Here is a 140,560-nt window from a genome sequence, read left to right as displayed (position 1 = left end):
GCTGTATTACAGGGAGGACTGGCATCAAGCTGCTTTTTCTGAAGGATGAAAAATTAAACCGTCAACTCCGCCGACCGAGTGCCGAAACCAGCAGGAAGGACAGAAAACGTGTTGGTGCTCAGACGATGGATGTGAACAGTTTTTCCCTTTGACTCTGCCTGCTGTGTTCTGACACATTTTACAATAAGCTTTCTCATATGGGTCCACAAACATATGCAAAAGGTACCCTTTTGGTACCTTACACCATAAACCAGAGCTGGGACCAAGTCAATGGCAATGCAAAAGACAACTGTTTGCATTCAAGTCCCGAGTTAAGTCCCACGTCTAAACTTTTTGAGTTTGATTTTTTTGATTTTATCAAATTGAGCCTAAAGTCAGCAAATATATGACAAAGCCTCTACACACCTCTGCCATGAACTAGTCCTACAGCAACGTGCCAACATCCACCACCAGGCCTACAGCAGCCTACAGCAGCCTACAGCAAACAGACGCTGCCTTCTGTTAGTGTGAAGATCGCGGAGCAAAGTATCGCACCAATGATTCCTCCAAACAAAGTTATATCATAATACACACAATAAAAATAAACTCAGAGCAATAAAATTATTAGATATAATTGAAATATATTATGAGGGTCGGGGACAGAAGAGAGAAAGCTCACATTTTCATGTTGTAGCTTCCTTCATGAGGGCCTTCCAATAATTCAAACCTTCAAATCGTCTTCACTAAAATGGAAAATAGATTTCTGTGCTGAAAATGTTCTTTAAAATAATTAATTCCTCTTTTTCCTTTTTAGTGAAGTTTGCCGCCAGCTGCTGCCCTCTTGCTGCTCCTTCGTTCTATTCTTCTTCTTGCTTTCACTGCGGCGAGAGAAAAACAACACGAGTGGGTTGTTGTTAAAGAATAGCACAATTATTCCCTAAGAACAAAGAGGAAACAGGTGGATATTCATGCAGAATGAGCTCACCGTCGGTACATTGCACCTGTGGCTCCTCCCACCGCCCGTCTGCCTTACAGCGAACCACTGGAGGGTGGCGCTGTGCGAACCCTGGGTTGCACTGATACCGGATGATGGAGTTGACAGGGTACTCCTCCCTCCTGTTGCCAAACATGTGGGCGTTCTCCACCTCTGGCGGGGCGCCGCAGGACACTGAGGACAGAACCAGAAAAACTCTGTAACTCACACCAAAACAACCCAACAGCAGCGAGGAGGAGAAATATGTAGCTTTGATTATGGGGTGAACTGTCCCTTTGAATGAACAGCTGACACTGTACCAAGTGAACGTGTATACTGACAAAACAGCTGGGCAGCCCAGCAGAAAAAAATCTTCACTCAATCAATCATTAATGTTTAAATGAAAATCAATGTTTTCCTCATAGTGCTGTTGAATCGTGTAACCCTGCAGTTTTATGGAGCGTTTTGGCCTCTTTTACCTCTTTTCATACGTCCCACCTCAGTCATGTTTCCAGCCTGCAAGCTTTGTTAAAGCTGTTGTACCACGAGCAGATGCACACATTAGTCCTGCAAGCACACACCTGGGCCTTTCTTGCAGGTAAACGGCAGGTGGTAGTTGCAGGGCACGTCGTTCCACTGGCCGTTCTCGTGCCAGATCATCACCACACAGTCCTCTCCGGTGTTGAAGTAGTTATCTGGCTGGTTCGGCCTCCAGTTCAGGTATTGCTAAGGAAGAGGAGGAACAAGAAACATAATTAACTGCATGGTAAAGAGCTCGACGCAAACAAGAGGGAACTTTTCCTTCAAATTTCTTTAACTATCCATCACTCTGCAGTTCAAGTGAGCAGGATTCAAACTTTTCCCGCTTCTTTTCCCTTTAAGGAGAGTCTGAAAGCTGAACTACTGTGAAGCCTCACCCCTCTCCATAACGGCAGGATTTTTGAGCCAACGTTTAGAACAAGTTTAAACTCCTTTGCCTTTAGTTGTGGTTGTGGACAGCACTTAGTTTGTTTCAGCAAAGCTCCGTCCTTAAGGCAGACATTAGAACTGCATGAAGAGAAGCAGCCTCATGGCTCGTTTCCTTCACAGCAGGGGTCGTGCTAAAAACTAGAGGTCTTTCAACAGTAACATTAAACTTGACTCAAGTTTTACATAACTCTCCAGAGTTGTTAAATCCAGCCTTACAGAACCATGAACTGCTGTGCAGGATTTTGGCTTCTGATGAGCCTTCGGACTCACCGGTTTGTTAATATCACCTCACCTGAAGCAGCCAGCTCCCACCAGCACAGTCACGTTTTCAAACACAATCCTGTTTTTCCACCCGAACACCACAGGAAGTCAAGGAGGTAATGAAGTCAATTTTATTTTGTGCTTGCACCTGTTTTTGCCTTTGAATACACCCACTTGTGATGCGGCAGGTGGAGTGGTGCAGCTGAGGTGGTGTTCAGGCAGATGGGATGGTGCAGTGCTATTTCAGAGCTTGTTTTGGCGTGACATTGCATTATCGTTTCACCTGCTCAGACAGCCTCTTATCTCAAGTGTAAACAGCAATTTCCCTTGCTTTGGCTGGCACAGGAACGTTTATTGAACAGATGTTGTTAATCGAGGATGAAGTTTTAACTGTTAAAGCGATTAAAGCAGAGTCTAGCTGAGTGGGTTAAATGAATGGGGCTAAGAAGGAGCCACAACAACAGACAGATTGCATCCTCTTTCACGGTCTGATTTGTGTTTGGTTCACTGTAATGCAGATTACACGTTCTGGCTGTCATACCTGTCAGGATAAGCAGCAGACGTCCCTGGACTCTGTTAAAAATCACGCAAATCGACTTAATTTTTACAGTAACAAACCAAACTGGTTGGTAACCACTGGGCGCCTCCATGCTGATGATGCTATACTCTTCCCATGAGAGGCGGAACACACCAGTATGGCGTCCTCACTCACCAGCGGCGTCCCATCTGTCCAGCGGAAGTCGTTCTCTACTGTCTTGTCATTCAGGCCGATCCACTGGTAGTCTTGTGCGTTTGCTGTGGGAGGAAATCAAAGTGTTGAGGCTTTAATTGTCATTCCCTCTCCGACTCAAACGCAGCACATCATGCACTCACCGTTGACAAAGTGCTGCTCCTCGGGGGTGATTATGCTGACCAGGTGGGCGTTCAGGTCCCGGCAGCGCTGCTCTGCGTCCAGCCACGTCTCTCTATCAGAGAAGTGCAGGTAGCAGTTCCCCTGAAACTTAGTCCAACCGTCTTCACACTGCTGCTCATCTGCAGCCGCAACACCAAAGAGTCAACATTCATTCTGAATGCACTTTCACCTGAATATGCCTAATTATTTCCAATGTTTAGGGCTCTGAGACTCATATAAGACTCATATATTAAATGTCTGTCCTCATCCACAGCTACAAGTGGGTTGGAAAACTAAAGCACAGCATCCGATGATGAGAAGCCGTTCTGTATTTTTATCATTCTTTTTGCTATCTGTCTGATAAAGTGCTTTATATTGTTCACAACCCATGTGCTGCAGTGCTTCTCTTGAGTCAGGAGCAAATATTTCTTGTGTGATGCCCTCAGTCAGCCTGACATCTGACAGTGTGCAGTGTTTCCACCCTGACGTACAAAACACACAGTGGAAAATCATATACGCTTCACTTCAGCTGCGAGCGTCCTGCTGAACAGTAATGTAATTGTGAATATCATGTTTTTTCTTATACTGTAACATTCAAGGCTTTCATTCATTCTCTTGCTCCTCCTTGATGACTTTATTTAAAGGGCCAGTCCACCCATATAACACAAAAACATATTTTTAGACTTTCCCATGTGCCTCCAGTAGTATTCATTCACGCAGATAGTTTGGCTGACATTTCTGTCATGCCTTTCACAGCATGTCCTTCCAGGGATGATGTTCCTGTTACTCAGGATGATCCACAGACAGGAGCATAGACCTTGGGATGAGTGACACAATCTTGACTCAAAGCCTTTTCAGCTCTTTTAACTGAATCTCCCGCACAACTTCTTTAAGGAATATAACGTTGGCGAAACAGCAGCAGAAGACTGAACGAAACAGACGACATGAGCTGTCTGTGACCAGCTGATCAAACTGGTCTGACCATCAGCTGGGGACGTGTCCCCAACCAGGAGTCAGAGACGTCCATAGAAAGGTTAAGGAGGCCGCTGACATCTGAGACTATCCTTAGACAAACATAAAGCGTTACAGCCCTCAGGTCACTTCATCAGTTCCATTCGCCAATGAAGGTCGTGAGACGTGGTTGAAAGCCCTGAGCTGCTTATGCATTTGAACTTTGAGTTAAGATGATTTTGTCTTTTCTTCTCTGTGTTCAGACAAAACTGTTTTTTTTCTGTGCACATAAAGTTAATGGGAAAACCGCAGTTAGATGCAAAGTTGAAGCAAAACTGAGAAATGTGTGTAAGCGGCAAGTTCACTCACAAAAATACACAACCATTCAAAGGTGGTCTTACTGAAACCCCACACACACCACGTGGGTCAGCTTTCAAAGACTCCAGACTGGCTACGAATGGATCGTTGTTTGAGAAAGGATTTTAACCGTTCAGTGTTTGAGCAGTTAAACACTGAACTGCTGCTATATTTCCAGAAGCTACTCATGGGAAACAAAATATGTATTTGTGATTTGGGTTAACTGACCCTTCACTCACTTTTCCAGCTTTTACAAGCAAACAGGGTCCCATTGCAAACCAGCTACATGTTGTGCATCGACAGCTGCTGGTTGGCTGGGACTCCTCATGGCTTTGTGTTTCCACAGAGCCACAGCGAGTCACGATGCCATTGGCTGGTGATGTTTAGCATCTCCCTCTTCAGTTGTTTTTGAGAGGCTGTTGTTAGTATGTTTTAGCTGAAGCTGATCTCATACCGATCTCACAGCGTTCCCCTCCGTAGCTGGGCAGGCATAAGCATTTGTAAGAGTCTGCGCTCTCCACACAGGTGGCTCCATTGGCACAAGGGTTGGAATGGCACACATCTACCTCTGCAAAAAAGGGGGGCGGGTGACACTACCGTTTCAGCGTGGGGTGGGGATGAGTGGGTTGGCCAGCAAGGTGAAGCTGTGATAGAAAGACTATCACACCCCAGGACTGAGAGGTTAGTGAACAATACTGTAGTTGCTGCAACCTCTGATTCAGATTAAACAGCTAATAACTGCTAACAATCTGCAGAACTGTTGTGTTCAAATCTGAGGTTGGTTGCAGCAGAAGATCAGTATTCAAATTCCAGCAGGATGAGAGCACTCATATGATGCTCGGAAAGCACATATGTTTAGCATGCAGGGCTTAGCATGCACAGAGCAGAGCAGAGGTGGCGCACTGGCACAGCAAACCAAAAACAACATACAGGCTGAAGACAGTCGTGATGTAACACGTGTGACACAGAGGCTGTGCAGCCTCAGAGCAGAGCTGAAACATGTTTAACAAGCACCAGAACGTTCAGTCTGCCACGCAAACACACAGACCCATAGCCAGACACAGAACATAGGGAACATGAACATTAGCAAATCAAAGGGACACAAAACATGGCAAAAACATGATGCAAAACACACACCAGGGCAGAACAGCACAGGGAGACAAAAGATGTTCAGTAAGGCTAGATATAATGATTCATAAACAGTACATACAATCACAATCTGTTAAATATTTACGTAAAAATATAAGCTAATTAATGATTAATGAACAGAACGCAGACCAACAATGTCAAACATGCAAACTGCTCAGACACTCAGAGAATTCAGTAGTTTTCAGAGAAAGAAAGGAGAGTAAATAAAGCTCCACTTGCCACTGATTGGGGACTTACCATGGCAGAGGGCGAGCCCGTCCTCTACTGCACATGCACCAGTGCCACAGGGGTTGGGGTCACATGGGTTAAATTTACCTGGAAAAACAGGCAAAATGATTCAGATGGGGGGGCAAACAGCAAACTTTTATAAATCATATGACAGGTCCTGATTGACACCTGACAAAGAATCACCAAATACATCAAAACATTCCATAACGAGTCAAGCTTTCGCTGTTTGTGGTCTAATGGTCGACTCTATGGTCAACAGGTTTAAGTGAAATACAAGTTCAGCTGTTTCCCCATCCAACTTGACAGTAATTTATAGTGTGATAGTTGATTATCGATCAATTTGCAGATTATTTTCATGATTAATAAATGAATCAGTTCGTCGATAAAATGGCAGAAAATATTTTAATAATAATAATAATAATAAACATTTAAGGTCACAAAATAATGAGAAAACAAGCAAATATCAAAGTAGAAAATGACTTCCTCCGATCAACTAATCAATTACTCAACTAATGATTTCAGCTTCATAAGTAAGCAAACACTTTCCATAACCACACACTTTATCCCTTGATTTTACTGAATATAGAACACAAGGGTTTCAAACAGGTCATATTATTTTTCAAACAACAACAAAATACTTAATAATTGTTGCATGGAAGAAAAGGCTGACCTACCCTCCACTGACTCAGTTTCTGCAGCAATGCCAGGAGCCCCAACAGAGGCTGGTGTAGCTGCAGTGGGAGGAGCAGACAGTCCTGCAGGGGCAAGCATAGGGCCAGAGGTCGGTGACGGTTCAGCCCCGCTGAGGGCCTCCTCTGGTCCTGTGGTGCTCTCGGTCGGTGCCCACTGACTGGATGGAGAGGGCAGCACCACCTGTGGCAGATCTCCAGAGGAAGCTCCTGAAGTGCCACCGGCTGTGAACAAGCGGTTGTCTCCGCTGCCAGAGTAGATGCCACTGTTGCTGCCACTTCTTTCTTCACTGTACTCCACTGAGCCCTGTCCAAGCTCCATAGACAGAGTATTGTCTCCGGATGCCTCTGTCATAAAATCCCCACTCAAAAATGTAACACTGCCTTCTTCTCCACTTGTTGAAGACTCCAGTGCAGATGCTCCTGATCCAGACATTCCTGATCCAGACCCAGAGATGAAACTCAAACTTCCAAATCCAGACAAATGTTCCCCACTTCCCTGTCCAGAGCTGTAGAGTAAAAACCCAGAGGCCTCCTGCTCTCCAGAGGATGATCCTGTAAGGTCAGTGAACCCTGACCCCATGAAGGTCACACCTGAGAAGAACCCAGAACCACTTCCAGAGGCTGAACCACTGAGATCACCACTCAGAATCCCGGATCCTGAAATGTCTCCAGAGCCACTGAATGCCAGTTGGCCTCCACCAAACTCATACTCCTTGTGGCTAATAGGGGTGGATGCATCTATCAGTTCACCATCTATTAATAAGATCTGAGCGTCTCCACTTCTTCCACTTGAAAATTCTCCTGACTGTCCACTCGCACTACCAGAAAATCCTGATGGCAGGCCACTGAATCCAGAAAAGTCCTGGCTGGTAATAAAACCGGATGGCATGCCAGAAAATTGTTCACTTTCCCCAGAGCTGTCAAAGGAAGAGCCACTCTCAGCAGAGCTGAAACCAGATCCAGACAGATCCAGATCCCCGCTACCACTGAGCACCCCAGAGCCTACTTCAGATGAAGGGAAGAGAAAGATCCCTGTGCTTCCCTCTCCAGCTTCTTGGAGTGTTCCTGAAACTGAACCCTCTCCAGAGACAATGCTGTCGGTGCCTGAAAAAATAACTGTAATGCCAGATCCTTCTCCACTAAGAGCTGATCCAGAAGCTTCTGTACTGCTGAAACCTGATGCTCCACTGGGCAACTCAGCACTTGTACTGCCAGCCAGGTCTCCAGAGCCAGACAGATCTCCGGAGCCAGACGGATCTCCAGAGCCATACATGTCTCCAGAACAGGACATGTCTCCAGAGCCAGGCAGACCTCCAGAACCAGACATGTCTCCAGAGCCAGACAGATCTCCAGAGCCAGACGGATCTCCAGAGCCATACATGTCTCCAGAACCGGACATGTCTCCAGAGCCAGGCAGACCTCCAGAACCAGACATGTCTCCAGAGCCAGACAGATCTCCAGAGCCATGCATGTCTCCAGAACCAGAAATGTCTCCAGAACCAGACAAGTCTCCAGAGGGATCCCCTGAGGCAGACCCTAAGCCAAAGTCTGCTGAGCCTGATCCAGAGCCAGAAGTCTCCACAGGGATGGGAGAGAGGATGGAAGGAACCGCTAAAGGAACACATAGAAGAAAAGAGTGAAGGACATAGGAAATAAAGAGGACATTTGCACAAGCATTTTGTCTATGATTTAAGTATATCTCACCAGGCCTCAACAGATCAGTGATTGATGTTATGTTAAGGAAGGCCTCCTGGATATCTGTGACGTTTAGTCCAGTTTCATTTGCAATAAGCAGAAGGTCAGCTGGAAGAAACAATAATTAATGATAATGATAATGAACAAAAACAAACAAACAACAGAATTAGCCTGTTGGATGACAGTCAAGCATGTACCTCTGAAACAGTATGCATCAAATCTGGCATCAAGTTCAGGGTAGCTTGTCTGGTTGGGGTGAGTGTACACAGTGTGTACTCCTGATTTCCCAGCTCCACACTCAGCACGGGGGTTGTTGATGGGATACCGGACACTACGATCCACAAGCCAGCCAGCACGGCACTTGTCGAAACCCATTTTCCAGGCTGCGTAGAGCTCTCCAGTCGAGGCCAGTAGGGCGTTCTGCTCTTGACAGCTAGAAGCAGCCTCATCATATGTGAAACCCTCAGCAGAGGCCACATGGAAAACCTCACCTGGGATGAGATGTCAAGATGACATGTGATATAACATTTGTAACATTTTTAACAAACCAAACAGTGTTTTTCTTTTTTGTTTGTCTGTTTGTTTTTTTACCTTTGAGCCCGTCAGTGTAGCAGTACACATCATATCTTTCATCTGCTGGCCTCAAACCATAAGATCGAACTCCGGGTTGATCCCCCAGATCTCCAGCACATTTCTCTCGAGGTGAAATAATTGGGTACCTGAACAAGGGCAAACATGACAACATATTGGGTGACAGGAATCTCTCTATTTGATCTGAACGTATCTTCAGTATCCAGATTTACCTTACAGTCTGGTCCTGTAACCATCCTGCATCACACTGGTGATATTCAGCTTCATATGCTGCCTGCAGCTGCTCTGGTGTGGCTATGGAAGCTCCGACACTCTGACAGGCCAGCTGGGCCTCGACGAAGGTGAAGGCGTAGCGGCTTGAGCGTGAGCGATAGTGGAAGACCACACCTGTACATGGAAACAAAGGGAATTCTAGTGTGGTGAACATCAGGATGGGACTTTCTATGTGACGTTACAGTTATCGTAACATGAATCAGCAGTTCTACCACTGACCAGTTGGAGGCATCACGAAGCCTTTGCTGGGCTCCCTGCCTATGTCGGGGCGGGCGGTGGCTGCCTCTATCACGTCAGTGACAAACTCAGTGACGTTTGGTGGCTCAGGAAGCGGCAGTTCGGTGGGGCTCTCTGTGTAGACCACGACGGTAGGCTGCTGAGTCTCCACCTCACCAACCGCCTCGCTCTCCGTGGTCGTCCTCCTGAAGAACACCTCTGGACTCTGCGTCACTGTGGCAACGCTCAGCACACCACTGCCCTCTTCTAAGATGCCTGAACCTTCCTCATCAGGGGACTCTGGAGGTGATTGACAAGAGAGATGCTAAAACTTTCCTATCCAGTAATACTGAATTTCTATGGAAAACATGTTAGTAAACAATTGACTGTTTACACAAGTGGCCCAATTCTTTCTGCTTCTGAGAACTCATTCAAATTTTTTTTTCCTGTAGGACTTTTTAATATGAGTGATCATCAATGGTGGTCAATGACTGGCAACCTCTGACTATTGAAAATATTGGTGTATTGAACTCTTTGTTTAAATGGTGGCCTACCTGTGTAGCAGAAGGCATCGTAGCGGGACTCAGGAAGAGGGTATCCGGTCTGGTTTGTGTGTAGGTAAACAGTTCGGACCCCCAACAGACCACCTCCACACTGTGGCCGACGAATGTTGATGGGGTAACGGACGCTCCTGTCTCCCAGCCAGCCGGCGTTGCAGACATCCATCCCACCCTGCCAGGCCAGGTACAGCTGACCAGTAGTGGCCAACTGAGCTCCCTGATTAGAGCAAGCCAACACAGCCTCAGAGAAGGTGAACTTTTCTGCAGAAGCGGTGTAGAAAACTCTGCCTGCGTCAGAAAGGAGAGGCTTCGTTAAAGTGAAGACTGAAATACTGAAAGAATGTAAGAAAATTCCCACAACAATAGAGACATTGCTGTGCTAACTGCAGTGTACCTGCCATCTTCTCAGCGAAGCAGTAGACATCATAAGTCTCATTGAGGTCTCTTACTCCGTATGTCCTGACACCAGGCAGTTCTTCTTTGTCACCATAGCAGTTCACACGAGGATCGTGAATTGGATACCTTTGGTTAAAAGAAAATAAGCTTTGGTGTCTTCAATACGAAATAGTGTACATCTTCAATATCAAAATAACAATGTTCAACTCACAGAGAAGAACGATTTTGAAAACTTTTCAGATGTCAGCACAATTTCTTATAATTCAGCTGTTTTTTTGGAAAAATAAATATAATATGAGGTCTGTTGTTCCTGTCAGTAGCACATGGACCTTGAAAGTTACAACTCTGAACGTGTTTGTGTCGTGTTGCTCTACCCGCTGTGTTAAATGAACAGGGTGACAAACCGACCTGACTGTATAGTCGGACAGCCAGCCGGCATCGCACTGGTGGAATCCATCATCGAAGGCTGCTTGAAGCTGCTCAGGCGAAGCCATGATGGCGCTGTTCTGGGTACACGCTGCCTTTGCCTTTTCAAAGGTCAAACTGTAGCGACCCATGATGGCCCGGTAGTGAAACACCATACCTGAAGGCATTAACAAGTACCTAATTTAAAAATGAATTCAGTAATTCTTGAATGATCAAGAGGTGAAGAATATTACAAAACCAACACATTACTTTTTCCTGCCACACTGACACAACGTGACACTGACCTAACTCTTCTTTGACGCGTACCTTGAACCTGCACGTGGACGATGTCGTGGTCGTCTTCGATGCCATGCTGAACCTCACAGCGGTAGACCCCCGAGTCACTGGACCGCAGCTCAGAGATCTTGATGCTAGCGTCTGTAGGAGTCATGGGGTAGGCCACCAGATGAACTCTATCCAGGTAGCGCTCGCTGATACGCACCTGTCCTTCCAAGGCCACCAGGACTGTCGTAACTTTTTCTTTGGTGACGAGGCTCCATTTGATGCGATGAGAGAAGGGAGTGATGGTGGGAGCCCCTGGGTCTGGGACAGTGTGGTCCTACATGTTAAACAACAACACTGTTCACTACCAGCTTGTTTCCTCAGATTACTGAATACAAACACAAACATGTGAAGCTAAAGGTAGGATACAGCACGTTTCTGTAACTCTAATGACACACTAATCTGCGGAAAATACAGCAGAAAATGTAGCGGCATTCAAAACAAAGTGACATTTAGTAAAAGCTGATGATCACACACCTCAAAGTAACATGGTAGCAGCAGCGTTCCTCCCAGGAGAGGGCGCTGTGGCTCCTCCAGAGGTATGCTCACACTCAGCACGTCCTCTGGGTCTGTCAAAGAGATCAACAAGAACCAGGTGCTGCTTATGGCAATGACACATGTGAGGTGAAGATGACAGGACGCTTAGATCTGGGCTACATCTGAAGTTATATACTAACATATGTACTAAAACAGCACAGAAGATTTTTTAGTTTGTAAATGTTTTTTTAGTATAAAGCCAAGAGCAAAATTCTGTACTAACTGGCTGAATGTTGAACTTATGTTGAACATATTGTGTATGTATAAACTAATGAACATGCATTCTTACCCATAAAGGAGTGCTCCTCATAAACGTAATCAAAGGATGCTGCGATGACATGTAGACACACAGACAGCAACACGAGCCACCTTATCATATTTTACCTGAAATATTTAAAAAATTGATTTTTTTAAATTGAACATTTCTGCAAACCAGTCACTTTTCCAGACATGTTTGTGGCAATAAACATGGTCTTTTCCCAACCCTAACCAGACCAGTGTTAGAAGCAGCAGTGTTAAAAAAATTGAAATGTCAAGAAAAAGTTTTCGTCCATCTTGTTTATTGTCCACACCTCCACTTTTACAGCTACACTGCCATTTCCCAAAGGACTAACACACAACCACACGGCTCTGTGAAGGAGCTCCAGTTCTTTCAAAGTAAATATTTCCTGTTATCCCACCTGAGAAGCTCTAACAGCTAATTCTTATTTCTACAGTGAAAGACTGAGACTTTTTCCTGGATTCTGTTTGTGTATTTGCTTGCATCCATGTGCTTAAGAGGTGACATGTCCCATCTGCTAACATAGAGGAGGAGGAGGAGGAGGAGTATATGAGCTGTACTGCAGCCAGCCACCAGGGGGCCATCCAGATGTTTTGGCTTTACTTTTTTCTCCCACAAATTACCCTACAGTATATTAAGTAATATGGAATCATAATCCAGAAACTTACAATGATAAACATTATTCATGAATTTGAGTACTTTTCTCCTAATAGTTTAAATACATTTTAACACAAATACTTTTCTACTTTTCTTTTGCTTAAAGTAACATTTTTTAAGCCGGACTTCAGCTCGTAACTACAATGTGGTATTGTTACTTGTTATCCGATCCACCTCCAGTCAGAGGAGGATGGAGGGAGTGTCTCCTCAGGACTGAGCTGTGGTGTTCGGCCTAAGTGAAGGTTCATTAGCCACTGAGTTGTGTGAGAGCCGTGCTGGTGGCCGACTCCACACTGAGCTCTTTCAGCCGCTGCTGAGGTCCACTCCCTGAGAGACCGGGCCCCATAACACCAGATCTGTTGCTCCTGAAACTCTTATTATGGCAGCTCTGACGACACCAGGGCCTAAGTAAACAGCAGGGTGTATGTTCCAGAGGGCTGCCTTTCCATCACGTCTCAACACTGCTCACATTGAGCCAGGAAGAATCAGAAAAGCATGATGGGAGGAGTGGAAGACTGAAAGTGTGCTTGTAGCAGGGCTTTGATCTGAGACGTCAGGTTTGTCATGGTGATTTACAATGCAGAGAGACTGTGAAGTACATCAGGCTCACCTCTCTGATGGAAGGAAGTCACTGTAATATCCCCACAAGACTCTTACAGGCATGTAAAATATGATACTGACCCGATGAAGTCAGATTTATAGATCATACTGACTTTATGATAGTTTGTGCTACTTTATCAAAAAACACATTATGATGTAATTTAAAAGATACAGTTTTGATTGAAGGAAGTAAGATTAATGAGGGATTGGGTTTAGTTTGTCTTATTTGACTTAGTTTTTTAACTATTAAATATATTCATTTTTATTCTGGTGATTTTTAGTCTATTTGTGCTAGCAACAAAATAGATTTAGAAATGTTCAGAAAGTGTATGGACTTGATGCGATAATAATTCTTAATTTTGTTTAAGAATGGTGTTCCTCTTCCACAAACAAAAATTTCTAACGACCACACAAAGCGGCGATGGAGTTTGAATCCACAGGCAGTACGACAGAGTTTAAGCTTTAAAATGATGCAGTACAGTGATGTTGCAAAGATAAACTTCATAAATGTATTTTTAATGAAGTGCACCTGCTGCCAGGTGAAGCCTAGTCCTCCTCATAACTTCCACATTTCTTCAGAAAACCCCCCCAAACATTTAAACAAATTATATAACCTACCTGCTTTACTCAAGTAAAGTCAAACTCTTCTTCTGTGGTGTTTCTGTGGGTCAGCTGAGCTCCGGGTTGTGAGTTGGAAAGTCCCACTGAGCGGCAGCAGAAAGCTCAGGATGCTCGGCTGTGTGCAGAGGAAAGAGACTGGGACCAGTTCAGCCTTCAGACCTCAGAGGGAGAGTCAAGCCGCTCACACTTCTGCTTTCAAAATAAAAGCACGCTGCCGCTCTGCAGGAGGTTGAGCTCATCGCAGTTAGATGGGCAGATGCTCACATGAGTCAGAACACGCTTTGTAAGAAGTGTTCAGCTGGTATCCAGATAGTGAATTTAAAATCAGTTCAAAAGTCGATTCCTTGTTAAAAATGGAATATCATTTTCATATATTTCATCTTGAGCTTGACGTGAGAGTTTTACAAGACATCTAATAAAAAACTACAACATGCATGAAAATCATACACCTTTCTACTTCTCACCAGTTGTTCTGTTTATAATAATTCCGGTTTGCATTATTCATTCACTCTCTCTTTAGTTATACTTGAGAGATCGCAGAGGGGTGACCTCCATTTGCAATAACATGGAAAAAAACAACAATAAATTGATATACTGAGAAAGGAAGTCCCACAATAATGAATGAACAAACACCTGTTAAAAACATTTAGATTATGAAGAATTTGGTAGATATATCAAGATAATTAAAATGTAAACTAAAAAAATACAGTTAAATAAAACTGTAAATATGTTTACAAGGGAAATGTTGTGCCAACCAACTAACATCCATCTACCCATCTTCTATGCCCGCTTATTTGTCAGGGTCGCGGGGGAGCTGGAGCCTATCCCAGCTGACTACCGGCGAGAGGCGGGGTTCACCCTGGACTGGTCGCCAGTCAATCACAGGGCCAACACACAAAGACAAACAACCACACACTCTCACACTCACATCTAGGGGCAATTTAGAGTAGCCAATTAACCTAATGTGCATGTTTTTGGTATTGTGGGAGGAAGCCGGAGTACCCGGAGAAAACCCACGCAGGCACAGGGAGAACATGCAAACTCCAATTAACGCAGGCGTCAAGTTGTAAAAATATACTGAACATATCAGTAAAATATTCACTGATTACATAATTGATTGATTTTTCATAACAAATGCTTCCCCAACTGTAACCAAAGTGCTTTTATTGCCTAAAACTGTCTGCTACTGTTTTTTTTTTTTGCACAGATTTTCAAAACAGGCAAATGCTGTGCTTTTATTTTGAAGGAACTGGGGCTATCTGGCCTACTTGACTCATTAGATGGGGGGATGAGGGAGAAAAGGAGGGTGGAGGTAGGAGGGTGTGTGCTAACATTGTCTTCTCGTCAAACTGAACTGCTGTGTTCCTAATGGAGCTCAAATCTTATGCACAGTCTTGATAACTGAGATATGAGATAACTTTATTGCTCTGTTTGGTATTTTTAATAGATTAACTGATCCCCCGTCTGTTTCTACAAGAGCAGATTTAAGAGAGAAACATCAACATAATGATGATGTTGGAAAAAACTGTTGTAGCTGTCACATTCGGGTCCTTCAGTGGGCTCCTGAAACACATGAGAGTATCAGGCTGCTCCACCTCTGACTTCTCTCCACCCACTTGCTTTCACTCCTGAAAAGTGAAAAAACAAGAAAAAACCAACAGAAGACAAAGCTACTCTTTCAGTCAGGTACCACTGAGTGCTCCTGAGGCAGGAAGCAGCGACATGTGTAATCACAGAGTATTCACACGCCTCAAAATGTTGCTGCTGCAGATACAAATGAAGCCCACTTATCTTCTAATGGGAGGCTGGGTCGAGTGTAAGTGGCTAACGCTCCATTTCCAACAGCAGCACACGCTCCATGTCTGCTCTGATGGTGCGCACTTCCTGTCCTGCTCAACCTTTTGCACTTCTCTAGTGAAATAATAAATCACGAGGGAGATTTCAGCACGATTATTTTAATGCTTACTGTCTGAACTCTCCTCCACATGACGAAGCCCACAGGTGGAAATGGTAGACAGGTGAGCACAGTCTTTATTTGAGGTCAGAAAGCAGGGATGAAGAAAGATTCAGGAATAAATCAGTGCCCCAGTCAGAAGGTTTTCTCTGGATGGCACAGGCTCGGTGGGGCACAAAAACTCCATCAGCGGAGAGGGAAAGAAGATACTGGCATGTGGTGTGATTAGATTTCACAAAAGCATTTGGCTCCTTCCCACACAGTCTGCTGTGAGAAGCACTTCAAAGCAGCAGACACAGTCACAAGACCAGTGAGGGAATATTTTCACGACTTTCAGGTGAGTTTCACAGCCGTTGGTTACGAGCCATACGACGTCTGAAGTACCTGTTTGAAAGATGGAGTAATGGGTGCATTCTTTCAATGTTCAACAGGGGGCGACACCGGTCACACTGTATGTAGGCTTATGAGAAAATGAGTCGCCTTCTCACTTGATTTATGACCTCAAACAGTGTCCTGATGAATTCATGAGCTGTAGGTCCTAACAGCACAGCCTGGAGATGACAACATCTTTTCGCTCTGTTTTGTCACTCCATCTTTGTATGAACGCTCTGACGAGAGGCTGAAGGGATGCAGGGATGGGGGGCGATGCTAAACGTGAGAGGTATAGTGTGGACTTTGTGTTGGCCTCGCTGGATTTAAATCTGAATGGTGTACAGTAACTGAACCACTTGGACCAGGCTTCAAAGACCGTGTGTGTGTGTGGGGGGGGTTGGGGTCTCTGGCTGTGCTCACTGTTCCTGTACGGTCAGACTGCCAGTAATTGTCCCATATTTCCTCTGCGATGTTTAGATTTTTCCACTTTTGGAATATTTGTCGAGAGCTTTTGGCTCAGGGTGTGCCTACTGGGCTATTTATACTGGATGCAGAGCCGGGTGTAAATTGTTTGGCTAGCTGAACAACTTTCCACCCAAAGTCCATGTCAGTGACCTGTCAACAAAACAAAACTGTTTTGCAATGACATAAGAATAAAACTTTAAAGTTATTCACGTCTCTAAGGCTGTTTGGGCAGGGTATATTTCTGTCTCTGGGTGTGTAGTTCTCCGCCTTCATCCTCAGTACTGTTGGTGGAAGTGGAGTGAAGTGAAGTGACCCAGATTGATGGATCGATGACAGAGTTTCGGTTAAATCCTCAGGGATCAGCAGACATTTAGCTTTATTCATAAGCTCCTTCCACAGCAGAGGCCTCTTTCTGAGCGGGATTTCTGTCCGCGAGCTGCAAGACGAGGAGTCACAGTCATGAACACTGAAGGTTGTTGTTTGAGTGAGGAGTCTTTGTTACTGCAGTCCACTTGGATTGTTTTCAGGACATGATCTGAAAACTTGACTGCTTTACAAGCACCAAAGCAATTTTTTGGTGTTTCTCATCAATACAGCAGCTCAGTCAGCTTCAGACTGGCTGCACTGTCAAGTTAGCTATAATAAATCTGCGATATCCAGCTAAACTTTTAAAATAAAGCTTGCATGTGGTTTGGTTCATCTGAGGCACAAAAGCTACTCAGGTTCAGGAAACAGTCATGCTTTTGGTCAAAATGAGGATGTTTACTTAAAAATAGATAACATGCATTTGACATGCTGGGACTGAGAGGAGGCTGATTATTCTTGAATCTGGACCTGTTTGTGACAATATATTTAAGGGTGTAACTGCAAAAACACTGCGCCGTTGTTAAGTTTTGTTTGTCGAGGCCATTAAAAAAATACACAAACCTTTCTCTGGTGAACCACTGAGTTACAACAGATACTTTATATCTGAACTCACATTATTGAAGTCATTATTATTATCATCATCATTATTATTTTAAAGATCATTAATATTATGTAGTTGTTGTTGCAAATACAACCACGGCCAACCCGACCTGCTCGTCCAATCGTTTGACCTCGCGTTGTGTCACTGTTCATTGTGCTGCGTGGTCCTCTGAGCCAGCGGGCATCAAGCAGCGTTTCAGTGAGACTATTCAGACATGAGACGCTTCCCTGAGGTCGGGAAGCCTGCCCTCCACTGCTGACAGGATTTTGTCAGAAACATCTCAGGAGGACATTTGTTGAAAGCAGAGTGTGTTTATTTTTTCTTGCTGCGTGCATATGAATAGCTGCTGTGTGCAGAACAGAACCGAGACTGCAGCTTGTACAAGAGACCTGAACCAAGCTCGTGAAACTTATACAATATCCACAACACGTCTCCTGCGTGAGTCTGAAAACCAGGCAGGACAAATAAACCTGCTGTGCTGCTTTTACTTTGGAGAGCACATTCTGAAGAAGTGGAAGCATGTTGGGTTCTAAGGGACCCGAGTTAAGAGGAAAAACCTTTGATTTATTTACTGTGTAAATTATTCATGCTTACTTACATACGTATTTACAACCACTTCCAAAACTTTTGGTAAGTATGAATCATTTACACACTGAAATATGTACATGTATGGCCAGGGCTTAAAAATACTTACTAATTACCTTTTAAGAGCAGACCTTGAAGTGCAAACAAATATTTTGCACATATGTTCAGTATTAATAACATGTAATGAACATATCGTTTCCCTGAAGCTGACACGAGCTTCGGGTCTGGTTTTGCTTCGACACAACCGCTCAGGATCAGGAGCAACCAGTATGACAGCTTTACTGAACTGCAGGGACGTCTGGGACTCCTGTTGTGGCCAACCGAAACTAAGTGTCACAATATATTCATTATGAAACTGTTGTTGGTCCGTCTGATTAATACTTTATGTAAAGGTAATGAATATGAATAATGAACATGTGCTCTAAGGTTGCCATTAAACAAGTTTTTGCTCTTTCAAAACAGAAAACAGAAGTTCCTTTCTGTAACATGTCATTGTGAAGAAGATGCTTTACAGAATGATGACACCGCCGACGCTCGGCTGTCATTCTGTCTGCAGCAGGGTAGGAAATCTGGTGATCCAGTCAGGCTGGCAGCCTGGCAACATTTCTGTCTGCTTTCATGTCTACATTACACACTAAATAAGTGAATGAATTCATGCTGTTGACGTTTTGTTGTCTTCGCAGCAGCGCTGAAGTTGTCTCCTTCTAATTTAAATAGAAAGCACATTGTTTTCATCTCGATGGCCAAGCATTTCTTGTTTTTGTTTTTCTTTTCATTGTGGGTTTTGAAAGCTGTTTTCAGACCTCACTGGTCTCCATCTGATGGATCATGTGGTCTTTTAGCCTCACTGAAAACCCCAGAAGGTACAGTTGCAGTTTTCCTGAGTTCCTGCCTGAGCGTGTTCGTGCATGTTGAGAAAGACTCGTTCAGTGTGTTTCCGACAGAACGGAACAAACTCTCTTCTGTGGAAAACACAGCTGATAAAAGACGACGTCCACCATCGAACAGACCGCCGGCGGCCTGCGTTTACTCGACACCCAGAGTCATTAACTGCTGCTCGTGTGTCGTGACACGTGCCTTCACCCTGTGAAAGACGTCTTGTACATGTTTTATATGGCTTTCTGACACCACACACACTGTGCTGGTCAAACACGACACGTTAACATGCAGTGTTAAAACGACTGCCTGATAAATGGAGTTTCTGGTGTAGCTGTTTTAATTTACACCCTCAGTGGGCGCATTTGTTTGTAGATTTACTGAAAGAAGTGCTTTGGAGATCAATCATTACATCACAGGCGGACAAAGTACGCAACTCTATTATTTGAGACAACATACACATACACCTGGTCAAGCATTACTCCGGTACAAGTCAAAGTTTTCATTCAAATTTTCACTTGAGTTAAAGTACTGGAATACCTGCTTTTAAAATATTATTTAGTATTCAGAGGTACATATTTAATACTAACACGTGGATGTGGATCCAATGCCTTCATGTGACATCAGCAACACTACTTCTCTGTTTGTCTGATAAATAGAGACCATCCCCAAACGGAAACGTTTCCAAATCTGCATGTGATTGTTTGTTTTAAGTTTCAATATATCTGATCATAACTTACACATATTGTCACTCACATATCTGTCACTCAGATGCATTGAGCCTGGATTAAGAGGACTTTCTTTGTACCATGCAACAAACCAGTTTTTTACTGTTGAGCGAAATAAAGGATAAATCATTTCCAGAAACCGCTGAAAACAGCTGGCCACTGCTGTTTTTAACAAACATGAACCAGTCAGGAGAAAGTTCCAGATTTGGTGGACTTCTGAGCAGCAGAACTGTGTACAATGAACTGACTCAAAATAAACCGCAGCGCCCACGTTCATTGTAATAACATGTCAGTCAGCGCAACAGTGTGGCTCATCGCCGTTAGCTTTTGGGCAACAATGGCTGAGGGATACGGTTTATCAGGCTTTGGATACACGGATGATATTTTCAGCAGGATCAGTTCACTGTTGGAATTTACGGACAATAGGAAAAATGCAGAATAACATAAGACTTATCTTTTAATGTCAACTCCCCCGGACTGGTAAACACAGGTGCACATGTTTCCACGTCACATCTCAGCCTACTCAATGACAACATTTTACAAACCTGGAAACCCACCAGTTCCTGCAGGCTCCCAGAATCCGGAGCAACCGGCAGCAGCTTCAGCAGGGCGCAGAGCCTGGAGCTGCATTCATAATGAGCCTCCTTGTCCCAGTCAGACCCCTGACTTTGGCAAATGGAAGCCATATGAGGGTGGAGGTCAGCAGAGGGCCTCCTCACAGAGAGTCTTTGTGACAGGAGCTGTAGGTAGTAAAGATAATTTAGATAAATCTGACTGAAAATCTAACAATCTCTACTCTGTTTCAAATGCATTCATGTAAATCAGCTGATTATTTAAAAACAAAGAAAGAAGAACATTATGCCACAAGGGAAAAAGTATTTTCACTTTTCAACAATATTTGGGTTTCTTCTCCATGTTCAGTTTGATCACAGAGGAGCCTTGTTTGCTTACTGTTCACCGTGCTGTTTGTACAAGATGCTCTTTTCATAAACAAAGTTTACAGCAGCAGCAGTCTCATCTGGCCTGCACACAGGTGTGTGACGGATGTGGTGGAGTGGTGATCAGACACGCTCAGGTCTGCTCAGAGACACGCTGACGTAACTGTTGGCTCTCACATCAGCAGCAGCAGCAGCAGCCGTGATGCTTGCTCTGCTTGCTCTCTACACATGGAGTTAGAGTAGGAGAGTCCACCACAGAACTTCCTGTTTCTCAATTAACGCAGTACACACAGCCACTGAAGTGCTCTAACAGTGCTTGTAGTAATTGCTTTTTAGCAATAGTTATTTTTGCTCCCAGGGGTTGTGGGTGACACACAATGATTGAAGAAGTACTCTGATCTTTTACTTGAGTGCCACAGTGTAGAAATACTATTAGAAGACCTATATTCAAAAGTACAAAAGTATTGTCAGCAAAATGTACTTAAAGTGAAAAAAGTAAAACCTGAATGAAAATATGAATGCATGAATCATCACTTGAATGATGCAGCTGGTGAACACGGAGCTAATTTTAACTTCTTGGGTGTTTCCTGGTGTCAATGAAGTTTAATCTTTCATCAGAATTTAAAGATTACAGTCTGCACTGTACTTAAGCACAATTTTGAGCACAGTTACTACAGCTGATGCTTGCTAATGTGCAGACTGAGATTTCACAATCAGAACACGGGATCATATAGTAAAATACTGTGTAATAGATAAAAATGTCAGTATATTAAAATAAGCTCCAGCTCCACCAGCTGTAACATTAAAATGCTGCTTAAAAACCATAGTGAAATCTCAATAGCACGATGTACTGTACAAAGGCCCGTCTGAGTGTATGAAGAGGCTTCTCATTTCGACGCTAGAGGTCCCTAACATTCTTCTTTTCTCCGATTGACTTTGGTCGTTGCTTATTGGCTCATGTGGTTCGTTGTGTCACGCCCCCTCTGAATCGTTGTCTTTTACCATTGGTTGTTTTACGCTTTGACCATCCGTGCGTCAACCCGAAAAAATAAGGTTGGTTTCACATACAAACTGTCAAGAGTAAAGGAAGCGAGCCGATGGCAGCGATGCAAATCTTCCAGCTGCACTGTGAGTTCAAAATTTAGCTGGTCGCTGATAGTTGGAATATTATTCACACGATTCCAGGATTAGACGTTAATAATTGCGCTGACGTTAGGTGTTTGCTTTAAATGCAGACAAAATGGCCCTGGAAGACTTGTTTACATTGCCGTACCAGTCGGGGTGCTAGCTGGTTGCTAACCTTAGCTGACTTTAGCTAACGTAAATGTATTTTGCATTGCTGAAATGTACGAGCGTTAACAGCAATTTGCTCGCCAACCTGCCATTATTATTCTGGAACTTAACCATCTGTGTGGGCATACAAGATTGGTTTTGCTTGATAATATCGCAATTAAATGATTCGTCTTTGTGGTTTTGGTTAACGTTTTAATGTACTGACGTGTTTTAACGTCCGTTTGCTATACAGTTGCACACCGTAAAGTTAGATGTAATGGCAGCTTCGACCACCAACAGTCGTCTGGTTACTGTGTGATTATTTTAAGTTCACATTAAAGTCAGGCAGCTAAAACGGTCAGACCTTCTCCAAATGGGACATCAGGTGCAGCTTTAACGTTAGACTTTTTCTCCAGTTCGCTGTGCATTTGTGCTTGTGTGTTTATTTCAGATCACACAGAATATATCGACTGTTGTCTTTGCATACACTCATACATATTTTACCTGAAGCTGTGGAAGGACATGAAAATTTCATTCCTACTTGTTCTCTCTCTCTGCAGAAAAATTTAAATGGAAACACAACCTAATAATTTATTTTGATGTAGAATTTTAGTAATTTAGAACTGAATCAAATACATGATCAGTTGATTAGGGAAAATGTTCAGCCGATATATGCACATCACTTAAGACACAAGACAGGCTTGAAACCAGTGTTTGGCGTGACAGTAAATTACTGTCCACACACTACTTAACTCTGCAAATCCGGTTAGGCAGCGACATGACAGCCCTGTTGGCCAGGTGAAAAATCTAAACTTTTCCCCCCGGTAATAAACCTCACGTTAACAGTGTTGTGATTCCTGTCAGTGACTTGTTTTATTGAAACAAGTCGTGGCGCAGATTCAGGCTCCACTGCCCAGGCTGGATTAGATCCTGGCACAGCTCGCTGCAGGAGGTGTCTGAGCCTGCCCCAGCAAGGAGTCCCGAGTCAGCTGCTTCAAGGTTGGGTAGAGGTGGGAGTTTGTTTGAGACAGAAAGAGCAGGAATTGGTGAAAAGACCACATGTGTGAATGGAAGTTGCTGCAGTAGAGATCCAGAAACGCACATAGTGACATGGATGAGGTGAAGCTTGAATGGTAAAACAGTAACTGCGTCTCATTGCTGAACTAACTAAACTTCTACTTAGGGCACAATAGAAATACCAGACAATAATTGGCATTTTAATCAGTAATGATACCTAATTGGCAGTCATGTAGTCAGATCAGTCAAATGACTCCCAGTCTGTGTGGAGGATTTGGTAACATCTAGTGATGTGGTTGCAGATTGCGACCAATTGAATACGCCTCATCTCACTGTCCCCTCAAGTGGCCACTAGAGCCACTTGAATGTTTGTTTTGTCTGTTCTGGGCTACTGTTGAAACAGGACAGTGCAACATTGCGGACTTCGCGAAAGAGGACCCTCTGTAGAAAACAACAGCAACAAAAAGAGTCTTTCTGTTTGGGTGATTATACACTAATGCAAACATAATTCTGAATATTCCACTTATGCCCCTAAATCCTTCACACTGGATGTTTTTTGAAACCCTTTTAAAACCAACTCAGCTGTGTCAGAAATGTATTTTGGTCAAGATCAAGTATATGTCTTTCTGGAAGCCTAAAAGTTGACAAATGGATTTTTTCACCCAACTACAGCTGTGGATAGCATGAAACTGTAGAATGTAAACTGTCCCTCAGGTCGACTGAACCCTCAAAGTCCCATAAAAAATAAAGAGGACATGACCTCGGTGTCCTCAGGGGGAGACGTGGCCTCACTCATAGCAGGTGTCATAGAAGAGATTAACTGTTATGCTCAAGCTCTGAAACACTAATCCACTTAGGCACAGAGTTTATTTTAAGTGAGGTCTTTGCCAGAATGGGAGTAAGAATAAATTTCTGTATGTGTGTACCAGGCTGCGGTTAAACATTAGAATACAGTTGATACTCAGCAGCCACAGAATGAACTTGTGTTTCCCTGTTTGCATTGCCTTAAATACATGTGCACAGATGTAACCAACATCAAGGCGTGATGCTTTTTTAATAACTGTGCTTAAATAGAAAGATATCATCCTCCCAGATACAGCGATGAAATGCAGCTGTTATTTTCTCTGACATAGCTTATGTCCTCCTTTTAATAACACTTTCCAAGGCACATATAATGATAGGTAAATCACTGTCCTGCAATCACACAAAACCTTCTTTAAACTGATTTTGCATTGGCTGTTCGGAGTCCTCCTCCTGTTCTGAATTACCTCTGCTGTGTGTCTCTTTCATTTTCTTCCTTGTTTTATTATGTTGCCTTCAAGCAAATTTCCTTCCTGCATTCGTGTAGAAGAATGCAACATGTTATCCTAATGTACACACACATATATCTTTTTATGGCACAGCACTGTAGTTGAATTTTTTTAAATTAATGGTTTGTTTTAGCCATTAAAAATAAATGGCTAAAATTTCACAAGGACCTTCAAATAAACAAGCAAAGTCTGTGCAGGTCTTATTTATGTTCCCTCAGTTTGAGGCTTAGGACAGTCGTGTTTGTTTATTATCTCATTTGGACCCCTTCACAGCTGCTTAGACTAATCACAGTGTTTTCCACTGTTAATAGCGAGTCTCAATGCTTGAGTGACTGTGCCTGATGGTGTAGCAGTTTGTTGTTCACTTGGCTGTCTTATTGCGTGCCAGAGAGTAATGAGCAGTTGGGGTTTGTCTACAGTATGACGACTTGTGGTTCGCTGCCTGTCCTGTCTCCACAACTGGCTAATGTTTAGTGGTGACAGAAATGCGAGTCAGAGCTGGTGCCTCTGCTGTTATGCAGCACCAGACTGCAGTGTCATGGTTAAATTTGTAACAGTGCTCGAGGTAATTATTGCTAAAGCACATTTATGCTTAAAGCAATGGTATATCTGCTGAGATTTGCACTGCCAGACGTGGTATTCTGTTTTTTTACTGTGCAGTCAAAAGACCAAATTACCTGCACAGTTGGAATAATGACTGTGTGAAAGAAACCATCAGACATCCTCGAACAAAGCACTGGAACAGTTTAATAGGTTCAGATTCAGTTAGTGATTCTCTGTGTTGATTATAATTCTGTCTGGATTTATTTTTTAATCTCTTTTTGATCAGATATTTGGTGCAGAAGGATTCTTACAGATTTTTATTAATTGGTTTTAATGGTTAATGTTTTAGCATTCAGTGCAATATATGCACAAAAGTGCAAAATCTAAATTAAATCGGCATTGACAGTAATTCACCACTTGGATTAAATCATCTTGCAGCCTGAGTCCAACTGCTGAAGGAGTTTAGTAGTTTTTGAAAACCATCTTATTTCTTGGCGTTTCTGTTCACCATCTGCCTGTATGGCTCTAAAGAATGTAATTAATAACTAATTCTTGCAGTATTTATTAATTTTGTATGATAATGCCTTTTGCCCTTGTCGACTGGTTTGGTAAAGTGCACCAACATGTGTAAACAATCATGGGTGAGGGTATGGCAAGTTTTATAATAAGGCTGTGGTGGAGCTCAGTGAGTTAATAACTTTGATTAGGTGCAATGCAAGTGGCATAAATAATGTGTAATGTTTTCTCTTGTAGGACTGTCAGTCTGGCGTTCAAATGGAGGACAGGACTGTCATCAGATAATTAGAGCTGCAGCTGAAGACTCTTGAGAAACCCAAGCCAGTCACATGAGATGTGAATTTTCTGAATCAAGAATGAGAAATTCGAGTAACGACGTCGTTGCAGAGGACTGACGAGCACCATCATTTCTCACATAGCCTTTCACGTTTGGCCGCCACTCAGTCTGTCTCGCTCTGCTCCTCTGCCTCGCACACCTTCATCTACCGACTCTGCTGTTCAGCCAGGGCAGAGTGGACCCATCCCTCACCCCAGGCTTCGCGCCCTCCCATCGGCGGCCCGCTCCGGCGGTGTGTTGGTGTACGATGGCGTGGTGGGACTCTGAGGGCCGCCGCGGGGGACTGTGATGTCAGAGCCCAACAGCCCGGGCGAGAGCCGGCGTGGCGCTCCCAGATTCTTCGTGGGCTGCGAGGACGATGAGAGCGAGGTCCCGGAAGACAGCATGAGGACAGACATGGAGCTGTATGAGGACGACGAAGACACAGACTCGGTGGGAGATTTATGTCAAACTGCATCACCTGTAACTATAATTTATTACTTCACTTTGACTGTTGCTGCTAGCTGCTGCAACAGTTACAAAGGATTTCTACAACACAGCAAAAGCTCAACGGAGCTTGATGTCTGCAGTGCTTTTGTCAGGGACCCAATCGTTTCACTACCAGTCTGTGTCATCGGTTTTGCATTTTAACTTTTAGTGTGTTTGCATGCGCTGAAGTAACCGGGTTCCTCAGAGAAACCAGGTTACAATGAATGCGTTCACGTGCCCTGAAGTAACCCAATTATGGTAGAAGTCAGGTGTTAACACTGGTTGCTTTGGTGGAAAAATTACAGTCAAAAAATCTTAAAAAGTGGATTTTCAGGTTCATATTTAGCAAGAATACAAGTTGAAAATTATCCTTGGGGTCCATGGTTGTTCATTGTAACTTTCAACCCAATCCAGACTGTTTTGCAGACTGGTCATTTTCCCACTGATTTTCTAAGAAGAGGAGAAACACAAGGAATCTGTTTCCCCAGAGATGTGTAGCCATTGTCGTGCACAGTTGGTTCTTGATTGTCTCTCTTGCTTCCTCGGTCAGGTTTATTGAAACGTTGCTCTGCTCTCCCTTGCTCAGCCCCCGGAGCGACAGATCGTGGTGGGGATCTGCTGCATGATGAAGAAGTCCAAGTCTAAGCCAATGACCCAGATCCTGGAGAGGCTGTGCAGGTTTGAGTACATCACAGTGGTCATCTTCCCAGAGGACGTCATCCTCAACGAGGCCGTGGACAAATGGCCTCTGTGTGACTGCCTCATCTCCTTCCACTCTAAGGGTACGACACATCGCAGACATACACACACACACACAGGTTTTTAATGTGTCATATGGCAATAATGTTTAATGTGTGAGTGCCTGCGCGTCAGTGTCTCAGTATCCATAACTAATAACATCATATTATTGACGAGGTGTGTTTACTGAATCCTTTCTCTGCATGTGTACCAGGTTTCCCGCTGGATAAGGCAGTGAGCTATGCCAAACTGAGAAACCCTCTTCTCATCAATGACCTGAACATGCAGTACTACATACAGGACAGGTACCTCAGCATACCATAACTGCAGGTATATTTTCAGTATTAGCTGGTACAACAAGCATAGTTTATGTGAGTTTTTGTTATTTATGTCCTAACAGGAGAGAAGTTTACCGCATCCTGCAGGAGGAGGGAATAGATCTACCACGCTATGCTGTGCTGAACCGTGACCCAGATAAACCAGATGGTCAGTCTGCCAGCTCATCGCTAATGTTATTTATTCTTATGGCTTTCTGCAGTACAACATTGCAACATTAGCTGACTATATTCTGCTTTTGATTACATTCTTAAAGCTTTCTGTCCTCCTGAAAACCACCCTGAAGCCCTTGTCCAAGCAGGTCAATAATTCAAGCCTGCATTGGTTTTATTTCAGCTTGTGGGTAAATATAGCATCAAATGTGAGGCAGTCGCAAGTGTTCCATACTGACGTGCTGTGACATGTGGTCTGTCATCTAAATCCTGTTCATACAAAGTGACACAGCAATGGTGTCTGGACCGATGAGCGATCAGATGTTTTATGTCTCTGCTTTTCCTTGCCAGTAATGACTGTTTTTGTAACGGCCAGTGATCGTCTCATGGTTGGGACTGTAGAGCTGCTTCGCAGGGCCCCAGAGGAAACACTCAGCGTCATCTGTGTATATTATAATGGCTAATAAAAGGGGGCCTGGTGTGATCTGTGTGTGTGTGCCTCAGAGTGTAACCTGGTGGAAGGAGAGGATCACGTGGAGGTGAACGGCGAGATATTCCAGAAGCCTTTTGTTGAGAAGCCTGTCTGCGCTGAGGACCACAACGTTTACATCTACTACCCCACCTCTGCTGGTGGTGGCAGCCAGCGGCTCTTCAGAAAGGTCCGTTCTGATGCCATCGACTCCAGTCCACCGATTGGTGTCCAGACACCCTAAAACTGTCCTGTCAAAAAGATCTGGTTTTTCAGGGCTGGCACTGATTCTTAGTAAGAGATATTTGGAACCAGTATACATTTGGAGTAAGTTACATTCCATCACAGGCTATTCTAAATTTTAATTTTTACTTGTCAACTTCCACATTAAAAATATTATACAACATATAAATCTAGCATTATGAACAGTCATTTTAAAGTTAATTTTATTGACAGTTGGACAAAAAAAATACTGATACTTTCATTCGTTAAAATGGTGAATTCCAAATCCAACAACAATCTGTTTATTCACAGCCATAATGCCCACCTCCTACAGATCAGTCACTCGCTCCTGCACGCACAGTGAGTTACAGCAGCTCAGTTCATCTTTTAACTTGAGTGCATGTCTTCACTTTTTAGGCTTTGATCTGCATTTGCTTTTAGACTCGAGCCCCTCTTCCGTCCGTCAGAGTGCACTTGTCTGCCTAAGTAACGGCACTCGTGTTAGATTTGCAAAAGACGTTAACTGGGCCGTGGCTGTTCTTGACATTTTCAGCGTCCACCTTCCTTTTATCTGTGTAGTAATAATGCCAAATGTTAATAAACTGAAGAGACGAGAACCCACCAGGCGCTATCATAAGTCAGACACACGTTGTCAAACACGGAGCTGCAGCCGGTAACTCAGATTGTGTTTGATGTTGTAGAGGCTGTTCAAAGTGCACAGATGAAGAGCAGAGTTTGTACAGTCACAGTGTTTTTCACTCGCTGTGTGGTTTGTGTAGATCGGGAGCCGGAGCAGTGTGTACTCACCCGAGAGCAGCGTGAGGAAGACGGGCTCTTACATCTACGAAGAGTTCATGCCAACTGACGGCACTGATGTTAAGGTAGAGTGTTGATGATGAAGGAAACCACTTGAATGACTCAGTCCTGGGATGGAATACGAGACACTTGAAACATAACACTCATGGACACTTATCACTTTTTAGCGGATGTGTCGAGTTGGGAGGTTAAAGATGTTTCAGGTTCCCCCCCCAGTAAAAGTACAATCTAATCTTATTTGATTGGTGCAAAATTGTTGTTTGAATCAGCAGTACAAAATATCTGGGTTTTAGTTAAGAAGCTGAAGGCACAAGCTTGTGCCCACCTTTATGTGAAGACCATCTCCAGTGCATTATGGGGGCATTCATAGTGTGTAACAGTGCGTTCATAATGCTCTATGGCTACAGTCAAACACATACAATACTTTCTGATGCTCTCCTGATTTCACAATTTGATGATTTCACGTTTTTTTTCTCCACTACACAAATGAAGCATTTTGAATTTGAATATAGATTGATATAAAATGATTGAGAGGTTGTGTTGGGGTTGTGCCTGTTTGATGTGACCTCAGGTGTACACTGTGGGGCCAGACTATGCTCACGCTGAGGCTCGGAAGTCTCCTGCTCTGGACGGGAAGGTGGAGAGGGACAGCGAGGGGAAGGAGGTCCGCTACCCCGTCATGCTGTCTGCCATGGAGAAACTGGTGGCCCGTAAGGTCTGCCTCGCCTTTAAGGTAACAGTCAAAGTCTGGTTGGTCCTAGTCTACTTGTTCCTTTGTTTAAGAGGAGCATTTGTGATACTTTTGCATCTCAACATGAGTGCAATGTCCTGCTTTGGCTGCAGCAAACTGTATGCGGCTTCGATCTTCTGCGAGCGAATGGACACTCGTATGTGTGTGATGTCAATGGCTTCAGTTTCGTGAAGAACTCGATGAAGTACTATGACGACTGTGCCAAGATCCTCGGGTACCGTGTTTATTTTTGGTCCAGTTTCTCCACAGTTTGCTTTGACTGATTTCTCTTTCAGTCCGGTTGATTAAATTTGTGTCTCTTCTGGGCTCTTCAGGAACATCGTGATGCGTGAGCTCGCCCCCCAGTTCCAGATTCCCTGGTCCATCCCCACCGAAGCAGAGGACATCCCCATTGTTCCCACGACATCAGGGACCATGTGAGTCATAGGAGGATCATTTCCTCCTGGTGTAAAAAAGTGAAGCCAAAATATCCCTTTTTTAATAGCATCAAATAACTAATTAAAACTTACCAAAAAATGAACACTTGAACATACATTAGTGTGATGAGATGTACCAGAAAAAACAGAAATCATCTTTGTTGATGTGTCAACAGGATGGAGCTACGCTGTGTCATCGCTGTCATCCGACATGGAGACAGAACACCCAAACAGAAGATGAAGATGGAAGTTCGCAACCCCATGTAGGTTATCTCTGTTGTTACCATCCTTTTTACCACAATGACTGATTAGAGATTTAATTTGAAGTTTGTCTGTGATTCATCAGGTTCTTTGATCTGTTTGAAAAATATGGAGGTTACAAAACGGGAAAATTAAAGCTGAAGAAGCCAAAACAGCTACAGGTAATTCAGACAAATAACTAACTCACGTCTCATAGGCTGATAGGCTGTGTGTGATGGACTGTGTGATCCACTCTGACCGTTTGTTACCCTGAACCTCAACAGGAGGTGCTGGACATCACACGGCAGTTGTTAGCAGAACTGGGACAGCATAATGACTGCGAGATAGAAGAGAAGAAGTCCAAACTGGAGCAGCTGAAGACTGTTCTGGAAATGTGAGTTAAACTGGGTCACTTTATTAACCACCAGTCCCTGATCTCATTCATTCAGCTGTTTTCTAGGTCATTTCAGCAAATTGAATTAAACCGTGGCAGAGTACAGCAAAGGAATTACGGCTTTTTAGTCCATAGTGATTGTTTACTGAACCTTGAAATTTTGCAGTAACTCCAACATAACCTAAAATTTATATTACATCATTAAAAAAATAAAAAGGGATACTCCACTCAAAACAATAATTCATTTTCTTTTCTTGCTGATGAAGGTACGGCCACTTCTCGGGGATCAACAGAAAAGTGCAGCTGACTTACTTGCCCCATGGGCAGCCCAAAACCTCAAGCGAAGAAGAAGGTAGGAAGAGTTTAAGGAACTTTTTTCACCTCCTACTCACACAAGCTCAAGATGGCTCTAATGACGGTCCTCTGGATTCGGTTTCCAGACACACGTAAGGAAGGTCCGTCTCTGCTGCTGGTGCTGAAGTGGGGAGGAGAGCTGACTCCTGCTGGCCGAGTGCAGGCTGAGGAGCTGGGAAGGGCCTTCCGCTGTATGTACCCCGGAGGACAAGGTGAGACACAAGGCAGGGTTTTCCTACCGAAAAAACATCAAGTAGTGTTTCATTGCTGTAGCTGTAACCTTCAACGTATGCCAGCTGCCGTTCCAGGGTCATATCAGTGATAATTTTGTCATGGAAACAGACAATCACCTGCCTGTCAATGGAAAAATAAGCTTCAAATATCTGATCACCGTTTGTTGAGGAGGTGCTGAAAAGTTAAAAACTTAGCAACAAGTATATTCAGATTGGCCTCGGACACCGAAGCAGCTTCATGTGCAAGCCACCATCGTCACTGCTGTTTGTGCTGCAGTGTGAGGCTGTGGCCTCGTGTCTGAAAGGCTTTGCTTATTGTGCCACCACACTGAGCAGCCACTGATCCATACACTGAAGGTCAGGACAAGAGGCAGGATGAGGAAAAGTGGGTCAGAAATACCACTTGAGTTGTATGTTTCAGCTGCAATAGAGTGGAAGGTCTTCGTAAATAAATGGAGTAATAATGGTTCATTATTACATAAAGTCTATGCAAACATCAATGCTAAAGTATCCGTCTAAGGTGTAAAATATGTTGTTAAAAAACTCTTTTGTCCTTGTTGTTCTTTTCTTACTGCCCTAAAAGAAATTTGTATGTTGAATGTTTGTGAAACATGACTTTCCTCCTCCTGAGTTATGTATATGAGTCATTAACCTCACACAGTAACCAGAGAACACGAGATGTCAAGATGGAGATACAAACAAAGAGAACCTGACAGCATGGATGCTTTTCATTGATGCAAACGCAGGATATCGCAGGATATTTTAGTCCAGTTGAGGATGAGTCACAGTGGCAGCTGGGATCAAAAAGTTCAGATGTCTTCACCAACACAGTAGATGTTTAATAAAGAAGATCCCACAGTCGGTTAATACCAAGGTGGTGACATTACAAACAAGAATTTATTTCCTGCAGCAAGTTTTTACATTGACTTGTTATATCAGCAAGGTCTGTGTCTGTCTCGTCTGTAACGTTGTTGCTGGCGCCGTGTTTTTGTAGGAGACTATGCTGGCTTCCCGGGCTGCGGCCTGCTGCGGCTGCACAGCACCTACAGACATGACCTCAAGATTTATGCATCTGATGAAGGCAGAGTGCAGATGACGGCCGCAGCCTTCGCCAAGGTTTGCTCAGTTCTAGTATTCTCCACGCATTCTCCAAGACTGAAATGTTGCTTCTGTTTCTCTGTCACCACTGATACGACAAGGAGGATTCTGGCCAGTTGAAATATTTGAACTTTGTTAGAAGCATCAATAAGCACTAACGTCTTACATTTACTGGAGGCACCGTTGTCAACAGCTGTGAGTCTGGAATGAACAACAAATGTTCAACTGTGTAGTTGAAACATGCAGGACAACTTAGTTGAATAGAAAGAACAGAGTGCCACCTGCAGCATCCCCAGTGACAGAAATGTCAAGAGATTCTCAGAGAAAAGCAAGTGTTCTGAAAGGGAAGGTGACCTTCCCCGAGCTAGTGCTTTTTCACATGAGAAAAGATGACTGAATGATGTCCAATACTGTCGGCTGCTGATATGTGAAACTAAACTGTCAAAGGATTGGTCACACTGCTGACAAATGGTCTGATTATCATTTTGTATCAAAGCTGTTGTCAAAACAAATCCCAGATTACCACTTTACTTTTATCTGTGTGAGCAGGGTCTGCTGGCTCTGGAGGGTGAGCTGACACCTATCCTGGTGCAGATGGTGAAGAGCGCCAACATGAATGGGCTGCTGGACAATGACAGCGACTCGCTGAGCAGCTGCCAGCACCGCGTCAAGGCCCGGCTGCATGAGATTCTGCAGAAGGACCGGGACTTCACCGACGAAGACTTTGACAGGGTGATTGTCTAGCTGCTGACCCTCTGGAGTCTGACCACAGCATGTTAGCATGTTAGAGCAGCTGCAGTTCAGTACAATAAGTTACAGATTGACAAGGAGATCGACCTGTAGTTCACAGGGAGCCATGGATTTGAATTTTCTCTTGTAAGAAGTGGTTAAAAGTTTAGCTGGGACGCAGCAGGAAATAACAGGTCTGTTTGTGCCTGTTGCTGGGATAGCCAGCACTGAACTGGAACACATGAGCTTGACAGATGATTCAAAATCAGATGTCAGTATTTACATTGGCGCAAACTATAAACTTGCTGGGTGGGTGCAGGTGTACAACCAAGGCGGTGTCCACTTCTCATTACAGCTATTCCTCCCAAACTGTACTCTCTACATAATCTACAAATCATAGTCATTTTTTGACAAATGCTTCCCACAGTAATCGTTTGCCTGAGAGGCTGATATGTGGAGACAGGCGGTAACCTCGTAACCCGGGTGCCCGACTGTCTGTGATCTCCTTTGATCATTCAGTGGATTACTAACATGTTGTAATGAAAGCAGAAAGGATCGCATTTCTTCAGCTAAGTCGTGTGTGCGGTTTAGTGTCCGTGATGTCTTTGTAATGTGACGGCTGCCAGCGTTCGTGTGATCTGTGCAGTTGTTTTGTTAGTGAAGTGCTCTGTGCTCCTTCTTCGTGTGTGGTGTGTGTGACAGCTGGCGCCGACCTGTAGCACCTCTTTGGTGAGTTCCATGAAGATAGTCCAGAACCCAGTGGCCACATGTGACAAAGTCTACGCCCTCATTCAGAGCCTCACCTCTCAGATCCGCAAAAGGATGGAGGATCCCAAGTCAGCTGGTGAGCAAAATCCTCCGTCAGCTTATCTCAGTTATTTTTCGTTTTATTTATTATTTTTAATTCCAAGTAAGTAGAAGGTTGGATGACTGGGAAAAAAAGGGAGGAAAAATTTCTCACTTACCACTAGCAGGTATGCAGATATTTTGTTTGATATGCACATGTCTCCACTCCAGTAGATGAATGCTCTTTCATTTAAGGAAAAAAACTTCACAGAATCAGTACTACAGTTTTCACTGGAACTGATTTCTATCAAAATCAGATCATTTCATCAGTAATCCAAACAGTCTTCAATGAATCTTGTCATCAGACCTGCAGCTGTACCACAGTGAGTCACTGGAGCTGATGCTACAGCGCTGGTCCAAACTCGAGAGAGACTTCCGCATGAAGAACGGCCGCTACGACATCAGCAAAATACCGGACATTTACGATTGTGTGAAGTACGACGTCATCCACAACGCTAGTCTGGGCCTGGAGGACACGCTGGAGCTGTTCAGACTGTCTCGAGCTCTGGCTGACATCGTCATCCCACAGGTGAGAGAGAGAGACGGGTGGAGAGGACAGGTGTGTCACATGTGGACTAAGCAACAAAGCATCTTCTCAAAGCTTTTGTGTTTAAAGCTAAATTTCAGTTTATTTCTGTTTTTTTTTTTGGGAACCATTTTGCTAATTTAACATTCACGTTTACATTTTCTCTAAAATCACCTTGACTTGAAGTGTTTTGACACAACAGGTGTTTGAGTTATTACCACGTCAGAGGTTGTGGAGTACTTTTAGCACATTTTTCATCTTTTTACAGGAATATGGCATAAATAAAGTGGAGAAATTGGACATAGCATATGCCTACTGTCTCCCACTGGTCAGAAAGATCCAGCTTGACCTGCAGAGGACCCACGAGGACGAGTCTGTCAACAAACTGCACCCTTTGTAAGTCCCAGAAGGAAATTTAATTTAATATGAGGCTGTTAAGATGGAAAGACATGATGCAAAGTGTTTGAACTGGCTGTAGAGAATATTTTGGAGCATCTAAAACAAAAGGTTTGTGTCTTGTTCGCAGGTACTCTCGCGGAGTCATGTCTCCTGGGCGCCATGTCAGGACACGTTTATATTTCACCAGTGAGAGTCACGTCCACTCCCTGCTCAGCATTTTCCGCTACGGAGGCTTGCTCGATGTAAGGAACTGAGCATCAGTCCTACAGATCTTTGAATGCCTCTCAGATGAGGGTAAATGTTGAAACTGAGCTTGTTTGTGTGCGTGTGCATGTGTGTGTGTGAGACAGGAGGAGAAGGACCAGCAGTGGAAGCGTGCCATGGATTACCTCAGTGCTGTCTCTGAACTGAACTACATGACTCAGATTGTCATCATGCTGTATGAGGACAACAATAAGGTAGAGTTTTGTTGGTTTGAATGTATTTTTGTTTTACTGGCACAGCTTGGCACAAGGCCTCCATGGCATCGTTTCATCCTGTAATCCTAATTACATTCGGATCGGATTTCTTCAGATCAGCACCAGAAGTCATCGTCGAAAGCTTGCTAAGATTTGTCCTCTGACTCATCGGTGTGACTGTTTCTGGTGTTGCCACTTGGCGTATTTTATTCTTCGGTTATTGTATGGCTGCCTTGTAAAACAGCTGAGAGAACATTTTATATTGGGCATCATACTGGAGACAATACTGTAGCAACGTCTCCCTGCAGGACATCTCCTCTGAGGAGCGCTTCCACGTGGAGCTTCACTTCAGCCCAGGCGTCAAAGGCGTCGAGGAGGAGGAGAACGCGCCGACCGGCTTCGGCTTCAGGCCTGCTTCTGCAGAGGTGGCGCGGCAGGTAGAATACCATTCGAGAGTTTTCACCGTATTCTGCTGATAGCGCCGTTTGTGTGTGTCTCTGTGTATTTTTTTCTTCCTCTTCCTCTCTGCTCACTCAGAACGGGCAGAAACAGACAGACCCCGGCAGCCTGGAGGACCTCTCGCGAGATGAGACTGACCGCGCTGTGCCGTTGTCTGAGCCAATCACCATTCAGAGGAGGTCCCCGCTCATACGCAATCATAAGACTGGGTCCATGGAGGTGATGCAGATTAATCCTTCCAGTCGTACGAAGAGTTGTGGTTTTGTCTGTGTGAACGCAGTCAGACATCAGATTACTGGTCTGTTTAGCCGTTTGCCTCCACTGAGGTGGTTTAGTTATTTGTGTTCTCTAGACTCAAAAGATTCTCTGCTTTGGTTTTAGTCTCTCTTGTTGTGGAAGGTCATATTTCACTCTGCAAACTGGCTGTCAGCATTGAGACTGGTGCATAATATCAAGAAGAGTGAACCTACTCTGTTCCTTCTGACTGTTTTCCCGCAGGTGCTCTCAGAGACGTCGTCCTCCAAAGTTGGCAGCTACCGCCTCTTCTCGCTCTGCTCACGTCAATCCCCTGAGATGAAACAAAGTGGATTAGGTAGGTGTCGTGATGCCCTGTTTCCATGGCAAATGTGTGTACAGATGACAGTGTGAAATTGCAGAGTGGGAGGGACGGGTGGGACAGGTTTAACTAAATGACTTTTTACCTGAGAGGACCTTTTCATTAATGAAAATAAAACACTCTGAGGGCTGTTTGTGGAAATGGATGCAGACAGCTTGTTTCTCCTGATGAAGGTAAACGTGTTTGTTAATGCAGTCGCTTGTTTGTGAAGAAAACTACTCTCCAAATACAAGGGACTGACTAATGATAAAATTGTGGCTACATTTTAGGCCTGTTTTTTGGATTTAAATCAGTCCCCAAAAACACATTTTACTTCTGACATCAGTCCAGGTTAACAGCTATAATGAAATGTTGAGAACCTTCATCTAAAATCTGTTCTGATTCCAGCCCCGTTTATCATCTTTGTCTGTAAAATGAGCCAAGTGTTTTTAAAACAGTCTCAAAGTGCAGTTGTTTTGCATCGAGAAGTTTGTTAGTTCTGCTCATGTGGACTAAGTGTGATGAGAATCATGTACCAGCAGCATGTTCATGTACAGGACTGAGGCATTTTAAGTACATTCAGATTAATGTTTCACTTTTTCCATCCCAGCAACTTTCAGAACCTTTCAACAGAACGATCGACTCTGCAGCAGTTTAGCTCTGACGTAGTGGCTGTAAAAAGAAAAATCCACCCCAGCTTCTGTGTGGTGCAGTCTCTGCTGTTAGAGATAAGCATCCACCCCTCACAAATGAAGAACAAGCATTTCTTTTTGGGGATGCTGGATTGCTTGTTACGGTTCAACAGTCATACAGGAAGAAAAGTCACTAAGATGGATCTCATTCTGATTCTTTTGCCTCCAACCGTTTTCTCTTTCTGCGTGGCTCTTTGGTGCTCTCTGCTCGGACATGCTAATGCTGAAACGAAACCACACTGACACAAATTGATAAGTAAAAACTGTGGAAGGATTTCAGGGTGGATTTTTCCTTTTAAAGCCTCTGAGGAGATGGAGAGAGGTGTTGGTATGAGATGCATGGTCTCCTCTGGGTCACTGTCTGTCTGTCTGTCTGTCTGTCTGTGTTTTCCTGTCTCTTTTTCTCTCTTTCTCTGTCCCTCTCTTTGGATAGTTGTTTGAGTAACAGCATGATATGTAGTGGTAACTAACCCCCCGCCCCCCTCGCAGGCTCTCAGTGTGCCGGGCTCTTCAGCACCACTGTCCTAGGTGGGTCCTCTAGCGCCCCTAACCTGCAGGACTACGCACGTGCACATCGCAAAAAATTCTCCACTGGCAGTCTGTCCTACAAAGACGGTACGTGTTTGAGTCCGCGCTCCTTCACTAACCTGCACAGGGCAACAGCAGCTCAGTGTCTCTCACATCCCCTGTTAGTCCTTAAATGTAAAATGTTGTAAGTTTGGCATCCTGAGCGACGCCCTGTGGGGGGGAAACTGGGCACGAAACATAGTAAATATTTCTATTGACTGTAGGTAGGTTTAGCATGAAAGAGTACTGATTGCGGTAGTTGGAGAAAATGCAGAATAGGAACTGACAAACTTTGTTGTTCTGGAAGATGACAGTATGCAGAACTAAGAAGGAATAAATATCATGTCATGTATGTACATACATGTATTTTAGTTTTTAGTTGTCTGTTTTTAGACTCCATATTCGTTCTAGCCACGAAAACTTCTGGATTTTTCCATCTTTTTGTTTCTCCACACCACTTTGAGTAAAGTCGTGTTTTCTTTTGGCAGTTCGTATTCGTGCTGCCTCAGGCCCAAGTAAAGGTTCCTAACAGGACTTAGAGCAGACTTTAGACCGGGTGTAATCCATGTGTGATATGTGTGAAGACCTCGACTGGGAAGGTGGAAAAAACTGCAGACTTTACCAAGAAACGCAGATGCAACAACCAGAGCCCGACCGATGCAATTTGGATATGTTGGCTGATAATTAAATAGACACGATATATATTCATTTTTTGATGTATTTAGCATTTGATGTAATGTTTTTGCAGGCGTCTTTCAGATGTTCTCAAATACCTGTGATAAAGATGCATCATGAAGGGAGGATATTTTAATTTAGTTACCACAATCTTCTTTCTGCTTAAAGTTCTGTTCAATCAAGCAAAGCTTTGCTGTCGGTACATATTACTGTTGTGTCTGCAACAGGCCCATGTCGGTCGGGCTCAAATAACTAAGTCATTTATCAAATTCAAGTTGTTTATAGTCAGCGTTCACTGATGGAGCCAGGTTCCTCTCCAGCCGAGTTACATAACCGTTACATAACACTTTCCCTGAAGACCACATCTGTGGTGCGTTCTGGGGGCATTCACAGTGTATTATAGAGCATTCATAATGCTTTATATCAACAGTCATAGAACACTACAGATTTAAACTTAGAGAATTATAAGCTGAAGTGTCCTAGTAATGACTGATGGGCCTTATGATGCATTAGGCCTGTCTACACTCCCCTGAACAACCTGCTGTAGTGAGGACTCGCAGTGTGCTGTAACAGTCCACGCAGTATCGTGAGTTTTCACTGTATGTGTTCAGTAAAATCAGGTACGAGTCTGCAGCTTCACCATAATGTTTCACTGTTGGTGGTCAGTGAAGTGTGATACATTTTCATGCTTCATAAGTGATTAATGTCAACTGTGTGGACTGAATGCCCCCACAACACACGGTAGATGAGGTCTTCATAGGAACTCTTCGGTGTATAATTATGTCCTTTGTGGCAGGAGAAGCTTCTGTTGTGCACTGACAGTTTGTTAGAGGTTTTAAACAAAGTTAGAGGTTTTTCTTTTTGTTTGTCATTCTAAGCAGCATCCCATATGACGTCTTTTTTTGGAACTACTGCATGTATGAAGCCACTGTTCATCAGTACATGCACTTTAACTGCCCCTCATTCTCAAAAATCATGACCTTTTACCTGTTTTTTTTTGTTTTTTGTTTGGTTTTTTTTGCATGGTCCACAGCTGCACTGACTTCCATTTCAATCGGCTCAGAAATCTACACACACGGAAGATAAACTTTGTTATAGATACAATACAGGCAGCCCCAGCTGGCTGCTCACACATACTTCATACTTACACTCGTCATGTGTTGTGAGTGACCAGCCGAGCTCAGGCAGCACTTTTACATTCCCATCATCCACTGGTTTTGCACATTTATCTGAGTGTGCCAGACAGTTAGAAAACTACGGCTCTAACTGTTGGATAATATTACCTGCGGAAAGAAATTCCCAGAGGTCAGTATTAAAGCGATGGCCGCTGTGCTCGGCCCTGATTGTGTAGGTGACATTGATGTCTGTTGTCATGTCGTCCACTAGGTGTCACTGTGGTGTTACGCTGACTCCCCTCAGCTGCCATCCTCCTGGTTGTCTCACATGTAGCCTTGCTGTTTGTCATCCATCTTGTCACACCTCATTTTCAAGAGTCGACGGGAGCATTGTAGGCTCCGCGCAGTCGAACCCGCGCCGACTGCGCTGTTTTTAGTGCATGCTGCTGCGTGAGTGTAGAGCTGCTGTGAAAAACAGATCTCAGTCCTGCTCAGGTTCAGCGGCCCGTACGTTTCATTGTCGTCTCAGTACACACAGAGAGGCTGAACGGCTTTCATCTACTTAGTGTTGTTTATCTTGTCACGGTTACACTGAAGGACAGCATGAGGGCTTATTTTATGACCTTTTATGTTTCTTGCTGTGTACCCTTCATCTCTTAAGTTCAAACACTTCATCTCACGTCGTCATCCGAAGATGTTCCATCCATTTGTTGGCCCACAGCCATCGTCAAACATCTTCAAACATCAGATGTGTCTGTTTTAACTTCAGTCAGGGCTCCTTCACAAACTGGAACAGGTAGATCTTGTTCTTAAGCAGTCCTTCGCACACAGTAGGTGCTCGCTGATCTCTCCACTGTTGCGTCCACACTAGAAAAGGGCAGGGAAGTTATCAAACATGATATACAAGTTACTGTGGCTCAAAGTAACACTAGTGAATTTTTTTTTTTTTTTATTTCCTCAGAGTTGTTGTCTATGCCGGCAGTAAAACGATTTTCTGTGTCGTTTGCAAAGCATCCGACTAATGGTACGTCTGCTTCTTTCAAGTATTTTTCCACTTCACCTCCCTTTGTCTTGCATGTCTTCAAACTTTTTTATTTATTTATTTTTTGACCTTGGGTTTTTTCCACATGGCCCTTCAGCATTCCAGGTTTCCGTTATTTTTTTCTAATGATTTAATTTTTTGTTTGTTTTACCCATATGTTTTGGACTCTTTCTTTTCTAACACTACCTGACATTCTCTTTCTAACCAGGGTTCCCACTGGTCATTGACTTTGTGAGATATTAAGAAATTAGGAGACGGGGAATGCCAGCGAGCCTTACGGAGGCCTCGTGGTGTTACAGATGGACATTTTACATGGATTATAGCTGGAAGAAAGCCCCAAATGTCAGCAGGGATTTATGGGAGCGCCTTTTACCAGGCATCTGCTCAGTCTGAGGACTTTAATTGTTAATATCTCACACTGCCTTTACAGTAGCTGATGTTTACCTGTTGTGCCAGTTGACATTTCACATACATTTCACTAAAAATTTACTTCTGCAAATGGATTCTGTTTGTCCTTTTGTGATTCATTTACTGGTCTGGCAGCTCCCTAATTTCTGCCCAAGTTCAGTTTAAATCAGAGACTCAGTACTGGTCTTCTGACATGTAGGATCACACAAGCCCTCATCAGTAAGTGCTTTATTTTGCGGGCTGATTGGTACACAGTGGTTGCTGTGGTCAAATGGAAAACTAAATAGTAAGGAGCAAACTTTTAGGATGCTAATCATCATCACTTCGTGTAATCGCTGCCAGGTGTTGCACAGCAGTTTTCTCGTCTTCAAGATGCGGGATTGCACTTTTCCTTGCATTGTGGAATTGGAGAGGATGCTGTGTAGTGGATAAATAAACACACAGTCAAGTAATTGTTCACTATGTCACCAATAGGGAGTCAGTTTTGCGTCTCCTTGTCATGTGTGCAGGTCAGATTTCTGAGACACCTTCACCTTCATGGAGTAAAACGGTCTTGAGGTCAAAAGTCGAGCAGCTGTCGGAGTATGAAGTACAAACTTTACTGTGATGCCGACATGCTTTGTCCTCCCTGGTAGTGTCAGTGCTTTTCTGTTAAAGGTCAGAACAGACATGAGGAGTTTGATAGCATCAGCCTCCATTTATTAAGGGGCCAATGAGTGTTGCATTTGGATTAAGTTCGGGGTCTCTGGAATGAGTCCAGATCCAAAAACTCTCAGTCAGTAGAGTTCCTCACCAGATCCTCCCTGACTGGTGAACACCCTTATATGTGAAGTAGACTTCCTGTTAAAGCAGAGGTAACGCTGAGCCACACAAGAGGACAGACAACAGTTTTCACAGGCTGAGTAGACCTTCAGCTTTGTTCTAGAAAAAACAAGTGAACCTCAGGTGTGTCTCTTTGGACCTGCAATAGCAACCAGATTTGCCATTCCTGATTTCAATTTCATACCTCCCTCAATGTTTTTATGAGTAAAAGCCTAACATCGCAGAGCCTTACGATGGAATTTGATTCTGAACAAAGGGTGGGAACCCTGTTTAACATCCTGCATACTGTTTGTAAATTGATCACCATTTCCCAATAATTCCGTATTTTTTTCCAGTGGACAGAGTTGTGTGTGCGTGTGTGTGTGTGTGTGTGAACACAGTAATTACATGAAGTAGACACCTGCTGCCATTATTGTAGAGGATGTGACCTGAGCTCATTGATCAAGCAGCACATAACCCTTCCTCTGACCTCAGCTTCATGACTCCCGCAGTGACGCCTGCCTGTAATTGTCTTTCTTTATTATGTGGCTCAAAGGATGAAAACAGACACGGCTGACTGAACTCGGATCAGTTCTTACTGCTGCACAGGGGAAGGGTTAAAGCTTCTTCATGTGTGTTCTGACAGAAACATCTGTCAGTTTTGTTTCGATTCAGGAGCACACACATGCTTTTCCACGCTTTCAGTGCACAGATGTGGTTGTTCAAGACTTCAGAAAGGACAAATATTGAATTATTAATGAAGAGGTGTGATGATGATGTTTATGGCTACAGCTGAATGTCTCTGCTTTTATTGATTTTTGGATCATTTCAGTATGGATGTTGAGACAGGAGGGCAGTGCAGACAATAAGATATTAATGTTGTTGTGAGCCACTTTGCTGTATGATCGCGTATTCTTCCTGTCCTCCCGCTGCTTTAAATCGATTCAACGGGCAACTTCTGGTCGGTCGTGCTTTTGTAAATCTCATGTTTCTGTTTTCGAGTTGAGTTGCTTTCCCTTCGGTCGTTTAACGGGTCTGACTGGCAAAAATGTTCATCCACATTCAGCGAGCGTTTCTGCTAGAATCAAACAGAGCAGTGGAATCTCACCTGTAGAACATTCAGATTACCACATGAGATGATCACACCCTGTCAAGACGAGACAAGCTAACCTCCCCGCAGCCCATCAGCCTGTTTTTTCCCCTCATTATGTATTTTTCACCACAGGAACACAAGATGACACGTCCACCATAGCAGTGGCTCCACCTGTGTGGTGCACTGCGAAAGGTACGACGGCTCCCAGATGTCCAGCTTGTATGGACAGTGAAATAAGTTGGCATCAGTTGTCCTAACAGTTTTGGATTTAATGTGAATGTGGACTCATCTGCGCATCGAACAGCTTCTGCAGTGTTTGTTTGGAGAGGTGGCTGCTTTGTGTCACGCTTGCTCCTTCACAAGTGAAATTGAGTCGCTGTGGAGGAGCAACATGATCTTCTCAGTGTGAGCCTTGCTGAAGTGCTGGATGATGATTTGCTGCTTCTTCTGATCTGTGGGCTGTTGGGCGGCCAGGAGAAGCTGCTGGCTGCCTCTTGTGTTTGCAGCACCACCTTCATATGCACACTGCACCTCTCCTCCCTCCTGTTTCCTCTCGCTGTGTCCCTCCCTTCCTCTCCACACTCTTTATTTCTGTGGAAGCCCATTTCTGCCCGTGTGATGATATAAAAAGATGAACTTTTGTGAAATAATGACTTTGTTTTTAAAAGTAATGACTCTCAAAACAATGAGAAGCTTTTTCAAAACAGTGACTTATCTTAAAATGAAATAATCATCATTTAAGAAAGTTTCTCATAATTTTGAGATACTCAGTCATTACTTTGACAAAGTTTCTCATAATTTAAGACATGCAGGTTTCACATCAGTGAAAATTGGTTTCCACAATTTCCCCTCACCTGTATCATACTATAGTCTGTCTCCCCCTTCCTTCCTTCCTCCTCACTCATGTCCTATCGTTTCATGTCTTTTGTACTGCTCCTCCTCTTCCTCCCTCTCCCCCTCCCCCTCCCCTTCCTCCTCCTCCTCCTCCTGCTCCACTGCTCTGTCCTTCCTCGCTCTCCCTCTTCTTCCTCAGAGCCCTTGGAGGAGCACCATGTGGCCCAGTTGTTGAGGCGTTTCTCCACCGACCTCAGCCTGGGCCGCCACCTCTCTCTGGACAGGGCGCTGGCCCACCACCTCCACCTGTGCTCCTACCACCTCCGCCTCTTCCGAAACTGGCTCATCTCCGGCCAAGACCCCCTAGAGTACCTCCACGGTCAGCCTCTGGCCCCGCCCTCCATACCCCCAGCCTCACGCCCTGTTCAGCCGCTGCTCACGGTTTAGTTGTGCTTGTTGACTCTCATGCTTTGCCTCTTGATGTTTCTGCATGCCTGCCTGTTTCTGTGGTTATGCAGATTGCAAGCTGGAGTGGTGTGAGCTGTTTGGGGTTTTTGGGCCATTTTTGCAAATCTTATCTTTCCCCTCTGCAGTGGTGTCAGCAGCTTTTCCTGCTCCTTTTCTCCATCTGTAAACTCTGACAGTTTGTTAGTATATTTTTTATTATTATTATATACATTCAGAAATTGAAACAACACTCTTCTTAGTATGACTATACAAATAAATGAAATTGGGCCGCAGTGGTCAATTAACTTTTCATTATTGAATAAGCCTCCAACTATTTTCACAATTTTCACTTTTCAGTTATTTATTGATTATTTTCAGTATATTATTATTATATTGTGTAAAATGCCAGAAAACTGTTTGAATATTTTTGCATCAAAGCAACTTGAATTATCAGTCAGACAAACGCTGTGCTGACCGATAAATCGTGTTTTCACTGTCGGCGTGATATGAACATGCACAGTAAACATAGCGCCAAAAACTACCTGAAATACAGTTAATTCTGAAATCATTTAATGTACTCGTATGCAATCACACCTGGCACGTCAACATTTGACCTCTCAGGTGGAGTCCCTGGATATGTGGGTCGTGCATTCACACCATCTGATCACGGCTTGTCATGTCAGATACTCTCAGGTCAACTGATTAATCATCAGAGTATTGAACAATGTCCTCACTTAAGGCAGATTCTTCCCTCATGTCAGAGAGAAACCTGTCACCTGACTTCTCTGGTGTTTTTTGTAGTGCTGTTACTTTCTTTTTAATACAACAAACCTTCATTTCAATTCATTCAAGTATAAGTAAGTGACTGAAGTAAACGATATGGACGGCAGGCAGCCAGTGTGACGACATGTCAGTAACAGATGCAGTAGTCGTAACTTCAGTCTTTGTTCTGGACTGTCATGTGCTGTTTTCTCCTTTCAGTCGCTGCTAGAAAAGCAGCAGAAAAAACAAACTGAATGCCAACAAGCTCATTAACAGCTTGTGCATCGTGAATATAAAAGCAGCCTACCTAGTATTCCATGGCAAGACAAACTGCTATTTCTGTTGTAATTATGCACACAGGAACTGTTGTTCCAGCTGAAGATTGAGGCAACCTCGATGGAAACAAATGACGCTTTATGTAACTTGGCAGGAAATGTAATCTTCACAGCAGCAAGAGACAAGGAGGCACAATAATTAGCTTACGAAAAGACGAAGAGCAAACACACAAAGACGGTGGGAGCAGGTACCCGCCTTCTCCGACATCAGACCTCGTGTGTGAGCGCACGCTGCAGAAAACCTTCGGCGAATGCTTGGTCACATTTTTAGGCTTGTTTGCTTGTTCTTTGATTGGATCTTTTTGTGATCCAAATCAGGAAACTTTAATTTTAGACTCTTATGGAGGTCAGAATGCTCCTGCAGTAAGTCCTGACAAACTGAGGATGTTTGTTTCCTATGAAGTTCGAACATGTTCACACTCCTTAGACCAGGCATGTCAAACTGGTCCACAGGAGGGCCGGTGTGGCTGCAGGTTTTCTTTCCAACCAAGTAGCAGCACACCAGACTTGACTCATTTAATCAACTGATCTCCGTCTTCAGACAGCTGATTGGTCAAACGGTGTGCTCTTGGTTAGTTGGCACAAAAACCTGCAGCCACACCGGCCCTCCTGTGGACCAGTTTGACATATGTGCCTTAGACAGTCCTGTTTGAGTGCCAGAACTCTCAGGTGTACATTCAGCTGCAGTAGATGTGAAATGGAAACATGTGTTTTGAGTGTGTGTATGAATCAACGTACTGCACATGCTGTCTAACTGACAGCGTCATGTAGACATATTTACATGTTTAGATTGCTGCTGCTGACAAAGTGCCAGCAGCTTGACACCAAGCTGGTTCAAGATGAAAGATTTTTTTATGTCTCAGCTCAGTACAGATAATCCCTCATCAGCAGTCTGAACCTCCACATTGGTGCAATAAATCCACGTCACATTCGACTCGGTGCATTTGAATGCCAGTTGCCCTCCCTGACTTAACCAGCATGTGATTCCTGCTTGTTTGCTGTACATTCGGCACACACACTCCTGCTCTGTGCACAGTAAAAACGTCTGGCTCTGAGGTCGTAGACGATGGAGTGGAGCTGCAGTCTGACGCTTTGTGACTGTGAACGGCTCTGGTGAGATGGTTGTGAACTAACCGTGGATGAACTGCCTTCGATAACGTGTTGGACCCGAGCTGCAGTCTGGACAGCTTCGTGTGCTGCTGGTAGAGCTGCAGCTTGTTGGAACTGACCAGAAAGGCCAGCGTTGTGTTTTTTTGTTTTGTTTTGTTTTTTTTGTTAGATATGCTTGCTTTTGCAAACACAGCGAGACATTTGAGATGTGTAGACTTGTTGATATGGTGTCATGTTGTCTTGGCGTCCCGCATGGTTTTTGCAACTTGCCTGCGTGGAATCGTAGCATTATATCTATCGATGGAATCGAAGCGTAGAGGCTGGCAGGAGTTGCCAGCGGGTTAGGGTCCGTGCAGAAACAGGAGCAGGCTTTCAGAGCAGCGCGTTGAGGTGTAGTGTATGGGTGGCATTGGGGTGGCGTTGGGGCGGTGGATCCTCTTCTGACTGCCCAGTCTAACTGAGGGCTGATGTGCCTGCGGGCGTCGTGTCTCTGCTCCTTTTGCCGCAGGCTTCGAAGGCTGCTCCATGGTGCCCTCCATCTATCCTCTGGAAACACTGCACAACTCGCTGTCGCTGAAGCAGGTCAACGAGTTCCTCAGCAACGTGTGCATGAACGCAGGGGATCCGCACACGAGGACCAGCAGAGGTTAGAGACAAAGACAAATTCATGTTCTAATCCCAATCGGCGTCAGTCAGCGTGACCCGCGGTCCTTCTTTTTATCCCTGCAGCCCTGTCAGCCATGTTTGACGCGCACAACCAGCCGTCAGTGGACTCGTACATCCCCCAGAAAGTCCTGTCATCCTCCATCTCTCTCAGATCTCGCTCCGACAGGCCTCCTTGGTGTGAGTATCACAGTGTCTCCTTGTTTGTTCCAAGATATGACATTTCTAGGTTGGCCTCACTCAGCTGTCTCACTTTCAGATGTCTGTGGAGTATTTATGGAATACAAGTTGTCCATTACTGTCCTCACAGTTTAGTCTCTGTTACTGCTGTCTGTCATCTTCTTTGACTGATTGTCTAAGAAGCCAACACTTCTTGGCTACTTGAGCAGTTGAGTAGATGATTCTTTGTTCTGTTTTTGTTCAGGGTTGGACATGTTTACCTCGATGAATCACAACCTTTTAGCTCTGTTCTGTTCTCATCCCCTCTCATACTGCCACTGTGGGTTCATTTTCTGTTCCTGCAGACAGCAGTGGTCCATCCAGCACCGTGTCCAGTGCTGGACCGTCCTCTCCCACCACAGCTGACACCTCCCCACGCTTCAGCTTCAGTGATAAGATCTCCCTCACCCCTCAGAGCAGCGAGGAAACACACTCGTCTCAGAACGTTTCCTCTCAGACGGTCCCCGTTGTCGGCTCCCAAGTCCTCGATCCTACTTGCCCTGTGGTTTTGCACCCAGGTGAAGTCCCCCTGACTCCAAATAACTCACCAGAGGATGATGCTGAGCACTGCACTGTTACTGCTCACCAGGCTGATACTCCTGAATGCACACAGGAAGGTCCAGAGGTGGCTCCTGCGGCTGTGGACGCCACCGGTGGTGCGGTTTCAGATCCGGGCCTGAGAGCACCCTGTTCTGCGTTAGCTGAGCTCGCTCTGGGCCGGATGGAGGGTTACTGCCTCCCAGGCTCCCTGCCTGTGTTGTTGGAGCTCAGGGAGAGCAGCAGTGAGGCGGGCTCCAGCTCCCAGACGCCCCAATCTCCTGAGGGACCCGACGAGTTCTTTGACACTCAGGAGTCGATGGAGTTGTGGATGGACAGTCCAGAGAGCCTCCCTGGTCCTGAGACACCTCTGGAAGTCGGAGCCACTCACACGTCAGAACCGTAGAGCGTGGACACCTCCAGGACAACAGACCTCAGATATGTTACAGACTTCAAAAGCATCACCCAGTGAGGTGTTTTACTGAGCTACAACCTGACCTCTCCTCCATCTCCTCCAGCTCGATGACTGTGTTGAGTTAGAGTGGATGGGCAGCTGGTCCTCACACGAGTCTGTGTGTTTGAGAATCATTCGATGGTGCCCTTCATGCTGTTCATTGCCTTTAAAGCACACTGGTGACCCACCAGTGACACCACTGAGCCTCCTCCAACAGTCCACTGTTTCAGTTCATGTGTCTGTAAAGATGTAGGAAGCCACTTCTTGTAAGGTGAAGTTTAAATTTAACATCTCTTTGTTACTGTTGCTTGTATGCTGTAGTCCTTTTCCTTAAAGCTGCAATAGTCATTTTCTGGCCACTAGAGGGCAGAAATGCCCAGAGACCCACAGCCCTGACCTGCTATCACCACAAAGCTGTTGGAGCTGAGCGATACAGAGTTATATTTATTCCTGAGGAGGATATCTGGCATTTTAGCTGCTAGGCGCTCCACTTTGTTCAGGCACCAACATTGTCTGACTGCTATGTTGTGCCAGACAGTTAGTGCACAGTGGGTTTATCAGGAGTTCAAGTGTTGAGTCTTAAAGGGACAGTTCGCCCTAAAATCATAAATACATGTTTTTCCTCTCATCTGTAGTGCTGTTGGTTTGGTCACATAGTTTTGGTGTGAGCTGCAGATTAACTGCACCACAGGTCAGGGGGAAAATATTCACTTTGATTTTGTGGTGACCTGTTCATTTAATTAAAGAAGAAATGATGCGTTCAGCTGATTCATTGTGACCATAATGTTATTGATTAATGGAGCTTTAAATTGTGTAAAGTCCCTAATCTTTGCTTCCCCCTGGAAAGCTGCAGCGGTGAAGTTTCATATCGTCCATCACAGTCAGGTTGGCGTCGGGGCTCCTGTGCTGACGCTGACTGCTTTATCACAGCTGCTGAAGCACAAGCTGTTCTGCTCTCGTTCGTTGTTACAGGATACAGAGGCTTGCCGACTCTTTACCTCTATGACGAACACAGGAAGTGACTCTTCATTGCATGCCAGCGTCTGTCCTGTGCTGAGCTTCGCGTTTAGTAGCTGCTTCTGTGATTTAAGGAAAAAAAAAGAAAAGCAAAAGCTGAATGACAGCAGCTGAACCTTCAGTCCTGCCAGTAAAATCGAATGAGTTTAACCTCCAGGTCAAAGTGTGTGTGCACTGCTTACTGCCAAAGTCCTTAAGCCTCATTGAAGAGTTAATATAATCAGTAGGAATTGATAGAAAGAGAAAATAATATTTATTTTGAAATTGCATCTTGGGAAAAAAAATGTCTGGTATTTTTGATACCCACATCAGATATTTAATTGTACCATAGCTCTTGTATATTTTTTGTAAAATCACCTCATGATGTGGGAAAGTTAAGCTCTCATTTTATCACTGAACAAACAGGAGGGGCATTTAACATTAAATGTGCTTTTATTGTGGCAAGCAGTGATGTAGCAGGTGTGTGTGTGTGTGGGTGTGTGTGTTGGGAGGGGGTTGCACACATGCTTGACAAGCACTTCAGGTAGATGAGGACTCTGATGTGCAATTCTGTGTTCAATCAGTCATGTTACATTTCATTGTACTGTAGAGGTGAAAAACACAACTGAGTCAGTGCAACTCACCTGTCATCGTGTGTGTGTGTGCGTGTGTGTGTGTGTGTCGCGGATGCTTCTTCTTTAAAGGCTCAGTTCACTCAAATTACAAAAAAACATTTTGTCACCTGTCTGTACTGGTTTAATGTTTTTTTTTTTAATTTTGGTTTGGTTTCTGCAGGGTTTGTGATATCTGGATGTCTGGAGACACTGAGAGGTATCACACAGAGACCTTCACAAAAGGTCCTGAGTGTTTCTGAGTGTCAGAGCTCCTGCAGACCCTGACAGCAGCGGCTCATGGCTGTTAGCTCAGACCACAGACTGGCTGTTCCTGCTACGCTGAGCGCCGGACGGTCTGTCACATTGTCCCATGTTGCACACTACATCACCAGAGTCTCTGGCCAGTCCAGTTAGAGCATTCGCGTTTAAAACTTCCTCTGAGTGACTTCCTGTCGGCTCTCCACACACCTGAAACAGATAAAGGAATTTGGCCATGTGGCTCAAGGCTTTTGATCATGCAAACAGGGACTCGTGTGAACAAACAAACAAACTGAGAGCTACACAAACCAAACTTGTTTCACTTTCAGTGTGTTGGAACTGAGGCAGAAACCTGAGAGACAGAAGACTCAGACTCCTGGACGAATAAAACCAGTGAAGGTGAGAAAATCATTTTTGTAATCTGAGTGAACTGAGCCTTTAAAACCTGCCTTGAGATCCACCTTTTAATCACTGAGGATGAATTGTCTGTAATCCACTAAACGCCTCGCTGCTGAGCGTCTGATGGCTTTGTTCACTGAAAAGCTCTCATGTTTCAGGTGTGATTTTACCTGTGTGCTGTCTGTGCTGAGTTCAACCACACACACACGTTTTCCGTCTGCTGACCTCATATAATGTCTGTGTGAAGTTTAGAAACATGCACATCATACTGTAATACTTCCATGTTACAAAATACAGCTATTGGAATGTAAGTTCCTTTTGTGGGTCTGCTTTGTTGTTTGGTTTTAGTATCAGTGGTTTCTGTCTTGTAAAACGAACCAATTAAATAAAAATAATCAAGCTTAAGAGCAGAATTTAAGTTTCCCTTAAGCCTTTGAGGACATTTGTGGTGATTTTACTGTGTTGAAAGGCATTTGTTTTCCTTTTTGAAATAGGAATGACTTGTCCTGAAACTCTACACGCAGTATCCAGTGTACTCTGTAGCATCAGCATTTCTGTAGCCGGAACAAAACGGTCGAGTTAAAAACCATAAAGAAAAAACAGCTTCAGTACAACAGCTGTGTGTTTCTGCCCGATGATAAAACTAAACCTCTGAAGTCCGACTGCGTTAGTGTGTTGTAAATCTGTTCAAGGTAAAGGTGACACCTGGAGTCAACCGCATTAACTGTGTGTGTGTGTGTGTGAGAAGGTCGCTACTGAGCCAAGCAGGAAGCAGTCGAAAGTGATGTGAATGTGAAATCTGCAGTGTTGTTCAAAGTACTCAAACATCATACTCTGAGAGTGTGATACTAAATGCATCTCAGAATAACAAGTAAACTTATATTTAAACATGTATTGAACTGTATGCTGAATTATTCAGTAGTTTTTGAATATAGTCTTTTAATTTGGTTGTCCAAGTACTTCTTTGGTTCTGCAGAGTAACTAACGTTATCAGACAAATGTAGTTAGTACAGTTTTGTTCTGCCTGCATTTAAAGTCCAGGACTTGAGTAAATTGACGCTGAGTCGGTCAGCAGATTTGCCCCGCCCCTCACAGTGCTGTCTCCATGGTTACGGCCGTTGGGTGGTTTGTCTCGTTTTAAGATGGGGCCCTTCTGCTCTCCGGCTTCCTCCCAACAATCTCAAACACATGCAGACTGGGTTAACTGGCTGCCCTGCTTTGTCCCTGGTTGTGAGTGTGTGTGTGTGTGTGAGTGTGTGTGGTTGTCTGTCTTTGTGACTGGCGACCAGACCCGGGTCACCCTGGGACAGGCTCCAGCCTGACCCTGACAGATAAGCGGTATAGAAAATGAATAGATGGATATTAATCTGCAGAACAACTCTAGTACCAGTACTTGAGTAACTGTAGCCTGCTCAGTTACATTTCACCACCGTATTCTTCGCAGTACTAACAAAAGTATCACTATGGAAATCAGTACTTGTACTGAACATTTGTAAATACTTTATCTTCTGAAGAAAAGGGAAGCTGCCACATCTGTTGCTCCTCCTGGTCCCCGTCCTGATCATGTGACCCAGGAGGTGATGTCATTGTGGCAGGAGCTCACAGCAGGGATTGTCCTCCACCAGCTTCCAGCCTGCTCCTTCCTCCAACTCGGCTTCAGCTTCACAAACGGACAGAAAGCGTGACTGCCGTCTCTGTTCAGCTAGTTTTGCATAACAATCGGCTTGTATCAGCGCTGGCGCAGGCGGAGCCTCGGCACTTTCACCCGTGTTACACACCCAGACTGTAGAAGAAGGGTTTAAGTCTGAACAAAGGTGTCGCTGTTCTGTGACTGGACCCCTCTGTGGGGTTCAGCCCTCACTGGATTACGTCATCCGCACACTCTGAGGCAGTGAGGAAGGAAAACTGGTGTCTACAAGGCTGACATCGTTGATTCCTGCCCTGGACTCCATCAGGTCTGGACTCCATGATGGGTCCAAACATAAAGCTGAGCTCAGAGAATTTTTTTTTCTTTTTCCTTCATTGGATTTATTTCCAAAATTTACTTTGTGCTAATTAGCAACTGTTGCTATCATGTTAACATGCTAAACCACACATAAATGTAAACCCTTCTCATGGCAGTCATAGCAGGAAGAGCACAGGCGTAACTTAAACTCCCCCTTAAAGTCAGATTTGTGACTTGGAAAGTCAGGAGAATCTCACCAGCCCTGACCTTTAAAATCCAAGATGGCTGCTCCACATGTCAGCTAGTGAAAGGTCTGGGATATTCTGCTTATTAGCACCTCGATTTTATTTGTATCTCATTAAATTAAAACATGAACATGGTACTTTCCAACAAAATGCGCACATGCCACTGCGGTGTTTCCACCAAATGTGTTGTGATCAGCCGGTCTTGCTAACAGTGGTTAGCCTTGCTACAGCCATCTTGGTTCTCCTTTTTGTTGGAACAACTCAGGTGTGACGTGAGTCCCAGCTCAGACTTCCATCTTCTGAGGCATGTGGAATGCAGCATTAGGCATAGCAATGCTAAACCTAATGTTAGCAGTGACACTGTGAGAATGTTAGCATGATGGTGTTAGCTCAAAGTACTGCCTATAAACTATGAACTGTTAACAAGAAACCCTTTGGACATGTACATAATAACATAATATCTACACTGTGGGATGCTAGTATGCATTGGGGTTAACCAGTTTGGATTGCTAAGCTAAAACTTATCATTTTCATCAGTTTACAACAGTCATGTGATGTAGTGAGACCACCAGGAAAGGAGAGGGAGACAGTATCCTTCAGTAAATGATGCTTTTATTGGTCTTGACCACACTTTTCCCCTTTTAACAATAAATCTGTTTTCTATTTTTTTTTTTTTTTTTACCTTTTTAAGCATTTAAAGAGAGATAAAGAGAATATTGCACTTAAAACAAGAGATGAAAGTAGAACCATGAAGCAGAAAGGAGGGAAAAAACCCATCACGAGGCCTTCTTTACAGCACAGCACAGCCAGGTTACATGTGCCTCCTCAGGACCAGACAGCATAGCTTCGTAAATATACATCTTTTAAAATAGCATTTCTATGTTAAGTCGGTTTTTCTTCAGCTATTACAATACAGGAGAACTCAAAAGGTACACATGCACGTTCAAGCAGGGCTCACTGAAAACCAACAGCCTTTATGATGATTTGTTTGACGGTAGATGAGTCTGATGCCACAGATATTGTCTTTTTTTCTTCATTTTGCACAGAATGCAGTGGTTATGTGAGAGTGTGTTAAGCTTTATCTGGAAAAAAGTGTGAGTAATAGGAAACCAGCTATAGATAAAAATGTACTGACAAGAGGGACCCGAGTCCCTCATGTCTGGCAGTCTGGGTTTAAGTGGTCTGCTCATATGTGAGTGGTGATGATTTTATTTCCATTAGAATTTACAGTGACGCAGTAATAAACAGGAATGCGGGTTACGCTGTCATTGTGGGTTAACAGGAAAACAATGACATCACGGTTAATCCCGTCAGTTGAAGAAGCAGTTAGTTAGTTTTGTTTTTATGTTGTTGTTTTAATTCAGCAGGAACCTCAACCCAACATCATCATCTCAGTGTGGCAGTAACGGTTTTAACATTTTAAAGGAACAGTCCACCCAGAAAGTAAAAACTTCACCCGGGGGAGCGAGGAGATGTTGATCAAATCTTCGTTTTTGTGCGACCTGTTCCTGTCATCAGCACACAGAAATTGTTTCCTGTCATCTAAAGAAAGAAACTGTTGTGGGTTTAATCTGCACACTAAGTTTTCTTCCCTGCAGAGTCGAGATGTATCGCAGACTACAGTGAGGTTGTTACTGCCAGTGTGACCGATGAGTCACCGCGTGATGCACAGTAACCAAGGCAACCAGGAGATCAAGTCCTCCACGGAGAACGTAAAGGTAATCTGCATCGTCACATTCAGCTGGAGCCGCCGCGGTTTGGGCTCCACTTCCTGCAGCCCTCTGGTTTTTGAAAAGCCTCAATGAACATGCGACTGTTGTACATGCATCACCAGATGAGATGAGACGCAATTGAAAGTCACACAGAGGAAAATCTGGAGTTTCACTGTGGATCATGAAATAGCAACCCTCTTGAGGTGTGTTGGTCCTGTCATTTGGTTAGTTGGTTTTGTTCCTGGTTAAAAACTTATCAAAATATAAAATCATCAATATGAAATTAAAACACATCTACACGTAATATTAAGTTAATAAAGTGTTACCTAAAAACATCACTGATTTACCACTAAAAGAACATCTCAGGTAAGATAATTTAAAAACGTGATGCAATAAGATGATTGTGGCTGAAAACAATTTTTCAAACTCAAGACAAACTATATTTTCTGCAAAACTTAAAAGTAACCAGAAATGATAGCACAAGTTTTCTGTGTGAATGCTGTAGTTCTCCGTTTTATGTTCCCAAATTTGAAAAAAAAAAAGAAGAAATAAATAAATAAAAAAGCAAAAAGGGCTTGAAGTTTTGCACACTGGTTACTGTTTGTGCTTCTTTGAGTGGCAGCTCCAGGAAATCCACAACACGACTGCTGAAATACTGAGTTGGTGCTTTAAAAGTGCCATTTTATGTTCAATATGTACAACTCGGACCTTTTTGTGCGCCGACGTCCTCAGCGACAAAACTCACAACGACAGGCGAGACGAGCTCGCCGAAGCCTCTGAAACACGTCACACACCTTATGATGAAACACACATTTCACTTCCCTTCCAGCACAGCAGGACAGAAAGGCACATGTGGGTGACAGTCTAACCTCGAGCATCAGTCCAACCAGCCCACATCTTCATTCACCAGGCAAACACAGTCTCTCCTCGCAGCCACATGTTCCTATTGTTGCACCACAATACATTCTTCACCCTCAAACCTTGTATTACGATCTTTTAGAAGCAGCAACTGGTATGAGGTTTGTGTATGAACGCAGTGCTGTTCTGTCAGTAAAGATATAAACAGGCAGAATCCAAAGACGTTATTGTGACGTTATCAGCGCCTCTGCCTTCAGTTGCCTCCACCATCCTCTGCAACGATATGTTAACTGGAAACACGCTGAAAAAACACATCGAAGACTACAGAAACAATTATACAGAAACTTATTCACTGTCAGAAGTAACAGCCACTGAGAAATTCTTACTGCAACGACTGATTTTCACTTTGAGATAACCGTAGAAATATCATAATTCACTACAAGACGGATTTTGGAGTATGGACGTCCCTAAGCTACAGCAAATATACTCAGATGACATACAGAAAGGACCTCTGGGGTCTACTTCAATATTTTCTATGTCACTATGTCAGTAGGAAGAACAAAGTTCAACGCTGGGACTGTCATTGTTTTAGAAGACAGACAGAAAGAGAAAGTAGAAGAAACTGATCACAATTGGCAGCCTGTGATGATGATTCTCTAAATTGATCACGTGTGTTGTGAAAGGTCTGATGTCTGGGATTCACTAAAATACGTTTGTAGATTGTTGCTGGCTTGAAGGTGCGCAAACTTGTGCTTTGATTTCGGCCAATTAGAAGACAAGCAAGCGAACAAATTTAGACGATTTTTCTCTGTTAATGCACAAAGACTGCATTGTCTCAAAGGTTTTGGAAAACATCGAGTGAAGGAGCAGAAAAAACTGTGCTATCCCTGTCACAGGACTGAGTGCCAATGTAGTGGAGGACACAGCTGACAGAAAACTACCTTTGTAATACAAACGGTGAGAGCCACAACAAGGTTAGAAATGAATAAAAACCTAGAGAAAAACAGACAGTTGTGCAGATCTGTTTCTGCTTCTGGTCAAGTGCCCAAAGCAAAGACAGATTTACATATCAGGTTATAGAGAAGAGCAATTAAAGAGGAGGAGGAGGAGGAGGAGGAGGAAAACGAGGATCTTAAAACTCGATCTTGCAGGCGGGGAAAGACTCATCCTGCATGACGACGGTGCTGCTGGAGGCCAGGACCATGATGTTGAGCTCCTGCTGCTTCTCATGTGTCTGCTGGTACCAGTCACGGGTCACCTCCGTGTCGTGGGTGGGGATCAGGGTCACCTGAGGAGGAGCAGAGGAGCAGTGCTGGCGACTCTCGCATGACAAGTAAGTAAAGCAGCTTCATACACAAGGCCAATATTAATATGTGTTGCTGTAGCGGATGAAAAATCATTCTTTGCTGCTTAACATTAAGCAGTTCGGAGCAATGTTGAGCATATGTGAATGTGTTTACTTCAGTGTGGTGTCAGCAGCAGTTCATTTCAGTTCTTGCTCAGATGTTCTGCCCCACCATTTTTCTTCTGCCTGTTAGCAGTCCCTGTCCTGGTCTTTTATAGAGGGTTATTTTTTTACTTTGATTTGAGTCGATTACAGTTGGAGACAGAGTACTGTGGCCTAAAGGGACAAAATCTTTCAATATGCAAAGCACAAACACTAGAAAGTCAACACCAGGAACCTGTGAAACACAAAATAAATAGGAACATCTGTGTAGTCTCAGTGACAAAGTGTTACCTGTAGGTTTGATCCCCACTGAGCTTTCCCATCCAACAGTGCGTCAAGGACACCTCGGCTCGGTTCGCCACTTGCTGCGTCGTTACCGCTCACCACGTAGTATGCAGAGCGAATGCGTTTAAAGAACTCCTGGTCCACATTCTTGGCACTGCAGTGGTTGGGAATGTAGGCTAAGTCCACATAAATAGGAAGGCCAGGAGCAGCTGCAGAGCCAGACTTCTGGGAACCTGAGTGGGAGAGCAGAACCAAACTGTGACCAGGTGCAGAATCATTTATCTTACAAAAACTGTTTTGAGAAGTAAATCTCATTCATATCTGAAAAGCTTAGAGTTAAAAGAATCCTCACCTGAACTGCTCTTGACACCGTTAGTCAGGCTCTTCCCAGGGTTGTAACTTGACCTGGAGAGGTCATCGTCCTTGGAGCCCTGTCCATCTGACAGGCGAGACATACGTGAGCTTTTGTCTGCCTCTTTCTTCTTCAGTGAGGCACTGCGAGGAGACGGCGTCTGTTTGAGAGGCATGGGAGACCTCTTGCGTCTGGCTGGGGATGATGATTTGGTTTTTCCCGAAGCTTTCTTTAAGCTCTTGGCCTTTGGTTCTTTCTTAACTGAACCATTATCCAAAGACTCAGGGTCCACCATGCAAACGTCTGGGCGTGGGGGGTGAGGATGGGGATCCATGAGGGGAGCAGGAAGAGGGTCGTGGCTCCTCCTCGTGGAATGATGGCTGCCTCCTCCAGCAGCAGATAATTTATCAACAGGCATGTAGTCTGCATCCTCATCTGAGTCCAAGTTGCCCTCTCCAGTGACTGAGGGGTATTCTTCAGTGCCCGGAGGCACATCAGAGTCTGACTGAGAGGCTAAAGATTCACTGACAGAGGTGGGCGGGGTGTCCTCTGTGGCCAGACCCAGCCCTGCCGACATGCCGCCGGCTTGGTGCAGAGAGCTGCTGTCCCGGCTGTGGGACTGGTGGTGATGGGCCTGTTTATGAGCCCTCCTCTTGACTGACAGATCACGCTCATCGTCCTGTGATTGGTCACTCCTGCACCCTTGCTCCTCTTCATCCTCTTCACTAGATAACTGCCCCATGCACGGGTTGATGAAGGAAGGTGAGAGGTCCTCTTTGCGCTGTCTGCATTCGGAGGAGGAATATCCAGGAGAGGTGCGGCTGGTATAAGAAGAGGTGGCTCCCATGGCCATATCACGGGCCAAGTCCTGATCGCTGTCATCGTCGTCATCCTGCCCTCCTCGGCTGCACTCCTCGGCGTAGAATGGTGAGTGAAATGGTTGATCGGTTGAAGAGAGTGAAAGCGGGCGGGCAGGGTGCTCTGGCTCCATCTCGCACTCCTCCTCAAACTCATCATCATGACGGTAATGGGGAGGGGAGTCTCCTGGTACCATACCCATCTGAGGCTTTGACATCTCCCACTCATAAGAACTCCTGTATCCTGCTGCTCCTTCTCTGGGCTCCACCTTGGGTGGGCATGAAGATACACCACTGGCTGCTGCTCCCGCGAGGACAGTGGAGCTTGAGCTGACCTCCGTGGGACCATTGGCTGTGTCTGGCTTGCTGACCTGGAGAGGTGAGGGCATGTAGGAGCCAAGAACATCAGGGAGTGCACCACCCATCTTTTCACTGGCAGCTGGAGCAACAGGCTTGTCAGAAAATGAGAGGCCACTAACCAGACCACTGGAAGGCGACCTCCGAGTCATCTCACGCATGTAAGCCTCCTCATCCTCTTCTTCACTACTGTCAGTCTCCTCAAAGTAATGCTTGCCTTCTATGTCTGGGCGTGGTGAAGAAGTGACACCAAACAGAGCTGCGCTGGCTGCCTCTTTGTCCTTGGTGAGGTCTGCAGGATGAGAGAACAGTCCTGCTGAGGCCCCAAACCCAACAGCTGTGCCCAGCTTGGATCCCTCAGACCATTCAGGTTTATAGAAGCAGTCTGATTGAGGGCCTTTGTCCATAACTCCACCTAAAGAAGTCGTATGCTCCTTCCTGTCCTCAGTAGAGGCGAGCGAGGGGAAGGATTTGACCTCCTCGAATGGGCTGAGGGGTGAGAAGCGGGCTAAACTGGAGGTGGACTCAGCTGTGGTTGTAGCGGTGATGTGTTTTTCAGACACTTCCAGGTAGTCCTCCTTAGCAGCAGTAGAGCTGGAGAAGGGAGAGTCCATGACCAGTGAGTGTTCATCTTTAAAGGAGGAGTACTCAAAGAGAGGCTCGGCAGGTGTCTCCAGCTCTTCTCCAAACTGACGGCTGGTGGAGAGGGAGCCCGAGGTGGAGGAGGAGTAGCTGTAGGCTGAAGAGGAGGAGTACCCAGGGGCAGCGGTGGTCGCGTACTGAAAACTTGTGTCCAGTGATGTCTTGCTCAGAAGATCTGGTGTTTTCTGTTTCTCAAAATCAGGATCAGCCCTGTCATCCTGGTAATAACTTTCTTCTGTTGATTTCAAAGTGAAATCCTCTTTACCTTTGTCAGGGATCTGACTTGATAAAAATGATTCTTTCTCACCACTTCCATATGAGTACTCAAACCCTGAGGAGTAGCTAGAGAAACCCGTAGCCCCTACATCCACTGGCTTTCCACTGAAGGATGAGGAGTCTGTCTTCGTCTCGTCATCAGCCTTTGTGAGTGAACTAGAACAGCTTTCTTTCACGCTTGGCTTCCCCTGACTGTTAAAGCCGTATCCAGCCATAGAAACCATAAATTCAGGCCTATTTGAACCAAGCATTTCACTGAGAGGACTTTTTACTTCCTTCTCAGACTTCTCTTTGGCACCTTTCTCCATATCAAAATCAGCAGCACAAGTTTCCTCGTCCTCTTCCTCCTCCTCTTCATCTTCCTCCTCGTCATCATCTTCATCCACAACTTCATCATCATCATAGTCCTCCTCATCCCTTGCTGTTAGTTTTCTCATATCAACCTCCAAACATGCTCCTTTCTCACTGTAGCCTGGGGCAACAGGTTTGTCTGCATCAAATGCTGTCGCTGAGGTCTGGGGCTTTGTACCGTCTGTCAGGCTTTTAAACGGGTCTTTTTCTGATGATGAAGAAGTGGATGAGGCCTCAGGTCTGTCAGCCACCGAAGGCAACTGGCTGCCGGTGCTGTACTCGAATGTCTCCTTTCCTTTAACTACTTCTTCAAATGGAGCAATCACAGAGGCGCTCTTGGAGTCAAGGCATGATGAAGTGGAGGACTCTTTTCCATAAGAGACAGCAAATCCCTCCTCCTCTGACATCTTATCTGTTACCAGAGATGGGGGCTCTTGTTTTTGCAAATCCACTTTGTCCTTCGCAATGTTCACGTCACCCTTTGCAGTGTCCTTCTCTGTCTTATCTAAGGACTCCTGGCGATATGAATCGGAGTCCACTGAGCTTGTTTTACTGTCATAAACGTCACTGTAAGAGAATGTTTTGCCATGCACATAGGGCGTGTCTTGTCTTATATATATGGCCTTTTCTTTGCTTTCCTTCTCTGGGAACTCATAGAGACTGAAATGAACACTTTTCTCAGGCTCTTTAAAAGTGATTTCTGTTTTGTCTGCGCTTTTACTTTCTAAGTCTATTTTGCTTTGGTCTGTTGAGGGTTTAGACATTACCCCACTTGGGAAATCATCATCTCTTTCATAGTCATCTTCATCTGAGTACATCACTTGAGGTTTTGGTTTCTCGTCTGTGCTAAAAGACACCTGTGTCTTGTCCGCGCCCTTCAATTCTGTTTCTGTCTTTGCAGATTTGGACCCGAAGGTGTAGTCGTCATCCAAGAAGCACCCCTCTTTTGCCTCCATAAGCTTGGCCTTAACAGTAGGCTGTAGATCCTTTTTGACATAACATCCATCTTCATCCTCACTGTTTTCAGTGGATTCTTCAGACTCTTCAGATGTTATCTTGTCACCTCGCACACCAATAAAGGAGGTATTGTCTGAGATAGTGACTGATTTATCTGTTTTCTGAGAGTCAGCTTTAGTATCGGTCACTACCTCGTCTTTGTCATCCGTCTTAAAGGGTTTCTCTTCCGTTGGAGAGTAGCCGCTGCTTGTAGGCACAGACTGTGTGGGTGAGGCCAGTTTCATGGTGCTGTCATCTGGACTTATACATCTTTCCTCGCTCTCCTGCCTGGAATGGGACTCTAACCCGGGGGAGAAAGATGGAGGGGGTGAAACAGGCTTCATATCGGCACCAGGCTTAAATCCCTCTGTGCTGAACAGAGCCTGGTTTTCTTTGACGAACTGTGTGGGAGAGTACAGACTAGCAGAGACAGCAGGAGGAGAGAAAGCGGCTGAGGGAGATTTCTCCTTCTCCTGGAGCATCATGGAGGCTGCCTGTTCATAGCCCTCTTGGAGTTTACCCAGAGGGATGTCGACATTCGGAGTTTGGTCCTCGTCCTCTTCTTCCTCTTCGTCTTCCTCTTCATGAACCGGTTTGATCTTTTCATCACCCTCCATCTCAGGAATGTTTGGCTGATACTCATCAGAAGATGGAGACTTAAAGCACTTGTCGTCCTCCAGAGAGGAGGTGGGCGAGATGGTTCCCGCCGAGTGAAGATAGTCTTTCCCATGGACGGCATCAGCGCGGGACGGGATACTGTTGATGGGGTCAAGCAGGAGAGAGTTCCTCCCAGCTTCCTCAGTCTGAGGTGCTGTCACAGAGGTTATCGACTGATCCTCAGCCACAGATGTGGCAAAGGACGACAGTTTGTCATATTCTGTGATGGATGTTGCTGAGGAGATGTGCTCCTCTTCTGCAAGGGGAGCGGCAATGATGGCAGGGTAAGGAGCAAGCTCAGGCTCGTGAACTCCCATGAAGGCTTTGGGTTTGACATCTGCAACATCAGACACGGCAGAGCTCTTCATCTCTTTTATACCGTGCATGGAGTCAAATGTACCAGGTACGTCAGGGACAGAGATGTCATAGGAGCCAACGTCATAGCGCAGCTGTGGGATCCTATCTTCTGTTTCCTCGTGGATCTCCTCATCAGAGATGGTTTGCTCAGTCTCGGAGTACCCAGGGATGGTCTCGTCTTGGATGAAGGAGAATTGCTCTGAGGCGGTGGCTGCTACTTGCCCAGACAGGACTGCGATTGATGAGGGTTTTTGTTCAGTTGGCTTGGTGTCCCACTCCTTTCCAGTTTTTTCCTTTTTCGCCTCCTCTGTTTTGTATTTCAGGACTTCATCATCTTCTGTTCCTTCAAGTTCAGCTTTTTCAATTACATCCCCCTCCTCCTCTGAGCTGTCACTCTTCTTTGAACTGTCTTTTGTGTCGTCTTTTACAGGGTATTTGTCATATTTCTCCATTTTCTCCTCTTCATACTTCTTGTCAAAGCCATCACTTGCTTCCATGTTTTGAGTGGTTGCAACCAGTTCTGATGTGCCCTTGTCTTTGTTGTCTTCCACCTGTTTGACAGGGGATTTTGGGGAAGCACATTTTATCTCCGTGGCTGCAGAGGTGACTTTCTCATCAGAGAAAACCAGGGGAGAAACTTTAGGGTCTGCGTGCAATGAATGCCCAGATATTACATCATTCTGGATAGGCACAGTCTTCAGCTCTTCTTGCTTCAGAGCCTCAAAGTCCTCAGTGAGGTCCTCTGGGGAGGAGACTATGGACCTGTCAGCCAGAGCTGCTGCTGCAACCTCTTCAGGGATGTTCTTTGGGACTGGCTTTTTCTCATTTGCTTCCTCTTTAACTGCTTTATTCTTGTCTGTCTTGGGCTTAGCCTGAGTCTTAGCTTTATGCAGAGTTTTTCTCACTTCAGGGGTGAGCGGCTTCAGATCAGGTTTAGTGATTTTTCTCAGCTCTGGTTTACTTTGGTCCTTCTTTTTATCCTCCTTGGCTTTACTTTCTTTTTTCTCTTCTTTTCTTATATTTTCATCTTTCTTTACTTCACGTTTCTCTTTCTTAATGTCTCTTTTCTCCTTGTCTTTCTTTTCATCCATCTTGGATGCTTTCTCCTGCTTGGCAGTTTTTTCCTTGGATATTTTCTTTTTCTCTGACTTTTTCTCTGCTGCAGGGGCCGCCTCACTGTTTTTCTGTTGTTTGGTGGCTTTTAGACTGTCAGTTTTAAGTTTCTTCTCCTCTTTCTTTTCTGCTTTATTCTCTTTAATGATGTCACTCTTCAGCTCTTCCTCCTGTCCACCAGCGTCTTTCTTTGTTGATTTAGAGTGTGGTTTGGGTGAGGATTTGAGACTCTCTTTGCTGTCCGTCCTTGATCTCATTTTAGTTTGTTTGATGATGGGCGGAGGTGCACCAGATGATATGTCTTTCTGCGTAGCCACTGGGTATCGCAAGAAGTCCAGGTGTTTCAGCTTCTCAAGGCCCTCGAAGATTTTGTTCTGCGGTGCATTTCCAGGGAAGAGCACCCTGACTATCTTTTCTGTTGGACGGTGAGGAATCCAAACAATGAGAGCAGTAACTGATGTCAAGTAGGGGACAGATATTTCTCCTTCTTTTCCATTAGGCATCATAATACCTGTCTTGGCTTTGCTGTTTCCAGCCCATTTCTGCATGAGAAACTGCATCTCTTTGCTCTCTTTTACAGGGTTTAAGATGTACATATCTAACTTCCCCACACCAAGTTTGTGAAAGAGTGTGATAGGTTCAATAGTGTTGCTGACTACCCTGTGAAGAGGCTCTGGTGTGATGCCAAGCTTGTTGAGGTACTGCAATGTAAGAGATGCTTCCTCAATGCTTCGCTTCACTTTCAGTGTGGACTCGGGCATCCGAAGCTTCTCTGGGACGTTGAAAAACACGATCCCGATCTCAGGAGAGATCAAGTTCTTCATCCAGTCACCATTGCTGCTCGAGCCAGAACCTTGGTTACGCTCCTCTTTTTGCTCTGCAATCTTTCTCTGGAACAACCCATTGATGCCGGGGAGGTTGTCTGCACCAATATGGGTGAGCAGAACAGAGTCGATCCTGTCAAGGTGGCGAACCAGCTTCCAGAAGCAAGACTTCCGATCAGATCCCCCATCCACTAGGATGTTGAACCCATTGACGGCAAACAGAGCAGAGTCTCCCCTGCCTCCAGGGAAGATGTAGCAGCAGGGTTTGGACAGCTTCAGAAAACCTCCAGACGTTGGGGGCTCCAGAAGGTCGAAGGATGATGGCACATCCACTGTCTCTGAGACATAGTCGGTGAACTCTGTGACTCCGTCCATGTCTGGGAGGTGGGGTTCGGGGTTCAAACGGTATTCCAGAAGATTCTGGAGCGACTGCTGCTCCTGGCTTTGGCCCAAGGAGCTCCAGCCCCCGTCTCCCTGACAGGAAACAGTAAGCCTGGGCGGCTGCACTGAGGAGGCCCTGGACAGGAGTTCAATCACCTGTAAAGTGAAAAACAGCCTGAAATAACTGTGCTTATGTATCCCAGGTTGATCCATGCCAGTACAATGTAAAGAAGTACTTTTAGTGCACATGGCTTACTTGAGGGCTGGAAATGATGTTGCAGAAGTGTTGCCCAGTGAAGGCTCCACCTTGCAGTAGGATGTCACCTCCCTGTTCAGAGCTCTGGCCACTCAGTATCAGCAATTTATTCCCAGATAAGTCAGTGAGCAGAGAGCGAATCTGGGCATAATAAAGAATAACCACTGTAACAACACTGTAACAAGATCAAAAAACTGTAAAATGCACTGGTCTGGAACATTTTAAAAAACATTTCTGGAATCAAGTGTCTACACATCAATTTGTCCCCTAAAAGATGTCATCCAGGCAACATGGAGCCACTGCGTGATATTAACACATGTGAGTGTTGCATGGCAAGCTAAAGAAGACAATTCAAAGAAATCAAAGCAGACATTGTAATAATGAGTCAGACACAGAAGGTCAAACTACTCATCCACTAAGTATAAATGTAACAGTTAAAATGACTGCTTAGAATTGAATAGTTCCAGTCAATCGCAGTACTTTCAAACAAACAGCGACCAGGTGTACTACAAACAGACAAAGGTTTAACGTAACCTGCCTTCCCATCATACCACACTAATCTGAGGCCTCTGAGCGGGTTTATTTATAGGCACAACATCAAAGAAGTGTCTGCGGCCTCAGCGGAAAGCGACGGAGTGTTTTCCTGTTAATCAGCTAAGTGATCAACAGCAGCAGGAGAGACACGGACCTCCCACTGGGACTGAACGGTGAGCAGCAGGTGCTGCTGTGAAACCAAATTCAACTCTGACTGAACACTTTGGCCTGAAACTCGACAGTGTGATTTGAGTAAAAATACAAAACATTTTCAATATGTCCAGCGGGACTCAGAGCATCTGGTCGTCAGCATCCTGCGGAGTTTGTGATGTAAAGGGTGTGTCTCACCTCTGAGGCTGTGCTCTCCTCTGATGGGTTCACCAACACCACTGTGTCAAGGACATCACTCTGATACTGCAGAATCCGCTGGCCTACAGGAAACAGAGATGACAAAAACATTCAGACTAAACGATGACAGACAAGGAGTACGAAGCAAGACATCGCTGAGCTACCTTATTCTGACTGGGCCAAAAGAAACGCTTCATCACTGACTAACTAGAGCACAGATGCACGATCGAGAGCTTCAGCACATGCTGCTACACTCAGCACCTGGACGAGGGTGGATATCCTGATTGGACCAGAGGACACACTGTGGTAGCAACAATAATCACAGCGTAGCCCCGCCCTAAAGCATACCCAGCTTTATGGTCTGTTGGATTGTACATGGGAGCATAATTTGCAAAATGAAAAGCAACTGAGACCACAAACTTGTTAGGAAACTGTTTGCTGAGGTCATAAATCAAGTTTTCTCATAAGCTTACATACAATCAGGCCCCTTTTAGAGACCAGTGGATCTGCCCCCTGCTGGTCATTAAGGAGAAATAAGGTTTAAGCGACTTCTGCATTGACTTCACTTTGCAGACCCAGAAGCCTCATCCATAGTTTACACAGTCAAAAAGAAAACCTTAAAACACAATGCTTCCAGCTACGGCCAGCACAAAGGCATCAAATATAATCACACAATCCCTAATAGAAGAAACAACACAGTTTGAAGAAATACTGAAACATTTTGTGAAACAGACTTTATTTTATTGCTGAATTCATTAGATGAGAGATATAATATTTACCACCCTCACACTCTCAGTTTAGCATGTTAGCATGCTAAAATCTGATAATAAGCTCTTACCATTCATGCTCAGGGAACGTGACAGTCTGCCTGTGCTCAGTTTCACAGCAACCCATCTAATATTACCTAACTTTCTGACACACCCCTCCTGATAAAAGGTATAAAAGATATGTGACAGAACAGAGCGTTTTCCATTAACATTCCACACGACTCTAAAGCAGAATGGCCGCCATTTACAGACAATACGACGCCCTGCCTTCAACATCTGCCAACACAATCACTCTGCATAAACATCCTCAACCCCGCCCCGCCTCCTCGTTTGCTCACTTGCCATCTTATTTCTCCACAGGCCTTAACCAAAGCCTGAGCTTAATCCTGGAGATATGCTCCTTTCATGTACACAATCACAGCCATGACACACAAAAAGAAAATAATCCCTCGGCCACACGCCTCATTGGCTGTTGCTATGGGGATGCTTCTCTGGCTGCTGCTGCTGCTAGCTGAGTTATACTGACCCAGTCTTGGCTGAGGGAGACGCATTGCAGCATTTCTGCAAGAGGGAGGGGAGGCTCGTGCTGCATGGAGTACGTACGCAGCCTCACCATCGCACAGGAGGTGAAGGCGAGGGCCAGCAGCATTACAAGCATGCAGGAGCTTCATCAGAGGATCTATATTTAGCATGAAAGATGCTGCTGCCTCTTCCTCGGCCTCGAAAATGTGAAGGGGCTGTCGCGGGGCGTTTAGCTCTGCTTTCGCTGTTGAGGGAGGAGGAGGCAAGGACAATGAGGGGTGAAGACACAGATTCAGCACTTGGGGAGGAAACGACATGCCTTCATATTCAGGGGTCATGTGTTCCCTTTGCAATGTTCGTCCCAGCATGCGGTGGAATGTATCAGCAGACAAGTCAGAGTTATGAGCCGATTTGTTCAAACTGACCAACATCAGATCAGCGGCACGTTTAGCGAGCACACACACACTGTTTACAGTGTGTTTACAGAGGCTGTCGCTGTAGCGGCACATTCTCATCCGAAAAGATTCACAATCTGAATTTGCTCAGCTGCTAATCAATCAAGAAGACGAGAACAGATGGTTGTTTTTTATTATCAAACCCAAAATAATGTTTGAATGTAAAAAAAAGGCTTCACTGCATATTGTAGTTTGAATATATCAACTAGTGCTGGGATTAAAATCCAAGGCTAACACTGACATTCAGGGTTCTTTTACTGTTCATCTCAGTATGTTAATGAGGCCTGAAAGCTCGTTAATTCTGCACGTTTCATTGATGTGAATGTGAACGGTAATGACGAGCGGTTGGTGCTTTTCTCAACCAGCTATGACAGACATGAAGCTCCACATTTCAGCACTTTGCGAGTTTCATGTCAGCTGTCACAGTGTGACAGAAGCTGTCCAAACTGTGGCTGCGTTTTACAAATATTAATCAGGATGAATAAGTGGATTCAGAGTCTGTCAACAATTAAACATCCAGCCCACGTCAGAGGATGCTCCACCTGAATGAAGAACGACCTACATGTTGGACCCTTGTGATTAATCTGGACACGTAATTTTCAAACATTTTTTCCCATAGTGAGAAATGACACCTGACCAGACCACACAGTCAGTGGGGTTGCTTCACTGATACTGACTTGCAGTGAACGTCTATTCTAACTAAATGTGTTTTTTCTATTAAATTCTGATCTAAGAAACTTTTTCACATTTGAAGGTGCTGAAAGGAAGATACAGAAACAGCTTCAACACCACCGTGACTTCAAACTGCACGGACAGACGACAGGTATGAACATTTCCTCTTCTCTGTTAGGACTCGCTGCTGACCGCCACAGCCATAAAAAACACAAAGCTGAAGTAATTTCACTGAGTCAAAGTCATGATGGGGTGACTTCCTGTAAGCTGTCAGCTCACAGAGAGCTTGTCTGCTGCCTCTCTGTTTCATTGCTTTCAAAGGCTACTTCACCACAGCCTTGACTGTCTGCATTCAGCCTGGTTAGTTTTTGGTTTTTCAATCTGGAATCTTGCATTTTGGGTATTTTTGCATGACACCTTCTTCACCCCACAGCTTTTAATAAGGAGACTGAATGTTGGTGTAGATGCTAAGAAAAGCATATCTGGGCTCATGATTCCCTACAGCAACCCGACTTCCAATCCAGCCAACTAATATAAATGCTCTGCGTGTCTGAGAAGCCTGTTCACCGCCTCATTCCTCTCATTACTATTTCAAGTTACACGTCCAAGGACAATCTCCTGTAAAACCACTTGTGTGCCCTCATTCAGACTGTTATCATGGAAACAAATACTCGACAAATGCAGTCTGGGCCTCTGCGACTCGAGCTTCTCGTCAGGCTGAACATCACAGAATAATAATGGAAAAGTAACTGAGGGGGGATGGATGCTGCTGTGGTCGGACTGTGTCAGCACTGCTGGCTCTGAAAGATAACCGGTAGTTGGTGCATTAGGACTGGTCCTTTACAACAGCTGGACATTGACTGGTCTGTGGATGATGGAGGCGAAGAAATGACTTCACTCAATAGCGTCAGGATTTGGACTGTAAAAAGGCAATCTAACATTACTGCACTACAGCCCTGCCTTAAGGCACTTCTGAATGACCGACAGGAAGAGAAACAATACATGAGCGATAAACGACAAGAGAAGCTTCAACACATAAAACGTATGTTAATGCTGCTGGGGCTGCAAACCGAGCTGCGTCAAGATCCAGACGCCCAGTAAGTAAAATCCTCCTGGAAGATCAGGAGCAAAACTTTTGTCTTGTTTCGCTGAGCTTTACAAAATAAGATGTTGCAGAAAAAGCTTCCCTCTGCACTTGAAGATCCAAGTGAGACGTCTAATGGTGAGTGGGTGTTTGGAGCATGAAAGATCCAGAGCAGAGGGAGCCCACACACTCGTGCCTCTGGTGCATGATGGGAAATGGGCTGCAGCCACGGAGGCCACAGCTTCAGATGCCACCAGGCCAAGAGGGATGTCAGCTGTGTGTTTATTTGTGACCCTCGTGGCAAAAGTAGAACATGTCCTGCATATGTCACTCTGTGCGACGTGTTAAAAATACAAACAGGAAGCTGTGGGCTGTGGTGGTTCAGCATTTCCAAGACAATACGTCGAAGGAAGGGAGTCCTGACTCCATGGAGCCCCGTTCCTCAGTTCAGCATCACACTGAGCTCCATTCAATTTACATCATCTTCTGTTTTTTTTCCCAGCGAGGTTTCAGATTGATTTCAGAATGAGTCGAGCAATCAAAGACATTTTTGGCTTTTTTAGGCTCTCAAGAACAAACTGATTAGGTGCAGCTTATTCTGCATGGCAGGTCGTGGCTCATTCGGTTTCCAGCTGGCAGCTTTTGTTTATCACGATGAGCTTGTTCGCTCTGAGTGGCAGCGCGACACATGATACGGTTCCTTTCTAAGGTGCCCTCGTTATGACTGGTCGGAGTCACTGAGAGGGTTATTAGTCCCAGCAGGGAAAGCTGATTGTGAATATAATGAGTGCAGTTATTGTCAATATTTAGCCCTGCTGCAATCATGAGCACATAAAAGGTGGTAATGATTAGTGTTGGTTATCAGAACACTTCAACACAGTCACACGGTGAGTTGCCTGCTCTGTCCAACCTCCACAGTGAAGTAACTCAAAAGGTATTGGATATGATATTATATTCTCAATCCCCAGAGGATGAATCATACTGGACTTTGACTTTGTCACAATGATGCTAACTGCACAAACTTTGAAATTTAGGATTTTTCAGTCTCCAATTGTGTCAGTTTACAGAAATGTCTCATAATATGATCTGTCAAAGAGCCAGTAATCCTCCTCGCTATCTTTGACAGATCGCCACGTTTGACCGTTGGATGGTGCAGTCTGAGGAGAAGTTAGCAGATGATCAAAGTCCACTGGATTCATCCTCTGGAGACCACAAAGTCTGTACAAGGTTTCATGACAGTCCGTCGTTGTTGAGATGTTTCTGTCTGGACCAAAGTGTGTTTGGCCGGAGAAACGTGGAAATTTGAGTGCAGAGTTCAGCGTTACAGTTTTGTGATATAAGTACTTTGTTGTACCAAGTATGAACTGACTACTAACAGAGTAGACGCATCGACTGTGTGTAGCTAAAGCAGAGATGATGTTTTTTCTTTATGGGTCCTGTGATCCATCGATAAACTGGCAAATGACTCTTGTATCCCAAATCATCAATTACCCCCATCGTCCGGCAGACTGTACAGAACACACAAGCCAGCACAGCTCACTGAAATCAGTGCTGCACCCGCACGAAATGAAACGTTAAAGTGAATCATGGCAACGAGGACCGAGCTGGGCTATAAAAAGCATTACGGTGTACATTTCCTCAGAGGGACGTAACTGTGACACGCAGGTGATTTGTACCTGCTGCTTCCGCCGTCACGCGTGTTAACATGAGAGCAGCTTTCACGTGAGCCTTGAGGGAAACAATCAAAGCGCTCAAGTCGAGCCTGTGGTGCAGCAGCAACCTTCACGATGCCGAGAGCTGCTGCGATCAGCTGGATCACACGTCGCACAGCACTGAGCACTGATATCATTCATGCAGATACAACCAAAGATACAGTTTCACAGTGTTATTCTGTTTTTAAGCGCCATATTTTCCAAACACATCATTCACTCGGGACAGTTTCAGACTAACTCCAGGAACTACGAACGCTGTGATCATGTTTGATATCATGTGGGCTGAGATGCTTCAGCTTCACTTCAGCAGGCTTTAAACTCTCCTGGTTCGATCATCAGCAGTAACTATGAGCAGCTGCTTTGAAAAATTTCTAATTCACTGAAACAACTTAAGAGATTGTGTTCGTAGTGACTCAAAGGAAGTTTGAATGTAACTGCTGAATGAATATTCAGTTTCTCATTGATGCGCCATATCTACACGATGTCGTCATTTAAGGTTCACTGCTCACCCTGAAAACAAAACCACTTGAGCACAAACACGTCTAATTAAATGAGCACTTTGCTGCTTAGTGCTGAAGCTCCGGTGTGAACAGACTTATAATCATTGGTTTTCTTACATTACATTCTGTTTTTAGATTCATATGTGCTGTGAATGTGCTGCGACTGATTGGCCACAGGTCTTTACTGTTGGCTCTAAATAGTTCGATCTGAGTTCTCGGTAAAGGCCGATCAGAAGGGTCGAGACGGACTGTAGAGCTCGAATGGCGTCCCCGACAGAATCCTGAACCAATCAGGCTGCAGAAAACGTGTGTGGGATGAACAGACTGTCACCTTGTGCACAACAAACTGAACCGAGCGCCGACCACATCCTGAGGTCTTCAGGGTGAAGCCTTGACGGCCATGAACCGTCACTAAGGATTACTTATTGCTATCAATTAATCTGTAGGTAATTAATAACTCATTTGGTCTAAACACAGAAATTAGCCTCCAGATTTCTCTGTTTCGCTGGATGCTGGACTGCGCTGAGTTCCAGTAACCACACTGAAGCAGCGAATCTAACACCAGTCCAAACCAGAAGAGGGCATCCGGTCTCTCTGCGCTCCACCCTGCCCGATCCTGCTGAGCTCAGCGCTCTGCCTCGCCCACCCTGAGGCATTATGGGAGCTCACAGAGCACACTGCAGGCGGGTGTGGAGGAGGCTGCGTCTACAGGAGAATCTAATCACACAGAGAGTGAAATCTGATGCCGTTCAGCCGCACTCAGACGTCACCAAACAAGCAGACGCTGAAAACGCCATCAGAGACGACCTGAGGCGCTCCGTCCTCCTGCTCCGCCTGGACGTCCCCGCGCTTCAGACTCAAGGACATTTCAAAGACGGCTCCCAGATGGGTGGAAGTAATAAACTGCTGTTTGGCTGACTCGTGGACAATGTAAATAAGGCTGCATCTCAGTTATTTGTGTATTTGCATGTTGCACTCGGCCATGTTGCCATAATATTTGCATTTAATTGTTCAGCCTGGCATAAAGTTCTGAAAAATGCGCGGCACAATTTCTCAGACGTCTTCAAACTGACTGAAGCATCTGCAACCGTTTGAGTAATCGTTGAAGTCGTTTTTCAGGCCGAACGAGCTGCTTTGCTTTGTCTTTTGTGACAGAAACTAAACGTCCAACATGAGTCCCAGCAGTTTGTGAAACACGTCGTCGTCTGCACGGCCACAGATTTCCCACGCTCGTCTTGTGCTGACCGTCTGATCGTTTTGTCCGAACAGGAAGCCAAAACTCAAAGGTCTTCAGCTTCAAGAGGCCAAAGCTGTTAATTAATCATTTACTACTTCATATTTTTTCTCAATCAGCTAGTTGATTCATCAGTGAACTCTTTGAGCTCCACTGAACGCCTCACCTTGGGTTTCTGGAATATTGTATTTTCTGACATTTTATGGACCTAATGATCAATCTAATAATTAATTAATTGATAATAAAGACTCAGAACCTGTTAAATGTAAGTTATATAGTGTAAGATGAAACTTACATGGAGAAACGACTTCAACAGTTAATCTATTATAAAATCTGTCAGTGATTTTAATCGATCTTTGATGGATCACAAGCAGCCTCAGGAAAATCCAACATTTCCATCACGTAAATAAAACGGCAGTAAAGTCCTCGGCCCTGCGTGTTTCTGTCAGTCATCTGAGTTTCTATTTTTAGACATTTCCGTCCAGTCGGTTGCATAAGTTTGGGGTTATTCAGAGTGAAGTCTAATCCACATCCCAGCAGTTTTCACACGATCGAACAAGCTGCCGCGGCCTCACCGGACCGCAGACTCGGCTTCGCAGTCCTGAGTCTCAGCTGCTGCCTTCGGGTCAGTAGATGCTTTTTTTTCCCCTCCACCTTAAAAAAATCAGGTCACCTAAATTTATTGAACTGAACTGGGAGCAGCGAGCGCGCTGACAAATGAGCATAAAGTGTGGGTTTAGACGTGAGTCTGCGTGGGTGAGGGAGCCTGAAGGCCACAAACTGCAGGATCATCGTGGACCACAACAGGGAGGGCTGTGGCTGCACAAAGGTCACGACCTCGGGGCTGTTTTTGCTAATTCGCTCGTTTTTAACAACACCACGAGGATTTTTCATCCTATATGCTGATCATACATATATTTTCTGAGACAAGGTGCTTCGATTTCAGGGCTGCAGCTGTCGATTATTTTCATTATCTATTTATCTGCCCGTTATTTTCACTGTTAATCAGCTATAAAATGTCTTTATATAATTCTCATCACAATATCCTCGAGTGGCGTCTTTAAGTTGCTTCCGACCAAAACCCAAAGACCCTTCATTTAGTTTCACAGGCGACAAAGAAAAGCAGCAAATGACATTTAAAAAGCTCAAAAATGACTGAAGCAATCGATTGTCATCATAACAAATTGAAGAACAAATTGACTGGTCGATTATCAGACCCCAATAATCAGCATTTTTCTGATTCGTGTAGTATTTCGATTGTGATTTAACAATCTGACTCTGCAAAGTAACTTAAGTTATCTGACGTTGTGGGAGCATAAAGTAGCAGAAAATGAAAATATGCTACTCGCGTACAAGTACCTCAAGATTATACCTGAGTGTAGTACTTGAGCAAATTGTATTTAGTTACTGTACTTTCCACCGCTGATCATACTAAACTGTCACACTACGATTTTTATTTTTATGCTTCCAGACATCAGTTATCGGTTCTCAGTTATCGGTGTGGTTGATATCTAATCGGTCTCGGCCCTGAAACATATCAGTCGATCCGTAACCACAGAATTTCAAACGCGGTCCAGACCCTCATGCAGGGAGAAAACTCACACAAAGTATTAAACAGACTCCATCATGTGACTAAATGCTCCGTATGAATGTGTCGGTGCTGAACCACTACAGACTGGGCTCTTCAGTTTGCAGTGACACTACAGGCCTGCAGCAGCACCGACACGGATTCTCTTGTTACTCACATTATCTTAGGTCCACGGCCCCTGAAAACACCACCACACCTCGATGGCTGCTGTCAGTGCGCGTCCTGTCCTCATGCACTCAGATTCCTTCACTGACTGCGACCATCTGCATCCACGTTAACGACGCGGTGTATCGAAACGAGCCGCCTGCTCGGACCGCCAGTCCAGTCAGGCTCCGAATCGGCTCTGCGCCTGCTTTTACGCGTCTACAGCATCACGGCGGAGGACACGGAGAAAGCCGAAGAGGAGCGGACATCCACCGCCTCGTCTGCAGCCTGTGAGGGCGACAATTAACGGGCTTACCGTCCGTCAGTGTGGGCGATGGAGCGCAGGGAGGGAGGGGCGGTGCTGCTGCTGCTGCTGCTGCTGCCGGGCTGCGGATGAGGATGAAGGCAGAGCCGGCCTGGTGGTCTGCTATGCGCGTGCTGCGTTCAGGAACCCGTCGGACACTCCCGTTACAGAGTGATAACGCAGCGTTCACGTGAATCAGGAAAAGAAGATTCTCCTTGAAGATGACAGAATGGGCGAAAAGGCTAACTGTGATCTTTAATCCAGGACCAGGATTTATGCTGAGCTCATGAGTCCCACAAGCCTCCAGGACTGAAAAGTAAAGACAGAAGTGCCAAAATCTGCAGTTCCCTGAATGGCCACTTGAGGCAGGCTCCAAAAGCGAGTTAATGCCCATGAGACCCCATGTTGACGACTGCTCTGTTTTTGTTTCACATAAAACAAATGGCAGTGAAATCAGATTCATATGAACTGTCTGCTGTATGAAATAGGAATAGAAGTACAGGCTGCATGATCAACGAGTGCAGATCTCTTTTAGAAAAGTATAATTCTGTCAGTCAGTCACAGACACCAGGTTTACTGTGGAGGCGGCTGAGCTACAAGTGCAGTTATTATTACTGTTTAGTGGGAAGTACATGGCTCGTCCTCTTCGAGACGGGGACTTTTCAAACAGCTGTGACTCAAACAGCTGCTGCTGGGTGGGACCGAGACCAAAATAAAAGACTCTGCCAGCCTGACCCACCCATGAATCATAGCATCTGATTCACAGGGAGAAAATGACGGATGTCGCTGCTCTCCAGATCTATTCAAAAGTAGTTTTATCCATAAAGTAATTTCTCCCTTGATATAGAAATAGCTCACAAAGGAGGGGCAGAAAGAAACGAGTACAAAATGTGATGAGACTGTTGTTTGTCAACTTTAAAGGGACAGTTCGCCTCAAAATCAGAAATACATGTTATGTCTTTTGGGTTCAGCAACAGAACTATCTAGATGGATTAATAGAACTACAGATAAGAGAACAAATGTGTGTTTTTCATTTTGCAGTGAAATGTCCCTTTAAGGTTGCTGTGCAGAAAAGAAAGGTTTCACCTCTCAGGTCTCCTGCTGATTATAAAATTGTATTTCAAGGCGTTTGAAACGAGCGATGGCTGGGGCTGCCATGGCGCTGTGACCTCCTCTGTGAAAAGCCTGTTGGTGAAAGTGAGGCGCACCGTATCCGCCCCGTCGAGGCAGCGCTGAGGCAGCACTGAGGCAGCACTGAGGCAGCATCGGCTCAGGTGACCGTCAGTCTCCTCTGAATGTCACACAGCTGTTAGCCGTGCAGCTCGGACGCTCGGCCTGCCGCGCCCTCGTCTCCGGACACGCTGTTTGTCTCTTCCCTGAATGTCTCAGCTATTCCAGCCCTCCTCTCCGCCCTCCTCCACCCCTTACATCACTCTCTCTCTCACACACACACGCACGGCAGGTCAAGGTCACATGGTTTTTCTGTATTTCTGGAGTAATGTGTCTCTGAGAGGTTTAAGCTCCACGACTTGATTGTGTGTGACCTGAGCAGCAGCCTGAGCTGTTAGATGTACATTCAGTGTGTGTGGCGTGACGACCCGAGCTCAGACACACCATGTAAACACTGTGTATCAGGATGGCTTGGCTTAAGGCAACGGCTGCTCTCATGCTTTTCTGTGCCTTCCATTGAAGACAGTCTTATGATGCAACACATCCTCCACCCGAGCTGCTACATTACATGTGAAAGTGTCAGCCTGAGATCTGAACACATCAACCCCCAGCTAACTTCAGCCCGATCACTGCTGAAAGGCAGACGAAACGAAAAGTCAACCAATCCACTCAAAGCTAACGGCAGCTTTGGTAATGAGTTAATCATTTACACAAAACCCCAAAACATTCATCTGTTCAAGGTTTTTCTGAGTGCTTACAGCCTTACAGCCTTGACCCTGGCACAGTCACATACTCACTGTTTTATAAAAGTTTATGGAGCAAATGATTGATCATTTTAATTTAAAAAATGACCAGTGATGAAAACAAAAACTAGTCGCAGTCCAAATCAGATGACAAATTTTCACCAGTGATTACTTATCCTGTCCCATCATGCACTGTGATGCAGTGTAACACAACACGTCCCTCAGCAGATCTGTTGTCAACAGAAGCTGAACATTACGAGCTTCTACATGATCGGCTTCACTGCAGCACACACACATCACACACACGCAGACTACAGACTCACAGGGTCTCACAGTGCAGCTCGTCTTTCAGCGCTTCCACTGTCTCCCTCATCCTTAACTGTGTGTGTGTGTGTGTGTGTGTGTGCGTGTGTGTGTGTGTGTGTGTGGTCGCGTCCAGATGAAGGCAGGGGATCCTCCTTCGTGATGTTCAGCCCTGACTGCAGAGAGGCTGCGTGACAGATCAATAACGACTGCTGAATTATTGACCAGCACACGTTCTCCTAAGCCACACCCAAAGCAAATGCTGGAAATTTTCAAGGCGTGTTGTTAAAATCTGAACTCCTCATTAGACAACTGGCGATGGCGCAGGTTACTCTCTGAACCGGATCGATCAGTGTCCCGCTCATGGGTCTGACCTGAACCACATGACCCGGCAGTTCGCTGTGCATTTGAGGCCTTTCCAGGCAGAAATCAGCGGAGAATCAGACATGTGCAGTGCGAGAGAGAAACTCATGAGCAGATCTTCTGCTGGTTCAGCATCACTGCAGAAATCCTCAAGGGACGGCAAACTTTTATAAGACAACAAAAAGGAAAAAGAGAACAGACATGGCCTGTTTTGTAAGTGTGGTTCTGTGGTGATACGGTTGCCACTACGCTTCCTGACACAGCAGCATTACATTACTGCACACTCATGATGCATCCGCCTCCATTATGGTGGCTGTTGTTCACTGCCCTTTTTCCCTTTTGTCCTCCTGTTGTGTGTACGTGAGGGGAATGTAGCAGAGGATAGCACCATATCTGTGTGTCCAGTGTGTGTGTGTGTGTGTGTGTGTGGGTGTGTCTTTAATATTGCTGCTCAGCTTCTTTTCTGTTGCAGCCATCACTCATCTCTGTCTCTGCCTGTCAGCTTCAGCCTGCTGTTACGTCGCTCTGCTGTGGGTTTGTGGGGAAATCAAACAGTGTGTCACACATGATGTGAACACTGCCAAACAAACTACACAAACTACTGTGATGCACACTATATAGACAAAAGTTTTGGGATCTTGGAATTGAATCCAGGTGTGCTGTGGAACTGTTCCTCAAGGTTTGGGCTCGGCCCCTGACTTCCAGTGAAGGGAAATCTTAATGCTTCAGCACACCAAGACATTTTGGACAATGCTATGCTTCCAACTTTGTGGCAACAGTTTGTTGAAGGCCCTTTTCTATTCCAGCATGACTGTGCCCCAGTGCACAAAGCAAAGCTCCATAAAGACATGGTTGGATGAGTTTGGTGTGGAAGAACTTGACTGGCCCACACAGAGCCCTGACCTCAACCCCATCCAACACCTTTGGGATGAACTGGAACGGAGACCACAAGCCACCCCCTCATCCAACAACCAGTGCCCGAGGCCACAAACCCCCCCACACAAACACTTTGGTGCCTAAACAGAACATATTCTGACGTAAGTTTGTATTGAAACAAATGAACAGCAAACCGTTAAACTCACACAGAACTAATAACAAGGTTGAAGGTAGTTTGGTGGGAACGTATTGAATTGTTAACACACAGCAACACATTAGCCTTGACTCCACAGTGTCAGTATGGCAGGAAGGTTTGCTTGGGGGGAACTTGATTTGCACCTGGGGAGGTGAGTCCTGCCACTGTATTCTTTAAGCCCCCAACATAAGATAAAGTAACAGCTGTTAGCTTGTGTGGAGGTTGCAACCTCTGAGGTGTTTGTTGTTCCCGTGGCAACGGGGATTTTGAAAAAAGGTGGCCAATGGCAGTCCACATCAGACAGCTGAAACACTGTCGTCGGTAAACAGGGCTGGATAGTTTCTCATATCATTATCTATCATGAAATGCATCCCAGAAAATAATCAAACTGGTGTTCGAGTTTGACTTTGATGTATCACATTTTATTTGTTTTAATTACAAACTAAAGTCACAACAAGATGCAATCATCTCATAATGTGATTCCAGTCTATGACAATAAACAATAATATTGAATTATTGCTACTGAGCTTTACTGCCCACTATTGACCTGAGTTCCCCTGAGGCCTCGCTGATGCGAGCAGGTTTTGTTTATCGGCTCTCAGGCTGCAGTGTGGGTCCACTGAGTCTTTATTAATTGCACCGTGTGGGCGACAGCTGAATTCACCATTATGGCCACCCTCCTCCTCCTCTTCTTCCTCCTCCTCCTCCCCCTCCTCCTCTCCTGGGATGAAACGTGATCTTTCTCTTTGTCAGACTGTCCCCGCTCCTCCCCCGTCAATCAGGAAAGGGTGTGAGCGGAGGAGGTGCTGAGGACGGAGACACTAATGGACATACAGTGATGGATGCACTGATTACCTACATGTCATCATGACACAACATTCATGACTCCTCAGGGAATCTGTGAGCACCTTCAGGGAGCTAAAAACAGGCCATGGGGGGGTAAGTGATGTGAATGCCTCTTCATGTTTTTGTCTGCCTGTCCAGGGTGGAGATTCAGATTGTGCACCATCACACAAAAGATTCACAGGAAATGATGCATACTTGTGTGAGGCACGGCGCAGTCTTCTGTTATTAAAATGGCTTGATGATGATGAAGATACGCTATAGATGTGGTCATCACTCATCTCACTTCTGCACAGGGCTCAGCTGCCTACCCCTCCTGCCCGACTCGCCTCCTCCTGACGTGGTCTGTCTTGCTGTCTGTGTGTTGAGGCAGATTAGTGTGTGTATGAACACACTCGCTCATGGGAGGCCGAGCGAGGCCTTGAGGAAGGCTGTGAGACTCGAGGGCACTGGCTGTCTTTCAGCACATATGCCACTCACCAGGGAGGTCACTGCCATTTTGTCTGCCTGAGCTCTTCCACGTCGGCCTCAGAGGGTTTCTAGCATTGGATGGTGTTATTTTCATGCTACGCACACACACTTTTACCCTGTGGCTTCAATGCTGCAGCACTGCTGATCCAAGAAAGCTTCTCCAGTGGAACTAATGACTTAAAGACGGTTCTGATCTTTGTCTGTCCTGCATCTCAATACATTCCTCTGCTAATGAGCTTGAATACTTTCCATTTTAAGATCGTACAAACATGCAAGAGCCATAAAGTGAATGCTGATGTAAAAATTGCAAGTCAGAATATCCATCCTGCCATCCATCCATTTTCATCCTGCGCAGGATATTCCAGACGTCCCTCTTCTCCACCAACAAATTGGTATTCGAGGCACAGACGAGGAGGAGCCAGTCCGGTGAATACCTCGTAATGCTGTGAGAGGTTTTCCATCGAGCCAGGAGTGAATCTCGAGAGCCCACGAGCCCACCGAGACTGTGCAAAGAGCCACCGGAGGACGGCTCAAAAAGACTGACCTTTGATTTCAGTTTGCACCCACCTCTGGACAGACATTTTTACTGCCTGCTTCTGATCAATTTTCCAATGTGACCTTTGCATGCCAGCAAGCTGCACAGCACAGCCCACCTCATCCTCCACCAGCTGGCCTGTGAGCTCCAGTGGGCTGAATCGAGATGCAGTCAGGCTTACGTGCAGCGTGGAAACCAGTCCAGCGTAAAAACACGTCGTTTCTTGGAAAAGCAGGATGAAAGGTTTTAATGGGGATATTTAATCCGCCTCTCAGTGTCTCTCACAGCTTCTCATGGCGCCTTCACATCCACAGTTTCCAAGCTGATGTCCTCTACACATCTGATGCACCTCCTCCCCCGCCTCCCGCCACAAAACAAATTGATCTCAGTCTCAGTTCACTCATCTTTATTCAAACCACTGACTCAATAAGAACTGGTGTAATTCTGGGAACACGACCTATGGAAAACAGCACAACAAATCACTAAATCACCTCCTGCCATCAACTGATTTCCAAATTCTTCAGCATCCGTGCTTTTCTTCTGCTTAAACGGTTGAGGCTGGTGATGTTCTGTCGTCTGTGCTGGTGTTGTCTTTATTCTTAATGTAAACGATCCTGCTAGCAAATATTCAGTGAATCAAAGCCTGATTCTCCCTCTGAGCCACTGAGCTCCACTGTTGTCCAAAAAACACACGTTAAACACACATCAGCAAGCCACACTGTTGCACTGGGTGACATAAACACAAACACACACACACACACACACAGTAGTTTAGCTTGACACACACACACACACACACCGTCCTGCTAATGCAAATAGTCATTAGAGGTTAATCTGCTGCTGAAAATATCCCCCAATAAATGCACTGTTGAATGTTTTGTTTTTGAGGATTTGTGTCCTGACGGCTGACGTGCCCTTGAGCAAGGCACCTAAACCCCCAACTGCTCCCCGTGTGCCTCACATGGCAGCCCACTGCTCCCGTGTGTGTGTTCACTGCATGTAATTTCCGGGGTGTTCAACCAAGTATGGGATAAATACTGCCAATAAAGCTGATTCTTCTTCCTATTCTTCTTCTTCTTTGGAAGTGGATGAACTAAAAGCAGTGCAGACTGATTCTATAATGTGCTGTAATGTAATTCTCTGAAACACAATGCATGGATGACCTCCCACACCATATTAAATTACTTTAATGGGAGAATCTGGACAGGTTGATTGTCTCTCTGCTGTCCAGACAAATCCTGCAAATTACTGAAATACAATCCTGTCACTGTGTGTGTTTGTGTGTGTGTGTGTGTGTGTGTGTGTGTGTGTGTGTGTGTGTTTCAGCAGGCAGACGACTGCAGCAGTGTGTCGTATGTTGATGTGATGCTTCCATCTCTGTCTTCCCTTGCATAGTTTGCTGCTGTGGCTTCTCAGGCTGAAGGTGGATAAGATTTCAGTCTGTGAGGCTGAACCAGCAATCAAAGACAAAGAGAAAGAAGGAAGGAGGGAGGGAGGGAGCGATCAATAGCATCAATAACATGTTCGGTTTGACTGTGATCAAAGACCCCATGAAATGATTTGTGCACGTTGCAGTTGTGCCAGTGTCTCGTACTTTCTGTCCCAGAAATGTGTTTTATGCTTCACTTCATTAAGTTGGAAGCATAGCAAAATGTCTCTGCTGAAGCATTAAGAGTTCCCTTCGCTGGAAGTCAGGGGCCGAGACCGAACCCTGAGGAACAGCCCAACAGCCTCATACACAGAAAAGTGTTTCAATGTCCTTCAGTTCAGCTTCAAGTTCAGCTGATTGTCAGTTTCTGCTTGACTTTGCCTTAAGAGTGAATTACTTGGATGCAAAGACGTCCCATGAGTCCAGACATGCATGATCTTTGTCATGTAAAACCCCTTTACAAACGCACCTGTTAATGTCTTATAACCTCTCACTGCAGTCACAGATATCAGACTATGGAGAGCACACCTGTAGTGTGTTATGGCAGCACTGCATTATAACTGCATTCATAATGCACTAAAAACCACGCGTAAGGCTTTCTGACGTCCCACATCGAGCAGTCAGATCTGTAATAACATGGCCTCTGCACGTCTGGAGAGCAGCACATTGGATTCCAGGCTATGAACAATACATGACTGTACTGCTAGAAATAAGATGGCAGGAGAAATATTCTGCCTTTCAGCTTGTGTGCTCAGGCCGGAGCCCACAGATGAAGCTCCCAGTCAGCCATCTCTGAGCCTCCGGCAGCACCGGGCAGCACTCAGCCTCCTCCTCTCAGTCAAATCACCACCGGAGGAGGAGGAGGAGGAGGAGGACAGAGAGAGAGAGGGAGGGGAGGAGGTTCAGCCAGCAGGCAACAGGAGGAGGTGAGACAGAAGGAAAGTGAACATGACGGCAGTAACCGTTATTTAACAGAAAAGCATAATTAACTGAGAATGTTGAATTATTCATGCGCTACAGCACGAGGCAAAACAAGCACGTTTTAATGGCTGCTGCAGATAGAAGATGATAAAAAAGGTGATAAAACCGCCAAAGTGAACGGATTCACAGGTGATCACGTTGGCGTGTTTTGTGAATGTGGTGTTGATCCACAGGAGTCTGAGTGAATGGTGGGGCAGTGAGACCACGATCTCACAGAACTGGATCCATCTCAGGAGCGTCGAATGACAGAAACCACAGAAGGCAAAAGTTTGACCTCTGAGCAGACGCTAAAGGTCGCAGCTGATGCTCATCAATCCCAGACACATTTTCTGAATGACTGCATGCGGGTCCAGCAGCAGATCTAAGATGGATCAAAAACTGAACGATTAGATTCTGTTTGTTATTTGTGATCCTCACAAACACGCTCACAGCAGTGATGTCAACAAACAGATGTGCTTATTTCCACTCTTTACATAACACCGTCAGCCATGAGCCGTGTGGGAGGAGAGATGTCCACCAGGGTCTGACTGCTTCTTATTTACCCTCTCTTCTGAGCACTTCGTTTGACCCCACTAAGCTACAGGAAATGCTGAACAGTTCATATGAATGCGGGTCACATAAGCGTTTTCTTTGTAAATACTAAGCGGTGACCCGGGGAGCCGTCAGGTCCACGTTAACACGAGCTCCATTCACCTCACAGAACCTGATCTTACACTCCCCTGCAGCTCTTATCGATTCCCACTCGGACACGCGGTCTGCGTATGTGAGCCTGATCAATGCAGGCTGCGTCTCCGCCGGGACGTCTCATGCACGTGTGGACACAGAGGACAATGGAGAGGCAGAGGAGAAAGGATATGCTGAATGCGGTCTGATCTGCTGTGTCTCTCTGCAGCTGCAGACCGGCTGCATGGGGACGGACAGGCAGGAAGCAGTACATGAAATCCTTCCAGCTAGACTGCGATACCATCGCAGCTCAGAGCCCGCCAATCGTCTCCAAGCAACAAAAGGGGATGATCGCTCATGAGCACGTCCACCAAGTCGAGTCAGTTTTATTTATGTGGCCCAGAAACACAGATCACAAGAGTACGACAATCTCTGTGCTTACACCCTCGAGTGCAGCGAGGAAAAACAGCTGAGCAGCAGAGGAGGGACGGACAGACGTGCCATAGATCCCATGTGTACAGAACACACAGTCAGAAATGTACATTTTACAGGGACAACATTGCTGATGCGTGTCACACAGACATCTTGTACATCAGTTAGCTGCTTCAGTGAGCTCAGACTGACCTTTGACCTGTGAGGAAAACTGTGCAGTGTGTCTGGTCTCAAACAGCTGCACCTCCTTGTTCAGGTCGCAAACGGACAGATCAACGTTCCAGGAGCGCAAACCTGTCAAAGAAAGAACAGCGTGAATGGAAAATGGGAAATATCTCGTCATCGTGTTCAAAATACCTCCTTTGCTGTCTGTTGTTGGTCTGTTGGTTGAGGTGGTGTCAGGTGCCCCCCCCCCCATGTCAGTAAGAGAGTCGGCTCATACACGTAGTCTGAATGTGTAGAAATGTTGATATGATGCGTATGAAACTGAAATGTGCAATACCAACATTTTATTCTGCCGACTGGGCTCCATTAAAGTAAACCACTTCTGGTTCTACTTTGTTTTACTCTAACTTTTACTATAAATGAGTAAAGACTGAATGCTACTCGACTGAAGTAAATGTAATTAGTGACTTGTTTTTTAGTGACTTGTTTTTCGTAAGTCAATCACAAGGCCCCAAAGTTCAGTGTGAACTCATGTAGTACCCTGAACAACCGGTTGAAGTACACGACTGGAGGTTGCATGCAGTATTTCGGTGTACTGCAGACCACACAGTATTTCAGGAAATGTTCAAATGATAAGAAGAAGCAGAAGTCAAGTTAGCAAAATTTTACAAAGAAAGAGATGTTGTTGTTGTTTTAGACGGCTACACAAGTGAACAGTATTTAAGTATATTTAAGTACACTACTTTTGAATTACTTACTTATTTTTTATGTGTTATTTTTCAGATTAAGATTTAATAAGATGCGATGGGCTTCTAAAACATGATGCAGCAAACTACAGAGGAGTTTATAAACACCTGCACTGACAAACATTCAGATGCTGCGTCCACGTATTAATCTGCGATAAAATACAAAATAAAGCTGAATATAAGACCGAAATGAGCCATTCAGCATCATAATGCTTTTACTTTGATACTCTAAGTGCATTTTACATTAATTAATGCTTTGATTTCAGGACTTGTAAAACCTGTAAAAATATTTTTAGACAATAGTATTTGTACTTTTACTTTAGTAAAGGATGACAATACTTCAACAGCTGGACAGATAAAAAGAAAGTGGAGCCCTTCACTGACAATATGAGACTTTGGAGCTTTGCATCCTTCACGTTTTCACAAATCTTGAGAGACCGACTACTTGTTAAACTGAAAGGAATATAACAGCAGGTGAACTGGAGACGTTTTCAGCTGCAGGGCATCGAGCCTCCCTCCACGTTGGTCAGTCCCTCCCTGCAGCAGCACGTCCTCTGACCGCTCCTCTGCTGTCGGCTTACCGTGTGTGATCTGTTTCCTGGCAGCGTCGAGGTGGTGGCTGGTGGAAACCTCTCCGATCACAATCAGCATGCGGTACTTTCTGTGCTGGAACGCGGCTCCGGCGGCGTGCTGTCCATGGTGCTGAACAGACTCCTGCGGCTCCGCTCGCTGCGCTGAGGCAGCAGCCGACATTTCCATGGTAACAGTGCCGCTAGCGGACGCTGAGCCCTTTTCCATCTCCATGACAACTGCATCCGGAGCAGGCACCATGACAGTGCAGGATGAGCTGGGAGGGCCGGTGGGTGTGGCTCTTTGGCATGGGGCGCATTTGATTGGATGGCAGGCTATGTGGCTATTTGATGTCGCAGCACACGATTGGACAAAAGGAAAAGAGGGATATGAGAATTTATGTTGATCATATTTGACTCTGCTGAAGCCCTCCTTGGAGATGGAGACATTTTTTCATTTGAACTGGGAACTACTGACCACCTGTTTTCCATCTGAAATAACAAGAGGCCAAGAATTAAGTCATGCTCGAATGTTAGTGTAGTGAGGACTTACAGCAAATAATTGTCTTTAAGCACAATCATCTGGGTCATCAGTACCGCTTACAGTGTGCATCGTGCTGTTCCTTTGTGTTAAACCCATCCAGACAAAAGGGCCTGAAAATAAGACACACAAAGGTTCTATTTATATCAGTGTCATTGCGAGTACCAGGCAATGTGCTTTGGTTACCAAACTGACACCTCTTTGTTCTCATCGTGAGCAAAACAAGACTTCAGTTGTGTGTAGAGCAGCGCTGACAACAAAGACTCACCGTCAGCATACAAAGAACATTATTTTAGGCTCAGTGAGACATTTAAATGAGGTCGTTCTGCAACACGAATGCTGCAAGATGACATTACACAGGGTGATGCAAGTCTACTTAAAACTGCAAACTGAAAATCACTGCGTTAAAACGGATATGAACTCATATAGTGAAGTACCAATGGGGGGTTTTGACCCAGTGCTGGTCTTATTCTCACTGGACCAAAACGACCACTCTGATGGTCGGGTTTCTACTCGTGAGTACTGTGCATTGTCATATGTAAAGATGCCTGATGTGTCTCCACTTCCTCCCACTGTACCAAAGTGATCTGCCATCTTGTTCTGGTGATGTCATTCGGAGCCAAAGTCTGTGCAGTAGTGATTGAGTTCCTGCCCAGTTCCTGTTCCTACCCAATCGGGAGCAGAGCTCAGGTGTCAATCATGATGGTTCAGCCCCCCCTTTTAATAGTATTTTGATAAAGAAGTGCATGTTTAGGTATGTGGAATTTATTGACTTGTTTTTGTTTGTTTGTTTTTTACCGTGGTATTGAATTGGGTATTGAGAATCATGTAATTTCACAGGCACTGGTAATCAATTCCTGAATTTCTGTTATTGTGACATCCATACAACAGGCTACACCCTCCCGAGATGATCATCAACGCGTCTCCAAAACAGTTTTGCCACAAACTGATCATTAAAGAACTGTGAAGGTAAAGGACTCAAAGGGCTGCTGTGTTTTAGCTGAAGTGGAGTGAGGCTGTGGCAGTGACATCTCCTGTGGTGCTGATGGATCACTGAGGGGTTTCTCTGTGTTAATCATGTGTTACCAGGAGTGAGTCAGCACTCTGGCCTCACACACTCCAGAGTGTCTACTGACCTCTGCTGGGTGCACAGGGAGCTACAAGAGCAGAGTTTTATTCCCAATAAATTTCTCACTTACATATGAATAAATAACAACGCAGTCTGACTGACAACCCCTTTTTTCTTTAGAAATGCTGAAGAAATATTGTTAGATGTTAAAAATGAAAACATTTTGTGGTAAATTTGTTGTAAAAGCATATAAAGGAAGTTACAGATCAAGAAAATGAGGATAACATCCTGAAAAGTGAACACTCGAAGGACAGAAACCTCAACAGATACATGCATGCATCATGTGTCTTTAAATGCTGCATTCATGCACATCATGTACATCCCTGTGTGTGCTGTGTTCACATGTGATGTGCCACAGCCACAGCTTACTTATAAAACCACTTGAACAAAGCAGCGCTCTGTGTGGCCTTTAGCAGCTGCAGCTGAATGTAGGCGTCTGATCTAAACTCGGCATCTTACAAACTGTATGTTCACTTTAAAAGTCTGCAGTACGTTTGTCTTTGGTCATCAGCCACAGCATGTTCCCAGAAAACACATAAAGTGGGGTTGAATTTTCCACTCACATTCAACCTCAGAGTAAATCTGATAAAAACTTTGCAGCTTTGAATGTGATAAAACTGAATAATCCAGCCCGAACGCAAGAAAGAGCAGAGGACTTTTTTATTTCCTGCTACTTTTGTTTTAATTGTCACCTGCCGCCTGAATTTTGTGTTTTCCTTTACAAACAGTAAATACACATTCTACTGCATTAAAAATGAAGCAACAAGGGCATAAACGTGTGACTGAAGTGTCTGACTCTTGAAATGTCCTGGGGGGGACCTTTACTTCATATGGGCCCCCTCCACCCCTCCAGTGTTGAACTGAAGCCTACGCCCCTGCACATTCCTAATCAGTCTTTCTGTGACGTTTGAACATTAAACACGCAGACTACATTAAACCCCATGTTGGCAGTCTTTTTTTTAAAGTTATTTTGAAGTTAAAAAAAACAAAAACATTCAGCTTCTCTGCAGCTGCTCCAGATGTGTGTGATGTGTGTGAAGCGGCTGTGTGTGGATCCAGAGGAAATGAGCGCGGTGTCTACATTAAAAAATGCCTTTGCATCTTTACGTGCCATGCGTGTGTATTCCACACCCTGACTCTCAGCAAAACAGAGACGAGGACGGGCTGAGCGATGCTGGACGCGCTCTGATCGCCAGCGACGGGACGGTGAAACGGGCTGGAAACCCCGGCAGCTGACGTATCGATTCCTAAGGTAAAGCGCCTTTTGTTTCTTTTTTGCGTTGCGGTAAAATAGCGATGAGGAGCAGCTCACGGATCCAGTGTGTGTGTGAGTGTGTGTGTGTGTGTGTGTCTGTCAGCTCCAGCAGACGTGGCTCAGATTAGACATTTTGGGTAGTGGCTGCGCATTTCTTAATGTGGGTGACCTGCAGAAATGACGACGTAGCGCTGAACTTCGCGGTGCCAGTCGGTATGGTTGGCTGCAGGAGGCTGAAGCCCCACCGGCATTCAGCTGTGGCTGAGAATTATATTCCCCTCATCTTTTGTTATCCGTGGATGCAGCCGCTGTGACCTGCATATCTGCTCATTTAGCAGAATCAGGGGCTCATTGTTCCCGGGATGTCTCCACCTCAGTGTTCTCATACTGAAATGTCCCTGCTGCTGCTGCCTTCTTCCTGTAAACCCGAGCTGTGTCCACAGTGGACGGAGCTGAGCCTCTGTGTGCTGAAGTTATCCAGATCTGAATTCTGCAGGAAGTCTCCAGCCTGCCTGCCTGCCTGCCCCTCTGAAAAATCACACAAAATGAAGTTATAGTTTGTTGTGAATTCAGATGACCTTATTCTCAGAGGACATCACGTGGTACCCAAAGCACTCTTCTAATGTGTGTTCTGAGGTGATTTGCTGGTAAGCTCAAAGCCTTCATGCTCGCGTTGACTCTTTTTCAGGGTCTCCTTGACTCTTACAGGAGATGGTTCTGAGGTGAGCAGACAGTCCAGCATGTGGTTTTCTTTGACTTACTTCAGTCAGGTTTGGGTTTCCTGCTGTATGGCTCCTCACTTTTCTGAGTCCATTGATTGCTGCTTTCCACTTTCTGTGCCAGTTTCTCTGTGATCTGCATTTGCATAGACTGCGGTCTTACAGGAAATGTGGTGTCTCCATGGAAACTGAGGCTGTCAGATGATGATGACAAAGTGATGTTAATTTCTGAAAGGCCGTCTGTTAAGACTGCGGGCCCATTAAAAGCTCATCACGAAATGCATCTAATCTAATCTTTTAAAATCACCACAGTCACACTCAGGTGCTGACTGAGACTTTTGTCTCTTAAGAGCCCCATCAGCCCACTTTCTACAGGAGAGGAAGATGTTCTGCTCACACTGTGATGTCTGAATGGAGCAGATAGACCTGCTCCAAAGTGTTTGTGTTCTTCATATCAAAAAGAGCCCAGATGCACATTCAGGCTGTAGTCTGACCTTCTGTAAAGATTCTTCTTTAAAAGTTGCTGTGGTGATGATTAAAATATGAAATCAGATAAGAGGAGGTGTGGAGGTTACAGCAGGGAGAGAGCGTCTTAGCTGAGGGAAATGACTGTGGAAGTTAACCTACATCTCATTTTGTTTGAGTCCCTGGAAGCCCCTCAAGGACCTCTGAAGGTCTCTGAGATCCCCCTGCGGGACACAATAGCCTAGATTCCCCTCTTTCATGTGATTTTATCGTTACAGGGTGTCAAACTCCACAGCATAACATGTCAAACATGTATATCTGCAGGGACAAAAATGATATAGACTGTGTGGAAGTAAATTAAAATAAATATATTCAATTTATTTCAAATTACAGCAAACATGTTGAAAGTATCTGCAGGCACACTGTGTATACTGTGTGTAGCCTATGTAAAAATGCAAATATACTAATATTTATAATATAATATACTAATATATCAACCAGATAGAAGATTTACTTTACTTTATATTTTACTGTCATTGTCAAGAAAACAACAAGAGAATATACAAGCATCATCCAAACTGGCACAGCAATGCAATACATTAACAGCTTAAATAACAGTAACAGGAGGGAAGGGGACTGGAGTTATGGAGGGAAGTGTGGAGTGGGACAAGTGCTGCAGCAATGCAAACACCAGGTCACAGGTACTGCAGTTGTGTGGAAGATGTAGTGTGGGGGGTTTGGTCGGGGGGTAGAGAGGGGGCAAAGTGCTCATCCAGTAGCCTCACTGTCTGGGGGTACAGGCTGTGGCTCAGTCTGCTGGTCCTGGTCCGGATGGACCTGTATCTTCTCCCTTAGGGCAGCAGGTGAAACAGGTGATGTGCAGGGTGTGCTGGGTCCCGATGATTCTCCCCGCCGTTTTCACCACTTACTGCATTTATAATTCCAAGTTATTTAAAACATAATGTGTTTGTATCAATATTTAATATTGAGAACCTATATTTGACAATATTTATAAATGAAAATACTATCAGTGAAGGGCGGCACGGTGGTGCAGTGGTCACAGGTCGCCTCATAGCAAGAGGGTTCCAGGTTCGAATCCCGGTCTGGGCCCTTCTATGTGGAGTTTGCATGTTCTCCCTGTGCCTGCGTGGGTTTTCTCCGGGTTCTCCGGCTTCCTCCCACAATACCAAAAACATGCACATTAGGTTAATTGGCTACTCTAAATTGCCCCTAGGTGTGAGTGTGAGAGTGTGTGGTTGTCTGTCTTTGTGTGTTGGCCCTGCGATTGACTGGCGACCAGTCCAGGGTGTACTCCGCCTCTCGCCCGCAGTCAGCTGGGATAGGCTCCAGCTCCCCCGCGACCCTGACGGATAAGCGGTATAGAAAATGGATGGACTGTCAGTGAACAAGAAGTTAAATATAGGAAACATCCTGCAACCATAAAACTAATGAGGATTCTTGTGTGACGTCATCGGGCAGCTGGACCAATGAAATCGCTTCCTTCCAGTTTTGCCGCGAGCAGCGGATCTGAGCTGAAGTGGGTTTTTGTGTTTCCCGAAGAGGGGAACTTTTAGCTGAAGAAATACAAATATGAATTAATACTTTACTAACCTACTAACTTATATCAGTAAAGACGACTCCAGCGGTGTGTGTTGAGCTTTCTTCCGGTCACTGTGACTCTTCGGGGGGCAGCAACCACACGCTTTGTTGTTGGGCGGAGCTTTAGCTAGCTAGCCTCTAACTTTAGCTAACATGCTAGCGCCGGCTGCTTTAAGGTAACAGTAATCGACTGTGGACTCACATGTCTGCCTTCATTGTTTTGCGTCTGCTTGGCCAGCTAAATAGAGTCCCTCTCCTGTCCTCGACCTGACCTCATGGATCCCAGTGGAAGTGAACTGGACTCCAGCCTACCTCAGTCCGAGAACCCCTGTCTGATCGTGGAGGACTCCCAGCCGGACAGTGTCGCTCTGGAGGACGATCCCGAGAGCAGCTACCGAGCTCTGCTGGCCCGCCGTCTGTCAAGCCTGCAGCCCACCTCCCGCAGCCCGGTTCTGGTAAGCCGATCCTGCTAGATCCATCCATTGCTAGTTTGCAGTTGGTGTTTAAGAGATGGTGTTGCAGGTTTTTCACGGCTGAGGATGGTTGACCAACCATATGTGGGTCGCATATAAAGACAAACAACTGTTTACCGTCCAAAGTGAGCAGGGCTGGAGGAAGTGTTTAAATTCTGTTTCTCTTCAGAAAAATAACTGTTTAGACTCATGTTAAAACAATCACCAGTTCTGACCCACTATACGTGTGTGGTCTCTGTATCAGCAGGGACTCTGCCCTCTGCCTGTATTTCCTTATTTTCGTAGCATTTTGTTGTGTTCTGGGCGTTTCTGGGTTTCAATGATTCTGGAAAGATTTGAGTCTCATCCACATTTTGTCAAATATTGGCGTTTCAGGTCGATGGTTGTTTGACTGCATGCATGGCTTCAGCAGGTTTATTTAGTAGATGTGTGTACATTTGTCATCACAGCCTTTTTGTCTCATCAGTACAATGAAGAGAGCTCGACTATTGGCCATAATTCCTGTAATATTTCCAGAATTTCTCAGTATGTTCCTTTGTGAAATTAGTGCAAACTTTTCCTTTTCCAGGAACTGATATCCTCCCCACTTGGAAGCAGATGCTCTCAGACTGACAGCCAATCAGAGAGCTCCCAGCTCAACAGCCAGAGTGAAGCTGGTTGGTGCTTTGTTAATAATGTGGTTACATATTTATATATCACTTATCTTGTATGAGAAAATAACAGAAAACAATGCTCTTTTCTTTCTTTAGCCATTGTCATGGCGGCCAGTTCGGATCTCCGAGAGGAAAGTCAAGTTCTAAACATCTGCCCTCCGAACAAGAAAAAGTATGTGTGGGCCAGACCTTTTTGGTGATTGATGATGCTCAAGGTTAGCCCATGATGTTGTGTCTTTACTTTTGCTTTCTGTCCTGTGAGGTGTTCACCAGAGGAGGACGCTGGAGCTGATTCAACAACACACTGCATTCAGTCTGAAGGTAGGGAAAAGCATCATGCACGTCCAGTTTAGCATTTTTTTTAAGAGTTAAATGTTGCCTCACTGTGACATCTGTTTGTATGTGTTTCAGAGGGAACATCCCAGTTTGGTTTTCTTGAGCTTTCTCAGAGTCAGGATGTGCGTGGTGAAGTGGTGAACAGCCAGCAAGAAGAACAAGAAGAAGACATCACACCTCAGCCAGACAGCGAGAGGCGCACCAAATCAGGTATTGGGGTTTTTATTTATAGATGCTTCTTGTATTTCTTGTTATTTAGTCCTCTAATCTCCTTTGAATCGATAGAGAGAACATGACCCGCACATCTCAAATCTCATTTGAAAGGCTCCAGTCAGGCCTGGAACCTGGATAATTAATACATTCAGTTTGAATCTACTGACTGGTGACAAATAAAAGAATAAAATTCTGAATAAATGATGGGACTAACATGAATGCAGATGCTTCCATACAGGACCCAACATGTCGCTGAATGGTTTGATGAGTTTAAAAATGGTGTCAGATGCATCATCAAATCTTGACTGAGTGCTTATGGGAGACTCTGGAGCAATGCATAAGGCAGCGCTTTTCACTGTCATCATTGAAACAAAAGGAGGGAATATTTTTTAGAAAATGGTGTTTGGCCCTCCAGCAGAGACTGTAAAAATGTTCTGGGGGCCTGTGGTGAAAACATCAACATCAAATATTAAGCAATTTGGGTCTGGATGATTATGCCTGTACTTTCCGAGTGAGGAACAGCGAGAAACAAACCCGTGAGGCTAATGTTAGCTTGGATGCCGTTGTTGTCAGATACTAAATCTGATTGTTAAAATCTCCAGTTCTTGTGGAAGAATAAACAAGTTTTTGCACCACGTCGATCTCCGTTTTGTTTACATGTGCTTACCCATGAGATCACGTGAGGTGTTGCATCGCTCCCTCTGGTATGATAATGTTAATAATATCTGTATTCTGAGATGTACATTCTTGTGGATTCGAGATAAGAACATTCATGATGTTTCTCCTTATGTGCGTGATGCAACCTGATTGCAAAATCAGTTAAAATTTTTAAGACTCCTCTCGTCTCATCTCACTACGTCAAGTCAACTCTGAAATAAGGACCATTTCGTTTATACTTTGCAGGGTTCCCTCGGTCCTTGAAAGTTTGTGAAGTTGAGGACAAAAAAATTAAGGTGTTGAAAGTTTCTGAAAGATGGGCTTGAGTTATGTTTTGTGCAAGAATTGAAATTGAACTTCAGTTAACCTTGATCAGTGTTTCCTACTCTGCTGTGTCGGGTCATTGAATTTGAAGAAACTGAACCTGAAAAGTCCTTGGATTTGATAATTAAGAAGGTTGCTATTTAACAGCTCAAAATGCGTGTAGAGTATAAAGAGGCTTAAAATACATTTGGACCTGAACCAGGAGAGCCACTGCTGTGATGCTGCTGGTGAAATGCATACATGTGCTGCGTGTGTGGGTGGGTCAGAGCAAAAAATAAATTCCCAAGTGCATTCATATTGACATCAGATGACTTAAAGAGTCAGTCTAACTTACACCTCCTTTCATCAGCTGCAGAGCCTAACGTCAGCCCCAGGACCTCAGAGAGTCAGGACCACAAAGCAGTGAGGTACAGCTCCGTGTCTTTACATTCCACATTCATTAGAGTGCACATACTGCTCTGCTGTGAGCATGTGGTTTTTCTGTCCCCCTGCAGATCTGAGGTGAGCTCCAGCAGTTCATCAGAGTCTCCGGGTGTGTCGGGCCGGCAGCTGACCGTCCAGGCTCTGCTGCACTCGCAGGGCCATCAGGCGTCTGAGCAGGACCAGCAGGACAGTGAGATCCTGTCCTCACAGGAGGACCTGTTTGACACTGACAAGACAGGTAAACACAGTCTTGTTGACTGCTGAAGAGAAAGTGATGTTGTAAATAAACAGGATTTATTGCTACACTTTATTCTTATGTTACAAAATAAAATTTCAAAATAAGGGGGAGCAAACGGATATTTGATGTTATTTTTGGCAGGAAAAAAAATGTTGTTTTTTTTTGGGCCTGTTCTGTTACCGGTAGTCTGGAGAGGAACAGGATAAGCACTGGTTCATTGTGTTCCAGCTTTCACCCTGTTTGCCTATTTAAGTCAAAATGTTCCTTTAAAAAAGCATCAAATCCATAAATAACTTTGACCACAAGGAAAACTCATCCATTCATTTTACGGTCATGTCAGGCAAAAAGGAAATCTTTTAAAGCTGGACTGCTGTCTTCCTCTCTGTGTTGTGTGTTTCCTTGGTGCTGCTCTCAGGTGCTGCAGTAGACAGCACAGTGTCTGAGCCGGAGCAGCAGGCTCACCCCACCCCGACTCCAGCCCACACCCTGCGACTGCTGCACCTGTCCGGACAGGGGACTCTGGTGCAGGAAAGTCTGTCCCAGTGAGTCCCAAGAGTGCTCTCAAATAAAGTTATTCTGCTCACACATGAGCAAGGCGGCCTCGGGAATGACCCGATGTTCTGCTTTTCTCGCCTTGTTTTAGGAGCTCTGCTGACTTCGTTGGCCCCACACCAGACAACTTCAGCCACACCCCTCTAATTGTTCCCAGCTCACCAACTGGACCAGAGAATGAACACAGTTAGTGACTTAATCTACTTCAGTGAGTGAGTTCATACCAGCAGAGTAGGTTAGCTGAAATTCATTTACTTTGCCAGGTGCTGACGAGCCGATGGATACTTCACTGCCCCCAGAAGAGCGAGCGGGGGAGAAGGAAGAGCCAATGGACACGGAGGCCGCCTCTAAGCCACACCCTTCCGCCTCTACTCCTGTATCCCAGAATTCCCCTGGTTTTGTCTTGGAGCGAACTCTCTCTCTACCCTCCCAGCCCGAGTTCTCACATGTATGTACTTTTTAAATCAACTAACCAGATCATTTTCTTAGCAGTTTCCTGCACATCACTTTTTTCTGTGATTGATTTACCTGTCGCTGAATTTTATATTAGCTGATTAATTGTTAAACAAAATGTCTGGAAACAGAGAAAATTTCCAAGAACAAAAATTGATGTCTCGTTCTGGTCCCCAAAAAGTTATTGATAAGTAATAAATAGTTGAATTCATTTGTCAAGGTGCTCAACATTTGCTGCTTCTCTCAGTGTCTTTTCTTATTTTAGACTGTTGCTGAGCATGTTTCACTATTTTTAATTTTTTACTGGCAAGAGATTGATTAGTTAATTCTAGGTAATAAGCAACTTGTCTATAAACAAAATAATCTCCAGTTCACAATATTTCATGTGTGTTTTCTCAGGATGTGTTTGTCCCGACGCAAAGCCAGGAGACACCACAGCAGTCAGATAAGAAGACGCCATCGATGCCTCAGGAGACACAGTCTCAGCGTCTGGAGTCGACTCCTTGCACTTTGCCTTTGCAGCTCTCTGTGAACACTGAGAGCTGCAGCCCAGCTCAGCCGGCTGAGGAGGACAGCCAGGCCACGCAGATCGAGGAGCTGGAAGAGCCTTCAGGTGTCGACACCAGCGACTCTGTGATGTCACGCTGCGATCGGAGGAGCGAGAGCAATGGCGTTCCTTCAGGGTCACACGCTGCCACCGCTTCCAAAGCCTCCGTCTCTGCTGAATCACCAAAGCATTCCAGCGAATGTGCCGAGAACGAGAAGTCCGGTCTGTCACAGAGGTCTGACGCGCATGTAAAGACGCCTCTGAATGTACAAAACGCGAATGTTAAAGACTCAAAAACAGACAGCAGGGAGACGAGCTCTGCCGACGTGGTGTCCTGCTCTCAGACAAAGTTGGATTCCTCTGATGTGACTGTTAACAGCTGTGTGCAGGAGACGCCTTCAGACACCACGCCCTCCAGCTTGTCGTCTCAGTCTATGATCTGTCAGACGTCCACTGTGGATGTGGTGAAGACTTCTGTAGACTCGAGTGAAGGAGGAACTACGAAGAGTCAATCCATAGGATCACAGAACTGTGGAACTGTTGGTAACAGTCAAACAGTCGGAGACATGATGGATGAGGGTGAAGTGGAGGAGGAGGTAGTGATGGAGGAGGAGGCGGAGGCGAGCATGGTGGGAGGCGGGGCCTCAGGAATGGCTCTGGTTCTCTCTCAGAGCCAGATGCTGTCTCCTGAGCCAATGGAGGAGGACAGTGAAGACAGAGCAGAGGACAGTGTCATCGTTGTCACGGAAAGCGAGAGGGACTCTCAGAAAGATGTGACGCCGCAGTCAAAGACCAACAGCTCTCAGCCAATCAGAGGCAAAGAGTCCATCTCTGCTAACGGCCATGAGACCCAGGCTCAGCCGAAAAAGGTGGCTTCTGATAGGCTCTCCCAGACTGAGAGGGCGGGGCCTGAACCAGAGGGGCTCAAAGACAAAAGTCTGAGTGACAGCTCAGGAGGTGAGCTGGATGCAGACAGACTGCTCTGACTAACTAAGAGTTTACAAACTCAGCTCAGATTGCCAGTCAGATTCTCACCTGGAATTACTGATTTTGAGGGAAATAATAAAAATAAAAATAAAAATGGCTCCCACCTAAAACCACCTAATTTTTTTTTTTTTTGATACATTTAATTTGATTCGCTCCAGGTTTATTTATTAGACATTTGATTTGATTCTCTCTCAAATACTACATGTTACAGGATTTCTGTACAACATTGGTGCTTGCTGTTATTACTTCTAAAGTCCTGAAATGTTCTGTAGAAGTTCTGTAGAAGAAGAAACTTCTGCAGTCCCTTTACAGGTGGAGGGTTTAGGTGAGAGGTGGCAGTCAGAGGAGACGTCAGGCGTCATCCCCGTTTGTCATATCTGACTTTAACACAAAACAAGCACTAAAGTAGATCTAAACTGATTCCAGTTCTACTTTTCACCCACAGAAATTTCCTTCCACTTCACACTTCCTAAAGAAGGGGAGCTGATTGGTCCTGTTGTTGGTGCCACACCCCCCCTTATCAACCAGCTGAAGCAGACGCTGAGGCACAGCACTCCCATTGGTGGGTCGTTGTGAGGGACACACTGGATCTGCTCACAATCATCTGTCCGTTAAATGTCAAGCAGCCGAATATGATCTGATGTCAAACTTCTTCTTCCCGCAGAGATTACTTCCTTTTCTGAAAAGTCAGACGTGGTGGGTGATGTCTCTGCGGATGTGGCGATGGCAGCCAGCGCCATCGTGTCAGGGGACAGCGGCGAGGACATGACGGAAAAGGGAGACGGAAAGCTGAGTTTGAGAATGAAGCTGGTGACCCCCGTCGAAGAAATGAGCTCAGAGCGCTTCAGCCTGCAGAGTAAGAGCCGTTTGCTGATCATCTGAGGAGTTACATCATGGTATCCATGGCGACGCCGCGTTCACTCATCACCCTCTCAGTAACACGTTTCTTTCCTCAGAGCCAACACTGTCAGAAGAGGATGGATCTGGAGCCAAAGTCACTGCTGTTGCTAATGCTGTGACCAGGTAACCTGCAACTATCTCTTTAGGAACATGGAACATCTGAAGGGTTTTACTGCTTTCATTCAGTGTGTTGAGAATGGAAAGGAGCTAAGAGTCAGATGTCTGACAAATGTCTTCAGCTCTCTTGTAAGCTCATTCATAGTTTAAGGTCCAGCTGTTGCAGAATGAACTTCCTCGAGTGGCAGGAGGCCAAGTTTTTAATTCATAAATCTGTCAGAGCCCCACTGAAACATCAGCCTGGCAGATGTTATCGCTCTGATGTTGGCTGATGTTCCGATCTGATCCTGAGCGTCAGTCCATCCATATTTTAATGGGTCAGTAACGACTACAATTAAGCCAAACAAATCAGAAAGTCTGAACTTTGTTTACTGAACTGCCACTGCTGGTCATCCAACGTGGACTTGAACCCCCTGAAAATGAGATGGGTTGAGTTTATCCTTGTAACAAATGGACAAAACAACAAGTTTGCCGTTGCCTCACTCAGTGGCACAGAGGCTGGCAGGTGCCCTCCCTCCTGCAGCGTAAGAGTGCATTTTTACCCGTTCATCATCTGAATTGACTAAAAGCTTTTCTCCATTGCAAGCCAAAACCCCCAAGAAGCAATTTTTTTAACAAGGCACAAGCACTCTGAGCCTCACATGCTGCTAAGAAACTTTTATTTGTTTAACTTCTGTTTGGTGGAGTAAATGTGTTGACTGATGAGTTCACTGATCAATCAGGGCGTCAATGAAGTTAGAGCGAGAGGTTTTTCTGCTGGCTGTAAAAATGTTGACGTAACTGATGTTTCTTGTCCCAGCAGCCCGTCAGTGTTCAGCCGCGTCAGGCAGGTGCACAGGCAGCAGGACGCAGAGGAGGACGTCGTACCTGTCAGGTAAGCACACTCGCTGCATGTGTGACACTGAATGTAAAGTAATCCCACAGAGCCAGATGAGAAACCTGCACAACAGTCGTGCTCATGAAAGGCCAAAACTTCTCAGTACTGCCAGAGTTTCACTCCAGCTCTTCTTTGAACCCTGCTCACGCTTTTCAGTACCACTTTAAGGCAGTGATTTGTAGTGGAGCAGAATATTCAGGCTTTATTTCCAGCCACACGGAGCCACAGTCTGACCTGCAACAGCATCATGTCCGTTTGACCACAAACTATGAATATCTTTCCCCTGTTGTAATGTATTTTAGTAGACAGAAGTGGGACTTTGGCTGCTTCTCTGTGCGTGAGACCTACTTTTTTAGCCTGGCAGTGGGATGGATGGTTATTTTTGCACTTGCATATTCTCCTGGGACTCCAGGAGCAATAAGGTGTAGTTTTGTCCTCCCATTTTGACAAAGTGAGGTCATTTTAGAAATATCTTCTGCAACTGAATTCCCTCTTAGACCACTTTTTATCTTGGAGTAAACAGTTTGGAGAGCTGCACTGTATGCATGTGACTGTAAATAAGAGAGAAGAGAGTGACTGAACTTTGAATGTGTGGCCTGACATTGATGCTAGAGGACTTGTTGGTGTCTAATTAAAAGTCTTTGATTTCTGGCTTCTGGTGCTGAATTTGTCTTGTGTCAGCATCACTTTTGAACCTTTTGACATGTTTGCAGAGGGGAGCTGTTCGCCTCACCGCAGAGGAGCTCCCAGACGTCTTCCCTGGGATGCAACAGTCTCCCCAACAGCCAATCAGAGCCTTCACGACAGGAAGTGTTGGCAGCACCGCAGGGGACTCCTAAGGATCCTCCCAGCGTTGTGGAGCAGTCTGAAGTTGTGCGAGAACCACCTGGAGCTCCAGAGCCGCCCACCCCGATCAGGGCAGATGCCAGACAGAGGATTTCCCAGCAGACCTTTGACAACAGCGTCACCTTCAGTCCGTCCAACAAGGTGAGTCACTTATTGCTCACATGTGGTGCTCGCCACAGCGGTGCCAGTATGACTGCATGTGAGCAAACGTACAGACATGTAAGTGAGGAGGGCGACTCTGGCCTGTCCTGCGTGCATGGAAATGTTAAAATTACTGAAAGCCTCACTAAGCCTCTCAATGTGGATTCTGATGATATCAGAGCCGTGCTGCGCATCACCAGTGTCAAACAAGTGTGCGTGTTGTGAAGCCGCCTATGTGGTTATCTTAATGATGCTCCTTTTTAATGGCACGAAAAGCAGCGCTTTATTGACTGTGGACCAGGTTTTTGTTGGTGCAGTCCTCACTTTCAGCTGCCTCGACATAGCGACGTGCCAGCAGTGTGCCTGAGGGGCGCACAGATGGGCACAAATTGCAACAACACATGTACTGGACGGAGGAAACGAGTGACAACACGTGCACTTCACTGCTGAAATGTCTCCTGTTGGAATACCCTCTCTTGGAGTCCAGCATTATAAAGGCCTTATTTTAAAAACTGGAAGTGCTCAGAAGTTTTGTTGACAGTGTTGTTGTTTTTGGGACCCGAGTAAGTGCTGGCATGGAGTGCAGACATGTCACGGTGGTGCTGATCACTCTGTCCTGTGTGTCTCAGCTCCGTCAGCGGACAGTGTCCCTGCAGACCAGCTTCGATTCACCGGGGCTGCGCTCCCCAGCTGGCAGGGTACGGAGATTCAGGTGTATACGGAGAAGGACATTATGCTCACACCTCTGAATATTGTCCAGTTGACACCTCTTGTATTCTGTGTTAAAGGGTGAACGAGAGTCTCCGTCCTCTAGAAGAACCACAGGCCCCTCCCATCGCAGGCACGTGCGAACCATCCAGGAAGTGCGGACCACCATCACGCGGATCATCACTGACGTGTATTATGAAGATGGCAAAGAGGTGGAACGTAAAGTCACAGAGGTAATAAACGTTTTGACTGCTCTGGTGTGAGACTAGAAGACTTGTTAAACTGCCTATTTAATATCTTTTTGATTTTACAATGAGTGTCCCTGATGTTTTTGGATGTTGCCAGGAGAGCGAGGAGCCAGTGGTGGACTGCCAGGTGTTGGACAGCGACATCTCGCCGTGCCGCACCGGCAGCAGCTCTGTGACCTCTGGTGACCTGGCTGACATCAGCTCTCAGTCGTCCAAGTCTCAATCGCACAGCTCTGGAGGAACCAGCAGCAGCATCGGACTCACCAGGCCGGACTTCATCATGCCGCCCAGCCGAGGGGCCAGATCCATCAGGTACCGCCTCCACCTCTACCTCCGCCTGCCAATCAAATATTCACTTCCTCTTCACCTGTCGGCACCATCTCTCTGCTCTGTCTGTCTGTACGAGCCGCATGCTGTCTCCTGTGTTACTCCTTCACCTTCTTTGACTTTCTAACTGCTTAATTTCTCAGTGATTCACTGATTCCTGCCTGCTTCAGGTACAAGTTGCTCACAGGCATGAATCCTGGCTCACTGGAGTCCCCTCATTCAGGGTGACTCCGTTTCATTTTGAGAGCAGCCTGAGATTAGTGCCTGTGCAACCTGACCGGCTCCATTCGTCCCCTCTGTGTGTCTGCAGTCCCAGGAGGGGAGGCGGGCATCAACAGAGGGGTCACAGGGGTCACAGGGCAGGGTCAGTGGTCACAATGGACCGAGGCTTCGGCACCCAGGGGTCCCGGGCCTTCGTCCCTCTGAACCCCAGAGGAAGGGCTAGAAGGGGCCGACCCCCAACCCGCTCCTCCCTGTCCAGGTGAGTCCTCTCTGAGGCTCGCCCCGCACGCAACGAAGCCACGGACCAGGCAGTAGTAACAGCAGGCAGACGGCATGAACCCACAGCGCCAACACTGCCTCTAACACTTCACTTCTGCTCTTTTCACTAATCTTCTCACACCTAATCTTCTCACTCAGAGCTGCCACTAATGATTAAACTCAGCACTGATTCATTTCTCAGTGAACCAATAAATAATTTCTCATTTTATCTTGTGAATGTTCACGAAATGTTGAAAACTCTCCGTCACACTTCAGATTTGTTTTGTCCGACCAACAGTTTCCAGATATTCGGTTTGTATTGTATTCAGTGATGTGTGTGATCTGAGAAGCAAGAATGTTTTTGTCTTGAATGACTTAAACAAATGATCAAAATCGGTCATAAACCTTACATGACCTGGCTTCACTGTGTTACTGTGACGCTCCTGAGCACACGTGTTGAGCCCCGCCTGAACGCTAACCCAACACTCGATGAAAGTTTAAAGTGACCTGATTGGATGTCGTAAGCTTTTATGTAGTGAAGGCATATTGAGACACATTTCAGAACATTACCTGAGATTTAACCAGTTTATTATCTGAATGTATTTGGATATACGTCGAGGACAAAGTGAATTCTTTCAACAGGAACCTTTTAAATCAGCAGATTTTCTGTTTCTCTCTAAGGAGAGTTGGTGTTGGCTCACTGCAGAGGCTCGGCGCACACGGCCAGCCACAGTCTTCCTCGGAGGACGAGCCCTACACCCGCATGCTTCCCCCGCGCCTCCCCGTCAGCCCCTCGGACGCCGAGCTCCCCGGCCACTCCGACTCCCTCAGGTCATCGGTGGAGGAGGCGAGCTCGGACGGCAGCAGCTTCGTCGGCCTGCGGGTGGTGGCAAAGTGGTCGTCCAACGGCTACTTCTACTCGGGCCGCATCATCAAAGACGCCGGTGAGGGGAGGTTCCGCCTGCGGTTCGATGACGGCTACGAGTGCGAGGTGGCGGGGAAGGATATCCTGCTGTGTGACCCCATTCCCCTGGAGACGGAGGTCACCGCCCTGCTGGAGGACGAGTACTTCAGTATCGGTGAGGCTTCAGGGCTTAAAACTACTTGTGAGCTCACTGATAGTTTTGTCCTGATGCTGCTGATGCCTGACATTCTGCCCTCGTGTTTATTTAACTCTGCTGCACTGAGCTTCATCAAGTGCTCTGGAAAAACACGGTGCATTCGTGGGCGGTTTGTAAATTACGCATTTTGTTCTGTTCCATTCACATCCGACAGCAGAAGAGATTTTTCTTTGCATTTAGTTAAATTGTAGACTAAAGAGAAGTGCTTTGTTTATTTTTGTTTACTTGCTTAACTTTTCTGAACAAAACAGAACAACAAAATATGAACTGAACTGTTGGTTTGGACAGTTGTTACAAGTCCATAAACAGACCTCCACTATCACTGTATTTATTTATTTGATATCAGCTGTATTGATAGACATGGGTCTCCTGTGTGTGTGTGTGTGTGTGTGTGCAGGTGTCGTCAGAGGCCATAAAACAGAGGGGCAGGAGTTGTTCTACAGCGTGGAGAAGGACGGCCAGAGGCAGTGGTACAACAGGACCGCCATCATCCTGTCTCTGGAGCAGGGAAACAAGCTGAGGGAGCAGCACAGCCTCGGGCCCTACGAGCCGTCCACCCCCCTCGCCAAGGCCTCCGACATCAGTCTGGGTAAGACCGCCAGCCAGCACAGCCAGACAATCCAAAGTGTTTTTCAAAAAATCTTCACCAGATCCTGTGTTTCTCATAAACCTGCTCCACGACTGGATCTTTCAATAAAAAATGTTGTTAATGTTCCTCTTAGATAACCTGGTGGAGGGGAAGAGGAGGCGCAGGGGAGCCCCCGGGGGTGAGAACACTCCCAACCGCAGCTCCTCCAGCAGCCCTCGAACCCCCGGACCCTCCGGCAAGAGGAAGCTCATGACCTCCGAGGACGCCAGGACGCCGACCAAAAGAGGCCGCAGGGGCCCGGGCGCCAGAGCTGGTACGGAGACCAGCTCGCCAAAACCATGACCGCATCTGAAGCGAGAGAGGAGGGGAGGGTTCAGAGTTTCTTTCCTGAGTGTTTTTAAGAGAATTTTTAAAAAAGCGTTTTCCCTCACTTAGAAGTTATGTTTTTTAAATTAGCTTTTCTTTCATTGTTTGACCACACTATGAACCGTCTGTGTAAAAATGATTACAATAAGCCAGTTTCATCTTGTTTTTAGATTTCAGACATGAAATGGACTCTGGTGTTAGCATATTTATGGTTTTAATTGATCAGCAGTGTCTGTCAGTTTGTGGTGGGGATCAGCCAAATGTTTGCCTGCAAAATGTCGTGTACTCAAGTAAGGTACACGTACCTCAGTATTGTACTTCAGTACAGTAGTTGAGTAAGTTGTGCTTTGTACCTTCCATTAGTAGTTAGTAGAATTTTGACAGATTTTAATTTTTACTGCAAATATGTCAGATCATCAATATCGGTTGATTTCCACAGCACATTTTAAATGTTTTTAGAACCATTTTAAATCCTGTTTTCTGTCTTAATTCACGTGAAAGAATCTTACATGGGACTTGCTGAAGTGATCACTGTCAAGTTTGATCCACAGTCAGTCGTGTGTTTTTTGTGCTAAGACGTCATGACCTTCGTGTTGTGTGTGTGTGTCCCACCTGTGCTGCTGTCTGCCGTCTGCTGCTGAGGCTGACTGGGTAATAACACACACCAGTAACCACACGGTGTTGGTCCACAGGTGGAGGGAAGCTCACATGTGTACCTCTCTAACCTCACGGGTGCAGCTTCTTTGAGAATTACTTTAATACGTAATAATAAGTCAGGATGGACACTTGATGCTCAAACTGTCGGTTCAGCCAAATTACAGAAAATAAATCTCAGTTTTCACGGTAGCAGGTAGTGTTGATTATGTTTGTCCTGATTTTCATTAACATGGAACGATTTCAGAGACCTGAAAACGTCAGCAGGGGCAGAGCTGAGATGAAAAACGTTTCAGTAATCTGGCTGAACAGGCCCGTCTGTCACCTGCACTCTTTTCTAACACGAGTTTCTGCGTGCAGCTCAGCGGGTTGGGGCTTGTAACACCTCCGGCAGCGGCACGGACCTCCCCGCTCAGCCTCGGGACGTGGCCGACACTCACGGCCCGCTGCCTCAGAACGCGTCTCTCTTCATGGGCTTTGCCTTCATGCTGAGCGCCTCGTCCGAGAGCGACCGGCTGACCAACAAGATCACCAGCGATGAAGAGGAGGGTGAGGCGGGCTAAATGAGGATCATGGCGCACGTGAAGCGGCTTCATTTAAGGGCCGTTGATGAATAATTACTTCCGCTTCTCTTTCAACAGAGTACGTGCAGACAAGTCCGTACAACAAAGCGTACACGGAGTCCCAGCTGCAGGCGGGCGGAGGCTTCATCCTGCCAGACTTCAATGAAGAACAAGTAAGAGCTCACAAAACAAGTCGCTTTCTGGTGAATAACAGCAGTTAGGATCAGTGGGTTATTTTATAACCCCGAAATATTCTGGACCACTTAGACTGCATTGCACCAAAAGATTAGTTCAAGTTTAACAGAACTTGGTTAAAATGAAGAACTAATGTAAATATGTTGTGTGCCGTCTGGTCTCCCCAAAACTCAGCAGAATACATGACAATGTGTGGCCGTATTGTGTTGTTCAGAAATTTTGATCATAGTCCTGTATTATTCCTGTGTTGCAGTTCAGGTTGTGGATTTGTGGTCTGTAACGCACCTGTCCCAGGTGATAAACCCATGTGTGTTTCCTTTCTCTTCAGTGTAAGGCAGCTTACCAGAGTCTGCTCATCGCAGACCAACACTGTCGTACCAGAAAGTACTTGCTGTGTTTGGCCAGCGGTGTGCCGTGTGTGTCGCACATCTGGGTACGAGACTGCTGCAAAGACAACAAGCTGCTCAACTACAGGAACTACCTGCTGCCTGCCGGCGTGGGGACAGACGACGCCATAGTGGAATGGTGAGACGAAGCCCCACATCGGGTTGCATTTCAATTCTTGGATTCGCTAGAGAGAATCACGGTTTGTAGTAACATTGAAGTCACAGAGTAAAAACATTTGCTGCTGGTTTGACCCCCAGCGTGGACGTTTAGCAAGAGAAGGTTGGATTAAAGTTGGTTCATGAATTTGTATCATTGAATTTGCATGGTTTCAGAGAGTGGAGTTTGAGTGATCTTGTCAGCAGCAGCAGCCCTCCTCAGGCTAACAGAAGGAAATGATGTTATTATGTCATTCAAGAGGAGAAACCCCCTTCTGCAAAGATTATTTAAAGTTGTGTAGAGGTGTTCAGTCAATTTATTTTCTCTCCTATCAGGCATCCGCGGTGCAGCCCGTTCAAGGCTCTGCGGGTCCTTCTGGTGTTTGAGAAGCCTGTGGAGCTTTGGGCGCAGCTGATCTCTATGGGTGGAGGCTCCTCTGTGCGACACTTCCAGGCAGACAAGGACGGTTCAGGTACAGACTCCACCATGTTACGTCTAAATGCTGTGCCAAATGCCGAGACAGTTTGACAGTTTGTCCGTCCCTTTGTCCACAGACATTCCTGCTGGCAAGTACGACGTCGTGGTGACGGACCGTGCCTGTCCGCCACTGGTAGAGAAAAGCGTGACGTCACAGGAAGTCCCACTGGTGTCTCCCGAGTGGCTCATCCAGAGTGTCATCTGTGGTGAGCGCCTGGGTTTCCATAGCAAGCCTCAGTACCACCACAACTACTCCTCATAATCTGACGCCACATGTGCAAAACACCTCCGGCCATGTCTAGTGTTCAGCGTTAGTCCTGTTGCATGCCTCTGCTGTATATACCTTTACCCTGTCTGTTTTTATGGGATAATAAATTGTGACCCCTTGTTTCATTTTAACAGATTTATTTTCTCTTTGGGAGATAATACAAAGAGGTTTTAATATTTACAGTTTATACAAGGACAAAGCGTCAGGTCGCCACAGAACACATTTTCCCATTTCTTTCTAGTGGAATTTGTTTTTCCCCTTTCAGGGGGCGTTATTGTCAGACAGTCCTGTTATGATGCAGGATTCAGACCTCACTGGACACTTCAGGTCGCCAGAACCACTTTCTACCAAAATAACAAAATCCAGTCCAATTGAAACCTATTTAAGCTATTTTTCAAAACAAAATCCCATTCATTGTATATTATCTGCACAGCTTGAAACCACTAGAAGGCGTGAGGTAAATGTAAAACTGTAAAATTTGGGTGAACCAACCCTTTAAAGATCATTTTGAACAGGTATGCTACACGGACACTTTGGCTCAGGCAGTAATGATGGAAGTGTCTTCTGTTCTGTGTGAGAGTTTAGCAGACGTGGCCAAATCTCCAAATGTTAATCCTTTGTGCTCTTCTTATCCAACACTGAAAAGAAAGAAAATAATTGTCACAGGTGTCGGGTAACGTGAATTTTCTCTATCTGGACATTTCATCCTGACAGACATGACCATCGCACAAGTTCTCCACACTTAAACCAAGACGATAACAGTTGTGTTGTGACCTACCTGCCCAGGGTGCCTCCAGCCTGCGTGTAGTATTTGTTGTAGTCCAGTCGCAGTAACAGCTGAGCCAGATCCGAGTTAATCTGATGGTTCCTCACGCTCGACAGGATTTTAAACAGTAAGGAGGACTGCCGTCTAAAGCCCTGAAACATGAATGCAGAAGAATCATAAAACGCGTCTTAACGTTTCCCAGCACTGGTCAGGTGAGGAGCTCAGTGACTGCACCTTAACCAGGAGATCCAGCTGAGCGGCTCCCCTCTCGTCCAGTGACGCCACACTCTGACTGACCAGCGAGCAGAAGTTATGGCACAGCTCCAGGATCTCGTTCAGACAGTGGAAGACCTGAGGACAGGAACATTTATGAAGTGAGGAAACGGGCTGAAAAGAGGATGGATTGCAGCACTTCACTTGACGCGGGTGAGCGATCTGTACCGGCTTCAGGAGGATGAAGGACTGGGCGAGCAGGTTACTGAGGAAGTGGTCGTGGGCCAGTCGGATGCTCTCAAAGTCTCTGGTGGAGTTGATCTGCTGAAGCAGCTGGGAGAACTGAGACTCCAGCACGTCCACCTGGACACCAGACAGGACTAATCCTTAAGATTTTAAAACAAGTCTCCAGCTTCTGCAGATGTTCAGCAGAATGCTGTAATAATGGGGACTCCTATCAAAATACAGTTTTGAAAGATAAACATACTGCAGTTTTAAATGCATTTCCAGATGTACAGTGCGTTTAGTGAAACGAAGTATCCTCCAGACGCTAAATACTGAACATAAAGATGAAGACACACAAAGCACAATATGAACTACGACGGCTCTTAAGTATGTGCCAGATTAACCCAATCAGTTCTTCTAAATACTGGGTTGCTTGTGTGAAATATGCATACATACACATGGTTTGTACACCCAGGGCCTCTTCCACTGTATTAATACCTGTAAGTAGTACTGCAGGTTGTCGATCAAGAACGCCATGTGGTTGCGAAGCCTCCACTTGATGGCGTCTGTCTGGCTGGACTTGAGGTGTTTCCTCTGCATCTGTAAAGCCCAGCAGTGTTGCAGCTGTGACTGAACCCGCCGCACACTCAGCAGGTACCTGAACACAACGTTGTACCTGAGAAGAGGAGCAAACAGGAGGAGGGGATGTTCAGCAGCTGCACTACACAGACGGTTCAATAAACGCTACAGCGAGGGGCCACACGAGTACCCACTTCTCCAAGACAGCAGGAGTGAAGAGGATGTGCAGCGGCCACTGGACCTTGTAGGTGAGGCCGAGAGCCGCCCAGCCTGTGGGAGGGACCTCACGAGGGGAGGTGTCCTGTGGAGGAGTGGCTCCGTCTCTGGGACCTGTCGCCTCTGAAGAAAGCAGGCATGATGAGCACATTAAGGTCTCGGACGAAAAGTGAGTCAGTCGACATCACCGAGATCAGGGAATCGAGCACTCAGGATGAAAACGAGTCTCAAGGTGACGTCTTTGTGCCTTTACGTCTTCAGTCTGGTCAGCTATGGCCAAAGAGCATCAAAGTTTCTCCATTCTAACAATACCTGCTTTCAGTCTTTTTGTACCCACAGCAAGAAAAAAATGTCTGTTTACAAATGAGAGACCAGAGAAAGTGGAAAATCCAGCACTAAAGAAGACAAACTCTTAGCAAAGCTTAGTAAAACAAATGTTAGCTTCATCTGCCCCTGACACCTTGTTGTGTCAGATCACTTTGGTTACTGAGTCGATCTGAGCTGCGCCATCAAATTCGTAACTACTCACAGTTACATCATACAACCACAGGATGGCGCCAAACACCCATCCCAGTTTCTGTTTGTCTGCACAACATTCAGAGGCTTTTCTCCTGCAGTCTGCCACACGTGTACAGCGATGCTTTGCTCATGTGCACACCTTTGCTGTCTTTGCCCTGGTAGTCTACAGTGAGGTGCAGCAGAGGCAGGAGGTTGTCGTCGTCCAGGAGCACCTTATGAGCCGCCTGCTGGAAGGCCACGTTAACATCTGTGAGACAGAAAACACATGACACATGACTGACCACCGTCACCAGGGCTGCGGCTAACCATTATTATCATTACAGATTATTTTGACGATTAGTCCCATAGGACCAAGCAAATATGTGAGTGAGCATGAATTAGGTTATTTTTATGTTGTGCTGTGTTCTGGGTGAACACTGGATTCTGATTGGCTGCAGAGGAGGCGGCGTCCTGATGGTGGACGAAGTTGTTAGTCAAACTCTCAGGTGTAGTGAAGAAGGAAAACTACTTCCCAGGTGTGTGTCAGTTACCGTGTTCAGTGACGGCTGTCGGAGGCGTCTTCAGCATGTGCTGTGCCAGGTCAATAAACACCTGGTAGAGCTCACCACGACCCAGCAGGTAGAAGTCCTTAATGATCTGGAGGGAAAAACAAACGTCAGCGGCTTTCATTCTGCACTTGATGACACAACCAGGAGCGACTAATACAAACCTTGAGCTGTTCGAGCAGATCTGACTCCTCCACCATCAACGTCCAGAGATGCTGCAAGTCAGAGAGATTGTGGCATCTTGTCACACTGAGCGTGGTCACTTTCCCTGAATGTCATTTAGCTGGAAGAATAAAACACTTCAGCTCAGTGCATGAGCTCACCTCTGCCACTGTGCTCCTGATGCGATCAATCAAATTCTCAAAGTCGACGAGGCTGAACAGCGGCTGCTGTTTGAGTCTGTGCAGCTCTGCAGCAAATATGTCCTCCTGGTGCTTCAGGATGGAGCCTAAAATCAACAAAACAATCGTGACATAAAGACAGAAAACTATGTCACACCTGTCAAGGTAACTACTTTTGCTGGACAATACACTCCCTCCAGAAATAACCGCTCTCACAGATGGACTTCTCACAGGATAAACAGACACAACCAGGACGAGCTCCTTCTCCATTTCCCTGGTTACCAGGGTGACGAGTCTCACTCCATCTAACACATGATTGGTTGCCTGAGTAAAAGCTACAGTGGCAAACCCAGCACCTTTCTGAAAAGTTGTAGATATTTTCACCACCAAACGCCTGGATGGGTGACGTAAAAAAGAAGGAACGTTCTGCCTAAATGAAACATACGTAAAATAAAACCAGACAACCAACACGATAAATGAAAGGCTTAAAAGTGCTTTGTTGCTCCATCCAGATCTTATGATGGTTGGGGAAACCCTGCTGGTTATTCTGGCAGCATGTTGCTGAGGTTCTTAGGAAACAAACATGAAGGTAAACAGAGCAGGTAACATCGAGGTCGTGCCCACATATCGTATGATAAGTCAATGACGTAATGATCATGACAGGCCTCGACTACTGTAGTACACGGCTTCATTTAGATCGCAGCGCTCTGAACTACCGGCTCGAGATGGGCTGTGATTGTGGTTTTCAAACATCTGGACGGATTCTCCAACGAAGAGGATCTTCTCAGCCACCCTGATGGGAATGTAAGAAGGCAGCATCTCGGTGCGCAGGGAGAACTGCTGCAGAGACGGAGCCAACATGTTCTCCTCCTCGATCAGCCTCTGCAGCACAGCACAGCGGGACATCATCAAGACTCTACAGAACACAAAGCGAGCTCTTGTGCAGTGTTGGAGGCGGGTCTTTGATGGTGTCTCTCACCAGGTCCTGCAGTTCTCTGAGCTGTTTCCCGCTCAGGCCGCCCAGGCCCAAGTCTTCCTCCTCCTCCTCCTGGTTGGCAGCAGCTCCTCCTGCACTGGGCCCCTGCTTCACGAAAAACTCCTCGCTCTGGTCCAGCAGCAACCCGTGCAGCATCCAAGCTGCGAGCTGCTTGTACATCACGCCGTGGCACGCAGCAAGAATCCTGCAGATGCCGAGACAGAGGACGTCACGACACGCACCGCAGTGCAAGACAATGAGGTAAAGTCATTTTACAGAAACTTTGAAACTTTCAGTGGGAGGCGACTTACTTTTCTAAGGCCATGCGCACAGGAGGAAGCCCCCCACAACTGTGCTTGTAAACCGTCTCCAGGATCTGACAGCCGTGGATCTGAAGCAGCACACACACACACACACACGTGTTACTCGACATAAAGAGTCTTCAGAAAGACTCTTGAATTTCCCTCGGGATCAATAAAGTATCTATCTATATCTATCTATCATAACTACTTTTCTTCAAGAGGCTCCACCGGTGGGCAACATCTGCAGCACTGAACTTTCACCTCCTGGCAAACTACATCACAGTCAGTCCTTACCTTCTGGGATTTTATAGTTTCTACGACCACCATCACAGAAGGAAACAGTAACTGGAACTTAACAAAGGGAAAGCACAGTGTTAGACAAACAGACGTGTGTTCCTGCATAGAGACTTTCCACTGTGAGTGCGTTTAAAAATGGCTTCGATGGTTTCAGTAATGCTTTACCTGATCGAGCTTGTAATTCACATGAGATATTGTGAGGTGAGGATCTCCGAGGAACTGAAACACACACACACACAAGTGAAATGAGCGTCCTGTCACATGGCTCACATGTCTTTACACGTTCTTGTTGTCTGTGCCTTCATGTTACCTCTTGTTCAAGGTCCAGCAGGGCCTGCCTGTACGGCTGCAGCATAGAGTCCAGGCCTGTGCAGAAAGCCCGCAAGTAGATCCCATGAAGTCCCGCCTGGTTGGGCTGGTTCGTGTGATGTTCCTGACGAACAAATTGTTGAAAAAGCCCCGACTTAGAAGGGTGAGGTGCTTTTTAAACTGTGAAAACTTGACCGTAAATGTTCCTGAAACAACAACGCTACAGATGCAGACAAATATCAACAGTAAAAACAGAATTTTGTTTTTTTTAAAGCTGTCTTAATATCTGGTATTCCAAAAACAAAAAAGGTTGAAAATCTAAATGTTTAAAAAAGCCTAGGGATTTGACTCACCTGTTGATGCACATGGCCGGTGTGCTGTTCTATAAACTCTGTGAAGCGTATGTAATCTGAGCCCAGTTTCGAGAGCCGGTTGAGGACGCTGGTCTCACTGGGGTGAAGGAAGGGCAGGTCCTGGGACACCTGAGAGGAAAACCAAGTGGTTCGTCTGCAGAAAGACTCAAAACTGCTTATTGCAGTATAGTAACCGGCGGTAACAGGCTACTGTAGGTCACGATTTATTTCTTTTTCATGTGATGAGCCGTGGGTTTACACTTAGAGAGGCAGACAAATGGAGAATAGTGCAGCTTTTAGCCTGAGACTGATCACAACACGATTATACACATCAGTTGTAACCCAATGGCTGAATTTGAACCCGTTTCTAACGTTACTCAAGCTAGCTAGTCTCTGTTAGCACAAAATGTACTACCAGTAAAGCCAAAGATAATATTCCAATACCGAGGCCCCTAAAGAATAATCAGCACGTCTTCAATAGTATAAAGCACATCAGCGAGCACTGCTGAATAGTAAATAATAACGGTGCTGCTTTTGGCTAACATGTCAGCGTCAAATCAGAGGCGCTGTTTCGCCAGAGAGCCGCACCGCATCTCGGTTTCACCTGCAATCCTGTTCGTTTGTTCCATGCGAAGATCGTCCCCGGGTATCCACTCAGCGCCAGCAGAAGCTCGTGAATCATGATAATTCACCTCGACTAAACTTAAATGCAGCGGTAAGGTTCCGGCCCCTCATTCATCCACCAAAACAAACCGCCGCCCGGGCTGTCGCAGCTTGGTGACGTTCGGCGCAAAGCATCACGGGATATGTGCTAACCAGTTTATTTCTTATCATTCTGATTTTACAATGTCACAAAGGTAAGGGTGACTAATATTCGGTTTTGTGACCTTTGTTGTTGCATGGCTTAAATGAGCTCTGCAGTGTGTGTACAGAAAAGCAAGCGAACGTTAGCATGGCACCCTATAGCTAACACTGCGCTGCTGGGAAATGTAGTCCATCCCGCGGAAAGGCAGCGTCGTTGGGCTTGCGTCATCATTCGGTCATGTAGCTAGCTAGCAACACATCGCAGCGGAGAAAGCTCTGGTATGTCGTCGCTACTAGTTTAAATTGGTACTTCACACGGTTGTACAAAACACGAATATTAAACTCTTCGCGTTATGTTTAAGCTTCACGGTGTGATATCACTATCAGCAAGGTTTCAAGGAAAGCTGTTGCGTGTCGGCCGGTTGGCTTAACTTAACGGCAGTTGCTAAAGTCAGTTTGTCAGTGGCACTCCGGTAAACAGTAACTGGTTAGCTTAATTAGGCTACTGTTCGGCAACTTAGCAACAAAGCACCTGTTGTATGCGGTCTAACAACGTTAACTGCACTTCTGTACAAGTCGTCTGCTTACTTGTTTGGTTTAACTGCACCACATGCACAGCTTCAGGCTAGCTGTGGTAACTTAAATGCCTCTCTAAGAAGTGAACAAGTGTGGGTTTTCTTATGGAGCATACAATGTGTGTTATTGCAGGGATGGCGGGGGAGAGGAGCGAGAAGGACATAGTTTCAGAGTACCTGGCCCAGAACCCGCAGTTGGCCCAATGGGTCGACACGTTCAGGGGCTACTGTGAGACCAACAAACACTGGTTTGCACGAAGGGAGTTCATCCTGAGGAATATGGAGGCTTTCCCTACCGTGGAGCCAGGAGCTCCCAGCAACAGTCTGGACAGGCTGCTGTCTCTGTCCATGGTGTGGGCCAATCACGTTTTCCTCGGCTGCAGGTAAGACACACTGACAGAGAAGGTTGTCAGATAAACTCCAGAAAGCACAGATCAAGGCATACAGATGGTGAGTCCACTCTGTCCTCTTCATCCCCCAGTTATCCACAGGCTGTCATGGACAAGATCAAGGAGATGGGTGAGGGGATCGTGGTCGAAGATGCTCCGGTTCACAGGACGACCATAGACGGAGTCATGGCCAAAGGAAAGCGCAGTGCCCCAGCTGGTAATGCAGTATACTTTATTACAAAAGCAGAATACTGTAGATAGTGTATAATGTGACGGAGGTTTACTTTATTGGCCAGAAGCAGTTCGCTAACCAGTGGACACCCAGTGTTTGTGCTTCTAATATTTTACCATTTTAGCTTGCTAGGAACATACAGAGTGGTGGCTTATAGAAAACTGTTGTAGACTGTTGTAGGCATTCTGACCAATAGTCTTATTGTAGTCCACTGCTTAATAATAAAGTTGTGTTCATTTTATATTTTTGTCATATAATTAATACATTTGCCAATAGTGACAATAGTGGTGACATTTAAAAATAAAATATTGCTATCGTAGTAACATACTTATTATAACATTGTGTAAAATCCAGTGCGGATGTTAGGCCTGATGTGTAGCTACAGTACACTCGTACTTTAGAGTATATAAATGAATAAACAAAGGGTACAGTTTTCTTGTTTTGTTTTTGATTTCTTCAAGTTATTTACAGATATTGATTTCATTCATTATGGTGAAATGTCTTCGATTGAGAGATGCACAGTATTGTTCAGCTGGTACCTACAACTGATAATAACTGACTGACTGATAATTTCACACGTTTGTATCTTAAACTGAAGTTCATAACCTGCAGTTTATACACACCTGAGGGTGACAAAGGCTGAGACGTGTTTCTTCTTCTTCTTCTTCTTCTCCGTTATCAGTATTATTGTGGTATTTTTTTTAATTATAGCTCATCCTTAATGATTCATAATATGATAAACGACAACATACAGCACATAGTAATGTTTATGTATTATTACTGGTAATAGCCAATATTCAAACATTTGCTTGTGACATGTTTTATTCACAGCACAAAATATCTCAGCCATTCAGCCATAAAAAATAATTACGGTTCCACTGATAAATTCTCTGCTTGCTGCTGTGTTGTTTTGATTTGGGCTGAGAGGTTTACCAAAGTGCGCTCACCTCGAACAGCCTTCAGAAGTGATGTGACTGCGTGTGAGCTATGAATAAGCTGGACAGTAAGAAGGTCTCTGTGCATCCACACGAAGTCAGTGCGGCTTGTTATGGCCCATCGACGTGTTTCGCTGCTATTTTCTGTTCCAGCAGAGTTTCAGTGTAATTAGCTCAGTGCATGTTTTTCTTCGCACGCCCACTCCTGAGGCTGGAGTGTGTTGCCTCATTAAATGCTGTTTCTTTGTGCAGTCATCACTGTCCTACCTGTTGTGTCATCGCTTGCAGAGGCCGATGCAGACAGCTGTGTGAAAAGAGCCAAATGTGGGCCTAATGAGCTTGACAGTCGACCTGCTGGGAGGACGGCGACGAGGCCTGCGGCTCAGAAATCAGGACCCCCTCCACAGGCCCCAGCAGAGCACCAGCCCTTCTTCAACCGCCTCTACAAGGCGTTGGCTTGGAAGCTGGTGTCGGCGGGGGGCTTCGGCCCCAACTTGGACCATTTTGAAATACTTCGTAGCTGTGTGGAGTCATGTAAGCAGACCCTGGCATGTGTGTTTGTGCCACTGAAGGACATTGAGGGCCTCCCTGCGGGTCGCACACAGAAGGAAGGCTACGTGTGTGAGATTCGCTGTCAGACTGTTTACATGGGGACAGGATACGGGCGGGACGAGTCTGCTGCCAAAGCCATGGCTTCAAAAGAGGCCCTAAAAGTCTTTCAGGGGCGAAAAGTGACAGTAAAGATCTGCAGACGGAGGTACAAAGGGAAGGACGTGGAGGATTTGATGTTGTTGGACGAACAGCCTCGGAGTCAAGCCTTTCCTCCTGCACTCAGCTACCCTTTTCAGGATGAGCAGCTTGATGGCTCTTCATAGAGCAGACGGTCCGGTTTGACCTGCTGTGATGTCTGTTGGGGACACGGAGCTACTGAAGCAGTTGAGGAGCGTGTCAGGGACCAGACCGCGACGCAGCTGCACATCATAACTAGACTTTGGAATCATTGAGTAACTTTATCTATCACAAATCATTTCCTACAATACTTTGGTATCGTAATCCAGGTGACACATCACCAACAGCAGGAATAAATCTTATACTGTTTTGATTCCATTCTCAACCACTTTCAGTTTTATAGACAGCAGTCAGAGTAACAAAGTGTGTTGAGTTGGAGCATGTGCCAAACAGCCATAAGCTGGCAAAAAGCTCAGCTTCCACAAGGCCAAACAGGACAAAAGGCCCCCTTTAGTGTTGTAGGAGAATGTCTCACATTAGGCCTCATCCAGTCTAGAGCTGCAACAGTTAGTCCGTTTAGGTCAAAAGGGAATTAACTGCCAATTATTTTGACCATCGAATAATCTGCTCAGTCATTTTTCTAGCAAAATTGTCAAACATTTGCTGGTTTCAGCTTCCTGTATGTCAGGATTTGCTGCTTTTCTTTGCTTTCTTTTGGGCTTTGGGAAATTGTGATGAACATTTTTATCGATTGATTCTGAAAAAATCGGCAAATTAAACCATAATGAAAGTAACTGTTAGGAGCAGCCGTAACTCAGACCGAATCAGCTCTGCCTTTTTTGGATTGGTGGTGCGTTCAGGCGTCGGGGGTTGGTGAATGACAGCCTGTAAACAGAATCTGTTTCACCCTGACATCAAACACATGAAAACATGCCATGGCCATTACATCATATTGGGGCTAGTGTGAGTGTGCGTCCCCTTTTTGTTCACTGCTGTCGTGTCGGGTTTTATTCTGGTGATTTCACTGGTGAAACTGGCTGCCGTCGCACCTCCAGTTTGTCCCGACGGTCATTAACAGGGAAACAAAAGTCTGCCAGTCAGAGCTGAGTTACTGTAACTTCGTCTGAGCGTGACAGACTCGACTTTAGTGTTCAGACCCGTAGACGACACGACAACGGCTGAACATGAAGTGTTGTATGAATCCAGACTAATTGTGATAACATTAAGTGACTGTTGGATATCAGAGATCAACATTTGTTTTTCTAAGCATTTATACTGTTTAACACATGCATTTTATGTTTTACTGCTGTGGAACAGGTTGGATTTGCTTTCTCATTTCTGATGACTGGACTTCACTGAGGTCAAATTTGACTGAAGTAAAGTTTCCTAACGTCACATGAACTGCTCCAGATGTCGCTGACCAGTCGCTTCAGTTCTCCACAGGACTGGGAAGAGCTCGGCTGTAGTGACTCAGAGAGTTGACCAGAGTTCCCAGTTTTCTCGAGTACTCGGCCACCTACAGTACCTGTTATACTGTGCGCAGAAAGGCTGCGGCTTTTATTTGATTTCATTATTTAATCTCACTGGTGAAAAACCACTGAGACCCACACCATGTTGAAAACACGGCGGTGTGAGTAAACGTCCTTTGAACACAGTGTGTGTTGTTATGATGCGTTTGAGGGTAAAGGGCTGCTGGGTCGAAGTGTGAGTACTCGCACCGGTTCCTGTTGCTGTGTGTGGTTCTGTTTCTCTTGACTTTTTTAAATAAACATAATTTAACCAAGTAAAGTTCATTTGGTTTCTACCTGCAGAAAACTGCGTTCAGCAGTTTGAGAGCAGCTAACAACACAACCTGTCACCTGCTTAATGGTCTCATTTCACATGGGGAAGTTCTGACAGAGTGATTGTGGAAATCACCGCGTTGAGTTGTGTCACATTCTGCCCCTCGTTAGCGTTAATTGGCAAGTTGGGACACGACTGACCTGGACGACCCTGTTCCTCATTAAACAGATGCTGGCAGTGCAGATTTGAGTGGCGTTTATGCCTGACCTCCCCTCGCAGCAGAAAGCGATTGTTTGTGTGAGCGGGATGCTCTCGGCCTCGTCGACACAGCTGACCGCACTGGTTTTTCACTCCATTAGACAACGCGAACTCGAGAACTGATATGAACGTGTTTCGTGCCTGCGTCACCGTCTGTATGAAGCTGAACTTTGGGAATGGGACAAAGTTTGCTCCAACTAAAGGCCGACAGTCCACATTTCAGAAGGATTCAGATCTTAAGTAAAAGTATTAATACCACAGTGTAAAAATGGGAGTATTAGTGCTCATTATGCAGAACAGCCCTTTACAAAACAACATACATTAGTGGATTATATTGATGCATAAATCCTCTCATTAATTTAATGTTAAAAAACTGCTGGGTTGTATGAGTTCATATTTTGCATGAATGGTCAGCACAGTAACTAAGGCTGTCAAATGCAGTAGAAAGTACAAACATGAACATGACGTGGTCCAAAACGGAAACGCTAAAGTTAAGTGCGAGTGCCGTACCTGAGAAAGTTCTCAGGTACTTCCTGCCTCTGCTGCTGTGGCTCTTGTGTATTTTCATAGGTTGTTAATGCGGTTTTGTTACAGCTGGTTTCAGGAGTCACCACCAGGGGGCGGCGGAGTTTCCACGTGACTTTGATCTGCGGGGCTCCCGGCTGCCTGGCTGCCTGACTGTGAGCGTGGGAGACATTTCCTGTGTATAACCTCTAAGACAGTAATAACAACACAGTCAGGTTTAGTGTGACACACTGCAGGGTCACCGCGGCTTCCTGTGAGCCTCCGTCAGGACGCCCGGCACAGCTGGACCCTCAGCTGGACCCTCAGCTGGACCAGATACCACGAAGAGGCATAAAAGTACTCCGTGTTGGTACTCTGTTAATTTGGTGTTTACAGAGGACAGAAGTACACTGAATGTTTGCAGTACTCAGTCTGTGTACTAATCTGCTGCGTGTCGGTAAACCTGAAGGAACTTTGTGGTATTTTGGTACTTCATGCGTACTTATAAGTACACTGCATGACTCTTCTTAGGCTCCAGCTCCGTAACGCAGTCCACAAAGGAACTGCGGGCGTCCGTAGGCGGACCGAGTGGTCGGTGGTTCCTACACACGGCACCTCAGCAGTGCCTTGTGAAGGCGTTGTGCTGCTCTCTGCCACGCGGGGGCCCCTCGTGGTGCTGGGTGGGCCTTGGAGGAACGTCCACGGGTTTCCGCTGGGCGGGAGGACCCACGCAGCCAGCCGACTCTCGACCCTTTCACGCACAGCGTGTCTTCACTGTGCTCCGCTGATTTGAGGGTAACAACGACAGAACAGACTAACGCACATTTAACACACATCCCGCGGGATTTGGAGGGTCCACGTCTCAGCCACCGGAACAGCACGAGGCACAGACTCAGCTTTCACCCATCAGTTACTTATTTCACATTTTACACGTGGTGTGTGTGTCTGCTCAGGTATGTACTGACACACAACACGAGCAAAGCAAAACTCCGTGCGCATGCGTTAGAAATCACCTTCGCCGCCTCAAAGCGCCGTCTGCTGTTGAGGTATTGAGCGGGTTTACAGAGAGCAGACACCATGTGAGACTGTATCACCTGTCACCTGCGCCGAGTCCCCATCCGTCACGCTCAAATTATCACACAAACATTTCTCCCCAGGGCCGACTGATGCGGGTTTGGGTCTCAGCATGTCGGAGGGGAAATAAAGGCCCGCGTGTAAGCATCCAATCAGTCTGCAGTGGAGGTAATTCTCTGACCAATCGATAGCAAATCCTCGCTGTCTGGACGAAGTGTTGCTGCTCAGGATCTCATGAAGACTCTTACTGCCAGCCCAGCTACAGGGGCGGAGGCTTTCGCGTCTGCGTTTGTGCATTTAATCAATTAGCTGAATTGGAAACATGCAAAAATAAACAAATTAGGCAGCCAAAGGCCTTCCTCTTGTCAGTTTGCAGACGACCCAGAAGAGGCGAGGCTTTGGACAGTCAGCCGGTGCTCACAGAGGCGGCAGGGCTAACAGGCCGCTGACAAACGCGGAGACATTTTCCATCTGTTTGCCGGGACGACACCAGATGGTTTCAGGCCAAAACATAATCTCTTCCGAGGTGCTTTTTGTGTCTGAACCGAACCAGACCCTAAACGCAGCGCTGACACAACGTGGATTTGAAATCTGAAACGTGAATAAACGTGACGTTTAAACGCATGAAACGACCAAAAGTTTCAGCTAATCTGTGGTTTGCGCAAGCGTGCAGTGCTGACATTTAATGTGGTGAATCTCAGCCCGGCCGGACAGCCTTTAGACCTCCACCCCCGTCACAGGAGGAGCGGGAGGGCATCCAACTGTCTGCTCCTCCTGTGACGGAGGTGGAGGAGCAGACAGAGAACAGAGAACAGAGAACCCTCAGACTGAAGCAGAGTTTGTCCTTCATGGCTGAGACGCTGCAGTTCCTCCACCTGTCAGTGAAAAATTAATGATGCTTTCCCAGGAAATAACAGAACAATCACAAACTACAGTCTGCCTTCAGGTCCGTGCAGCACACACACACACACACACACACACACACACACACACACACAATGGACCAAGTCAACATTATGTGCTCGTCTCTTGTGCATAATGGGTGGCGGCTGGCAGGCAGCGGAGAGGAAGGCTGGACGGGAGATAACTGCAGTAATGTGGAACATGTGCTGCTGCCAGGCCGCAAATAAGAAAAGCAGACTTGGAAGTCAACTGGAACATCAGTTAGGAGTCAATAAAAGCGCGTTTAGAGGCAGGGATTTCAATCAGCAAACGCTTCATGACCAGACGCGTTTGTGGGTCAAATCCGACCAACTCGTCAAGGGTTTCGTCTGCGCGCCACAAAGCGTGAGGAAAAACTGGATTATGTTAATGGGAGGGAACCTCCGAGACCCCATATTCAAATCCAGGTGTCCCCTCAGACAAACAGAACGTAAATAAAAACCACAACAAGCAAACCCGGCCTGCAGTCCACAGCAGTCATTAAGTAATCAGAACTAAACATAACTCCATGATTATCGCTGCTGCTCAGTGGGATAAGATAAGATAAGATGAATTTTATTGATCGCTTGACGGCGTGATGGTGTGTGATTTGTCCACGTGGTGTTGCCGTACATCAGCAGAAATCGTTGCTGTATTGTGTGAGTATTTGATGGCTGTCAGATGTATTAAAGTGAAAAACTGGAAAGTGTTAACAGGCTGCTTCACGGTCAGCTGTCACGTGTTTTGAAAATACCGTTTTATTAATCAGGAACCTTCAGAACACGTTCCACTGGATCCGTTCATGTTCCCGTCAGCTGTTGGGACATTTGTTATTCTATAACACCGTGTTTCTAAAACAAAATCCCCCACTTTGAGCTGGAGGAAACAGAAGGAAGAGCGTCACAGTGGGACGTTAGGTTATAACCGGCCATGCGGCATCATAATGATCACTTATGAAGCAGCAGAGTCCATCACATTTCACTGACCAAGAACAGCGAAACTCATCAACATGTGCGTCACTAAACTCATGATGCTGCATGGCCTGTTATAGCACACTATGAGTCCTCACTACAGCCGAGTGTTCAGGTGTGTGCAGGTGAGGATAGGCAGTCATAATGCATTATAAGCCCCATCAGTCAACCATCATTATCAGATCTGATCTTATCACACCTGTAATGTTTCATGACTGCTGATCTTATGTGTGTTTATGAAGCGTTATGAATGCGTATGTGTGTTCATCTTTAACGTGCGACAGACCTCTTAAACTTTGGTGAGCACACTGAAACTCTCCGTCTTCAGCAGGTGAAGGTGAAACCAGCCTCCTCACATCCGGCTCGGACTGAATGAAAGCTTCAGCTCAGGTGAGTGCGCCGCCATGATTCAGATGCAGGCAGTTTGCACGTGTGTGATGTCACAGGTCGGAGTCACACCTACGTCATAGCTCAGATATTGGCTAAGATCATGTTTAAAAGAAAACAGCAAAACGTGTGCGTTATGTAAGTGAGCGGCCTGCTTATGGAGCAGTTCGGAAAGAAGAGGCGGCCACTCCGCTGCTTTACAAAACAAGACGATCCACAGTTTATTACATGACCATGAGTCACACACAAACATTCATCTGAAACACAGCAGCTCCAGCTCAGAGACACCGGACGAACAATCACTGTGATATTGCTGTGTGTGTGCGTGTGTGCGTGTGCGTGTGTGTGTGGTCCTCAGGTGAGTTTACTGTGCAGTCTACAGGTTATTTCTACCTGCTATCACATGACAACAAATGACCCTGCTTCACACATGAAGTGGTTCTGAATATGTACAGGAACTTTACGGCTCTTCATGTCGTTCTCGCGTCCCGCCCATCGCCAGCATCCTTACAGACATAAAGTACAGTTAAAATACAGAGCTACTCCTGCGCACTCCCCGCACCTGCTCCTCGGCTGCATCATAGAAAATATGACAGAGGAATTACATCTCAACGCCGCATTCACGTCCGGAGAGGCTCATAAGCACTTCAGCAGGAAAAAGTTGCAGAAAGCTCCCCGGGGACAGTCGCACATCTTGCCGATCCGAGCGCCTTTCCTCACGGCGCACTGCTCCCCGACATCACACTGAGGGGGAAGCAACAACAGCACACGGTTGGTTTCATTTCTCCCCGCCACATGCATCAGTCAGTACAACATGTTTAAGCTGGGCCGACATGTGAGCTACAGTACCGTTGGGACTTGGCCAAATTTCTTTTCCCACAGAGGCAGTCGCTTCGCCTGCAGCTTTTCAAGAACTTCCTGGAGAGCCCCAAGCTGCCGAGACACGCGTGACAAACACAGCCAGGGCGCTTTGGTTATTTTAGCCACATCCAGATAGAAGACATGACTTATGAGTGGCTAACAGTGCAAAAGGATCATGCAAGCAAAATAAAGCAGGTTGCAGTAGTGTACAACGTAGTTCTATACAGCTTACACATTCTGCCTGAAAAGGTAAAGGTGCATACGTTTTTACCAGATGTTATTCATCTTAAAAGCAAACATTTCTGAATTGAGTTTGGTTTATTTTAAGATGGTCACAAATTAAATCAGCGGCCGCATGTTAGTCTTTATCCAAGCCCAAAATAACCGAATTTAAAAGTAACGTGCAAAAGATGCACTAAAAATAATTTTCAAGGTTTAATAAAAGCATTTAAAAATGTATTTTGTTGTCGTTGCTAAAAGCTCTAAAGTTGCGTCGTGCTTTTGCAGAGCTTACCAGCTGCTTCTCACTGGTCAGGTTCGGACCTTTGGGGTAGAAGTCCCGCAGGGCTCTGGGGCTCAGCTCCTCCTCGGACTCGGTGTCCAACACTTGGGCTCCAGCGGCGCTGGAGAGCAGCAGCAGCAGCGCGCAGAGGAGCGCCGCGCTGAGCAGCCTGGAGCTCCGCATGGTCCCGGTGCGCGGCATCGTGTGGCCCCTTCCCGTCTCAAATAGTCGCTCCCGCGCGCCAACACCTTTTTATCTGACTCCTGCCATCTGCTCGCTCCACCTTATCCTTTGATTTTTTTTCTTTTTGTCATGCGTAACAGCTGCCTTGGGTGAGTCATACCGTAAAAGTTGCTGGGCAAAATATGCCCCCAAAAAGTCAACAACAGCAGCAGCAGCAGGGCCGCGTTACTGATGAAGTAATCGATTACTCGCTGCTTGGACGGAGACTGGAGGGTTTTAAACGGATGAGGTCATTTCTGTGGAGTTTGATGAAGATGACTTGCTGATTGCGGTTTGGAGGGTGAATCTGTAACTGTTGTCCTATGAGATTATAATCTGCAGTTTTAACAAGCACTTAATGGCAAATCTTTGTTGGATTACAGAAGGAATCACTTTGAATAACAGCATGATGTGCTTTTGTCACCTAGCAAGTTGCTTTATTTAGTATTCGTTTAGCAGCACTAACTTTCACTGTATCGCTTTTCCATTATTACCTCAGAATGACATTTGCAGCCTCTGCTGCACTTAAACTGGGTGACTCAGACGGCTCTTTCTGCTGTAAAAGATCAGGAAAGCAAACAGCGCAGGCGTTAAACGTTCTTCTTTTCCTTTCTGTGTCTCTCTCAGAGTTTCAGGTTTTTCACTTTGACAGTTTGAAAGACTTTCAGGCTTCACCTTTTGTCCGACGTGCAGAGACTGAAGGCCCAGAGGATGAACTGAGCTTTGATTACCGGCCGTGATGGAGCTGCTGCTGAGGGCGAAACGGTGATTTGCTAACCTGCTGAAGTCATTCATGTAGCAGGACATCTCATTAATGACAAACAGCAGTCAACAGCCTCACATGTTTACTCATTGTTTTTATAGAAATGGCTCAAAATGTTCTATTTTACAGTGTGATGCTGAATGATAAAAATCTAAATGTTTGCGCCTGTGCGATAAAACTTCAGTTGCATCTTAATTAACAGTTAATAATTCAGTAAATTAAAGGGATACCTGCTCTGAACTTCATCTCAGGGTCAGCATGTGCAGTGAATGGAAGCAGTCGGACATGAGAGCACAAAGCAAACAGTTGAATGCTGAGAAAAACCTCAGATTTGACCGTGAAATTAAAATGCGATGATGAAAGTGCACTTTGATGCTGTTGTGTGACTTCACTGTGGCTCAGCCCACCATAAGGATGCGAAGGAGGAATGTTTCCACTCAGTATGGACTCCTGCTGCTGCTGCTGCTGCTCGTGTTGTAGTTTTAATCCTTTGTTTGACTTCTCCGGCTTCACTGCATTGATCTCCTGTTTCGGGTCTATCAGCACAGACGGAGATGGAGGAGCAGGAAGCTTTGATTGTGCTTGAGGCTGCATGACTCATGCCTCTCACTCTCCCCACTTTTAATGACTGAGACGCCAGTTTCATTCACAACAAGCAGACGATTTCATTCACAAACATGAGCTCATTTGGTTTTTGTTGGGGTTTTTTGTGCCCCGCGCCTGACAGTCATCTGCCCTCAGCTGCAGACACTTCGCTGCTCTGATTTGTTTCTCGGCTTGGTTGGCGTTGAGGACATTGGGGCAATTGGCTCACTCTGCCGTCAGACTGTGTACTCCCAAGCATGAATGACAGCAGATTAGCATCACTAATTATATTTAAAGTTAGCTGAGTCAGTTGGAAATGTTTTTCCTCTGGTTCATACAGCTGAATGTTGTTATCCTGTGGTGTCTGCCGTCTGGAGCTGTGCGGGTTTCTAACAATAAAGATTTAATAAAAGACACCCACACTCACACCTGCAGACGGTGTTAGAGTTTCCACTTGACCGGAGCAAAAAGCATAGACCAACAGGCCAACAGTGTCAGTACCCAGAAGTTTAATAAAAGTACAAATACCGTGTTAAAACATTACTTTGGCAAAGTGAAAGCTGCCCAGCAGCCATTGAGCAGAAGTCTTAAAGGATCGGATATTAAATGCACTTATGAGGTGTCAAAAGTGGACTTGGAGGTTTGATTGATTGTTATATTCATATTCAGCATTTTACCAAAGTGGGGGAAAAGCGGATGATGAAAGTGGGTAAGGAGTGAGTCATCTCGCTTCCTTCTCATCTCTGTTGAGCGTCGCACATGCTCAGTACCGATCTGGCACTCCTGAGAAAATGGCCGCTGGTAAAGACTTTCTCAACTCAAGTGCAAGCGAGCAGCAGTTGGAGGACGCTGTTTGAGGGTGAGGAGCGTGAAAACATCAAGGTACGTCAGGTTTCCACGAAACTTCCTCACAGAAACCAACAGCATCGAATGGAAGCTTAAACATGACGGTTAGCTTGGATGAATAAAATGTTTTGCACACGGGCGAGTACCAGTGGACTTAAATGAAACTTCTGTGTCGGTTTCGCACACTAAAAATGAAAACCTTTTTCCAAAGGTAACCAAAGTGATTTCATTGAGATTTCTGTCACACTGATGTTTAACTCGCCACGAGAAAAGCCCAAAAGAGTGAAGCCCCACTGAAACGTCCAGCGACGCGGTTGACCCCATGAAGCTCACACAGATTTCAATTTCCTGTCCCTGGGAGCTGAGGAGGTGCTTGTCGGCTTTCTTCGCCGCGTCTCCGTGCAGATTGAGTTACCTCCTGCGTGCAGGTCCAGCCCACCTGTTGCTCTGCTCACAGCTACAACAGCAGCATCCATCCATCAAAGGAATTCATGACAGGTGAGTCACTCGTTCCTCTGAGGACACCTGCTTCACGTCCTCCCATATTCTTCTCATGCTGTCAATCGTTTTCTTCAGGCTGTAATTTTATTTTTGTTATCTTTCTGCACGTATGCCTTCAGCTGCACGTGTGTCCGTCCTCTGCTGGGAACCTGAGCTTTGGTCCCTTTTCCCTCGTCGATGCTTTTGTCTTAGCCCAGCAGAGCAGACTGACGTGATCCCATCTGTCTCCCTTCATGTTGTGTTTTTAAGGGTCTGGCTTCAGACGTTTCTGAACATGTTCTGTGTTTAAAAGAACAGGATGTCCAATGACTTGCAGCCTTCTGTCAGCGGTTTCTGCTCTCACAGTGTGTGTGCTGTCGTTCATGATGCCTCACAGTGAAATAATCAGCCGTCAGGTGCGGACGGGAGACAAACGGGCCTGCAGAAGAGCCTTTGTGACGCAGACTGACTGTGAAAGAAAATAACATGTCAAACCACGCAGTGACCGCTTGTGTCCCGTGTGGAAGCTTCTGGGTTTGTTATTTTTCTCCACTCGCGTTTTTCCTTCCCCCATCAGGTTAATTTATTGTACTGTGTGAATTAACTGACAGCAGTTCTAATGAGTTCTCTGTTTGCAGTGTTTCCCATAGCGATTGGTTGAGGAGACAGCTAATCGAGGTGTGTGTGTGTGTGTGTGTGTGTGCATGCGTGGTGTGAGTCTTGGTGCCAGGCTGAATGCTCGTATGACCTCTTCTCCTGGTCCCTCGTGGCGTCCCAAACGCGTCTCTGGCATCAAGTAAACAAGCTTCTATCGTGGACTCGTGTCTCCAAAATGTCAACTTTTTCAGGGGCTAAAAATAGCCTGCGTGCTTTCAGCTCGGCCGCTGTGCTTTTCCCCGCTCGTCCTGAAGCAGGACGGCGGGTTCGTTTCACAGCCCAAAACGTGTTAAATGCGTGTAACGTATGTGATGTCATGAGGTCTTTGACTCTCAGCAGTAATTTGCTCAGGTATTTTAAGGATCACAATCCAGCTTGAGTAATTATTTTCTTCCCCGTATGAATAAATTGTGATTATATAATATTTCTTCCTCTGTCATGTAGCAGCAGTACATACTGGAGGCATAATTGCTCTGCTGTGTTTGTTTCCTAAAAGAAGTTTGAGGTCTTGTTTTGGGTAAATTGGGAGCTTTATGTTGAGGGAAGGGCAGAGAGTGAAAAGGAAAGCGTGAGCGTCATTCAGCGAGGCGTCTCTCTGCAGAGCCCAGCCTTAATTACACACACCAATACGACTGCTGCTGAGCTGTCTCGTTAGCGAAGAGCTTCTCCTTTCCGGAAAACACCTCAAATGGAGACTTGAGGAGGAGGAAAGGAAGCAAAAGAAGGAAAATGAGGTGACATAAGAGGATCACGTCAGAGCTTTTCTGTATCTCTCACACAAACGCACCAGTATGTCTTCTCAGCGCTGGTTTTTGATTGGTCATCAGGTGGCGTTCCAGCCGGGCCGGGTGTTAATTCCAGAAGTGACTCATCACTAATTGCTATATCTCGAGTCTCACAAGTCATCAGTGTGAAATAAGAGTGTGATTAATGAGCATCATTACTGCAGTGGTGTCAAGCAAATGTGATATAAAGTTTAAAACGCGGAGTTCGACTCCACTGGTGGCTTTTGTGTCTGCTTTCATGACTGAGTGAGTCAGCCATGTGACCGTCGCTTTCACAGGATCTTTGGGCCACATGAAATTAATTTTGTGAATCTTCCTTCAGAAAACCGTTTCCAGTAGACATTAACATGACAAAGCATTAAGTCACTAAATCACTGCTGCTGCACATCATTTCAGGCTGCGTGTCAGCGTGGCTGTTTGGTGGATGTTTGATTTTATTCAAAATGCAGGACAAAAGTATCCAGACACCCCTCTTCATGGGGTTGTTTCTCAGGGTTTGGGCTCGTCCCCTGACTTCCAGTGAAGGGAAATCTTAATGCTTCAGCACACCAAGACATTTTGGACAATGCTATGCTTCCAACTTTGTGGCAACAGTTTGTTGAAGGCCCTTTTCTATTCCAGCATGACTGTGCCCCAGTGCACAAAGCAAAGCTCCATAAAGACATGGTTGGATGAGTTTGGTGTGGAAGAACTTGACTGGCCCACACAGAGCCCTGACCTCAACCCCATCCAACACCTTTGGGATGAACTGGAACGGAGATTGTGAGCCAGGCCTTTTGGTCCAACATCAGTGTGTGACCTCACAAATGCTCTACTGCATGAATGGGCACAAATTCCCACAGAAACACTCCAACATGTTGTGGAAAGCCTTCACAGAAGAGTGGAAGCTGCATTAGTGCCAAATATAATATTATTATCTGATATTTGTGATATTTTTGCAATGTGTTATGAAAATTATGATTATATTTTAGTTTTCATACTATAAAAACTAAATAAAATCTTTATCCCATCCCATTGATACAGATTTAGAATGGCAGGAAATGCATTTTCAAATCAAATCAAATTTTTTTCTGGGGTCAGATTCAATTTGTCTACTGCTGCCTCTGCCAGCTCTCGTGTGATCAATAAAGTTTATCTGAGTCGCTTTCTGATAAGGCAGCCTGTGTAAAGGGTTCATAAACAAAAGGCTTCAGTGCCTTTGAGGAAACCTTTTGGCTGTTTGTGCTGTCTGTTTATATCAGCGCAGTTGGTGATCCTTTATGTTCAATAAGTTTTCAATAATTGGATTTCGATGGGCATTAGTTCAGTGTGAAGTCACAGGCCGTGCAGTCAGGCGGCCGTCGGTCGTCGGTCGTCGTCGGCCTGGCAGACAGCTGATGCTGATTGCAGATCAGTCAGAGCATCCTGCCTCCAGGAGTCAATCAGCAGGGCGACCAGGTGTGACGAGGTGTGTTTAACGCAGCGGGAGGCAGCACCTCTCTTCACACCAGCCCTGATTCGCTGACTGACAGAAGCATCGGCTGGATTTCCTGTATCAATGACCTTCAGCTGTAACAGCAACACGGCGCCCAATTAGGCCCGACTCAAAGAACACAGCAGGTTTTCAGTGTCTCTGTCCTCCCAAAATGAAATCTTAATTTTAGCTTCCATAACACGCCCCAACAAATTTTCTCACCTCTTTTTATTTTTTGCTGTCTCTTAACCAGCTTTGCAAAACTCCCTCCGGCACAATTTATGCGCTCAAGCAGCTGCTGATTGCCTCCTGTCACAATGAATCTCTTCACCGGGTCTGTCACTTACATTCTTTTTCTTTTTATACGCCCTCTTTTAAATCTCCTGGATTACATGACACAATCTGCATCGTTAGCACGTAGGGGGAAATGCATCTGTTTCAAACCCGCGTGGGTGGAGGAGATGATTAATGTAAAAACCTGTCACTTCCTGCCATTAAATCATAATGCTAAGCCCCTTGAAGGCTGGCCGGTACGCTGAAGACACAAAATGTTTCGAGCGTGGGCAGCACAAGTCCATCTTAAACTGTCTGTCATGTTGCAGAACATTTCAAGCGTGTTAAGGGATGATGAAGCAGCTTTGATCTCCCCTCCCTGGGATTAATATTTCAACTTTTATGAACTGGAAGAAAAGACTATTAACGCAGAGAATATCACAGAAGGGGCCTAATAATGACATTGCACTGAATAATGAAGTATTCATGAGGAAAAGTACCTCACTCCGCCCTTTCCTTTTGAACCCCCAGGACGAAGCCGCAGCGCTGAGTTCACTGGATCGGTAAATAACATACACTTGGACAAGTTCGCTCTGTCAGCCCAGCATCCTTCAGAGGCGCTCTTGTGCGTCACTGTGAGGTAATTAAGGGTTGTGGGTTCGGGACCTTTTCTGCTCCTGTCTGCCTACACGGCTTACATTTGTCCTCAAATAATGCACACTGTGCTCTGTTCTGTAATTGCAGTGTAGAGAAGCAGTCCGGTGACAGTTTTTGCAGCAATGATAAGAATTTCCCTCATCTCTGCCTGTGTGTGTGTGTGTGTGTGTGTGTGTGTGTGTGTGTGTCAGAGAGAGACACGTGCAGAAACATGCACATGCCGTCTTGTGAACAAACACACGACACACAAGCATGAACACACACACGCACACACACACAGAGTCTATTCTCTAACAGAGCACACTCATCTGGCACTGGAAAGTTTTTGTGTGCACGATTTGTGTGGTTGCGTTTATCTTGAAGCCGTAAGGCAGTCAGGTTTGATAAAGTTTGTTTTCAAGCACGTTTGAGAAGCTTAGTGCTGAAATCATCAGTCGATTAATGGATGAGTCAACCAACAGAAAATTAATCAACAGTGTTAATAATTAACAAAATAATCTGAACACGTGGACCACAAAATAGCTCTCCTGGTAAAGGCAAAAATTACATTTTGGCTTAATGGCTTAATTTATTTTATTTTATTATTTGTGGATGGAGAGTTAAAGTCTATTCTCTGCAGCAATTTCCTAATTTTTCAAAGTTTACCAAATTTATTGTCCATCCCCACTGAACACAACCGGAGTCCAGTCTGATGACAGGAAATCAGAGTCTGAGGTGGTTTCACTGCTGGGTTTGGTTCCTGGCATCCCGGGACTCAGTCAGCTTGTCGTAGCCATAGCTGCATGGCTAACTGGGCTAACCGGGCTAACTGGCTACTTAGCTGACTTTAGCAACAGGTAAAACTCCCCACATCACCTCAGCACTTTAGCTCTCCTGCTCTTCTGTTTTATATCATAGCAAGTGGGTCTGTGAAGAGTTCACTCTGTGCTCTGAATGTCTCTGAACAGAAAAAAATTAACCACTGATTAACTGATGATCACAACAATGACTGTCACTCTTCTATAGAGCTGTCTGAAAGCACCTGAAGCTGACTCAGGATCAGTGTTTATCTGAATCCACGGATCACCAGCAGAAAGTAGACGCAGTTAAAATCAAGTTACATAACAAACAGATAAACCATTAAATGCTTGTAGCACCTTAAATGTACCTGAGCTCTTCTGGGACTTCAATCAATTCCAATCTGAAGTTTCTGTCATTGTCAGAGGCAGATACAAAGTCATTGCTTGCAACTCAAGATGGGGAAAAAAATCAATAATGTCTGAACTATTCCAGGCTTTTCACAGCCGTAACGCGGCAACTCGAAGTGACAAGGCAGGTCACATGGAAGAAAAGATCCCAAGTGCAGCCTGAATGTCTTCACCAGGCATCGTTCTTATGATGACTGAGACGGTCTTTTTAGAAAGCAGGCTGTCGCTCCCAACCATTTCTCAAATAAATACCTCACTGTGTTAAGTTTCTATCACGATGATACCACAATAACTGAACCACATGAAGAAAAGGTCAGTCAGCACGTGAATGATGGAGGAAAACAGATGATGTTTATGCACGTTAACATGGTGATGAGGGTGATGTGATTTCCCGACCATCTCGTCACAAGATACCGAGTTTACATGAGGGCAGGACATGAAGGACGTGTCAACACACCAGCTCAACACTTGTCTCGTGACATTTCCAGCTGGAGCGGGTCGAGACCAAACTCCTCCACAGCTGTCTGCATCTGCTCACGCAAACTGCTGGAGAACGAGTGTGATGATGCTGTTGCCTGTTGTATCACCTGAATCCTTTGTTTCCTCTCGTCGTGTGTGTGTTGATGTTTGGCTGTTGTGACGGCAGCACATTTAGTAAATGATGAAAAGAATCAATGGAGGCAATCAGTGGACACGATGATGATGAGGCAGCTCGATGTCGTACAGCCAAAACAGAGCAGCTCACCGGCAGTGAAGTCAGTTGTTTTGTTTGGTGGGATGAAATTTGCCACACGGAAAACACTTTCTTCAAGGGGAACAAACGCCGCAGTCATAAATATGTTTTCAACGCCTTCTTTAACCGCGTTGCTTTAGCTGCTTCTTCATTTGAAGCCCTTCCCTCTGCGCCTGCCGAAATGTTAACATTTACACATGAAAAATATGAAAATGGGGCTCCCGGTTTGGCTGATAGAACCTTATCCTGACAACACTCTGCATCACAACTTGTCATTTGAATTTCAGATTCTGTGTTCATTTCACAGCTTTTAAGACGCCCAGTTTGGCATCAGGACTCCTGGTGAGTCGGGTCAGATGGACTCGGGACGAGGACGTTCATCACATCACATACGAACACACGTGATTCACATGTGAAAATGGAAATTTATGTGGAAACTCTAATTTACATGTGACAAAAGCCTTCAGCTTGTGAAAATGTTTACAAGTGTTCACAAGCCTGGTTTTGGAATCAGGCGGAAAGGCCAGCGTGGGGCCTCGCTGGTCTTACCTGGACTGTGAGAGGAAGCAAAACTGAACTGAAGCACAAGGTCCTTCAGTGAGAACACTCATAGTAATCCAGTCATCCGGTGACATTCACTGCTCAAATTCCTGCTTTCTGTGATGTCAGACCACTTCAGACTGTGGTGAAGGTCAAATTCTGACCACGAGTTCCATAGTCTTAAGGTTGCAGTTCACCCAAAAAAATGAAGATTCAGTCATCAGCCTAAGCGTAAGCGCAGAGCAGCTGATCGGGATGTTTCTCTAGTCCAGATCCTGCAGTTTATACGCCCGCCATCCTGAACAACTCGCTGTGGACCCAGTGAGCCACAGGAACGTCAGATAAACATTATCTCACAACAAAATCCAGGCAGCTATTACATTTCCCTGCAGTTTAGTTGCACATAAACTTACTTCCTGCTCTGGCACTGAATGTTGGTTTTCGACTTGCATCGTCAGGTACAGAATCATCCATTAAGACCATAATTCCCAGGGTCCTAAGCTGGGTCCTTTGAGGATGTATGATACCTAACACGTTTAATACCTGTGGTGGCTGGGAGCTCTCGCTGACATTTCCACAAACAATGTTTTTGTAATTATCATGTCAATAATTATGGTGGAGAAACAAAGGAAAGCCGTGGGTTTGAGCAGCAGATGTTTCCATGTCGAGTGTAATTACCAAAATGTCAAATGCGTCCTTTACATAACATTGCAGTCAGCTCATCCTTTCTCTCCTGAGCACACAGCTCAAGTTATATCCCTGCTGAGGTTTTCAACGTGACAAAAGTGTCCCTCTTCAAACTGTAATCTCAGCTCAGGAAACATGCAAAAATGTGCTGACACTCACTAATGATGGAAACGCTCACTTAGACTTAGAAAAAAGTTCACTTTTCCTCTCGTGCTTTTTGCTCGTTCCTCTTCCTAAAAGGCTCTCTGAGAGGTGTTTCTGCTGATGGCGATCCTGAGAGGTTTAATCGCTGGGGGAAAGCTGGATTCATCATCGTGTAACCTCAGGGGAGGGGGTGAGGTGGGGTGGGGGGTGTTTGGCGGTCAGGAGGAGAGAAACTCTTCACATTTCCTCCTCCTCCTCCTCCTCCTCCTCCTCTGTGCGACCACACGAGATCTGCAATGGAACAGTTAGTCCAAAAACACAGATCGATCTCATGATGAACCGAAGCTCGTCCACTGGATGTCCCAGACAGACCGTCCTCTCGTGGAAGACACAGCATTGCTGACATAAAAATGGATTTTTCTTATTCTTCACATCCATGCTGTCATTTGGCAGAAAAGCAACACACGATTTGGTTCAGCAGTCCAGTGAATTGTAAAGGTAAAGTGAAAAACCAAACTGGCAGCCATCTTTGATCCAAAGTCACTTCACACTCCGTCCCCCGGGACCATAACACATCTGAGACCGCCGACCATCAGCGGTAGTCAGACCGACCCAGCAGGCTGACAGCCAAACGTGTCGCCATGCTGTGCGTTCTTTCAATGCCTTGCAAAGAATCAAAACTTGTATGAAGACAAGTGTGACTGGGCGGAGTGATCACAGGCACAATAACCGTTTTTGAACTTCAGGTCTTATGGATGTCTTTTTATGGAAACACTGGAACCAGATGAGTGGAGGCAGACTAATGAATCCTGTATGTGAGTAATGTGTTGGCGGTGCACCTCGATTTATCTCAATAGAAAAATCCCAAACAGCTGACGTGATCACGTGATAGAACAACCGCGACGGCTCTCGCAATCATCACGCCTTTTTCACACCTGACATTCACCGCCACATCTTTTATTTCCTTCCTGTCTCTTACACTTACACATAAGAGCAGAAAAAGCTGCCGTCCAACAAGCACCCAAAACTAATTAGAGTCCTTGAATAATTAATCCTGCAGAGCAGCTGTTATTAGAGTTGTTGTAATGACTCACATTAGTCACTGAGGATTTCTCTGTTTGCTTGTGGACCAAACTAATGTCTTCTGTCTGACAATCAAACCAGAGTAATGTCTCTGTGAGGAAATTAGTTCAGGCCTTAAGGTCAGCGGTGAGCAGCTTTAATCTCCTCGTGTTCATGTTGATGAAACGTCACTCATGTCAGACGGTTTCTCCAGGAGCAACACGAAAGCGTCATGAGAAGGAGCACAGAACACAGACAAACAGGAAGAGTCCACGCAGCGCTGCATCTCAGTGCAGTGGCTAGTGTTGCATTCAGTGACACGTCAGTGAGCGGGACGTTTTATTATTCACGCTGCAGGAAGTGATGATCAACGACGCTTTCATGTGAGAAGTGCTTTTGTAAAATGTCAAGGTGTCTCGTTTCTGGAGACGGACGTGTCGCTTGTCTTTTCTTTTATGTAACGACGGCTGTCATAACCGGCAGCACATCACGTGACCTCAAAGAGAAGCTTAACTTTGGCATTTACGTTAAAAACCTCCTCTCTCGTCAGACTCGCACTACGTCGTCTTTTTAAGATCTGTCAGTCAGCTTCAATTCGTGACCCCGGAACCATTTATCGTATTATTTCTGATCTTCACTGGCAGCTGCTGCTGTTGTAATGGAACTGCAGGTGTTTTCTGAGCACTTTAAAGACTTTTTGTTCAGATTGAATTGATCTGCTCAGTGAATGAAGACCACGTGATCAGAAGCAGCTGCTCAGTGGACCTTGTGGTGGGATTATTGTACAATTTATTGATTAAATCCACCTTTCTCTGATCTTTTAATGTGGATAAGAAGTCCTTAAAAACGCTCAGAGAAAATCTGCAAATTCAACACCTGGGCCGAGTGGACAATGGTTTCCTGTTTTATTTTGTGGTGTCTCGTCTTTGGCTGCTTTCCCTCCAGTCTTTGCTCACCTGCCCCGCCCTGATTGTTTTCACCTGCGTCCAGTCTCCTCTGTGAGCCTGTACCCGTGCTGGCCTTGTGTGGTGGTTGTCAGTTCGTCTGTCTCTTTGTCCACTTTACCCTTGTGTCCTGTCAGCATTTGGATGCTTCAGCTTGGTGAAACAGGAATGGAACTGAACCTTATGATCAGAAAACAGTATAACAGGCAGGATCACTTTGTGCAGTGAGGTTAAGTCTTGAACCCTGTGTTGATTTACTTTTTTTAAAATTGTTTTTATCAGTTTTTAAACATTGCGTTCATCCTTATCTAATTTTATTCGGCCTTGTGTTATAAGTCGTCTGGTCTCTCTGGGCTTCCGTAGACTCGTCATGTGCCAGGAGGACACTTTTAGGACACCAGTCGTCCACCTTTCAAAATGGTGATAGTCAGACTGAGTGGATGAGTGAAAGGAAAACCAGTAGGACCAGGGCCACCACACAGCGGATATTCGTGTAGAAACAGCGCCATCTTCTGGTGGCAAACACAGTGACACAGCATGGAGAGACATCTCACTGAAGCCTCCTTTCTGCTTCACATTTTACAGTCAACACAGTCATGTTTCACTTGCATTTAGTTTGGTTCATACTTTGTCTTTCATTAGGAAATTACTGCACCAGTTTAAGAACACGTTTCACAGATCTGATCCTTTCTTAAGAAATCTTGACAAATGTCAGACCGACCGAAATGTTGACAAATACAACAAATGTGCCATTTTGGAGGAATAATTCAGAAGAGACAGAAAACTAAGCTTCATTCAGGATTTCATCAGCTTGATTCCATCTTTGGTTTATGACCAGATATCTGCAAACTGATCACATTCCCATCAGCTTCAGCTTTGCTTTTGTTTAGAGCTAAATGTTAGCATGCTAACACACTAAAATAAGATGATGAACCTGGTAAACATATCAGCTGCTCGTCAGCATGTTAGCATTATCATCGTGAGCGTGCGCTAACACAATTCTTTATTATTACAAGTCATGGGTGAGATGTTCCAGCAGCTGCAGATTACTGGCTTTAGATGAGGTTTGGAAGAATTCAAAAATGATTAACTTTTCCATTGTAGTTTACTGGCACAGCAAAATTGCATTTCAAAACAGCAGTTTGTCCAGAAAGGAAGTTGGTGTTTACACTGAGGATTATAGTGGATTTCTGGAAAGACGTGATATTTGAAATGTCGTGTTTATGACTGTAAGCATCACAAAACAAAACATCAGTGAGACTGCATGCTGCTCAGAGTTCAGTGGGAATACGGTGTGTGTCTTTCTGACCCTGCAGACTTCCAGACAGCCACTTCTCTTCTGTCCGGGACTTTATTCTGAGGAGTAACGCAGTCTGGAGGAATCTCATTAACATCAGGCCCCGACGGCGATGCTGGTGGCTGAAGCAGATTGTGTTTTCCGTCCCTGCAGGTTACCTCGGTGAAATTATTTGCAATCTGAGCAGCGCATTTGGGAACTCGAAGTAATTGCATTTTCATTCTTGTTCACAGCTCAGATGTAAGTGTGTGTCCATCCATGAACCCGCACACACACACACACACACACACACACAACCAAAAGTTCTTCGGAAGGATCTGAAAATGAAAATGAGCCTTGAGTTATATTTGAATTACATCTCAGTTTAATGGATTTCCATTTTTTGCCACTGTGTTAGCTCAGTACCGGAACCATTCCTACTGAAAACACAATTACAAATCTCGCCCTGAGATACGCATGATGGATCCTGTTCATAAGCTGTACAGCTCACACAGTCTGAATGGAGAAGCTGCTGGTTTCTCAGAACGTCTGGGGTGTTGATATGATTTAAAGGCAGGAAGTCGATGTTTTACAAATGTGAAGACTCAGCGGTTAATAGAAGTCTTTGAAGGTTCAACTGATTCTTAAAAATTCTGATAAATGTGGTGAAGGAGCTGATGTTTTACGCCACATTCAAAGCAACAGAGCAACAAACAGCGAGTTCAGTACAGGCAGCAGTTCCTCTCAGGTTTTTATCCTGGTTTTAGTTTTGGTTTCCTGCTTCATTTTAATCTTTAACTTCTTTATTTGTCTTCTCAGAGTTTATTTTGCTCAGGTTAATGTATTTTTTGGATTTATAAATTCCCCACTCATTTTGATTTCAGAATTGTTTCTATTCCAGTTTATTGCCTTGTGTGAAGCACTTTGAAACCTTTTGAGGTACTTTGAAAATATACTTTTATTTCATTTACAGGTGACACTATAAGTGAACTTCTAAAATACGCTGTAATCCAACTGCAATCAATTTGTTTTTCTGCAGTCCCCGTTCATTATGCAGTGTTTGTAAAAGCCATCACAGGGGATAATCTCATTAGTGTCGTCTGTACATTGCATGTAGACATTCAATACCTTCCGTCTGAATGACTGATTCACCCCATCGCAGCAGATCTGTTCGGTTTCTCCCCACTGAAAGAGTCGTTCAATATTCTGTCCAACAGATAAAAATGTGTTGAGTAAAATTATTAGTTTGCTGTACTGCTGCACTGGTGCATCACTAATCCCCGTACGACATTAACGAGAGCAGAACCTTATCACAATGTGTGGTAATTGGTACCTCAGACTAATCCAGTCAGTCCAGGCTCTGAACATCATACGGGATCCTGCAGAGAACCACACCATCCAGCCTCAGACCAACAGTCACATGTGAAAATCAGCTGCTAACTTGCATGGGGTCACAACCCAGAGTCACCAGCACGTCAGAACATTCAGGGGAGACAAACATGTAGGAGGTTTCAGTTCTGTCTATGTACAAGAATTTCAAATTACTTTTGCACAAAGCAGCAGACTCGCATGACTCTGCAGTACCCCTCAGCCCTGTATGTGTGTGTGTGTGTGTGTGTGTGTGTGTGTGTGTGTGTGTGTGCATGGTTCACTCTCACCATCCTTGTTGCGCTCCACTGAACACCACCCGTCCAGCACCAAACAGCAGACAGACACAGTTAGAGGAAAAGTGGAGCGTTCAGCAGCTAAAGAGCAGATGTTCCCCCAGGAGTCGCAGTCTGTTTATTCCCAGTAAACGCAATACAAAACAAATAGGAACCAGTTTAACGACAGAGCTGGTAACAAACATTAGATGGCCCTTTTTACATCAGTTATCATGAATACGATTCTTCACGCCACGTTCATATTTATGTTCAGCGCCTGGTAATCAGCACTCTGTTCGTTTTAAGCAGAATGCACACGGCTCATTGATCAGAGGGTTTGATTACGCTGTTAACACGAGAGCGCAGCTCGTTTGGGAATTTTTCGAATCTCTTATCAATAATAAGCGAAGTAAGTCAAGTAATGGAGTCAGACTGGAGGGCAGCAGCGGGGAGCATCAGTCAAACAGGATGTCCATTTCATCACAGGATTAAAGGTTAAAGGTTAACAGCTGATCCTTCGGGCAGTCGGGAATTGACCCTCTCTAACTGTCTGTCTCTCACATTAAAGAGCAGAGCACAGTAATGGAGGGCCAGTAATTGCTCCATACATTTCTGTATCTCTGGGGAGACATAAAAATGTGCTGTCTGGCTGCAGTGGTGACAAAGAAAACCTCCAATAATCAATATTCACCTGGAAATGATCAGAATTAATCCTGCTGTGCACCGAAAATCATCTACTTCAGTCAGTTCAGTTTGTGTTTAAACAACATTATTACCTGCCTGCTGTGTTCTGAAAGTTTCATTGTTGATTTTATTTAAGTACACTGTGAAAATACTGCACTCCAAGTAGAAGTCCTGCATTTAAAACCTTACTTAAGTAGAAATATGACAGTGTCAAAGTAAAAGCAGTTATTGTGCAGTAAAATGGCATCACAGTGTCAGTCTGATTCTGGACATTTCCCACACACTGATGCTGCGTTCACTCACCTCAGAAGTCGGAAGTTGGAGCTGGGGATGACGTCACACTCAATACGACCGAGTCGTGAGGTGCTCTCGATTTTCTGATATGGACATCTGACTTCAGGGTGGCGCCACAAATGAAATTTCCAACTTGAAATTCTGATTTCCCAGTTCAAATGGAACGCACCACACCTCTCCAGCCACTCCCCCCTGACCTGCTGTAACCCCTGCTCACCTGACTGCTCCACCCACCTGCTCAGCTGCTCCCACTTCCCTCATTACCCTGAAGTACAGTACATGTATGTCAGCTCAGTTTTATTCATTTATTTTCTTCATAGGCCACTAGTGTACTCCGTTAGCGCCGTCATCCTTGTGCACTGAGCGTGTTACCTGGGTGTGTCCAGGTAAAAACAGGGTGTGTCAGCAGCCGAAGCAGAGCTCTCTGATGCACACTGTAGAACAGGAGCTGCCACCAGCTGAGGACAAGTTACTGCGTCAATTTGGTGCGACCCCCTTTGGACGGCTTTGGTAAAAACTACATTACATTTGTTCATTGAAATACTGATGATGGAGACAACAGCAGTTAGTAGTGCTGAAAGTCTGCCTAGAAACAAATGAATTTTGTGTGACTGTATGCTGACACCATGGAAATACGTGAGACGATTTGTGCATTTAAAGTGACACCTGAGAGAATAAAAAACACACTCCTCCTCTCTTTGGAGTCAGTTGAACTGACAAACACTAAAATGCGTTAATGGGTTCAGTCCTCTCACGGGTGTGGCTGGTGGCTTGGGCTGCCTCCTGTCACTGAGCCTCAGTCAGAAGTTGTGTAACTGAGCGACTGACATTATTGAGTCAGTTTCCTGACTTCATAACGCGTCTCTTCTTGTCACACAGCGGTTTCACATGAATCTGTACTGTCACTTAGTCTAAAGTCGCACGGTCTAAGTTTAATGAAATGAACGAGCTAATTAAAGTTACAAACAATGCAGGGTCCCACATGCCTTTGAAGACGGCTAATGGCTCACTTTGCAGCTCGAGGTGTCCTGTCAGCAGTTTCACAGACTCTCTTTTGTAATTGTGGGCTATGAAAACTCAGCTGCAGTACAAGTGGCCACTGGGCCTTCGTATTCAGGCCTAAATGACACACTCTGACCGAACTGTCAGGGTGCATCATGGGTAATGTGCCGGACAGGTTTTACTACTACTACTACTTATTTTAACTTTTATTTTAAACTGCTCATCATGAGCCCAACAATGAGTGCAGGGCTAAATTGTTTATTTGTTTGTAAATTGTTGATCACATAGATTGATAGAGTTTATATATTTTGGGATCGTTTTAGATACTAGGTTAAGAGGTTAAATTATACATAGCATTTTTTGCATAAGCTAACATACAACAAATCTTTGCACCTGTTTTTTATAAATGCAAATATAATTTCCATTATTTTTATATTCACATATTTCAGTGTATTAAAGGAGTGCATACTGTAATACACAGAGTGTGTGAGTGTGTGTGCGTGTTTCCGTGAGTGCATCGAGTGTAAAGATGTGTTGAATATGATCCCACGCAGCCTTCTTCTCCGCAACAGACAAAAACAAAAAAGCTTGAGCCGAGCAGAATACAACAATGAAGACACTTTTCATTCACTATTGACTTGTTGTTATTACAGGCTAAATTGCTCCAGGCATCGAGCGAGGGAAACATTGCTCTGCTGTTTGTCTCCCCCACTTTTCCCCAAAGCCAAAAAGGACCAAAGGACCTTTAAATGAGCTCTTCAGTCTTTTATGGCTCTGTGGATTAAGACTCCTGGGACAAATGAAAAGCACGTATCTGCTGGCTGCAGGCCACATGCGTTGGCGAGCCTAATCTGCTCTGCTTTTCAGCATTTCTTTATTATTTGGAGCGTGGCTTTTGTCACAGCTGGATGCTTTTCTTTCATTAGCCCCAGCGACAGCACTGTGAATGAACTATATTTATTACAAGCTGTGGTGAAATGTGTGCAGCAGTGGGGAGCGCAGAGCAAAGTCTAAAGAAAGGTCAGTTTCTGAAAGAGTTTCAAAAATAAGTCGAGCTCACTTTTCTTAAGTGCAAAACAGTTCCGAGCAACATTGTGGATCTGAATGCCCATCCAGAAATGTTGAGCTGTCGTGCTGGCTCAAGTGCTTGCCTTTTCACTTCATACTGAGCTACACTGGACTTTAAAAACATGTTTCACAATGATGACCCAGCTGGTGTTTACCACCGAGAATCAAAAGCAAAATATCTGCTTTGATAATGTGACGCACCCTGTACTTATAAATTACTCATTATTGGCCTGATAATGGCAAGTTTCTGTTGTTGAGTATTGATCAAAACTTAAATGACAGCCGCTAAACAGAAGCCGTAATACGAAGTCACAGTGAATTCACTGACTTTACTAGCACAGCGTCCACACACTCTGATACAGTAGGGGGCGCTATGCAGAGAGGAGGGACAATATCTCCAATGTCTATCTGTTGGGTTTTAACACAACACAACAGCTTTCATTACCCTCAGGTGTGCATAAACTGCAAGTTGTGGAATTCTTTTTAAAATACAAAAAAGTTAAATTACTGCTATATGTGCATCCAATGGGGCAGCACGGTGG

The 140,560-nt window shown here is 45.4% G+C and overlaps 7 protein-coding genes and 1 long non-coding RNA gene across 21 annotated transcripts in view; 4 read left to right on the top strand and 4 right to left on the bottom strand.

Annotated features, from left to right (window-relative positions):
* LOC124064518 (aggrecan core protein-like) overlaps positions 1-11,759 on the bottom strand; it is a 13,151-nt gene extending 1,392 nt beyond the window's left edge. The window contains exons 1-19 of the mRNA XM_046399071.1: positions 11,756-11,759; positions 11,407-11,498; positions 10,915-11,206; positions 10,591-10,765; positions 10,181-10,308; positions 9,781-10,074; positions 9,230-9,526; positions 8,950-9,124; positions 8,738-8,865; positions 8,344-8,637; positions 8,156-8,254; positions 6,434-8,062; positions 5,769-5,846; positions 4,837-4,950; positions 3,056-3,214; positions 2,895-2,977; positions 1,534-1,678; positions 965-1,147; positions 1-857 (exon numbers count right to left, since the gene is read on the bottom strand). The exon at positions 1-857 is cut by the window's left edge and continues 1,392 nt beyond it. Coding sequence (XP_046255027.1) covers positions 790-857; positions 965-1,147; positions 1,534-1,678; positions 2,895-2,977; positions 3,056-3,214; positions 4,837-4,950; positions 5,769-5,846; positions 6,434-8,062; positions 8,156-8,254; positions 8,344-8,637; positions 8,738-8,865; positions 8,950-9,124; positions 9,230-9,526; positions 9,781-10,074; positions 10,181-10,308; positions 10,591-10,765; positions 10,915-11,206; positions 11,407-11,498; positions 11,756-11,759 — 4,437 coding nt within the window. The 3' untranslated portion in view covers positions 1-789. The remainder of the gene's footprint in view (positions 858-964; positions 1,148-1,533; positions 1,679-2,894; positions 2,978-3,055; positions 3,215-4,836; positions 4,951-5,768; positions 5,847-6,433; positions 8,063-8,155; positions 8,255-8,343; positions 8,638-8,737; positions 8,866-8,949; positions 9,125-9,229; positions 9,527-9,780; positions 10,075-10,180; positions 10,309-10,590; positions 10,766-10,914; positions 11,207-11,406; positions 11,499-11,755) is intronic.
* A 9,784-nt stretch (positions 11,760-21,543) lies between these two features.
* ppip5k1a (diphosphoinositol pentakisphosphate kinase 1a) lies at positions 21,544-50,653 on the top strand. Of its 4 annotated transcripts, XM_046396283.1 has the most exons (31): positions 21,544-21,637; positions 25,405-25,936; positions 26,559-26,754; positions 26,925-27,015; positions 27,111-27,196; positions 27,703-27,857; positions 28,669-28,770; positions 29,277-29,438; positions 29,549-29,670; positions 29,771-29,872; positions 30,049-30,135; positions 30,219-30,294; positions 30,397-30,506; positions 30,773-30,858; positions 30,947-31,072; positions 32,088-32,209; positions 32,741-32,923; positions 33,623-33,764; positions 34,072-34,295; positions 34,561-34,688; positions 34,819-34,933; positions 35,042-35,149; positions 35,458-35,586; positions 35,687-35,827; positions 36,107-36,200; positions 37,385-37,510; positions 40,214-40,276; positions 43,630-43,809; positions 46,593-46,730; positions 46,814-46,927; positions 47,272-50,653. In XM_046396283.1, exons 2-31 carry the CDS (start codon positions 25,793-25,795, stop codon positions 47,907-47,909), a joined length of 4,290 nt encoding a protein of 1,429 aa, XP_046252239.1. In that variant the 5' UTR covers positions 21,544-21,637; positions 25,405-25,792; the 3' UTR covers positions 47,910-50,653. The 4 variants fall into 4 exon arrangements, with proteins under 4 accessions (XP_046252239.1, XP_046252250.1, XP_046252261.1 ...); XM_046396294.1 differs by lacking the exon at positions 43,630-43,809; XM_046396305.1 differs by lacking the exons at positions 40,214-40,276; positions 43,630-43,809.
* A 4,561-nt stretch (positions 50,654-55,214) lies between these two features.
* map1aa (microtubule-associated protein 1Aa) lies at positions 55,215-84,783 on the bottom strand. The gene is made up of 7 exons (XM_046396270.1): positions 84,497-84,783; positions 83,197-83,298; positions 65,018-65,100; positions 64,136-64,276; positions 57,069-64,035; positions 56,723-56,949; positions 55,215-56,272 (listed from the first exon to the last, which is right to left on the bottom strand). The coding sequence occupies exons 1-7, from the start codon at positions 84,744-84,746 to the stop codon at positions 56,117-56,119; spliced, it is 7,926 nt and encodes a 2,641-aa protein (XP_046252226.1). The 5' UTR covers positions 84,747-84,783; the 3' UTR covers positions 55,215-56,116.
* Positions 84,784-87,259: 2,476 nt separating this feature from the next.
* tp53bp1 (tumor protein p53 binding protein, 1) lies at positions 87,260-105,599 on the top strand. Of its 9 annotated transcripts, none has more exons than XM_046396173.1 (29): positions 87,260-87,406; positions 90,431-90,647; positions 91,234-91,321; positions 91,415-91,490; positions 91,581-91,639; positions 91,730-91,864; positions 93,198-93,255; positions 93,343-93,509; positions 93,925-94,051; positions 94,153-94,247; positions 94,325-94,509; positions 94,914-96,018; positions 96,494-96,610; positions 96,713-96,904; positions 97,005-97,071; positions 97,865-97,939; positions 98,656-98,929; positions 99,559-99,627; positions 99,718-99,870; positions 99,983-100,197; positions 100,523-100,693; positions 101,374-101,771; positions 102,211-102,402; positions 102,536-102,715; positions 103,783-103,971; positions 104,064-104,158; positions 104,509-104,705; positions 105,059-105,195; positions 105,278-105,599. In XM_046396173.1, exons 2-29 carry the CDS (start codon positions 90,468-90,470, stop codon positions 105,460-105,462), a joined length of 5,181 nt encoding a protein of 1,726 aa, XP_046252129.1. In that variant the 5' UTR covers positions 87,260-87,406; positions 90,431-90,467; the 3' UTR covers positions 105,463-105,599. The 9 variants fall into 9 exon arrangements, 8 of the variants coding, with proteins under 8 accessions (XP_046252129.1, XP_046252156.1, XP_046252169.1 ...); XM_046396163.1 differs by lacking the exon at positions 87,260-87,406 and adding an exon at positions 90,091-90,368 and having other exon boundaries at positions 90,479-90,647; positions 97,868-97,939; XM_046396159.1 differs by lacking the exon at positions 87,260-87,406 and adding an exon at positions 90,091-90,368 and having other exon boundaries at positions 90,479-90,647.
* Positions 105,589-111,903, bottom strand: tubgcp4 (tubulin, gamma complex associated protein 4). Its single transcript, XM_046396232.1, has 18 exons — positions 111,714-111,903; positions 111,110-111,238; positions 110,758-110,880; positions 110,613-110,666; positions 110,445-110,501; positions 110,160-110,239; positions 109,852-110,053; positions 109,589-109,754; positions 108,855-108,979; positions 108,696-108,746; positions 108,517-108,622; positions 108,126-108,233; positions 107,446-107,590; positions 107,171-107,348; positions 106,676-106,810; positions 106,469-106,585; positions 106,247-106,386; positions 105,589-106,106 (listed from the first exon to the last, which is right to left on the bottom strand). The coding sequence occupies exons 1-18, from the start codon at positions 111,789-111,791 to the stop codon at positions 106,097-106,099; spliced, it is 2,004 nt and encodes a 667-aa protein (XP_046252188.1). The 5' UTR covers positions 111,792-111,903; the 3' UTR covers positions 105,589-106,096.
* Positions 111,904-112,043: 140 nt separating this feature from the next.
* On the top strand, positions 112,044-116,556 carry LOC124063034 (CDKN2A interacting protein). Of its 2 annotated transcripts, XM_046396255.1 has the most exons (4): positions 112,044-112,192; positions 112,622-112,871; positions 112,970-113,094; positions 114,333-116,556. In XM_046396255.1, exons 2-4 carry the CDS (start codon positions 112,624-112,626, stop codon positions 114,917-114,919), a joined length of 960 nt encoding a protein of 319 aa, XP_046252211.1. In that variant the 5' UTR covers positions 112,044-112,192; positions 112,622-112,623; the 3' UTR covers positions 114,920-116,556. The 2 variants fall into 2 exon arrangements, with proteins under 2 accessions (XP_046252211.1, XP_046252201.1); XM_046396245.1 differs by lacking the exon at positions 112,044-112,192 and having other exon boundaries at positions 112,591-112,871.
* A 2,652-nt stretch (positions 116,557-119,208) lies between these two features.
* On the top strand, positions 119,209-123,482 carry LOC124062981. The gene is made up of 3 exons (XR_006844023.1): positions 119,209-119,337; positions 120,612-120,673; positions 122,883-123,482. It is a non-coding gene; the product is annotated as an uncharacterized LOC124062981 (long non-coding RNA).
* On the bottom strand, positions 121,010-122,476 carry LOC124062970 (cocaine- and amphetamine-regulated transcript protein). 2 transcript variants are annotated; one of them, XM_046396138.1, is made up of 4 exons: positions 122,046-122,476; positions 121,520-121,603; positions 121,276-121,414; positions 121,010-121,176 (listed from the first exon to the last, which is right to left on the bottom strand). In XM_046396138.1, the coding sequence occupies exons 1-3, from the start codon at positions 122,232-122,234 to the stop codon at positions 121,307-121,309; spliced, it is 381 nt and encodes a 126-aa protein (XP_046252094.1). In that variant the 5' UTR covers positions 122,235-122,476; the 3' UTR covers positions 121,010-121,176; positions 121,276-121,306. The 2 variants fall into 2 exon arrangements, with proteins under 2 accessions (XP_046252094.1, XP_046252085.1); XM_046396129.1 differs by having other exon boundaries at positions 121,010-121,414; positions 122,046-122,412.
* Positions 123,483-140,560: the final 17,078 nt, after the last annotated feature.

Source organism: Scatophagus argus, chromosome 1 (genome assembly GCF_020382885.2).
Source record: "Scatophagus argus isolate fScaArg1 chromosome 1, fScaArg1.pri, whole genome shotgun sequence".
Classification (NCBI taxonomy): domain Eukaryota; kingdom Metazoa; phylum Chordata; class Actinopteri; family Scatophagidae; genus Scatophagus; species Scatophagus argus.
This window is presented reverse-complemented; position numbering and strand designations above follow the sequence as displayed.

Bases quoted from the DNA above. Each gene is read 5' to 3' on its own strand.
- ppip5k1a (XM_046396283.1), top strand. From the start codon at position 25,793: ATGTCAGAGCCCAACAGCCCGGGCGAGAGCCGGCGTGGCGCTCCCAGA. The intron at 30,859-30,946 runs GTAGGAAGAGTT...TTCGGTTTCCAG, and splicing joins AACCTCAAGCGAAGAAGAAG to ACACACGTAAGGAAGGTCCG. The intron at 46,928-47,271 runs GTGAGTATCACA...CTGTTCCTGCAG, and splicing joins CTCCGACAGGCCTCCTTGGT to ACAGCAGTGGTCCATCCAGC.
- tp53bp1 (XM_046396159.1), top strand. From the start codon at position 90,346: ATGCTAGCGCCGGCTGCTTTAAG. The intron at 91,322-91,414 runs GTTGGTGCTTTG...TTCTTTCTTTAG, and splicing joins CAACAGCCAGAGTGAAGCTG to CCATTGTCATGGCGGCCAGT. The intron at 94,052-94,152 runs GTGAGTCCCAAG...GCCTTGTTTTAG, and splicing joins GTGCAGGAAAGTCTGTCCCA to GAGCTCTGCTGACTTCGTTG.
- LOC124063034 (XM_046396245.1), top strand. From the start codon at position 112,594: ATGGAGCATACAATGTGTGTTATTGCAGGGATGGCGGGGGAGAGGAGC. The intron at 112,872-112,969 runs GTAAGACACACT...TTCATCCCCCAG, and splicing joins CACGTTTTCCTCGGCTGCAG to TTATCCACAGGCTGTCATGG. The intron at 113,095-114,332 runs GTAATGCAGTAT...CATCGCTTGCAG, and splicing joins AAAGCGCAGTGCCCCAGCTG to AGGCCGATGCAGACAGCTGT.
- tubgcp4 (XM_046396232.1), bottom strand. From the start codon at position 111,791: ATGATTCACGAGCTTCTGCTGGCGCTGAGTGGATACCCGGGGACGATC. The intron at 108,747-108,854 runs GTGAGCTCATGC...TCTGACTTGCAG, and splicing joins TCAGGAGCACAGTGGCAGAG to CATCTCTGGACGTTGATGGT. The intron at 108,623-108,695 runs GTTTGTATTAGT...TTTTCCCTCCAG, and splicing joins ATCTGCTCGAACAGCTCAAG to ATCATTAAGGACTTCTACCT.
- LOC124062970 (XM_046396138.1), bottom strand. From the start codon at position 122,234: ATGCCGCGCACCGGGACCATGCGGAGCTCCAGGCTGCTCAGCGCGGCG. The intron at 121,604-122,045 runs GTAAGCTCTGCA...GTGTCTCGGCAG, and splicing joins TGACCAGTGAGAAGCAGCTG to CTTGGGGCTCTCCAGGAAGT. The intron at 121,415-121,519 runs GTACTGTAGCTC...CTTCCCCCTCAG, and splicing joins AATTTGGCCAAGTCCCAACG to TGTGATGTCGGGGAGCAGTG.
- map1aa (XM_046396270.1), bottom strand. From the start codon at position 84,746: ATGGTGCCTGCTCCGGATGCAGTTGTCATGGAGATGGAAAAGGGCTCA. The intron at 64,036-64,135 runs GTAAGCCATGTG...TTCACTTTACAG, and splicing joins ACATCATTTCCAGCCCTCAA to GTGATTGAACTCCTGTCCAG. The intron at 56,950-57,068 runs GTGAGGATTCTT...TCTCCCACTCAG, and splicing joins CGGTGTCAAGAGCAGTTCAG to GTTCCCAGAAGTCTGGCTCT.